Source organism: Chenopodium album, chromosome 26 (genome assembly GCF_948465745.1).
Source record: "Chenopodium album chromosome 26, dcCheAlbu1.1, whole genome shotgun sequence".
Classification (NCBI taxonomy): domain Eukaryota; kingdom Viridiplantae; phylum Streptophyta; class Magnoliopsida; order Caryophyllales; family Amaranthaceae; genus Chenopodium; species Chenopodium album.
Window position 1 is genome coordinate 15150769 of NC_137859.1, and position 111095 is coordinate 15261863.

General features: G+C 36.9%; 4 protein-coding genes and 1 pseudogene across 4 annotated transcripts; 2 read left to right on the plus strand and 3 right to left on the minus strand.

The window, feature by feature from the left end:
- Nucleotides 1-11342: 11342 nt before the first annotated feature.
- Nucleotides 11343-32419, plus strand: LOC145617201 (THO complex subunit 1-like). The gene is made up of 21 exons (XM_081671889.1): nucleotides 11343-11476; nucleotides 11758-11915; nucleotides 13120-13194; nucleotides 13713-13806; nucleotides 15879-16024; nucleotides 16130-16201; nucleotides 19830-19902; nucleotides 19973-20038; nucleotides 20124-20170; nucleotides 21817-21888; nucleotides 22006-22131; nucleotides 22222-22287; nucleotides 23607-23648; nucleotides 24342-24458; nucleotides 25933-26009; nucleotides 27226-27292; nucleotides 27402-27473; nucleotides 27620-27670; nucleotides 31072-31131; nucleotides 31219-31368; nucleotides 31737-32419. Exons 2-21 carry the CDS (start codon nucleotides 11766-11768, stop codon nucleotides 31998-32000), a joined length of 1887 nt encoding a protein of 628 aa, XP_081528015.1. The 5' UTR covers nucleotides 11343-11476; nucleotides 11758-11765; the 3' UTR covers nucleotides 32001-32419.
- Nucleotides 32420-39769: 7350 nt separating this feature from the next.
- Nucleotides 39770-46305, minus strand: LOC145617820 (tRNA (carboxymethyluridine(34)-5-O)-methyltransferase-like). The gene is made up of 3 exons (XM_081672572.1): nucleotides 46081-46305; nucleotides 43633-44720; nucleotides 39770-40208 (listed from the first exon to the last, which is right to left on the minus strand). Exons 2-3 carry the CDS (start codon nucleotides 44715-44717, stop codon nucleotides 40121-40123), a joined length of 1173 nt encoding a protein of 390 aa, XP_081528698.1. The 5' UTR covers nucleotides 44718-44720; nucleotides 46081-46305; the 3' UTR covers nucleotides 39770-40120.
- A 4052-nt stretch (nucleotides 46306-50357) lies between these two features.
- Nucleotides 50358-53026, minus strand: LOC145618246 (uncharacterized). The gene is made up of 4 exons (XM_081673020.1): nucleotides 52569-53026; nucleotides 52028-52214; nucleotides 51818-51934; nucleotides 50358-50998 (listed from the first exon to the last, which is right to left on the minus strand). Exons 2-4 carry the CDS (start codon nucleotides 52175-52177, stop codon nucleotides 50498-50500), a joined length of 768 nt encoding a protein of 255 aa, XP_081529146.1. The 5' UTR covers nucleotides 52178-52214; nucleotides 52569-53026; the 3' UTR covers nucleotides 50358-50497.
- A 12109-nt stretch (nucleotides 53027-65135) lies between these two features.
- LOC145616878 (uncharacterized) lies at nucleotides 65136-100156 on the plus strand. The gene is made up of 3 exons (XM_081671595.1): nucleotides 65136-65606; nucleotides 70373-70601; nucleotides 99819-100156. The coding sequence occupies exons 1-3, from the start codon at nucleotides 65136-65138 to the stop codon at nucleotides 100154-100156; spliced, it is 1038 nt and encodes a 345-aa protein (XP_081527721.1).
- Nucleotides 85261-85359, minus strand: LOC145618715 (small nucleolar RNA R71; annotated as a pseudogene).
- Nucleotides 100157-111095: the final 10939 nt, after the last annotated feature.

Below are 111095 nucleotides of genomic sequence, written 5' to 3' on the forward strand. Positions count from 1 at the left end.
GGAAGCAATTACATACAAATAGTTGGGAAATCTTCCTGCCCAACTAGGTCCTTAGCCTCACAAAAGCCTACACTAAAAATGGCTGTGCTATTTTGCTACAAGCATATATGAAGTCTAACAAAGTCCTAAAACTGTAGACATGGCAGCAGTGGAACAGCAGAACAACATATAAGCAGAACAGCAGACACAGCAGAACAGCAGAACAGCAGAGACACAGCAGAACACCGCAGAACAGCAGAGACACAGCAGCAGCAGACATGGCAGAACAGCAGACACAGCAGAACAGCAGACAAGCAGAACAGCAGCAGCAGAACAGAAGAGCAGCAGACATGGCAGAACAACAGCAGCAGAACAGAACAGCAGACATGGCAGAATAGCAGCAGAAGAACAGAAGAACAGAAGAGCAGCAGAACAGAAAAGAACAGTCAGCAGACATGGCAATAAGCATCAGCAGACATTCACCCCAATGTAGCATCGCCTAGGCTTGAGGAAAAAGAAAAGCTATATGTGAGCAGAATTCAGGAGGGAGGCAGGAGGAAAAAAAGCTATTTAAAAAAAAGATTAAAGGACATCAATACCTTCCGAATTAGATGCAAAACTTTCATCTATCACTTCTTTACCAATTTCAAGGACGTCTTCTTCAATATCACAATCATAACCACGTAACCAATTTTGTGTGGTAACCAACGCCTCAACATTCTTAGGCAAAAGCGCACTCCTATACTTGTTTAAAATACGACCACCCATGCTAAAAGAAGACTCAGAGGCTACCGATGTTATAGGAATGGCCAAAACATCCCTAGCCATAACAGCTAATATTAGGCCTGTTCACGGATCGGATATCCGATCCGAAATGGGATTTCGGATCGGATATCCAAAGCTTCGGATATCTAAAATTGATATCCGAATCCGATCCGAAAATTTCGGATATCCGATATCCGATATCAGAAATCATTCGGATCAGATATTTCGGATATCCATTATCCGATAATATTAAAAAGTTGATTATGCTTATCTAATAAATCTCATTAATTATATCAATTTTGTAACATTAAGCCTTACTGACGTTCCTGTACAATATATATGAGCATTGTAGTCTTTTTTTGCAAATTAAATTATCAAAAGACCACCTAAGTTTTAATTTCGGATATTAGTTCGGATATCCGATATCCAATATCCGATACCCGAAAATTTTCGGATATCGGATATCCGAAAATTTGAAAACCAGTATCCGAATCTGTATCCGATATCCGATTTTTCGGATCGGATATCCGATCCGAAATGAAAACTCGGATCGGATATCCTAAAATTCGGATCGGTTGCGGATCGGATTTTCGGATTCTCGGATAGTTTTGTACAGGCCTAGCTAATATAGGGTACACCCTAACTTGAGATTCCTAATACTTGAGAACATCATAATTCTCCCCTTCAATATATGGTTGACGAGTAGTATTCAAATAATTATCAATCTCCATCGATAGTCGGTTTAATGGGCCATCATCATCATCATCATCATCAATATTCTAGAAAAGTTCAAACAAAATGCTTTTATTAAATAATAAAATTAAAACATACAATTATTATTATGTAATATTTTTAAAAAGAAATTAATTACCTTGAATATGTCATCATCGTCACCATTTGATTTATCGGTCACAATTGGGATGGAGGGGGGAACAAATGTACTTGAGTTAAAACCGGAAGACATAGATGAATAAAAGTTATACAACTCCAAAAGAGCATCTTTAATCACCTTTGCCTTTTCAACACATGCCTCCTCAACATAAAGCACTTTCAACATCTTTGTCACTCTAATAAGCTTACAGCGAGGATCAAGAACGACAGCAATTGAAAGGATCAAACTATAATCATCCCAATAGCCCTCAAACTTTTCAAGCATCACTTTTGCCATGGGTGCAAGTTTAGGGTCTATATGGGCTTTAGTTATCGTGTGCTCAATTTTCAAGACACTAGCAAAATACAAATTTGCAGTAGGATATTCTGAACCAGAAAATAACACAGTGATTTCATAAAATGGCTTTAGGAAATTACATATTTTTGCAAGTGTATCCCATTCATCATCCGAAAGTTTGAATTCATAACCCATAAACTTATCGATAACAACTTTCAAGGCTTCCTTTGCTTCTAAAGCTTTTCGGAGCATCGTATAGGTGGCATTCCAACGAGTCACAACATCAAGACGTAACTTACCATTAAACACACAATTAGCCTCAGAAAGAGCATGCTCAAATTGAATAAGCCTAGAGTCCGAAGAATCAATATATTTACAAACTTCACGCAATTTTTGAACACTATTATCAACTTTTTTCAAACCTCTTTGAACAATAATGTTCAACACATGAGCTGAACATCGAATATGAAAAAATTTACCATTACAAGGAAAAGGAGAAGTCAACATTAAATCTTTCTTCAAAAGATTAACCATAACATCCATGGATCGAGCATTATCAACAGTAATTGCAAAAGCTTTACCCTGAAGCTTCCACTCCCCAATAAGTTTAAACACAAATTTTTCTATCTCAACACCAGTATGAGGAGGACCACAATATCTAAAATTCAGAATTTTAGACCTTAGACACCAATTTTTGTCAACATAATGTGCAGTTAAAGTGAGATAACCTCGATTAGTGCATGTTGTCCACAAGTCACAAGTGAAGCTAACTCTACCTTCAATTCCAGAAAAAGTTTGCAACAACAAGGACTTAAACTTATCATGCTCAACAATACAATATTTCAAAATAGTGTTTCTACACACATGCTTCACATTAGGGTTCAGATTTGTAAAAACTTCCCTAAGGCCATGATGCTCCACAATACTTAAAGGATAGGAATGCAAAATTATAGCTTTAGCACGCAATTGTAAATGACGAGTTTGATTAAACAAAGGCTGAACACCACTTTCTTTATGTCCAGGATGATGTGGATGTTTTTTCATGCATGAGGTAGTATGAGCTTTACAAGTGGAGGTACCAGCCGTACCTGGTGCTTTATATTCATTACCGCAAACATTGCATCGGGCATATCTTATCAGAGCAACACCAACCAACTTATCAAAAAAGGTGTAATGCCTCCACACATCTGATGTTCGTTGACGCTTACTACCACTAGTGTTAGTGACTTGTTGTTGAGAAGAATCTTGATTCTGAACAGTGTCTTGAGAATCTATAGTGTGCTCATCATAATTTCCAAACTCTTGCTCCATTACTAAAAAAATAGAAACAAAACAACAAATTTCATCATAAGTGGATGTAGTTGAGCAAACCATATTTGAAACAAAATCAATACTAGGCCACATATTCAGCAATCTTAAGAAGAATTACAAATTTACAACACATTCAGCAATCTATCTTGATGAAAATGAAGCACATGTTAGAGTTAAAATGCAGCATATATTCAGCAACAATAAAATGCAGCATATATTCAGCAACAATAAAATGCAGGCACATAACAAGATTAAAATGCAGGATATACTCAGCAATCTATCTTAATAAGATTAAAATGCAGGATATACTCAGCAATCTATCTTAATAAGATTGAAATGCAGATACAAAAATGCCTAATACCAATTGCATAAATCCTGAAATAAAATCAAGCGAAAAATAGAATAATCAAGCACTAAAGACTGGTCTAAACTTAGAATAATCAACAATTTAGATGAATAACAGGACATAAAGCAAGGAAACATGCCACAATAACATAGGCACATACAAAAGATACATAGCATAATAACATGACTTTCTGAAAAGTGAATGAATAACAGAATATCAAAGAAAACTACCTATAAATCTAAACATGTATAACAATGGCAAAACCCAAAATAATCAATTAAAACACTAAAAAAGGCTAAAAACAGGATACCAATTTGATATCTCAGTATAAATTGAGACTTCCACTAAGTAAACGAAACTAAATTGACTGAGGGTACATCAAAAAATATATGCCAAGTAGTGATTATGCCTCTTATCCATGCAAGGAAATAAGGAGAGTACAAAACCAATATATCCTTAATTCCTTATAAACAAAACCCCATTCTTCAACACTTTCAGTCAATTCATCCATTCATCCCCAAATTTACATTTTCAATTGCCATGCATTACAAGAAATACATATACAAAATATAAATAATAAAAAAAAAACCAATTCATACCATGATACCAACAAAACATATCAATTAAAATCTAGAGAGAGAGAGTGGTTACCTGAATTTGGAGCATTTAGGGCAGCAAACACCAATGACTTAATGAGAGAGAGGCGCCAGGACAACTTCAGAATCAGGACAGCAAACACCGTGAATGAGAGGCGCCGTGAGACGGAGAGGCGATGAGACGAAGAGGCGCTTAGCCGTGAGAAGGAGAGGCGCCGTGAGGATGAGTGGTAAAGTGAGAGTGGTAAAGTGAGAGTGAGAGTGAGAGTGAAAGGGTTTCAAAAGGGTGAGAGTGGTTTCATGTAAATCTAACCATTGATTTTTTAATCTATGGTTCAGATTGGTGATCCGTGTGTGTTGTGGGAGAAAGAATCTAACCATTTATTTTTTTAATCTACGGTTGAGAATGGTGATCCGTGTGTGTTGTGGGAGAAAGAATCTAACCATTGATTTTTTAATCTATGGTTGAGAGTGGTGATCCGTGTGTGTTTGTGTGTTGTACATTCATCTACAAAAATATTATTCCCTCAATTCTTTAGTATTTTTTTGCCCCATTTGATCGGGATCAGTGCCCAAGACACGTATTAAAACATCTACTAGTATATCTTTATTTTCATACATGTAAAAATTATAAAAACGTTATATTAATAAAATGTATAAATAGATTAATTTAAAAAGATCACTAATGAGCTATAACTTTGTACTAATACATACGAATAACGATGATACGAATATTTATCTATGAGATATTGAGATGGTTAGATACCACGTGTTAATAATGTGTACATATGATCGATTGAACTAATCAATATGACCTTGTTAATTAGTCATTAATGTTTTCTTTCATTATACAAATCAAAGCACTTTGTAATATCTTCATAATTTCATGAAAATATATAATGATAAACGAGTCATAATTATCAGTCTTGTTGACTAATCAAGTATCGAATTACCAAATTGCAAATTTCCATTTCACAAGAAGTCAAGAACTCATCAAGTCATGATTATGATTGTATGCGTAGTATATAAATGATTAAATAAGAAGCATATAATAACCTAATTGTATAACAATAATACATTAATACACTAACTCTTATAATCTACTTCGTAATAAACTAGTAAAATCAGTATGACTAAACTTGAAACAGAACATAATATGTATTTATAAAATCAATGAGAATTTGTTTATAATATGTTGCCTAAATATGAAATGATTCGCGACTTGCCGACTTTATTTAAAACTTGTGAACGCAAAAGGTTAGCAAGTACTATCAAATTTCAAACCAAAGCCATTTAACTGCCCGAATCCAAACAACTCGATAAACAATTTATTTTTTGAAACCAAAAACCGACCCGAACCGTAATTTAGTAAACTTGAAATGGAACCGATATGAATAACGTTAAAGTGGTTAAACCATCGAAGAACCGAACCAATTATAAATTGAACCGAAAAAGAACGGAACCAGTTAAAAACTGAACCGAAAAAGATCCGAACCAGTTATAAACTGAACCAAAAAAGAACCGAACTGTTTCTAACCCGAAACCGTTTCCAACCCAAAACTGTTTGAACCGGGATAAAAACCGTTTACACCGCACCGTTAACAAACCGCAACCCGCCTGCACCGAACTGTTTACTACCCGGACTGTTTACAACCCGAACCAAATTAAAACCGCTTAAGAATAAACCGAAACCGAATTGAACCGATAACTATTTAAACCGAACCAAAACCGACCCGCGAGACAATTAAACCGATTCCAAACCGACCCGATTAACTACCGAACCGATTTCAAACCGAACCGAAACCAAACTGTCAAACCTTTTTGACAGTGCTAGCCGTATGTAAAGATCAAACTGGGCCTAGTTTAGTATTTTGGCCATAACTTCCTCATTATTCATCGGAATTGGGTTTATAATATATCGTTGGACAGCTCTTTTTGAGCCCTATCCAACTACATTATTATTGGACCTTCATCATGGACCAAACTAAACTAGATTGGCTATTTTCATAAAATAGAGTTGGTTTTCGAAAACAGAAAGAAAGATTTTTAATAAAAACTAACCGCAACACTAGATTTTTCACACTTTCACTTCATTCGATTATGATTCGACGCGAAAGGTATTCATCACTAGGTTTGGTTTTGGGGAGACACTAATGGGTGTCTACACCATCTATGAACAAAATTGCTACTGAATCTCCAACATTCTTAGAAAGGATTCAAGGAGACATTTGTGGACCAATTAATCCTGCATGTGGACCATTTCGATATTTTATGGTATTAATAGATGCTTCAACTCGATGGTCACATGTCAGTCTCTTGTCTAGTAGAAATTTTGCTTTTGCAAAACTTCTTGCTCAAATCATGAAATTAAAGGCACAATTTTCATACCATACAATAAAAAGGATAAGGCTTGACAATGCTGGGGAATTTACATCCCAAACATTTAATGAATATTGTATGTCGATTGGAATTGTTGTTGAACATCCAGTAGCTCATGTTCATACACAAAATGGCCTCGCTGAGTCATTAATTAAGAGACTACAATTGGTTGCAAGGCCATTATTGACGAAATCAAAATTGCCTTCATCTGCCTGGGTTCATGCCATATTACATGTGGCAACTCTAATTAGATTGAGACCAACTGCTTATCATAAGTTCTCACCACTACAATTAGTTTTTGGTCGAGAACCTAATGTCTCACATCTTAAAATCTTTGGTTGTGCAGTGTATGTTCCTATTGCTTCACCCCAACGAACAAAGATGGGTCCACAAAGAAGGTTGGAATTTTGTTGGGCTTGAATCACCCTCCATAATTAAATATCTTGAACCAATGATCGGTGATTTATTTACGGCTAGATTTGCTGACTGTCATTTCAATGAGACAGTATTCCCAGCCTTAGGGGGAGAGAAAGTGGACCATGGACCCACGAAAGAAAGAAATAGAAATCATTTGGAATGCAACACAATTGTCAATGTTTGATTCACGAACATATATGTGTGAACAAGAAGTTCAGAAAATTGTTCATTTACAAAGCATTGCAAATCAGCTGCCTGATGCATTTATAGATACAAAGAAAGTGACAAAATCACATATACCAGCTGAAAATGCCCTTGCACGAATCGAAATTCCATCTGTGATAAGGTCACTGAAAATGAATCTCTAACACGCCGAAAGCGTGGAAGCTAAGACCACTTGGTTCAAAAGACACCAAACCAAGAAAACTTAAAAGATCCGATGAGATCAACAACATTCCCCTTACGGAAGATTAAGAAAGACAAAATACAGTCGAGAATAAAGAAAAAGATGATAATCCGAAAGGGGATGAACAAAATGACCATGACATCGATAACAATGAAACTTCAATAAATTTTGTTTCTACCAGGAATTATTGGAATAGAAATGATGTTATCGTAAATGATATATTTGCATATTCCATTGCAATTGAAATGGCATCTGACGAAAATGATAGGGAACCAAGAATAGTGGAAGAATGTCGTTGCAGGCATGATTGGCCAAAAATAGAAAGAGGCAATGCAGACAGAGTTAAAGTCACTCAAAAAACGAGAATAATTTGGCAAAATAACCCTTACACCAGAAGGTGTAAAGCCAGTTGGATACAAATGGGTGTTTGTGAGAAAACGAAATGAGAAAAATGAAATTGTTAGGTACAAGGCAAGACTTGTAGTCTAAGGTTTTTCTCAAATTCCAGGGATTAATTATGAGGAGACATATTCTCCCGTAGTTGATGCAACTACGTTAAGATTTCTGGTAAGCTTGACAGTCCCAGAATGACTGAAGATGCGATTGATGGATGTAGTGACCGCATATTTATATGGGTCACTCGATACATACATTTATATGAAAGTCCCAGATGGACTAAAATTACCAGAAAACCACAAGCCTAGACATTTGCTTTCCATAAAAGTAAAAAGGTCACTTTATGGATTGAAACAGTCTGGAAGGATGTGGTATAATTGTCTTAGTGAATACCTTATGAAAGAAGGGTTCAAGAATAATCAAATCACTCCTTGTGTTTTCATTAAGAGATCACAATCAGGATTTGCAATTGTTGCAGTTTATGTTGATAACTTGAATATCATTGGAACTCCAAATGAACTTGAAAGAACTGCAAAATACTTGATGAAAGAATTCGAGATGAAAGAGATTTTGTCTTGGATTGCAAACTGAGCACTTAAATAATGGTATTTTTGTCCATCAGTCTAACTACACTGAAAAAGTGTTAAAATGTTTTTTCATGGACAAAGCGACTCCAACAAACACTCCGATGATTGTTTGGTATTTGAATATGAAATATGATCCATTTAGACCTCGAGAAAAAAACCGAGGATGTCCTTGGTCCTGAAGTACCATACCTAAGTGCAATTGGGGCTCTAATGTATCTAGCTAACAATACTAGACCAGACATAGCTTATTCTATGAATTTGTTAGCCAGGTTTAGCAACGCACCAACGAAGAGACAACTGAAAGGAGTAAAACACTTACTGCGATATCTACGAGGAACGAAAGATCTTGGTTTGATTTATCAATCAAGGCAAGATGCCACCCTCATCGGATATGCAGATGCTGGATATCTATCAGACCCACAAAATGCCAAGTCACAAACTGGAAATTTGTTCACCTATGGTGGAACTGCAATTTCTTGGAAATTAACAAAGCAGACCTTGACGGCAACATCATCAAATCATGCTGAATTGATTGCTCTATATAAAGGAGGACGTGAATGTATGTGGCTAAGGTTAACGATTGATAATATCTAGGAAGAATGTGGAATGAGAGATGTAACTGGAAATCCAACCATCATTTACGAAGACAATACTACATGCATCGCGCAAGTGATCAATGAGTACATCAAAGGTGACAAGACTAAACATATATCACCAAAATTGTTCTTTACACACGATTTACAGAAGGAAGGGAAGATAAATGTCCAACAGATCCAATCATGTGATAATTTCACAGACTTGTTTACAAAGTCCTTACCTTCAAAGAGTTTTGAGCGTTGGTTCACAAGATTGGAATACGTCATCTTCATAAGTTACATTAAAATTAGGGGGAGTATTATATGCACTGCACTCTTTTTCCCTTCGATCAGGTTTTTATCCCAATGGGTTTTTCCTGACAAGGTTTTTAATGAGGCATTACACTACAGCATATAATAGAATATTGTTTTTCTTTTCCCTAGCAAGATTTTAATTAGACAACATTCACTCAGTTTTGTGTGGACATTCAAGGGGGAGTGTTATGAAGTAACTTGTGTGAATGCCACACAATTATTGATCTTCTGGACATCACCATTAAATGCATAGGCAATATTTTCCAAACCTAGTAACCTATGTATGACTTGTGTATAGCTAGTAATAGCATGTTTCTACTATAAATACACGGTGAAATGCACTTGCAAATTCACCCCATTTCTCATTTTCATCAGTAGTGCGATAATATTACAGATAGTAAAATACTTCCTTTGCTCTCTCTCTATATAAATCATAACAGCGCGCGATGCGTGTGGTATAGGTAGTGTTTCAAGTTGAGTTATTGCAGTTAGTCTTAATACCTTATGCATGTTTGCATATATTTTATTATAACTATGTGTACAAATGCGATTTATATGTTGAATGTCATGTATCTTAGCAATGCTCAAAACTTTAGCAAATTACTCTAGAATTAGTGAAGGAGTTGTATAAAGTATTGAGTTCTAGACATGGAGATGTTTGCTATATTTAAAGTACAGATTGAAATGGTTCAATTAGCAGGACATCACATGTCTATATTTTTCTTGTATTCATATAAGATACCAATACACCTCACTTTAAGTTTTAATCGGTTAAAGTTATGATCGTAATAATTACAGTAAATGTCATTTAACAATGATTACAGAGTAAATTAACATTATAAGTCATTATTTATTTTGTTAAAGTTACAAAAATAATGAAGTTATTTACTTGAATCGGTAAAAAATGCAGTGGACAAAATGGACCAAGTAACCTCAAAAACCAAGGGTTTGTTCACATACGATTATTTTCAATTCAGTACAGTTCAGCTCTAATAAGTTCAATTCAGTTTAGCTCCTAATTTCCTTCTCTCATAAAATATTCATTTCAGTTCAGCTTAGTTCAGCTCTAATAAGTTCAGTTCAGTTCACATATCTTAATGCTTTCGGAATCAACGGACATAGTGTGTCCTAAGTCGGTAGCAAGATCAGAAGGCTCTAAGAACTCTGGATAAAGATTGAAATCTTGAACTAATCAAAACTCTCGTTCAATTTAGTTCAGCTCAATTCAGTCAATGAGAATAGACCCTAAGTTAAGTGGAGAAATAAGGTCCAAGGATTAATAACAGTAGATGTTGAGTGATTGACTGTGTGAAATTGTCAATCAAGTTCATTCCCAATTCAAATTTCTACCAAGCTAGTCTTCAGTTCAAATGAGTAAAAACTTGGGCAATTATTGCTGAACCTTAAGAGTCACCAAACTAACTAAACTATCTCAATGGCATTAATACCGCAATCTCTTGAATAACTTTCTGGTTATTGTATTTGACCAACCTTTGTGTTAGCTTCTAGTTTTTTTTTTTTAGAACTACTCGTATGATGTTTTGGATTTCACTTTCATGAACTTTTTTAAATGAACCAATACCCTTGTAAACTTATATCAATATCATGGACATCGGTTTTCTCTTACTGTCCGAAATATAACCGATTCACCAACCCACACTTGAGCCTGATTTCTCATATATCAATTTCAGTTTCAAGTTGCTTTTGCACTATATTGGACAAATGCTTGCTTCCATAGTTCCTTGTGCTTCATATAGGAAAGAATGTAAAATCAAAACCTCTCATAATCATACTTATGAAGGTTAGGTTTTAAAAAAAAAATACTTATGAAGGTTAGAATAATTAAAGCAATCCTAAATTGATTATACTGACAAGTGAGCAATTAAATTAACGATAAAAGCCATGTTGTGAAATTGATCAATAATAACAAATTAGCAATAAAATAAATACATTGATTATTCATAAACTACTCATACAACATTAATGGGGCTATAAAGGTAATTAAACATTTTCAGGGTTAAAAATGTCCTAACACTATTAGTATTTTCCCACTTTTTATAAGGTAGGGATACATTGTAAGATACTCTAGTATATAAAACCGACCAGTTTTCTTCGGATACTGAATCCGCGCCACTGAGCATACTCCGAGTTTTCCATTGTAGCGGGTTTCTTCTCTTCCATTTGAAAAGCGTTGAATTTTCGAAGATTTCTCTCCTCCACTGAAGCACCTTCCGAGGCAAGATGTTCTTACTTTTATTTTAATTTCATGATATATGATTTCGTTTTACACTATCATTAATTTAATTGTCAGTACATTGAAGTTAGGGTTCTTTTATGGTGGATTAATCAACTATTGGTTTTAATTACTCAACTGATGAAATATTATAACGAGCAATTTTGCTGATTGAATTTTGCTATATGCAATTTATGTGTATATTCTTAAGCAAGAACAATTTCATGTGATATTTCAAGCTTTATTTGATGATTTAGTTAAATTTGGATGCTAATGTGTTGCAGGGTTTTTGATGTCTGGACGAAACTATGAGAATGAACCCTTTCTCCTTGGGACCAGGGGGGATGGGCGTGCTCAGGAGATTTTTAGGAAAGCCTTGTTAAATCCCGAGTCGCCTGACAAATTTGCCCTTCAAACTGTTCAGGAAGCAATTAAACCCCAGGTGATTCTTCTCCATAATATTTGATTGCAATTCTTGTTAATGGTAGTGGTATCATATCTGTTATATTTGCTCTTTTAATCATTGGATTTGATAGAAATACTTTTTGAGCGTGTGTCTTTCTGTGTACTAGTAATTATTAGTTGTGTCGTCGTTGAAGGTATTCATATTTTCTCCATTGTGTATTGATTATTAGCTTTCTTATTATATTATTTGATGAAAAGTTCATATTGTTATTGCCTCTATGTGCTTGCAATGATTTTTTTTTTTTTAATCCATTCACCCAAGTTAAAATTTCATTTCACGCTGTTTGTTCTTGAATAGCTTTGGGTATGTTGTATATTTAAAATTTATACTCCTTCAAGTTACGTTGATTGAATTAATAGTCACTTATGCTACTTAAGTTGAGTTTATAAGTAGATCTCCTATTATGCCGCCACACATATGAAGTGATTGGGAGAGGATGGAATTTGGGAAATCACCCAGCTATGTATAAAGAATTTCTTTGTAAAGTCTATTCATACACTTATTTTGAGGTATTGGGACAATGTTTTTGGGTAAAAAGAATATTTGCAAATTGTTAAGGAGATCATCTTATAAGGATACAAGAGCAATATATTAATTACCTCTTTTACAGTATATTTGTATTTTGTAATACTTCCTCCGTTTTTTTTTGCTGCTCCTTTTTCATTTTTACACTATTCATACATACTACTTTAACTATGTTATGGATTTAAAAGTAAGAAGAAATATTGTCATAGGTTTATTATATTCATCTCAACTTGTACTTTATAATATCAATATATTAATTTTTTTATTATACTTATCGATATTTTAAGATATTATGGTTGAGGTTATGCATTGCTAAGGGTGAATTTGGGAAGGCTGTAACTAAAAAGAAATAAAAAAACTGAGGAAGTGTATACCAACTTATTGCTAATACAAACATTTGGAATGGGGAACTAGTTGACGATAGAATCTTTAAAATTGGGGATGTAATCTGTCTTTGTTCAATTATTATTGCATCAACCAATTTGCTCTGGTTCTTGTTTGCCAATGTTTAGGCTCGACTCAATTCAGTGTTATGATGCTGTCTTTCTGATATATCATTGTTTGTTAAATAGCATTGCTTAGTAAATTTCATGTGCCTTTGTCTTCTTTACGTTATGTCTGTTGGCTGATTTCAGTTGAATTTGTGTTTTTTCAGAGGCAAACAAAGTTAGTTCTGGATGAAAATCAGCTGCTAGAAAACATTCTACGGACATTACTCCAAGAGTTGGTGGTATGGATGCATTCTAATTTTCATTTAAACCATGTTAGCTCCTTTTTTGTGGCTCTTATGACTGAAAATTCTACACTTTATCCTCAATTTTTAATCAATTTACATTAGTGTTTTATTAAATAGTTGCAAAGCTAACTAGCAAACAACTAGGCCATAAATCATAGATGAAATAATTGTTCGTATTGATGGATTATGTCTCTGAAACTATTATTTAAGCGTCAACATAGTTGTGAAATGATCCTTTATTCTTTCCCAGATACTTTGTGAACTGTTCGTATTCTGGTATTTCATATTCCATGGGTGGATAGTTTATTTTTGTTCCAAAAGGAATACAGAACTATCTTTGATGAAATTCATTAACGCTGTTTGTAATTTTATTTATTTTGTGAATATTACTTGCATTGATGTCTCTTTTTTTCTTCTTGTTCTTGTTCTTTTTTTTTTTTAAATAAAAAAAAATTTATTCTTTTGAGAAAAGTGTTATAGAAGTTTGACTTGTATCTGGTGTCCTGATGCAGTCTTGTGCAGTACAGTCCGGAGAGCCAACCATGCATTATGGCGGTTCCATTGCTGACGGAGATCTTGCACAGGGTCAAATTCCTCGCCTTCTTGGTATGACCTTACTTTTCTAGAGATTATGGTTTCAGATACTTGCATTTTTTGTTGGAATACTGTTCATGGCTGGAAATCGCCTAAGTATTCTACACTAAAGTTTGTAAATTTGTTAATTGTTGATGGACATCTGCTTTTTGACTTTGTTATCTCCGACATGTTTGCAACATTAAGGTATTGTGCTGCATTTTAGTCAACACATAGTTCAAGAAATGTGGTACTTATTTGGTAACATTTTGTGGTGGAGCAAATGCAACCCAAATTGACTTTTTGTAGGCTAGAAGAATGGTTAAGGGTCGTCTTGATTGTAAGGTGATACCAAGGGAAAGTGTACTGACACAACATAAACTTATAGTCATTGATATTCGCATTAAAATTGATGTAAGAAGTAATAGATTTCAAAGTGATCAAAGGATTAGAGGGCGAGCTTTAAAAGGAACCAATGTTACGGCTGTGATAGATAAATTTTTAAGATGTTAATTGGCATAGGAGCATCGGAACACAACTTGGATAGAAATGAAGGCTTGCATTTGTAGAGTTTCAAAGGAGGTTCTTTGGCAATCAAGTGAGAAATCACCAAGGATAGATGGAGGTGACACTTTGAGGTGAAGAAACTTTTGGAAAATGTGAGGAAGCGAAACTTAAGGCAAGAGAAGTAGTTTGAGAGGCTTGAGCTAATGTGTATAATGATGTTTATGAAAGTTCGAAGGATGGTGAGAAAGGGATCTCTAATAGAGTTAAGAGAAGGCATGGCCAAGGACCTTTGTATGGTGAATTGTGTGAAGGACAAAAATATAGAAATTATTGTTCAAGCCGGCGAGACTAAGGATAAATGGAGGTAACACTTTGATTGAGTTTTTAATGAAAGCCCTAGTGGGTGCTATAGGAGACCATTCAACTCTTTTGAGGATCAAAGATGACTTGGTTTGAGGGAGTAAAAAAGGACATGCTAATAGACTCATAGAAGTGAATGGAGGAGAATCTTCTTTGTGGATGATCACATGAAATAGACTCTCGGTTCATGTAATTGACATCATCTCTTAGGAAAAAGGCTATGGTTTTGTTGTTGTAGTTGTAGTCCCCTTTGCATGTGAATAAACAATTATTAATTAATCTCTCCAAGCCAATTATTTTTAAGGCTTTTGGAAAGTGTTGCCCTTTGTTACATGGACTCGGTACGTGTGTCAGACACGGACATGTGTCCGAGTGTCCGATTTGTCACTTTCCAAAATTTTAGGACACGGGGACTCTGTCCTATATTTGGACACGGGTGCTGGGACACGACACTTTTACTTTTTTGCAAAAAAAAAAATATACATCACAAAATATTTAAGTACTCGTAAATTTTAAAAATTAAATTTTTATATCATATTCTTCTAATAAAAATTGTATGATTACTATTTTTAATTATAATTATTCTAGTACTTTCTCTAAAATGAATTGTTTACTACTGTAAATATTAGGTTACGTATCACATAAAGAGTAATTTTGGTTAAAGTTAGTAGTCAAAAGGTCAATAGCAAAACAAGTGGTATTGTAAATGACATCTGTCCTATACCCATTACCCTACCCCCACCTTTCTGACAGCCCTACTCAAACGGCACCCATTTTCTCTTCTTGCTTTCTCTCTCTCCTCCTCCTCTTTCCTTTTTACTCTTTCAATGGAGTCGAAGAAAATTTCGCACACTGCCGAATTTGACGCGAATTTCGTGTCCGTATCCGTGTCTTGTCGTGTCGACACGGAAGCTCTTGGATTTCAGCCGAGTCCGGTGAACATAGGTGTTGCCTGTGAATTTTATGACGATGGAGTGGACTATCAACACTTTTTAATCCTTATAAGAGGAATGCTAATCAATTTAAGCGCTTTTGTCTACTTTTATAGGGAAGGGATCATGTAAATTGAGTTAACTGTAGAAAGAAATAGGAAATTAACTTATGAGATAAGATGGAACATTGAGTTTTTTACCTAATGATTTCCTCAATTTTTTTTTTTTTTTTTACTTAATGATTTGTTTTCGCCTTGACTTTGCCTGTTTCTCATAAGTCAATATTTGTGTGTTTTTTCACAACAGACATTGTATTGTATCTTTGTGAGAAGGAACATGTGGAGGGTGGCATGATATTTCAGCTGTTGGAAGATTTGACTGAAATGTCAACCATGAAGAATTGCAAAGATATTTTTGCTTACATAGAGAGCAAGCAAGATTTGCTTGGAAAGGTATGTCTTATGGTGCACATTTGTAATTATGTTATGGGCTTTTTTCTTATCACTTTGCATTGCTGCTTAATTTTGTTTTGATGTATGTCGTGGTTTAATGAGCAGCAAGAACTGTTTGCTCGTGGCAAACTTGTGATGCTGAGGACATGTAATCAACTGCTTCGTCGTTTGTCAAAGGTTCGAATATCTGACTTATGCAGTATTGCATCATTCTTAAATTTGTCCCAACTCATATGCTTTGTATATGGTCATTGATTTTGTAGTATGAGATCGTTAAGGGGAAAAAGGGCTCTAGTTGTTTTCTATTATGTGTGATTGTTGATTTATCTGTGACCTTAACTACTGCAAAGATGCAAACTGACTAAATATATGTTCTTCTCGATGCTTCTGTTGTTCTTTGCCAGCATTGATTTGTTCTTCTCCATGCCTCTGTCACTCTTTGCCAGTATTGATTTGTTCTTGTTCCACTATAGCATACTTGCCCCTGCAATTATTGCTGAACCATTCAAGAACAGCTTTCTGAACAAAACTGTGAGTTGGATGGTCATTTAGGATAAACGTTGCCCCAAATTCAGCAGGTTGCCACTTGCCAGGCATATGATACACAGATTTGGATAGCATAATTTGTCCCAAAGGTCCAGGTTCCTGAGTTGTCTGGTTTCCAGTAGCCTGATTTTATTTTCTGTATTTTGTATTGCAAGGATTCACATGACACAATTCTTAAGTTTATAAGACTAACTGGCAGGCATTATTGTGCAAATTTGACAGTAAAAAGGTAAGGACATGGTGACTTTGTGAGTTTGTTAGCCATATAATAATATAGTACTCTTGTTGCAGTCAAGGGAAGTACAATAATTTGCTTGATATGAAGGATATATCTTAGTTATTAATAGCGCGTCTCAGGGTGAGCACAATGAGTCACCAGTCCTATCACTTTACACAATGATGCAGTGAGAACAGTGAGTTGCACTTGAAGAGCATGAGATACAACTACGATGTCCACTCCCTTATTCTCTTATCTAGTTATATGTCTAATCCTTCTGTTTCATCTTCTTTGAATTCGATTCTTCTTTAAAAACACTCCCCTTTAAAAACGAAATATAATAAAGCAATTCTTGCAATTAAAAAATTGAGGCCAAAATGACCTATATGGTTTATTTCACAAAGTGTGCCTTATGTGTGTGTTATGCTCTCCTAGCCAAACCAGTTGCACAACAAATTCCTTGTGCATTTAAATAACTAAGTGATGGTTTGTTTTGTAATAGGCTTATGATCATGCTTCTTGGGACTTTTTAGATGTCAATTCTATAATCGGTACTTATGTGTGTGTGTGTGTGTGTGTATATATATATATATATTGTGTATACAACTTTTTTTTAGTGTTAGACTATGGCAGCCAGCAAGTTTCTTTTCAAGCTCTTGTTGATTGTGCCAAGGTGATCCACTTTCTCCATTTCGTTTCATGTTGTGACTTGTGACGACATCTGAGAGTAGATTGGTGGCAAAAGTCATTGAGGATGGACTTTATGGTGTATTCTTCAGAAACAATGCTTCTCAACATCTATCTTCCACATCTCATCTTTTGCTGATCCCAGACTTCCTGGTTGACAAGGTTCCAAATTGAAGTTTTATAGCTGATGTCTATGGTTGTGGGGCGGAGAATTCTATTTTTCTCATCCTGTTTGGGTTTTCTTCTTATTGTTCTTTGAACTTTGAATTGCGTTTCTTCTTGGGACCCTATAGCCGAGAATTTCAAAAAAGACTTACCGCGTGGAAACTAAAGCTTTTGTTTGGAAGTGTTAGGTTAACATTGATAAGAACTTATGAAGCACCCTTTCTAACATGCCTATGTACTTAATTTTCATGTTCACTACCACGGACGTTGTGGGCCTTGTGGCTTCTTAAGTGTAAAAAAATGATTTAGTTTTCCTATGGGCTTTTATTATTCTGATAGGAGTATTCATTGGATAAAACGAGAATATGTAATCTAGTGTATGACGAATGAAGCCTTTTAGTGCGTAAGGTGAAGTGGCTTTGGAGATCTGAGAACGAAGGTAATGCATTGTGGAAGAACATCATCAAGTTTAAAAACATTGGTGGAGCAAGAAGATGTCTTCTTCTCATGGAGTTCACATATGGATAAGCATTTTTGGAGGGCTGCATGTTTTTGGTTCCTTGGTCAATGGCAAGAGAAAGAGTGGTGCAAGGGGTCTTTTTTGGCATGGCATTTGGCGGGATTAACCTGAAAAATTCAATTTCCAGCAGTATTCTGATTTGGTTTGTGCCCGTGTTTGAGGATACTATTTCAAAAGGTTTTGTACAACATGGTAGTCAGTAGCATGGGAATGTTTCTTTTTGGAGACTTTTTAATAATTGGATTGAAAATGTGCTTGTTTTTTCTTAAAAATCGCCGAGGAGATTAAGTTAGAGGAGAATAACAAAATGGTTTGGCAGCAATGCAGCATGACAAGAGGCTCTTTTCTGTGTTTGTAATTACCTTTATAGGATTTGGATGCTGGTGTTCCCTGCCAATGATGTTTGGAAGATTGAAGATACTCCTAAAGCTTAATTTTTTTTTTTCCTTAGGCATTGTTAAATAGAGGATTTTCCTCATTAAGAGCTATTTTAGTTTCACTTAATGACAAGAGTGTTAATTACTGTTTGCTCTTTTATGTCTGGGTTGCTTTTAATTGGTGCTTATCATTATCCTTGTTTGGGATGAGTTGGGTCCAGCCTTCTTCAGTGAAAGATGTTTTTGTATGATGAAAAAAGGTTGGTTTGATGAAGAGTGGAAGATGGTTTTGTTGGGAATCTAGTGACGACTTGAAAGCAAGAAACCCACTAAACTATTGAGGGGTAGAGGTTCCTTATATCAAGATTTTAAGCTTGCTTGCTCTTTCTTCTTTCTCATCTTTGATACGAAGTATTAAAGCTTTTGTACATCCTTCAAAAAAGAATAAATGGCTCTTGTATAGCATTCTTATCAATAGTGTTCTGAATGATGCTGACTTATCTTGATTTTGTATAATATCAAATTCTTCATGATAGCTGGGGCATGAGTTTATCTGATCCTAGCCCTTATTTTGCACGTGATTTTCTTTACTGTTGTTTCTTGTTCCCCCCCCCCCCCCCCCCCCTCTTATTTATTTAAATCTGAACAATAGATACTTTTTTTTTCCCTACTTTGACTTTTCTTACTGACCTTAAACTCTGTTTTATTTTCAATTGCTGTTGAATCTGACTTTATTAAAAAATACGTGTTTGCGGATCTTTAGCTTCATCATTATCAGACTCTGACTCTTGGACCCATACCCAAGTCCAACACCCACACCAGAGTCCAAGCATCCTAGTCGTGAGTTATACCCCATGGTGTCTTCCACTTAAGAAGGAACTGGGCATCTTTCACTTGCAACTGTCTTTAAAAGATTGTTAAATGTCAAGCTGCTTTTTCTCATGATATTTTTAGATTCATAATAAGCTTTAATAACCTTGATATTAAGTATACAAAACCTCTGTAAGATACAAATTAAAGAGTTCCTGGAGGCTTCAGCACCACATAAAATTATACTTTAATTAGATTCTGTAAAGTTGGACACTGCTGAAAAATCCCTTACTTCTCTTGTGGATGTTTTTGAAGATTGGCTGGTGACTTTTCCCTTATTTGACATGCAGTGGTACTTGAAAACATGTTTATGTCTAAATGGATTGAACTTGAACTTTGAAGTAGCTATTTTTATCACAGATGAGAAGTGACTTCTTACAATTGATTGTGATGTTTAAACTATTGGAGTATGAATCATTGCAGGCAAATGATGTTGTATTTTGTGGACGGATTCTTATGTTTCTGGCACATTTTTTCCCGCTGTCTGAGCGCTCAGGTTTGTGCTTGTCTGTTCTGTTGGTCTTGACACCGTGGATTTTAACTAACGTTCTTTTTGATGTATACAGCTGTGAATATTAAGGGAGTCTTCAATACATCCAATGAAACAAAGTATGAGAAAGAAGCTCCAAATGGTATTCCCATACTCAGAAGCACTAAACCTTTATGTTCTAAGTACACAGAAGCTGATGGATTTTTTCCCCTTTCATTTATATTTAGGCATTTCTATTGATTTCAACTTCTACAAGACGTTCTGGAGTTTGCAGGTGAATACTGAATAGTATATGATTTATAGCTTTCTTGAGCAATAATACATTTTCTTTGTTGGCTGAGACATTCTTTGCCCACCTTGTGAATATAATTTTTTATTGGTATATAGGTCTTTTTTGAGTCATGTAGCTGAACTAATATCAGAAAACTTATATCAAAGATGCAGCTAAAAGTTGTGAGGCAAGTCTAACTCAGGGAGATGAGGACACATTGTTAGCACTACTCTGGTGCATTAAATAAAATTGCCTGCTAACCAAAATAAAGTATAAGTTGCCTGAATTGCTGAAAAAAACACGTACTAGAACCGAAAAAAAAAACCCCGAAGTCTGAACCCCCTAAATTGCTAAAAAAAACGTACTAGAACTGAAAGTGAAGACTGGCATCATCATGAAACTTTAGTATGCCAATGAGATAATTTAATTGGAAAATATTTACTTGAAGTTGAATTATAAGGTTGACATGATTGGTGATGTTTTTGTAGGCGATTATTTTCAATTCAGGAGGTAGCTACGAGTATCTGATTTTTTATAGCCCTCTTTGTCTTTCTTCCTTATTTGAGCTATGGAAATATTAATGTGGTTATAATTTTATAATGTTTAGATTGGGGAGGTTTATTTACTGTTCCTGAAGTTTTCATTGATATTCAATAACTATGTGTACGAAGCCTGTAAATTTAACAAATAACCTATCATCAATGCATTGGTTGGCAATGACTGAAAAACTGGAGTTGAAGATTAGAAAATATGATGTCAGACATGAACTATGACATGGACTATCTTGTCCATGGCCTTAATACTAGGACTTGATGCCTTATTAGCATTTTACCTTCAATCCTTTTGTACAAAGACATCTTGTCTTCAGTTTTGTGCTTTCTTTTTGTCTCTAATATTGAGTATTATTTAAATCTAAGTCAGAGACTTGCAAGACACTCCACCCTGTACTATCGAAGCAGATTGCTGAATGGATACTGATTCTGGGAACTTCGCTATGAATGCTGAGATATTGTATATCAGGATGGATTAAGCGAATTTCTTTTTGAAAGAAAAATGTAAACACATTTAATTACATTTGGAGTAGTCTTGAGATACGACTTTTGAGTTTTGACTCAATAAGGACGAGTTTATTAATGTGAATGTTCATCGAGGTGTACATTTGTCCAAATTTTGTTGTAATATCAGCCAAGCCATCTGTTATTTGGGTTTCAGATTTCAAACAACAGAATCTAATTTTTATTCATTAAGTTAACAAATTCAATCACCTTTATACCTAACTAAACCTTTTGTACAACCAACTTGTTCTCTTTGAAAACACATGCCACTTTTCGTTGTCAAAGGGATGACATGGAATGTCCCAAACACATCCTACTTCCCGTAAATGGACTAGCTTCTTTACCTGCATTTGTTTGCCATGCGGGAACCCTTATATATTTGATGCCACCTCAGGCACTGTTCACCTGCATGCTGCTGCTTAAAACGATACAATATGATGGATTAGATGTTAAGCCAGTACAAGTTTAAGAATGTTCACAATTTAATTTAAGAACTGTACAATTTACATTACTCTGAATATTTGATTTGATAAATTTTTTGAGTACATCTGTCTTCTTTGTTTATAAGCTTGTCTTTTTTACCATGCTTTTCAGGAGTACTTCTGTAATCCTCCATCCTTGACCGTTAATCCTACGAAGTGGCACAGATTTACATCAAGCTTATCGGTAGAACATGCATATTCAAATTTATTTTGTTTTGAAGTTTATATTAATGTTTTTTTACAAAATTTCAATTAATGTTGGGGTGTCATTTGTGCATCTCTTTTGACTGTTCTTTATTAGGTTGTTCTAAATACCTTTGAGGCTCAACCCTTAAGTGATGAGGAGGGAAATGCTAATAATCTCGAAGAAGAGGGGGCAGCTGTTAATATTAAATATCTGACCAGTAGTAAACTGATGGGTTTGGAGGTAAATTTCTTCACCAATTTTCAAATTATATGTACTAGAGGTTTACATCTTTTGCTGTGATTAAACTAATTGAATGTTTCTTTTCTGCAGCTGAAAGATCCTAGTTTCCGGCGTCATGTTCTTGTACAATGCTTGATATTGTTTGACTATGTGAAGGTAGGTACTTACTCTTGGCACTGCATGAAGTATAAGCTGTGTAGATATCTCATGTAGTTTACATAATGTTTGGAGCCTTCAACACCCCCCCCCCCCAATTTCTGTTCTTCGGAGAGAAGATGGGGTGGTAGGAGGGAGAGGAGAAGGTTTGCAACTTCGCATAGTTTGTACAATTCTAAAGGACTCGAGATAAGTCAATGCTCATTTTGATTGATTGCTGATGATGTACTGGGTATGGACTTACGAAATGTTCATGTTGCTGAAAGATTGGTCTATTGCTAGTTTCAGCATATATCTATTTCCCATCTCACCTTCTTATATAAGCATTCATCTTTCTGCACTTCACCAATAGGCAATCTTTTATTTATTTGCATCTCTAATTTAAATACCCTTTTGTACATAATACATATCTTTATGTGGATCATCATTTAATAACTTGACTATTTGTATCCCTTTTTAGTCATCTTTTCAGTTAATTCTTCATGTGTTAGAATAAGCTTTGAATGTTAATGGGCACTGTTTGGATCTTCATGTTGATAGAATATAATGATATATGGTTTTAGATTGTAGGAAACAATCTCTAGGCCACTAGGTGCACTTTGAGGTTGGTTTTTTGTACCTTTCCCCTTTCTCAAAGTGTCTAAAATCTAAGGTGGTGTTTGGTTCATCAAGTTGGCATGGATTGGTATGGAATCTCATACTAGAGTGGTATGGATTCTAAAACCCATACAAGTCCAAAGTTGTTTGGTTTTATCGTTGGAATGAATTCTATCCTTCATTAATAGAATGGATTGTGAACCTTAGGGGAAGGGGTGGGTATGGGATTCCATGGGTATTTGGGGGGGGGGGGGGGGGGTTAGAACCCCTTGGGTATGAGATTCCATTACTAATAACCTCAACCAAACAAAAAAACTAGATGGAATGGATTCTAACTCCATTCCAAATGATCCAACCAAACAACTCATAAGTTGGTTGGATCACCCTTGATAGTTGGGCACTGGTAGGCATGTTTCATATTTAATTAATATATTACATTTTATACCTTCTATATTAGGTGAGAACTATTGTATCTTTCAAAACATAGATGGTTTGTAGACATAGAGTGTGTTGTGGGAAGCTTTGGCTCAAACTCCATATTTGCATCTACATTTTCAGTACCATTTTGATTTTCATGCAATGTTTTGGTCATCTTGATAATCTTTCTTCTGGGTACAAAAGCATGGGCAATAGATGAAGATTGTGATTCATATGTGGATTTCAGTGCATTGGTTTAGTACTTCCTGACAACTTTCATTTTGCTTTCTCTTACTTTTTTGCAGCCCCCTGGAAAGAGTGACAAAGATTTACCATCAGAAGCAATGGTTAATATCTATTGATACTTGATAGTGTTTGTAGTCTTTCCTTCTCTTCTATAGTTCTTATCATTGATAACTGCAAATGTTGTTGTCATACGAGGATTGTTGATGAGAAATGGAATCATACTTCCTTCGTTGTTTTTTACTGCAACACTTTGACTGCTGCACTATTCACATACTACTTTAGATGACTTATACTTAAAAGAAAAACATAATCATGTGAAATCTTATAAAAAATATGTACAATTTTAAAAATTTACTTTTTTGAAGAAATTATGTATTGGTAATCATGAAAGTCAAACTTTGGTGAAGTAAAAGAAACAGAAGAATTATTTCAGAAATTACTATGGCTGTTTGGGTTGCTTCAGTACATGAAATAGAATGGGAAGTGGAAATAGGGTCTATTATTATCTATTATTTGATATTTGATTAGTAGTTCTATTTTGGCTGTGTACATTTTCAATGCACAATTTTGATCCTTTATATTGTGAATTGTCAATGCACAATTTTGACCCTTTATATTGTGAATTGTCAACTTGTAATTGTTATAAAAAGTTGATATATTTATGTCATAAAAGGTTTCCACTTCCCAGTTTGATGCTATCTTTGCAATATTTATGCTGCCATTTTATGTAAAATTAGCACTATGTTGCTTCTTAATTGATGTTAATGATTTTATGAATTTTGTGCTGGTTGTAGAAAGAAGAAATAAAGACTTATGACGAGCGTGTAAAGAATCTTCTCGAAGTGACGCCTCCTAGAGGGAAAGAGTTTCTCTGTAGCATTGAGCATATTCTAGAACGTGAAAAAAATTGGGTAAGCATACCATAGCCCCTCTGGAAAATCTTTACTTAGCTTGTATTTTTTACTTTTTATTTTAATGAATCGGGTGAGGCACCTGTAAGAGGCTTAATATTTGCTAGGTGATGGGATTGTGATAGGTCAGGGAAGAATTAAGAAAACATGGAGGAGGGTGATTACATTTATATAAGTCTCTTAAGGATTGAGGAAAAATATGGTGTTGGTTATGGCAAAGTGGAGGGATAAAATCTAACACCTAGGATATGTGCTTTTTTTTTTTTTTTTAATTTATCTATTTCTAGTTTATTTTATTTTATTTTTTATTTTTTATTTTTTTTTTAATTTTCTATTTTATTATGACCAAAACTCGTTTTGTGCATCTCGATTTATTTTTTTATCTCAAGGTTTTTCATTTTTTTTTTTCTTACTTTCATGATTAACTGTCTTTTATTCCCCGAAGTCCTCCTTTTAATTACTATTGCAAATTTTATATCCATTTTTTTGGGTTTCCATTTTACACTTTTAGTTTGCTCAATATGGCTTCTCTTGTTTTCTTCTACTTCCATTTTATTACTTGTCTTTCTTTGTTGCAAATTTTGCGGATAGTTCCTTGTGACAATTCATGTTAGTCTTGCCCCTAATCATTAAAGGACTAAGACATTGTTAATCATAAAATCATTGAATCTCTTCTTGTTAATTGAAGAGCTTTTTTTTATATTTTACTTTTGAGTTTGCAGCCTCACATAGGAATGGCAAATGGCTTAAATTCGGGTCGGATGGGGTTTAATCTGAATCCAATCCTTTTAATAATTGGACTGTGGACATGGGCCCGAATCCGGATCCGAATCTGATTGATCCAAGTCCAAATCCGACTCACATTTTAAGGGTCCAAATCCAGTTGGTTTGTTTGAACATCCGGATTGATCTGAGTGCAATTTTAATTAGAATAATGTGTGATATACTTATAATCGCATGTATTGCCTATAATAATTATTTCTACATTATATTGGTGTAAAAGATTCTATAAAACCTAGGATTCAAAATCTGAACATAACTTATTTAAATTATAATATAAATTTGCTACTAACAAACAAGAAATTTGTGTCAAAAAAAACAAACAAGAAATCGTCCCAAGATATAAATTGCTACTACCTTATCCTCATAAAGCAACAAAGTATCTTTTAAAATGTCTTTCAATACGTATTTGAACTCGGCCGGACTTCGTGCAAGGTCCTATTCGGATTCGGATCTATTTTGTCAGATTCGGATTTTGGACTATTTTTAAACGAATTCGAGTCGTTTTTTTTCTTCGGGTTGGGTCAGGTTCGAATTGAACTCGGATTAGATTGTCATCCCTAGCCTCACAGCCAAACTGCCCTTCCCACGTTCAGCCACATTTGGAGGGGCAAACGTTCAGGGGTCAAAATGTATGTCACCTATGTGATAATCTTTAAAAAAAGGAGTTTGTTCATATCTAATTTTTTTCTAGGTTTGGTGGAAGCGTGATGGTTGCCCGCCATTTGAAAAACAACCGACGGAGAAGAAGGTAGATGGTACAAAAAAACGGTAAGAAATTATTTTGAATGTCATAAATTATAAATGTTCCATCCTAGAGCATGGATCATTGGCTAAATTTTTGTTACAATCAACCAAATTGTGGTCATCTTGATAGATTTTCAGTATCCGTGAAGATATTATGTGCATTTGTTTTCTTGTGACAAGGAAGGGGAAGCACTTGTTAATAAAAACTGCTCTGATTTAGGTCTTTCTGTTGCAGTTTTCAGTTTTGGCTATAAATACATTGTTTACAATAGTACATCCTGTGTTTTTTACATGACCCACTAGATTTAGGCACACATAAGGGTGGAAAAGAATGCAAAAGACAATTTTACCCCAGTCCACTAGCTCTGCAAACTAACCCTTTACCCCCTTCCCCACTACCAACATTAATACCAAAACCACCTACACTGCCAGGTCCGCCATTACAGCCACCTACGCCTTCATCCAGACAATTGAAAAATAGCGCATTCCTTCATTGTCCGCCAAAGTTGAGAAACAAGAGGAGAAAGACAAGACCCACCCTCCTTCAATCACCTTCACACACGAGCAATTTTCTACAAAATCGAGATCTTGGAGGTCGAGTTTGGTTATAATGGTTTAAGATCTGGAACCTTCGACCAAATTCGACCACCATGACTTTGTTTTTTGGTAACTATGTACACTATAACGGTAGCGATGGCGGAGACGGCAACAGGAATTCAAGCCAAGGGTAGAGGACTGCATGAAAGGAGGAGGGTGGATGCTAGTAGCGGTGTAGAGAGATAAAGGTGGCGGTTGATGTTGAGGTGGTTTTTCGTAGGTGTGATGGAGCTGGTGAAGGTGCTGCTATGGAATCGAGGAAGTACTTTATTTATTTATATATTATGTCTCCCTCACCTCTCATGGTCCGCACTTTTATTTTGTGTATTTCTCCCCTCTCACATATCTTGCTTTTGACTAAACAACCCATTATCTCTTATAATTTTTATTTTCACAACAAACCTAATGTACACAATGTTTTACTACATTTAACTCATCCTCCTAAAACTTTTTGTTGGTCAAATGACTCAAACCAATGCACTTAAATAAAAACAGTAATTTTATTTATTGAGAAAGTTACTGTATCTTTCAGAAATTAGATCAAGTTACTGTTGGCTTTTCTGATGGATTTTTGCTTATTCTTGAATCTGAGTAGTTAATTTTGGCTGTACTTTAAAATGATTGAAATAATCTGTCCCTGCAGTCGACCAAGGTGGAGATTAGGGAACAAAGAACTTTCTCAGCTGTGGAAATGGGCTGATCAGAATCCGGTCTGTTTGTTACCCATAAATCTATCATAATGTTGCAGAATGTTTTATATTGCTGGTTTATTCTTTTTGTCTGGTTTTTGCTATAATTGAATCTGCATCTTCTTTACAGAATGCTCTCACTGATCCAGAGCGAGTTAAGACTCCCGCTGTCACAGATTACTGGAAACCAATGGCTGATGATGTAAGCTCTCTCTCTCTCTCGCTCTATATACTACCTCCGAAGTTGCAACTAAAAAGAATCGGAGATAGTATATATTTCTATGTATTTAAAGGTATTATGAATATTACTTCTGTCGCATAAGTGATAATATTGATCTGTGATAACAGATGGATCCGTCTGCTGGTATAGAAGCTGAGTACCATCACAAAAACAATAAGGTAGCTTACACTTCCTGTGTGATGAGCTAGTTGAAATTAAATACTGCATGTTTAGTTTGTGTTGACCGAGAGATTATGAACATAAGTCACAATTTATAGAGTTATGGGTTTATTAACTCTTAATTGATATCATTAGACTAATGAGAGTGCCTTTAGTTTCTGCATTGTCGATTGACTTGTCTCTTTAAATTATATATGTAATCCATATATCTAATTTTCAATCTTATTTTCAGAGTTCCGACAAACCTGCCTGCTATTAACAGTACAAATAAATATATAGTTGACTTCATTTTACTGACTTATGAAAATGCCAGCTAATCAGTATATTTTAGTCAAGTGTTGCCAGCAAATCCCTGAATATACTCAAATGGTCACCCTCATATGTGATTTGCAAATTGCCCTCTTTGAAATGTTGACCAACTTAGGATATACTTACTCCATTTCTTTTTAGTTGACACTTTTAACTTTGGGAATTATTCACATAAGTTACTTTTACTTCTGTTTGTGATTTATTCTTAAGAAAAAACAAAGTCATGTGGGGTGTTATTAGATTCGTCTAAAAATGTCTATTTTCCAAACTTTTGTTTATATGCGTTGGAAAATGTGTAAATGAAATGTGTCAACTAAAATGACATGGAGGAAGTTTGCACAATGTGCCCATCCTGTTCCTAGAAAATACAAGATGGAACGTGAAACGAGGTCCATTTGCTTAGTGATGCATGAGCATCATTTTTATATTAGATGAGAATGTCTTAATATCAATTTGGTGGTAATGACTAGGTTATTCAGCTACCTGGTTATACCTCAATTATGGTGCATTTTGGTTGACATTAAGTTATTAAAAAAAAAAATATCGGATTGAGATTGCATTTGGAGGTTCTTGTTTTAAATTTTTTTGTATAGTGGTTGAACACTGAGATTAGGCAACGTTGCAGAGTCATATCTTTCCATATACAAATCATTGAAAGTGAAATTATTTGGAGATGAAAGTAGACATCAAGAGTTTTCATGTGAGTAGTCATACATGCAACATGGATAATAATAAGGAAAACTAACTCTATTTTGGTACCTAAAATTAGCCAAAGTCCAATTCAGAGATTTCTGTTTCTTATAGCCAAAAATAATGTTTCATTACATGAACTTGGGCACGCGCACACACACACACACCCCCTCCGTTCTTTATAAGTTGACGTGTTTCATTTTGGTGCTCATATCAAGGAAGGAAGAAAGAAAGATATATGCAGAATACCCTTCACCTTGCTCCCTCACACTACCCCACTTGGCTGTATCTTTCGTCCTGCAACCTAGACCAAAATAGACCTTCATGCATCTGATTATCCATTTCCTTTTATCTCCTCTTAAGTTCAAGCACACTGTTAAGTCCCACAAATGGTTAGTAAAAATATCAAAATTAGTAAAAAAAAACTATAATTCATTTCATTTCATATTAGCATATAGAAACTTATCCAAACTTCAAATTTAGAAGAACACAAAAGTTTTAAAAAAAGAAATTTCCATTCAACAAATCAAGGTTTTTTAACTTATAACTTCCATATTCCTCAAATTTAGAAATTGTTTGATGAAAAGAGAAAGAGAATATAGAAAGAGAAACCCATTTTCAAAGGAGAGAGGGGAGCTCCGGCCTCCGAGCACTTGTTCTAGCAACTCCTTTGAGTTTCTTTTCTCTAAATTTGCCATATTTTAATTGTTAATATGGAAATTATAACTTTGTTTTTGGTCACTGATATTTGGCTTCACTAAATTTCAAGGTTGGTCGCTTCATTTAAAGAGTGGCGAAGGTGGAGATTGAGATGGACATGTGGAAGAAATTGAGAGTTTTTTTTTTTCAACTGAATTTGTAGTCAAGCTTGGGAGATGAAGTCATATAAAGTTCATATATTGTTGATGATGTTGGAGAATTTTGAAGATATAAAAAATAATTGATGTTATTCATATTGATTTTGGATTTGGGAAATCAAAGATGACGGTAGATGATTTAGGTAGGTGGGTGGGTGGGTGGGTGGGAGTGTGTCTGTATAGAGGAGAGGGGATATGGAGGAGTTAGAGGGAGTAATGGAGGAGAGAGAGTGTGGGTCTATATGGGGAGGGGAGAGGTGGATATTGAGGGTAAATTTTACATTTATCAATATAATTTTTACCCAAAATAGAAACTTATCAACTAAAAAAAATTCACAAAAGGTATATGTGTAAACTAAAAAAAAAGAATGGAGGTAGTATAAAAAGCTACACACCAATTTTGTAATGCTGTATAACTCTGTTTGGTTACAAGTTCTTACATTATAACAATTTTGGAAAACTCGATAAGAATTAATCCCATCTTAGGAAAACATCCCTGAACAATAGGTTTCCAATATTGTCACATGGGTGAACTTATGATGGTTGAAATGGATATTCTGTTGATTCACCTTTACCACAAACCCTAGAAAACTAAAAAAGCTTTCTTCACATGGTGTAGTTTGATGGTGGGGGTAAGGCTGATAGGCTTGTAAAAGAAGAGAGAGAAGGGGTTAGGGGGGGGGGGGGGGGGGGTAGGTAGAGATTTTAACTTATTGAAGACAAATAGAGCACCTATGTGACAGCATAAAATACTTGGGATAAGTTTGAGGGTTTGTCTAACTTTAGATTATTTTTCTTTTGTGCACTAAACTTGGGTTTATTAATGTGTTTTAACAATTTTGTGACCTCAAACTCCCACAAAAAAAAAAAAAAATATAAAATAAAATAAAATAAAATAAAAAATAAAAAAAATAAAATAAAACTAATAAAAAACTTTGGTTCACAAATTATGACATATTATTGATTTTTTTTCCAAAAAATCAATAATTCACACTTGTGAATGGTTTACAGCCTTGGCCATGATAGGACGCATGATATAATCGTGATAATGCCATGGCGTTTTTGATAGCTTGTAATCTAATCATAGCCAATTATACATAATCTGACAGTTATTAAAATAGTATTAGGGTTCTAGTTCATGTAGCTTCTTGATTGGGGCTTGCTTTAGTTGTAATTATCTTTTGATGACTTTGACTGTTATTCCTCTTGTAGACCTTGGGCTTTGAGTAGAATCCTTTTGTTTTTCTTTACTTATATATTATCCTCAGGGGAAATAATTGTCTCTTGACTTCATTAATCCTTGCTTTGTGCTGTCTTCTTTATTTACCTCCATGAAGCAAACAAAATATAACCCTAAAATGTCATGTGGTGAATAAATTGGACCTATTATGTACCTTATAGTTTATCCATGGGGTAATTTTATCAGTTGTGGTTCATTAGTAAAGGGTTGTTTAGCATGGATCACTTCCCTAAAAGTATTGTAACAAAGTGTCGTAATGTTACTTTATTAAGTTGGCATACTGATTATTCATTTGTTTATGTAGGTTTATTGTTGGAAAGGTCTCCGTTTTTCTGCACGACAGGACTTGGAAGGCTTTTCTAGGGTATGGTTTATAGCCTTTTATATATGTATTTAGACATCAAAACTATCTTTGTAAAAGAAAAATGAACCCAATATGTTTCATTTGTAGTTCACTGAATTTGGCATTGAAGGGGTTGTGCCCTTGGAACTCATGCCTTCTGAAGTAAGGTCCAAGTATCAGGCAAAGCCAAATGACAAGTCTAAACGTGTGAAGAAGGATGAAACTAAGGGTTCTGTACCTCCATCTGAAGAAAATCAGGTATTTTGACTTGCATTATTTTTAATATGCTTGGGAGTTCAGTATGTGTGTAATTGTAGTACTTCATATGTTGGTTGAAATGGGGAATACATATTTTGTGGAAATTATTTATGGAACAATTTATGTCCCGATGTCACATTGAAGTAAAGATATTATGGTTTGTTTTATACGTAGTATGTATAATACTTGGAATAAGACTGATAACGCACCCGCCTGTGCAATTCAACTTTTACAACAATTGCCATGAACATATGACATTTCCTGAATTCCTGTAATATTTTATATCCAGATGAGTTCTGAGTTGTGACTTTCTGGTATTCCTTATATACTTATTTAATCTTTTTTTAAATGTTTCCAAAATTATTTAGACTATAAACTCTGTAAGTGAGATGGATGGCGAAGGTGGCCAAAATGATCTTGATGCCCCAGCAGCTGCAATGGACTTGGATTCAACACCTATTACTGGAAATAATTCTCAAGCTGGCACCCCGACACCAGATGACTTTCAAAAGCAAAGTTCTGAATCCCCAGATGCACAAGAAGCTGGAGAACTTGATGCTGAAGCTGATCCTGAGCCGGGGTTAATTGATGGAGAGACAGATGCTGATGTTGATCTAGACGCAGTAGGTTAATTTTGCATATCTAGATGCTAGATCCTCGGAGACGTTTTCAAATTGTTAAGACTTTGAAGGTGGTGGAACTGCTGAACTGAAACTGTAGTGACTGTTCTCACATCCAAAATTTGAGAAGCTAGAAGCCTAGAATGACTTATTACATCCATTATTCAGAAAACGTCAGCAAGCTGAACGAAGCAAGGAATTTAATTTATTTAACATTTTCTTTTTCGGCTTTGCTTCCCTTATGAGTTTAAATTAACTAGTTTCTCTACAGTGTATATTATTGCTTTGAGATACCATTGTAATACTAAACAAGGGGGTAAAGAAAAGCTTATTAGTATACCTTGAAATATGTAATCCCAATTTCTATGATTGTATGCGTAATTTCTTTTAGGGTTTTTCTATATAGTAACCCTGTTTATTTCACTTTTCTACATTGTGCCCCAACATATATGACTTTCTACCCTGTAACCTCAATATACTTTTTGTTTCCATATGGTAACCTTGCCGTTATCCTGCCGTTAAAAAATTTTGTTAGTGGGGCCCACTCTCCATTTAGTAATATTTCTTTTATCGAATTGCTATTCCGTCAAAAGTTTCGGGGGCTATTTTGGTCCCTAAGGATCCAAATTGAGTTCAGATTTGACCAAAAAAATAACATAAATGTCTCGTTTTGTGTGTTAAAATGTCAATACGTAAATCGAGACATTCCTTTATAAGCAAAACGAGGCATTTACGTTATTTTTTTGCCAAATCTGAGTTCAATTTGGACCCCTAAGGGCCAAAATAGCCCCCGAAACCTTTGACGGAAAAGCAATTCGATAAAAAAATATTAATAAATGGAGAGTGGGCCCCACTAACGGAATTTTTTAACGGCAGGATAACGGCAAGGTTACCGTATGGAAACAAAAAGTATATTGGGGTTACAGTGTAGAAAGTCATATATGTTGGGGCACAACGAAGAAAAGTGAAAAAAACAGGGTTAATGTATAGAAAAACCCTTTCTTTTATTATTAGTGAAATTGATGGTCCTTTTGGTTTAAACTCTATTTTACTCCCTTATTTTCATTCGATGTGACGAGGAGACTCCCTTGCTTTTAACATCTATTAATGTCATAGTCATACTATGTGACATCCTACTTTGAATACTCCCGTAGATAGTTTATTAAGTGGCTAAATACACACTTCAACTTATAATCAGTCTAATCTTGTCTTTTACTTGCTCCCTTTTGTTTTGTTTTGTTTTGTTTTGTTTTGTTTTGTTTTTTTTTTTTACTTTTTCATTTAAAGTATTTTCCTTTGTTTTTTGCATTTTAGTTAGAATTTTTGAACTTTATTACCCTTGTTTTTTAAATTAAATACTCGAATTGTCTTCACTTTTCTATATGAAATTGTACCATTTGTATTCTCATGGGTTTTCAAGATTCATTATTACTTTCTCTTGCCTCTCTCTTCTGTAACCTTACTTTTCTTTTAACCTTCTTCACCCCACATATGTATATATATGTGAGTTTCCGCTAAGTTGTCACATTTTCTGTAACCTTACTTTTCTTTGATAATTGACCTTGAACACCATTACAAGAATGCTAACTCATGAAAGTTCCTAGATTACTGTCTAAATTTACATAATCAAATTCATGACGTCATTAAAATAAAGGCTCGTTTTATTCATTTAAAAGGTTGATGTTCTATTCTTAATTATTCAGTTTATAGCTTTTCAACATTACATTTTTTTACTGGTATTTTAATAATTTAAAGTATTTGGCTTATCAAATAGGTTGAGAGACTAGATCTTTCAGTTGACTTTGAGAAATTTAAATGTCAAAAGCACAAATCATGTTTATGAGAAAAGTTCATTTGTGATAAACAAATTATCTATGAGCCATTAACAAAATATGAACATGACCTAAGTTAAATGACTGCAACATGCCTTTAATTTACATGAACATAGTAATACTCGGCTCGGTTATTTTACCCCCATAACTCTTCTAACCATCAAAAAAGTTTTTGAATTAAGTTTCCTACCTTCCATCATATAACATGATCAATTATATAATGAAAAAGCATAATCAAGACATTCTTCAATACATCACAAAATATATCAAAACCAGCTTTAATTCATTCAAATGAAGCATATATTCAGAATATTTCTGTAATTAATTCTTTGCTAGCATATTAACAATATAAATTTCTAAAATGATTATATAAATGAAATAAGAACACATACATTTCTATTATAAACTTTCGGCATTACCACAATAAGCTCTTGTCATGATTACCTCTGTACCACAACTAACAATAAAATGTACAAAATCATAATCTGTAAGTTCAGTACACAAAAAGTAGAGACCCGATAATACATCAAATCAATCAATTGACTAGCATATTTTTGCTGGTTGTTGCACACAACTATTTTGTAGCAGGAAATCTGTTAATCCATCTCTTGACCTCTTTCTACTTCTTATTGCAACATTTTTATCTACACCTCCTTCACCAAAATCCGAGTATAACAAAATCGTGTCGAGTATTTTCCTCACATCCCTCGTACCAAACACCACCTCGTCTTCAACCTCAAAATCAACATCATAAAATTTATCATGTACCATCTTAAGTACACCGAAAACCCTACCAAGTTCCGTGTCGATTTCCTCCTCTTGTTGTTCCTTAATTGGAAAAAACTCGTAACGATTAATTTTAACAAGATTTTCAGTACAAAAATCTCCCCAAATATTTTCCGTATCATCCACAATTAAAACAACCCGTTCGTGTGACAACACCACGTCCAACCTCTTTTGCTTATACTTAGTACAATCTTGCCTAGCAATGACCCACGAAAGCCTCGGAAACCCGGCTTTAGACTCAAGTAACCCACGCACTTCTTGTGCATAAACCTTATCAGCCATAGTATAGATAGACAAATCAAACATGGAACTAACTTGTTTAATAAATTCACGTACACCCGGCCTTAACTTCACGTATCGACTACAACTTAACATGTTGTACATATCTTTTGTACACGTTAAGCGTTGTTTTTCCTCTAATGTAACGTCCTTGGTCAATCTTGAGTGGATTAACGTGTGATCCAAGTCAAGTACTAAGTGAAGCTTCTTGGATTGTAACAAGTGTCGTAAATTATCGTCTCGAACACGGTCGGCTTCTTCGAGGGTGAGGGCTAATTTGGGGTGAATGTAGCGTAGTGGTGTAGTGGTGAGACCATTGCCGCAAGCAATGATGGGTAGGTTGCATAATGTGCATTTGTTGTCAAGAAATGATGGATGAAAGCATAGAAAAGTATTGGAAAAATCATGATTATTTGATATTTGTTAATGATTTCTCCTGTTTTGATATTTTTTTTATGAGGGATTTCTCTTGATTGTTTTTTGGAAAGGGGGTTTTGGTTGAATTGAGTATTTCGTTTAGGTTCTACAAAAATAAGGGTTTGCCGTTTGTTGCCTTTTAATAGCTATCGGATTTTCTATTTTTAGCTTGGGCCCAAGTCGTATTTTTTTTTATTTATTTTATTTTAAATAACAGTGTACTGTACAGTATGATTTCTATAGAAAAACCACCCTAAAAAAATTACTCGTACTCCGCAATGAAATGCAAATACGGAGTAAATTTTATTCACCAGAAAAAAATAAAAAGAAATAAATTTTATCATAGGTTTCAAGTGACTTTTAATTTGTCGTTGACTCGTTTGAGTTTTTTTTTTTTTTTTAAATGTGTAATTTCTTATAGATACGTGAAACGTTCAATACCTACTATAAAGATTAATATGATTAATCTTTTTTTTTTTTTTTGAGAGTAATATGATTAATCTAATTTATTATAAGTTTTTTGTAAGATAATTTTTTTAAATAGAAAAATAATAACTTTTGCAATATAAAAGATAAGTTTTTTTTTTTAACATTTTCTCAAAAAAAAAAAAAAAAAAATCGGATATTTCACCATATGCCCCTGAGTTTTTTGTTTATTCATCATATACCCATGAACTTTTTTAAATTGATCATATACGCATGAGTTTTCACAAATATATACCATATACCCTTGATGACCTATTATTGTTAATTTCGTCAATCATTTGTGTTAATTATGAACCGAAACCACCTTAAATACATTCCTCTACCCCCGAAACCACCCACATTCCTTTTTTCCACCCTAAAACTACCCTAAATTTCATTTTCTCATCCTCAAAATTATTTATACGGTTAAGGTTATGGAGATTTGGAGTGGTTTCTAGGGCTAGAGAAACAAGAAGAGTGGTTTTGGGGATGAAGGGAGATATCTAAAGTGATTTCGATGTATAATTAACCAAATTCTACTCATCTTATTTTCATTAAGGATATATGGTGAATTTTTGTAACAACTTAGAGGTATATGGTGAATTTGAAAATTTTCATGGGTATATGGTGAATAAACAAAAAACTCAAGGGTATGTGGTGAAAAAACCGAAAAAAAATTAACATAACTTTAACCAGTTTTACAATAATTTAACGTACATCCACCTTTTCGAAGAATTGTGACAAGTAAGGATACGCAAGCCTAAGGATTGCAGAAGAAGCTAAAAGTGGAAAGAATAGACATCAATATCTATTAAATCTATTAAATATTACTAAAACAGAAGTTGTTGACGTCATCATTGCACACGTGTCGCTCTCTCAATAAAAATTTTCCCGCCTAAATGCAATGATGATGTCATCTTTTTTTTTTTTTTTTTTTTTTTTTTGAAATTTAAATATTAGAAACTTCTACCTTACAACTAAAACCTATCAGTTTATCGTTGGAAATTTAAACAATTTTGAATAGCAGACTAATATATGACCTCCTACATTGAAATATGAATTAGACAACAACGTTGATCACTATATCATAATTTTGATGAAAATAAAAAATTTTAAAACAAAATGTACGTAATTCTTATTGATATTCATGTACAATAGTGATTTATTATTAAAATGTACAAATTAAAAATATATTTTATATAAACCGTGCATCGCATGGGTTCTAACCTAGTCTATTAACTATTACTAAAACAGAAGTTGCTGATATCATCATTGTTCACGTGTCACTTTCTCAATAAAAATTTTCCCGCCTAAATGCAATGATGATGTCATCATTTATTTTTTGTAAAGCTAACATATTTAACATTTTTAAAATTTAAATATTGGAAGATTCTACATTACAACTAAAACCTATCAATTTATCGTAGGAAATTAAAACAATTTTAAATAGCACACTAATAAATTACTTCCTACACTGAACTATAAATTAGACAACGTTGAACATATATTATATCATAATTTTGATTAAAATAAAAAAAATTTAAAATTACAAAATACATGTAATTCTTATTTATATTCATGTATAATAGCAATTTATTTTTAAAGTGTACAAATTAAAAATAGACTTTATATAAATCGTACATCGCACGGGTTCTAACCTATATAATACTAAAACAGACACCATGAATGACACGTGTCACTTCCTGGTGTTGTTTTTTCCCTCCGAAATTCCCCCCTCTTTTTTTATTTTTATTTTTAATTTCTTAATCTATCCAATGTTACCTACTATAATTTATACACAAAATATACATCAAATCATATAATTATGATATTTTTATTCACATACTTTTTTTGATTTGTAATAAAATATTTTTCAAATCTATTACTTTATATCTTATAAATATTACTCTGTATGCCATAACTTTAAATAGCACAATAAATCTTATTTTATTCTTTATAATTAATAATATGAATTATTTAAAATAAGGTAACTGTGAAACAATATTTTAAAAACCCGATGAATTTATTATTATTATTATTGTTATTTTGTTCTTGCAATATTTTTCTTTGAGAAATTTCAAAATATTATTTTTGTTAGAAATCTTCCTACTTAAGTACTAATAACATACGAAGTATTTCTTGAACAAAAATATAACATCATTCTATTTCTTTCTTGGCCAAAAAAAACACTATACTATTTTTTAAATTTTTTAGCTATTTATTATATATTACTTATTTATGTTTTCCACTAATACAAAGTTTTAAGTTTTGGTGCAATTTTTCTCTTAATATTTTGATTAGAATCTCTTTTTTTTTTAATATAAAATGGAATTTTTTTTTAAAAAAATGTTTTAATTGGTTTCTCGCCTAATTATAATATATACAGAAAACATAATGGAATGAAGGGAGTATAACAATATAGCTTAACATTATAATCATTATAAATCCTAATCTATATATGCACTCTTAAATTTTTTTTTAAAAAAATATTTTCATATTATTATATTTGTTTAAGAAAGCAAAATTGACCAAATATCATCAAGTTTTATTATTCCTACCCATTGGGTGTATTACATAATTTTAATATACTCATGGTCTAATCAACTCTTTTGTTGTATTACATGTTTAATTTTATATATGCAAAATAAGAAGGAAAAAAAAACACAACCTATGTTAAAGTTGTGTTTTGTCGATGATAGTTTTATATAAATTTTTTTTAATTACCGTGCATGGCACAAGTCCTAAGCTAGTTAATTAATATTTATTACATTGATTTATTCGTAAATTGTTGATAAATTCCCAATCTAACACTAAAAAAAGAAATTTTTTTTTCTGGTGAAGATAATTTATTAAAATAAATTAACAAATAAAAGAGCAGTTTCCTTAAAATTTATTAAAATAAATTAACAAATAAAAGAGCAGTTTCCTTAATTTATAATAGGAAACCAGTTAAAATAAATTAACAACGGTTTTTTTTTTTTAATTATTTTATTATTTTTATTTATTTTTAAAACTGATTTAGCTTTTAAAAAAGGAAATCTTTGCTTCAAGTGGTGGTTTTTTGGTCTAAGAAACACTACTTCAAGTGGTGATGCATGCTGTAAAAGTTTATTGATTTTGCTTTTATACCATGTTCTTTTTACCTTAAAACAAATAACATTCCGTACACATAATTTCGCTTTATTAAAAATAATTCAATTCAATAAAAATAATTTCATTTCAGTAAAAATTAGTAAATTTGAAGAAGAAATATGTCAGTTAAAATAATTCCAGTTTATTAAAATAATTTATGTTCAGCAAAATAAATTTCAGTTCAATAAAAAAAATTTAGTTTAGCAAAAACAAGGTGAACTAAAAAGGGCCTAAACAAGAGGGCAGTACATTTTAAAAAAATATTACTTGAAAATGTGGTTTTCCACCAAAATTATTAATAATAAATTTTTTCTTCAATATGAGTTACTTGTTTGAAGTCTTTTTCCATTTCTAGGTAAAAGAAAGAAAGGATAGACGGAAATCATGGGTGTTTGATAGATGAAATGCTTTTTTTCACTGTCAATGGAAATCTAGTTTGAAAATCTTTTCCAATCTTTCCCATTCTTTGCTTTTCCTCTGTCTTTTTTGTTTCGCTTGCTTGCTTGTTGGCAAGCTCTATACTGACCTTAGCTATTTGAGGCAATTTCGAAAGCATTTAGTCTCGCTAGCTATGCTAGCTTGAAAGGTATGAGTAGCTTGTTTTTTTGGTGAGGTTGCATTCTTCCTTTGCGCTAGTGGACAGTAGATTGGAAGCTTGTAAAAAAAGAAAAAAACTTATTTTTACTTACCTAAAATTATACGTAAGAATCCACTCAACTTGACCATTGCTCGGGCCAATAACTCATTACAATAAAATTTAAAAGTATTAAATTTAAGGTAGAATAGAGAAGTAAATGTATTCTAATTGTTTAAGGTGAACATGGAAGTGATGGAACTACCAAAGAATTGGTTTATGTGGGGAGATTAAATTCTATAATTGTTCGAGCACGTTATTGAGGAATGATGAATCAATCTAAACTGTTGTTATGCTTATTTAAATCAAGCAGAAATAATCTTAGTACTGCAAAAAATGCGACATCTAAAAGATCAGTTCTACTCTCTTTACTAGCCGAAGTCTGCAAGAACACAACCTACAAAGTGAAAATTTCACAGCATCAGAAAATGATGATACAAACATGCATGCGGACTGATAAACGATGCAGCCTGCATTTCTGAGGACATCAGTGCAGTATGATAACTCCATTGGCATTTGACACTTCATGGTATAATTACTAATCTCATCTCAACGTTGGAATGATGCATTTGGTTGTCTTTGATCCATCATTGTCTTTTTTCAAGAATAATACACCAATTTGATTTATCAAAGAAACGATCCACAATCACGGCATTGCTTATTCCAGAAACTAAGCTGCAAATTCATCAAATTGAATAAATTGGTCAGTTACTGAGAAACAGTGAGAAAATAACACCTGGGATGGAAACAGTTCGGAAAATATATATCAATTAGAGGAGCAGGGAGTCCGGTTAAAAAATGATAATGGAGCAATCTATAACAGACATGCAGAATCACAACTGTCATAATAGGCTAAAATTCGTTCTGAAAGATACTTATCAAAGAATATTAACACCACCAGCATACAATGATCCAAACACTTGTGCTAAAAGAAAACAGCTCCAAAATGCTAAGGCAAGCTGGAATTTCAAATTCATAATACTTCTTCTGTCTATCAAAACTTCAAAAGTACAAAAGCAGGCAATGCAACATGTAACCATAAACGAAATAATGTTGCATATGGGTGGAAACAAGGAGTCCATGGAAAAGAAGCTCAAATGGAACCATATCAGGAACTGGTATAGCCACTGAAGCACTTTTACATGACTGAGAAGAGGATACTAAAAAGATATAGGATTTCAGCCAAGAAATTTGTCCTAGACCAAATTTTCGGATAGAAACGGTTGAAATCAATTTATACAGATGCATATAGAACCACAAATGAAACCATATGGAATCAAAAGGTTACTGGCAGAATAAAGTCTTACCAACTTCAAAAGAAATACTCCTTCCTCAAAACTTCTATAAAAAAAATTTTGTACTCCTTAATATCTAAATCCAGGACAGTAAGGTTTTAAGCACATCCACTGATCTCAATTATGATCCAGAACCCAACATTTAATGCGCCTAGTAGCCCATATTCAACCATGAGTCAGAACCCATAATTAATGTGCCCAAATACTAAAAAACAGTGAGCAGTTGATAACGATTAGCTTTGCTCAGTTTTCTATGCTCAAATTATAGGTATATTTTGTAGGATAATCCTGCAATTTGGCGAGCCCGGAAATAGCTTAAGACGTAATTCAACAAAGATAGGTGGAAGCAAATTTCAACAAAAGAGTAAAATTAGAATGATCAACTACGTCAGTTAATTACTCACTCTGCCAATAACTTTGAGCCTATCTGACCTTTTTAAGGTAAAAAGAACGTATGTTCAACTTTGATTTTGTTGAAAATTATTATGAAATACAAAATCTAACAGTCCACTTGGTAGATAGTAAATGGTGGAAATGGTAATAGATTTATATACAATTTTGCAAGAACAGTCTCACATCAGTGTGTGGCAGTGTCTACAGTAAAGATTGTCTACACCTCAAATTTCTTTTCCTTCATATCATCCAGAACCACTTTAACCACTTCAGAAGTGGTATTGAGTAGAAATGTAGATACATGAACTGGAGCTGGAGTCCCATTAGGCCATTATCATAAAGGAAATTCCAAAAATTTTACTTACAAACCACAAAACCAGCCTGAAGTAGTACTCTTCAAAGTCTGCAAATTCATGTTGTTTACTTGTTCTTTAGGAAAACATCCCCCCCCCCCCCCCCCCCCCCCTAAATGAGGAAGAAAACTAGGTCTAAAAAAGACATAAGGCTTCTTCTGTAGAAGGAAAATAAGGTTTTACAAAATCTAATTTGAGGACCTTTTACAGGCCTTTAACAAAAACCTGGGGTTTCATCCCTAGAAGGAAACTAAATTTTACATAGCTGAGAAATTACCCATTTGGGTGTTCAGGCGAATGCAACTAAAAGTGCAAAATGATCATAGATTCATATTGAGCTGGCAATCTAAGTAGTCTTATTTTTCTACTTGCTCATAGTGGATGGAGATCCATACGACTAAACCTAAAGAGCCACATAACAGCCTCACATATATATTTGTGGGGCTGTAGTTCAGTCTCTTAACTTATACCTCTAAAAAAGAAACAAGTAAAGACCAATCAAATATTCCATTTTTAAACAACCTCTTACAGACATGATCTACTAATTGTAAGGCTTGTCGCCACAACTCATCATGGTAGCTCCACAATATACTTGGAAACTCTCAGATCAATTCTCAAGCTGTTCTTTGCTCTTCCCATACCTCTCCAACTACTGGAACTGATAGCTTTCGAGTTGCCTTGCCAAATATTCAAAGAAGCTCAACAAAAGTTTATTCTGATAGAGATAGAATCTAGCAATAACCCCTCCAAGTCATCTACAATCCATTCCTAAAATATGGATCAATCACTAACAATCATTCCAAGTCATATATAGTTCATTACGATCTGTTAATTGCAAAACGCCAAAACCACACTCAACTTAAAATTGGCAAATATCTTTGTTTACCAAAATCTAAGTTAGAATATATTAGAAACTACAATTCCATTTTTTATTTTTGTAAGGATTGTTAATAACTACATATGGAATAACTGGTTCGTATCCTACTTACTATATAAGGGCATAATAGCTATCTCATTATTGCTTTTTTGGACTGATTGAAACATTTTATCAAACTCTGATTCAGAATATAATTAGCTCAGATTATTCACCAATTCAAAAAGTATACCCAATGGATAAGATTTTGAAACTAAAAAAAGGGAAAAAACAAACAAGGCTCAACTGAGACCAGCAAATTTGTCAAGCGTATGGTCTTAAATCTCGGTCGATCACCGCGTCGCAACCGCATTGTAAAGAAAATTAAGCTTAGCACGATCGCAACCGTATCCAAGATACAAAACCATGACTCAACCCCAAGCTGACGCAGTAGCATTGGTGAGCACATGATTACATTCTCTAACTAAGTGTTTTGGAGTCCCCAATACACAAGTCAAATGTCTCAACAACATAATTGTTAATCAAACTTTAGGTTCTTCAAAATCCAAGACTATAAATCATGATGTTTCAAGTGTTTCAACTGCATATGTTGTTTCGGCCTTAGGTTGCTTTCAAGTTACTCAAACGGCTAAGGCTGATTCCTTTTTACTTCAGGATTGGTGGTCAAGATTTGTTTAAGACTTCAGAAGGGGAAATGATGGAGCTACAAGTAACACGAAGTCCAAGGTACTTTTGACATTTATTCAACGCTCGACAGTCAACAGCTTTCATATTATTATATTATAGTTGTTTTTGTTTGTTTTTGAAATACAGAAAACTAGCAATTTTAACATTGAGTTATATACATACTCTGCAGGACATGCAGGTACCTATACATGTCATATTATACCCTACTTATGCTACATTCTTCAAAAAATCCTTGAGCAGAATTGAACTCAGTTTGGAGATTGTTTCCCTTTTTGAAAACTTTCTCCACCATGTTGTGGTAGTAATCAGAGTCCAGAAAACAAGATTCATGACGTAGCCCAGACAATGTGTAACAATAAAGCTATCTATATTAGACTTCAACCATTCACATACAAGCAAAACATTAAAGATGAATGAGAAGTTCACATCACATTATGGCCAAGATATATAAAATGACATAACCAAAGGCAAGAACATATCAAGAAGTTTGTGTTTACCTTTCAAGTTCACCCTCACTAAACACATGATAATATCGGTTATACACCACCGCACCCTTCTTGTCATCTTTTCGTGCTAGGCCATTTGCAACAGCGCAAGTAGAAGAACCACTAACTTCAGCACGATGATAAGGTAAGTGCCATGGAACAAAATACTCTTGGTTTTCTTTACATCTATTATCAATACAAGTCGTTGATGTATCATTTTCTTGGCTGTTTATCTTCATTGTTTCGTCCAGCTTTGCACCAAGGAACTCATTGGAGACTTTCAATGACACTTGAGAATTGTTCTCCTCACTTTCAGGGATGCTTTTTAAATTAAATGATGACCGGGGGCTATTGACGCGAGGACTACCTGGTCCAATCCACTCATCTAGGTACCTACGAGATAACGGTGTCCATTTACTCAACAAACCTGGGTCCTCTTGCTCGACAGCCCAGACTGTTATTAACACTAAACCTCCCTTTTTAACAACTCGAACTAATTCTTCAATAGCTTTTCGCCTCCTACTTTCAGTACTCAGGTGATGTAACACAGCAATGGATATTGCTGCATCACCAAAACCACTTCTATATGGCAAATTTACAGCATCAGCGACCAAAGCTTCATGCCCTCTCTCGGCACATATGCTGACTAAAGGAGAACTTATATCACATCCTACAAAAAAGCATTTAGGATTGAAACCCAAGTACTTTCCATTTCCACATCCAGCATCCAGGACAAGGGATCCTTGTGTCAAGGAATCTAAAAATGATGCAACCTTTGGCCATTTAGCAAATCTGGTTGAACTGAAGTGGGGAGCGATTGCATCATAAACCTGATGAACATAAGTCTTCTCGATTTCAGGGGTGTATTGAACACAGTTGAATGACAAACCCTCCTCACTTGTCACTTCAGATGGTTGATTTTGAGCTTCACCATCCGATGCAGCAGTCGAGAAAATAGAAGGACGGCCAGTCCTAATATTCTTCATTGTATTGTGTTTAATGGAATTAAACTTACAAATAGATATGAAAGGAGGTAAGTGCAAAGCCCAACGTATCAGATGAGAAACTCTTAAAGATTCTATGTGACCAAATATCATCACCTGAAACATGATTACAAGTTGATTGGTTTGACGTTATAAGAAAAAGATGAGCACAATTACAGCAAAAAGAGATTTTCTGTAAAATCGTGATACATAATCTAACATTAACTAGCAAAAAGGATCTGTAAGAATAAAACCAAGCTATCATAATGCGAATTTAAATCAAGCAAAACAAGCACACATGTACCATATTTAGTTACATACAGATTTAGTTATAAATGAATACACTAGGTAAACGGACGAATTAAACTATAGGGCACATTCAACCAATATAGAGTGCATTCACATTATAAGTTAATTTTGGCATAAACAATAATCAATTTGGCAGTTTGGAATTGACAACCAAACTTCATCTAACTATTCTAATCCACATTGCACCATAGTTAGTATGTTTGCTTCTAAAAAAATCCATCTAGAATCAAAATACATAACACATACAATTATATTCCATATGTCAAATTTTCAAGCTTTTTAAAAGCATAATTAGTCTCGTTAGCCCTACAACATAATCTCATCATACCAGGGAACAAAGGAGGAAGGAGCGTGCATTCATACCTCCACCAATTCCCTCGTGATACAATACTATGAACCTAATTCAGGAAATATGAAGTTTTTTTAGAGTTTATATGCGGCTAATCTGACTACTAAAATGGATCACCCTTCACATTGTCACTTGACTGCTATTCCATTATTGTATTCACCTACAGGCAGACGTGACAAAACAACATACGAGTACATTAATTCAAAGATGCAGGAGGCAGCATTCCCCCAGAGAAACATGTTCCCTCAAAGCTACACCCCTAGACCCTACCTAAGGAGCTTCAATAGTTCGTTTAGCTTACGATATCACTTCCAAATAAAAATATCGGAGTATCAGGAGTTCGTGTATGCCTATAACATTCGAGTCACCAAGGTTCCTTAACTGCCCCCATTTTCTTTCCTCCAAAAGGGTATAGAAATGAAGCCTCAATAAGGCGATAAAACCCTAGTTACAGAAATGTGGCAGCTCAAATTCTAGCAAAGATCAGTAAACAGCTTAAATTTTATACAATAACTTAACAAAAACACAGTAAATTAAACTAAATCCAATCACTAAAATAATTAAAACCCAACTTACAATCACTCTGAAGTCCGAACTAATTTTGAACCAGCAAACAGAAATCCAAAGCTTAAATTAATAAATGAGATTTGAATACAACACATAAAAAAAAAAAAAAAAAAAAAAAAAAAAATTATATATATATAAACAAATAAATTAAACCAGAAGATTAACCAAAAGAGAGATTCAGAAACTCCAATATAGCATGTATAATGAGAATTGGTACTCGTATTCATGTACATAATTGAGAAAGAGAGTTACCAGTTCAGGGAAAAGTGGGGTAGCAGCAAAGAGGAAGAAGCACCAGTTGCAGTGTCATGGCAAGCAAAGTTGGTCGAGAAATTGGGGATGTTGTCGCGTTGAACGTTTGATGGGTATAATTGTACGAGGGAAAAAGGGTGTATTTGGTGTTTATTGGTGGATGGGATATGGGAGAAAATTGTGATTTTCTCTTTATGACATTTTGTGATTCTCTCTTTATGATAGTTGTTACTCCTCTTGTATGGGGTTTTTCTGTTTTCTTTTTCTATTTTAGGGTCCATAGGTCAAGTGGGACGAAGATAGCAAATGTCCGGTGACGAAATCGTCCTTTCTCCTTTGATGCTGCACGAATTTGTGAGATGGTTGTATTTTGGGAAGACGCGAGGAGTCGTGGACATCATCAATGGTTTACAGCCTGTTCATTAGTGGAGAAGTTAGTAGATTAGGAGAAAAATATGTTCCTAATGTGAGATATGTTCTTTGTAGTTTTTACTTGATTTCTGTAAGTGCCGTTTGGCCTGTTTAATTTATACTATTTCCATGATTTCCCTTCAAAAAAAATGTACAAAAATTCATACAATTCCTCTTTATTACAAACATGCCATTTTGAGAAACATCCTATGTTTTTCATGTTGAGAATGTGGAGCTTCTTTGGGATATGGTATCACTTATTATGGAGTTATGATGTTGTGTAACTTATGTTGTGTCTGGCCTTTGAGTTGGGGCGTTTGCAAGGGATTCTTAGTATGTATTGAAGATCAAACATCTCGTCCAATTGTATGAACATGGAGGAAACCTTTCATTTCCATCAACTAGTACAATTGTAGCCCTGACTTTATCTTTCAATTAATGGAAAGCATTTGCGTCTTTTATCATGTGTTTATCTACTCGTTTATTTAGCAATCTAATTTGTCTAAGTCCTTTAAGGATAAATTTTTCCTATTTTATTACCAATTACAATAGGGTAAGCCCCTTAATAATCTATAACAAGATATGATATTTGACTTGTTAGTAAAAATCAATATTTACCTCAACAAGTTTGTTGGTGACCACAATGTGAGAACATTAAACTACATCCATCTAACTTTAAGTATTTGGAAGTTATCCCATGGCTCCTAAACCTTCAGCACAAAAGGAACTGGTCAAAGATGCTTATTCATCTGAACAATCCTGAAGTCATTTTAGAGGATCAATAAGATCTAGAAAACCAACTACAAACCAAATATGTGTCACACTCTTTTGAGGAACTTGAACCTTAAACACAAAGGCAAGAGGAATTAGCCCTCAACAGAAGAGAAAGTCATTCTCCTACTAGAAATTTATTCAATACAATGTATGCCAAATATGTAGATATTGTAAAAAATTCTAATGGAGGATATGAAAAGAGTAACAAAGAGCAGTTTGATAACTACTATTGTGTCATGGTGTAAGAAACTGTATTGTTGGATTAAGGAATTTCAGTATTAATTCTCAACAGGCGATTACCAAACAGGTAGATAGGATTATTCCAGATATAAATGAGACTCTGAAAGCGACATACTAATGTGGCACTATCAAAGAGTATAGCAACTGAAGTAGTTACAAGACTTGGGCCTTTAGTGGAAAAGCATAACCAACTTGAAAAGTTGAAAAATGTTTAAACTACTCTATGTAGTGGCTTATATAATTAAATCAAAGGGAATATATTCCTCTAGGATACTACCCTAAAATAGATAACATGACAAGATTTGATCTCATGCTAATTCGACCCTAGTAGCCCTCCCCTACACCATCCTTGACATCTCATTCCCTCCCTACCTTGACTTCAACCCCTAAGAAAAACCACTAAAACCTTCTCCACCACCCTCAAAACCCCAATTGCCACCCTTCCCACCCTAGCCTCAAAACCTTAGCGACTAGGGTTTTCAAGGGTGGTGGGAGTGAGGAATTCTCAAGCTCTAGGAACTTTGGTCCAAGAGGACTCTAGGGAACTTTGGGCTCCACTTTTTGTAGGACTTTATTAGGTATTATATGCAGAAAACATGAATCATATTCATAAGCACCTATCCCAAGATCGCATGCATAACACACAAGACGCATAATCATACATTTGAAAGCGTGAATTCCACGAAGCTATTCAATCGGTAAATCAGGGAGAGAATATAGCCCCAAGCGTTGCTCCTCTACTTAGTCCACGGGATCCGAACGAGCCGTCCACCAATACTAGATTGGTTGAGTGAAGGGGAAAACCCGCGATCACCACCTTTGATGGACAACCGACCACTACATGAACCACCACCACCACAAACCACCAGCACCGGCGCCGAGGGGAAGAGAGAACCGTGATGAGAGAGTGTGTGTGAGAGGGGTTTGGTCTTGTGTTTTCTAATTAGGGTTTGATCTTACTAATCACTGAATTGTTATGTTCAAACCCTAGGCACCTAGTCTATTTATAATCCTATTATAATTAGACTAGCTTCAATTGAGGGTTGGTTTGCAAGGTGGTGATGGGGTCAAATTTCATGGGGTTTTGCGGTGGTTTAGGCTGGGGCTTCACAGCGGTTTTGCGATAAGGGGAAAGGAATGGGCTGGGTCGACACCAGGTTAGGGTATTGGGTTGGTGGTTGTCGGCATTCAGGGGCGTGGTCGGTGATCGCCGACAATTACAGGTGGCTACCGGTGGGTTTGGTTGGGTGGGGTGCTGGTAGAGTAGGTGGCTAGGATTTTTTTGTAAAATTTATAAAACAATAATAAATGTTATTTTATATAAATTTTAAAAATAGAAAGCATGAAATAAAAAAAATCAAATTAAATGGTCAAACCAATAGAATAGCGACATGTGTCCCATATACCTACTAATTAAGTCACCAACCGGTTTCAACCTGTTTAAAGCGGATACTCACCAAAGTTTGTATTATTCAGAATTAATGAAAACTTGGACTTGTTATTGGCGGATGACTCAAAGTTTGTATTATTTTTGACAATTTTCCAAATTAAATAAGAGAAACAATAATTTCTGTTTTATACACAATTCTGCAAATTGATGCATTACTTATTTAGTATGTTGTCTCAAAACATACACAACTTAAATTACATAACTTGCTTCAATCCAAGACTTTAATATGACTCTCATACCTTAGTCAATGGAAGGGATTTAGTGATTTCTCACTCATAATAAACTTTGCAGATCATGGCTTCCCGCTGGCCAATGATCTAATAAACGAGGTGATATCTCATATCTATTTGTTTGGATTTGTGATGTGACCTTGGCTCCTTTGTTTTGGCAAAGGCATCCTTTTATAGTCACGGGACAATTTGATCCAAACTTCCTTCTTAACTTGTTGTTTTACAGCTAAACTTTCATTTTCTGATACTGAGTATGCGATAGTGCTCTGCTTTGAACTCTTCAAGCTCACTGTCCTCCTCCATTCAGACACAAAATTGCGTCTAGATCAACATCTAAAGTCATCTTGTCTGTTTGAAAACTTGCACCCGTATAACCTTTTGACAACTAGTTTTCTTTTGCCACCATAAAATAGAAACATTCCTTTAGTCCTTCTCAAGTACTTAAGGATTTTTTCTTAGTAGCTTTTAGTATGCTCATCCTGAATTTGCTTGAAACCTGCTACACATGCATAAGTCATATGCAACATCTTGCTTATTACACATCATGGCATATACAATGGATCCTTTTGCATGAGCATAAGGCACTACAAGAAAAGGGCCGTTTTGCGACGGAAATAATTCGTCGCAAAATGGCAAAATTCCGTCGCAAAGTGACTTTGCGACGGATTTCCGTCACAGGCATGGCGTCGCTCGAACTTTCGTAGCAAACAGTCCTTTTGTGACGGAATATCCGTCGCAAAACGAATTGCGACGGATTTTGCGACGGAAAGGTAGTTGTAGCTGAAAACAACATTTGCGACGAAAATTCCGTAGCAAGAGGAATCATTTTGCGACGGAATATTCCGTCACAAATTTTGCGACGGAATGTATTTCCGTCGCAAAATGGATTCTTTTGCGACGGAATAGTCCGTCACAAATTTTGCGACGGAATTTAATTCCGTCGCAAAATGAAGTTTTTTGCGACGGATTATTTTCCGTCGCAAAATACTCCATTTTGCGACGGAATTTCCGTCGCAAAGTTATTGTAATTTTAATTTTTTTTTTTTTTGTATTTTGTTTTTTTTTCCTGGAACCTGTATTCCTGCAATCCTGTTTAATTTTTTTGTATTTTGTTTTGTTTTCCTGGAACCTGTATTCATGCAATCCTGTTTAATAAAATACGTGCATTTAAAATAATTTCAGTCAAAAAGTCCACGCCCTAACATAATTCAAATATATACAACACGTAGCCGTAACTACCAAGTACGGTACATGATATAATTTTTAAAACTACAATGTCATCCATATACAAAAATCGAAAAATGACACCTAACTAAACACAAGCTGGCTGTCCTTGGCCTGCACCACCACCACCACCACCACCACCCGGGTCGTTACTGGGGTCTCGAATCTGAGGCTGAATCGTAGAACAAGTGAAAGGAGTGGTCAATCCTGTAAATCTACTGGCTAACTCCTCTAAGAACTCCTTGTTCTTCCTCTCGATTTCAGCCATCCGTTCTGCCACTCGAGCCTCCACTCGAGCATCGAGCTGTTCCGCCACACGGCTATCGATCTGGCTCTCAATTGCTTCCACCCTCTCATTCAACTCCTTGTGGAAGTTTTCCTGCATTTGAGTTATGACCGACGGTACGTATTGGCTGGAAGAACCCGATCCTCGTCCCCTAGATGTGCCGTAGTACAAGTCAGCACCAACACCAAGACCTCTAACACGACCCTTCTTATTACGACCACCAGCCGCCTCAAAGAAAATTTCATTTTCAGACAGTTGGGAACCCTGGGTTCTTGATTCCTCCTGTCTGTGTTGGTACGCCTCCTGTAACAAACAAAGGATATACAATGCAGAAATAAAAATAAAGAATGAGAACCAATAGTTTGAGGCTTGATATAGTTCATAAGTGGCAATATAGGTTCACTAGGTCCTAAAACTAGGAAAATTGGGTGAAAATGGGGCGTTTTTGGTTCTAACTTGTCTATTTCTCACATTTGTTATCTAATGAACCTATTTTTGACCTTAATACACCTAACTAACATAGTTACTTGAGTTTGAGGCTTGAAATTGTTTATAAGTGGCAATATAGGTTCACTAGGTCCTAAAACTAGAAAAAATGGGCGAAAATGGGGCGTTTTTGGTTCTAACTTGCCTATTTCTCACATTTGTTATCAAATGAGCTTATTTTTGACCATAATACACCTAAATAACATAGTTACTTGAGTTCGAGGCTTGAAATAGTTCATAAGTGGCAATATAGGTTCACTAGGTCCTAAAACTAGGAAAATTGGGTGAAAATGGGGCGTTTTTGGTTCTAACTTGCCTATTTCTCACATTTGTTATCTAATGAACCTATTTTTGACCTTAATACACCTAACTAACATAGTTACTTGAGTTTGAGGCTTGAAATTGTTTATAAGTGGCAATATAGGTTCACTAGGTCCTAAAACTAGAAAAAAATGGGCGAAAATGGGGCGTTTTTGGTTCTAACTTGCCTATTTCTCACATTTGTTATCAAATGAGCTTATTTTTGACCATAATACACCTACCTAACATAGTTACTTGAGTTCGAGGCTTGAAATAGTTCATAAGTGGCAATATAGGAAACAAGTGGCTTGAAAATGGGCGAAAACTAGTTATTACCGCAATTTCCTTCGCTCTTTTGTTCGCAGGAACCTTCCCTTTCCCGGGCACCTCCTTGAAGTGTGTATGCAAGAAGAGATCAGGTGCTGATGGAAGCTTCCCTTGATTCTTTGCCGCCTTGCAATGTGAACAAGTGAACAGTATTATTAGATACAAATGTAATTAAGCACATATAAATACGTACATTCAATTTTTTATACAACAACTTACCAGCTTTTTTGCATGTTGTACCGCAGAGATGGAACCTTGAAAATGGGTCGGTTCTATTTCATTATCCATAGAGCCAGATCGTCGGTTCAATCTGTTCTGTGCTGACCTCTTCTTGTAAACGTCATCCACTTGGGGAATATCCATCATCATCTTGTGGATGTCTTTTGAGATCCAGTCTGGCTTTAAACTAATCTAACATATATTTTAAACTAATCTAACATATATTTTAAACTAAACTAACATACATTATAAACTAACTAACATATATTTTAAACTAAAATAACATACATTATAAACTAATCTAACATATATTTTAAACTAAACTAACATACATTAAACTAATTCTAACATTGCAATATATCTTAAAAATTAAACTAATTCTAACATTGCAATATAAATTAAACTACACTACACTAAACACAAGTAATTAAATAATAAAATTTAGTTACAAATTAAATTAAAAAACATAATTAGAAAAAGTTAGGGTTTACATTAAAATTAAATTGAAAACAAAAACAAAGGGGGATAGTGGAATACTCACCGGGATTTGAGGGTGTTGTGGCGGAAATCCGGCTGCCGGAAGGAGGGTGGTGTGGTGGCTGCACACCGCCGGCGAACGGAGGGGCGTGAGTGGGCTTGAACGGAGGGGGTGGCGTGGGTGGGCGTGAGTGCGCGTGAGTGGGAGTGAACGGAGGGGGTGGGCGTTAGTAGGTGTGAGTGGCCGGATTCCGGTCGTTCCGGTGGCGACAGCGGCGGTGAAGTGGCCGGATTTTCTTTCTCTCTCTACGCTTTCCTCTATCTCTCTCTACGCTTTCCTCTTTCTGTTCTTCGTTTTCTTTTTCTCTCTCCTTCAGCGAAACTTCAGTTTTTTTTAAAAAAATTTAAAAACTTTTTGCGACGGAATTTCCGTCGCAGAATCCGTCGCAAAATGTTTTTTTATATATATTTTTTTTAATATTGTTTTGCGACGATTATTTCCGTCGCAAACAAACTTTTGCGAGGGAATAAATTCCGTCGCAAACTTTGCGACGGAATTTCCGTCGCAAAAGTTTGTTTCCGTCGCAAAGTTGCGACGGAATTTATTCCCTCGCAAATTAACCCTTTTTGCGACGGAATTGTAGTCCGTTGCAAGGTTTCCGTCGCAAAATGACCTATTTCTTGTAGTGAGGTGCACTATCCATACGACTCAACTCTATTAGCTTTTGAACGAAGGCACTGAGTTTTTATGAGCGTAATACCATGAGACATGGGAAGAGATCCTCTCTAAGAGTCTTGCATCTTGAACTTGTCAAGCATCTTATCAACATAAGTCTCTTGATTAAGTCCAATCATTCTTCAAGATTCACTTTGTGGATTATGATTCCCAATATGTATTCAATATCTCCTAAGTCTTTCATATAGAAACAACTTCTTGACCATTACTTGATTGATTCAAGCATTGATATGTCATTTCGTATGAACTGTATGTCATCTACATACAAGATTTAGAAGACCAAATGCTCCCACTAAACCTCTTGTCTTTACAAGATTCCTTTTCGTTCTTTTCAGGACTATTCGATTGCCTAATCAAAACGAATGTTCCAACTCCTTGATGCTTACTTCAAACCATAAATGGATTTCTGAAGTTTGTAAAACAATCTAGGATTTTTTGGATTTCAAAACCTTAAGCCATTTCCTGAGTTGGTACTTACTGTTTAGGGTAAAACATACCCCAAATGCGTGGTCCAATCCCATAGAGACACGTGGCTTAAATTTAAAGACATCACGTGTCCCTATAGGAAGATGACACGTGTCAAGCATCATAGCACCTGAAAAATAGAGTAAAGGCCTCCTCACATCAGGAGGCCCAAGATCCTAGAAAGCCGCAAAACGGCGCCCCAAGGGGACACGTGTCCTCTCCTGATTGCGCCGCCTATAAGAGCACGTTATCCTAGGTCATTAACCCTAAAGGAGCATAATTTCCCACCCCTATAAATACCCCAATCATTTATGATGGGAGGGGTGGATTGTGACATAACATTGAAAAGAGCACAAAAGAGCTCCAACTTCTCTCTACTTTTTCTCTCTAGCTTTTCCGTTTCCAATCACTAACTTGATCGTCAAAGACGAATGTTCCGGTAAACGAGTGTAGGGAATATTTCAAGCATCCCAAACTTGAGCCCCACTGTGATCATGCACTTAAGCATGGTGGCGTTCAAAGGGAAGAAAGCTAGAGCAAAAGAGTCGCCAACAAGTTTTAGAAACTTGTAAATCATTCACAGGGTGAAGGGTACACCCTTTCACGATTTTAGAGAACGCTAACTCCATAGGGGCCTAGAACCATGACTGAATATTCAGGGATGAAGGTACGTATCCAACCTAAAAGAGATTGAACCCGCCCTAAAATAAGCCTCTACTTTATTTTTCACATATTCATGTGCGCTTTTCGATAGAAATACAATCATTAGGTTAGCCCTAAACCTGTATTATCAATGTTGGTTGATTATTAATGCATAAATAAATCTATTATTGGCGATCACTTGAATTAAAATCATATTAGCCTAAAATAAAATTACTAATTATCTTAATAGGCGTGATTTCAAGTACAAATTCCCTTTAAACCTACAATAAAAGGCGTGATCAAGCCATAACAATAATATATATCAAGCAACATAATGATAATAAACACAAAAAATCATCATCATCATAATAATAATATCTGATCAAAGCATAATAATAATATAAGTAAGATCCTAGACATGATACTAACATGATTAATAACAAATCCTAGCATGTCACTAAACATTAAAGATTAAAGCTTTATCCCTAGCATTATACTAACATAATAGAAGAAATAGGAATCCACCTAAACATGATACTAGAAAGCAATAAAAGCATTCTAACATGATACTAGGAATTAATAAAATTTGGTTTAAAAAAAAAGGAATTAATAAAATCTAAGCATGCTTTCCATATCAAAAGAATAATTAAGAAGTAATTCAATTACTTACTTTGGAACCTCGTACCTCTTTCTATTAAAAGAATACACACGTCAGTAAACTTCAATAAAATATTAAATCAAACAATAAATTTAAATAATTGAAATAGGAATTTGGGACCAAACCCTTAGAAATTATCAACCTTTCACGTCTAGGGCGAAGGCACCTTCGAGCTTGGCTAGGTGTGTCTAAATCTTGTGAATGAGGTGTGGTGTTTTGAAAAGGCTAGGCTAAGAAATCAAGATAGAGAGAAAGAAAAAGCTTTAGCTTAAAGAGAGAAGATAGATGATTGTGATTGTTGGTGATTTGAAAACGGGGAATAACGACCCTATAAATAGAGAAAATTGACTGCAAATGATAGAAAAGAGTCAGAATTTTAATCAGAGTAAAACTGAATCTGTCACGACGCGACAAACTTCATCGCGACACGACAGCCTTCATCGCGGCACGACCACGGCTGACGATAAGAAGCTTACGAATTTCCTTTTTCCAATTAAATTAGGTTAAGAGGAGTCCGTACTTATCTTTTATTAAATCAAATTTAATCCTTAAAACACTTGTTTTATTCCAAATAAGATCCTTTATCTTTTCTAAATCAAATAAAAATATAATTATTAATCCTAATATCTTTAGGATTTAAAATAACCTTCTAGATTATTCTAGCAGATTAAAGTAAACCCTAATGACTTTAGGAATAATAATTAGTGGACCCTTTACTTGATCATTTGGCCGTACATAAAATCCGATTTGGGCTTAATTTAGTATTTTGGCCATAACTTCCTCATTATTCACCGGAATTGGGCTTATAATATATTGTTGGAAAACTCTGTTCGAGCCCCATCCAACTACACCATTATTGGACCCATATCATGGACCAAACTAAACTGGATTGGACGTTTTTCACAAACAGGGTACGAAAAGAAATATTTTCAAAAGCAGAAAGAAGTATTTTTATTAAAAAAAAGAGGGATTCACGAGACTCTTTCACATTTCACTTTGTTCGATAATCAATGACGTGAAATTTATTCATCACTGGGTTTGGTTTTTGGGGAGACACAATCAGATGTCTACAATGGGATATTCATTATTTTGCAGGTTTCCGAGTTTATATGTCCGAGAGCGCGACCAGTGTCCCGAGGGATCCGGAAAAACCCCCGAAACACTTACCAAAACTTTCTTGTAGGGCGTGGGTTCCATAAATTCTAATAAGAAAATTTTAGAATCCACCTTTTACCAGAATTTCAACAAACTGTTTGTTTAATCTCAATTAACCTACAATAGGTATGAGCAACAATAAAATCATTCTCTTCAACTCTTTGAAGCCTTTCATTCAAGTGGGACGATAGAAGCCTCACTAGTTTAATTAGCTTGCTTCGACACGTGATTTATCAAATTAGCTGATTCATGCGCCTTCATCTCTGATGCAGTTTTATCCATATCCATTTGTTGCTCGTCTCGAATCTCTTCAAGATCTAACTTTACTCCCACTTAGCTTTGTAGGAAGAAATTTCTTTTTATAAAGACACTATCGAGAGCAACAAACACTTTGTTATCTACACAATTGTAGGAATAATACCTTGTTAGGTTTCATAGGATAACCCACGAAGAACTATTTTTCTGATTTAGGGTCTATTATGTCATATTTGTTAACATTTTACATCGATTTCATAACCCTTAATCTTGTTTAGAAAAGATAACTTTGGAACATTTCCAGTCCATAACTCTTATGACATCTTTTCAACTGCTTTGGTTAAGTTTCTGTTTAGTATATTCGCAATTTGTTGTTCTAATGCATCCTCAAAACGATATTTTGTAAATCATTAAATTTAATTTAGGATCGAACCATGGCAAGCAAAGTTTGATTCTTGCTTTCTAACATATACTTTAATTTCAGTGTTTCTGGATGGATTGTGAATTAATTCCACAATTCCCTCTAGATGATCATTTATTTTGAGTTAAATATTTATCACAACAATCATATTGTGGTGTTAATTATTCATCTCAAACTGATTTTACATTTCATTCTGGAATTTTGAACATTTCAATGATTCCAACCTTACTTCATTCAGTAATTATAGATATACTTACTTAAATCATTAGTAAAGTAATGAAATAGTTAAATCCCTTATCAGCTTTAATCTTTATTGGTTCATAAGCATCATATGTATGAGTTCCATAAGGTGCATTTTAGCTCCTTCACCCTTTCAACTAAAAGGTGACTTGGTTATCTTACCAAATCAAACATGACTTCTAATTCTCAAGTGATTCATAATCAAATAAGAATGAGTGTCCATCCATTTGGAAAAGCTTGTGCGCAGTTGGTATATGTAACCTAATCTTACTTTGTTATAAGTAAGTTTATTTTGAATCATCTAATTTAGCTTTTATGATCTACTTAAATCAATGTCATAAAACAAATTAACTCATATCTAGCATAAATGAAAACAATTTATTACCTTGGTCATGGATCAACACTTTTCCAAGCCAAGTAAACCAAATCAGTGTTCAAAACAAAACTGAAATATTGTTTCATCAAAACTGGAAATTGTCTAAAATCATCATAAAATTATGAAATTAAAACTATGAAGCTATCTCTGGCTACTTGAACACTTCTAGTGTAGCTTCGAGCTCCATCTCCATGCTAGCCTCACTTCTTTGCTGCACAACATGAATAATGTTAGGCACTACAACCTAGTATCACATACCTAAGTGAAAGTTAAAATGTTTATAACAAGAGTATTAGGTAACTCTTACCTGTCACTTCATTGTAGTGGGAACATCCTTGTTCAAGCACTAGCTTAATCTCCTTTCAGGTAATTCTCTACATGATTTTTGAGTAAATCAACTAGTTTGACCGCAGAATCCTAATCATCTTGTGATAGTTTCTCGAGGTCAAAACCATCATGTAGAGAATATAGAATTATATCATGAACCTGATGATCTTCGTATAGGCTCCCTAACATACTCATGTAGTTGAATAGTTGAACCATCATATCCACATGAATTTGTATTGACTGTCATGGCATGGGTTTTCTTGAAACTATTTCACCAGTGATCTTTGTATGGTCTTGTTGCGCCTCCCACGCGTACCACCATCTCCTCGCTGCGACTCTCACCACCAACAGAGTAGCGACACTTCTCCAGCCACGCACAATCGCTGTCACCGCGCACAGCAAGAGCGCCAATTGCAACCGCAATTCGGCCCTTCAATCAAGCGCCCAAAATCAGAGCAAATAGCTAATCAATCGAGTTCGAGCAAACTATTGAGAAGTTCGGTCAAAGTAAAAGTGCAAAAACAGTCAGAATCGTTCGAAGTTTTCTCATTTGAAGAGGTGTGGTCGAACACACCCATGGTTCGACCGAACAAACCATAGTTCGGTCGAACCTACCTTCGGTTCGATCGAACCATTTCACGAGCTATGTACATGATATTTAATAAGATCGAACGGTTGAGATTGAAGACCGAAGATGATACTCGATGATAGCCATTGATGATGTGATGCGGCGGTGATGCATGATGATGAAGAATAAGAGGAGCTGAAATTCAAAGGAGATGGGGTTTGATGCGTTTTAGTGGAATTTGGATTTATTTTATTTTATTTTCTTAACTCTTTGTTATTTTCCTTTTCATTTAAATTTTCTTATTTCTTTTCTATTTATTTATTTCCTTTCTTTTATTTTTCTTATTTTTCCTACGTTAGTATAAATACCCAATTTTGGGGTAATTAGTAGGGAATGAACAATAATCAATTATTCTATTCTCTTAATTAGTTTTAGGAGAGCCTCTCTCTCCCTAGGTTTAGCTTAGGATTAGAGTAGTTTAGAGAGGAAAAGTGAGGGTTTCACCATTGTTGAGCTTGGATCTTGAAGAGGAAGATTGATCATCTTGCTTGTAGACTTTCATCTTCAATCAATGAGAATCTCTAACTCTCTCTCCTCTATTTTCATTGCTTTCTTTTGATTATTGTTTTTGTTGTTGGTATTGCTTGTTAATCATGTTGATTCTTGGTTATTTGTTAATTAATCTTGTTATTATTATGATTAGTGTATAATTCCCCCATTAAGGGGATGGTGATGGTATAGCTGGACCTTGAGCATGTTTTAGGATTTGAAATTGATTTGTTTGTGATTATAATGCTTTGCCTTCCATATCTTACCAATTATATCATTTGAGAGGCCTATCAATTGTTGTAGTTGGGTGGATTGAACTAGATTATGGCGATAGCGTAATCAAGGAATGTCCATTGAATGATTTGCTTGATTTGTACCTTGATTCGTGTGGCTTATGACGAGAGTGTAAGTTGTGCTTGAGTTGAGAAATCAATTAACCCCGATAGGTGGTTAGATTGTGCTTAAAATCATTGTCATGAGTTGTTTAGTTCGCATTCCGATTCGATTTCATGTCTTGTATGCTTGAGTGAATTCTATACCTAAACCATTTCCCTTAGTGTTTTACTTCTAGTTTTAGTGTATTTAGACTTTAGTTTACTTCCCTTATTTCGGACTAGCTTAGTTGTTGATAGCATTTGGTAGTGTTTATCTGTTCCCTCTGGTTCGATCCCTCTTCTTGCCATATACTCGTATTAGGTTAGTTGTGTGTTATAAATTATATTTGATCTAGGGATAGGCATTTGACGACACGTTTATTCCCTTATCAGTAGAACGTGATCTACACCAAATTACCCAAGATAACAAGTGACACTCTGCTGAGGCCGACCCATCACTCACGACCGAAGGATTGTTGGGTATCTAATTGGAAAAGCAATCTCAATATTATTGGGACCTAGATTTATTATGTTGTGATTATTTAGTGAATCTAGCGCATCATCAATCAACATAAATAAAATCTAACATGCATAATCTACTAAAGCATAAAATAAAGCATGACATAGTATGGCCCCTTAATACTAAGAAAACTAGAATTGAAAAGCTCCCACGTGATCCATCATGGATCTCCATCCACCTTGCTCCTTTGGGTCTTCACTTCATGGGCTTCTTTGGACTAACACTATTTAAATAACTAATCTATTTACTTTAAATAAAAGTTGCAAAAATACTCAACGGTACGCAGACCATATTTAGATTACAAAATTGTCCTAACTTATTTAGGAGATTCTATCCTAATTACTAGCCAATCAAATAATTTTAAAATCAATTATATTCTAATATAATTATAGGATAATTACATTATTTAAATCAATAATTATCCTTTTGGAATATGCTCAGAATATCCTAACAAATCTTATCCAAAATTAACCACTTTAATTATGGATAATTACTAAAATTAACAACAATAATATGGATAATATCAAATTAATCAACTTTTGAATTATTTAACTTTATCCTAAAATAAAACTGATTTTATTTTGAAATATTTTCATAACACAAATTTTTTTTAAAGTGTACCAACACACTAGTCACCGTGGTTGGCTAGCCGAGGCTAGCCACGGTGGCTGGCTGCCTTTTAAGCAACCACTGCCTCAAGGGCAGCAGTAAGGCAGTAGCACCTACTGTCGTTACAGGCCACCATGCGTGGCCAGCCAAGCCTAACCACGGTGGCTGGCTGCATTACAACAGCTAGGGGTGTTAAAAAATATCCGATCCGGAAATCCAATGATCCGATCTGAAATTTCGGATATCCGATCCGGTTTTTAAGGTTTCGAATATTTCGGATCGGATATCCAAAAAAATTTTGGATTTTCGAATCGGATACGGATCCGATTTTTTCCAAAAATTTTAACTACCCTATCCGAAAACCCGACTTTCTAATCCGAAAATCCGGATATCCGATCCGAAAATCCGGATATCCGATCCGAAAATTCGGATATCGATACGGATCCGATTTTTTCCAAAAATTTTAACTACCCTATCCGAAAACCCGACTTTCTGATCCGAAAATCCGGATATCCGATCCGAAAATCCGGATATCCGATCCGAAAATTCGGATATCCGAAATTTCGGATCGGATTCAGATCGCAATTTCTCCGATCCGAAAATTTTGGATATTCGGATTTTCGGATCGGATATCCGAAATTGAACAGCCTTAACAACAGCTACTACTGCGCAAGGCAGCTGCTGTTCCAGCCATCCTTGGACCTCCGCCCTTCTCTTCCCCTCCCTCTTAGACCAGCAGCGGCGGCAGCCACCATGGCTGTGCCACCAAGCCGTGGCTGCCCCCTCTAAAACACTTTTTTTTTTACAATAAATTAAACTAGTCCAAAATTAAAATTAAATCCCCATTCAATCTTAAAATTAGGGTTCATCATAAAATTAATCCCAATATAATTTTAACTCTTAAAATTAAATCGTTGATCATACCTAAAATATTTTTATGCATAAATCAATCAAATTAAAATTATGAAACATAAAACAATTTGAATTAAATAAAATTAAAATAAGCACAAAAATCAAAATTTTAGGCTTTTAATTTTCGAAAAAATACGAAAAACATTAGGGTTAGGGTTTTAAATTTTCGAGCACTCTAGGGTAAAATTCGACCCTCTTCATGGCTATTTTGAGCATCATTAAATCATATTTAATCAATTCCAAAAGTCAAAACACATTTAATATAATAATTGAATCATAATCAAATTAATATCTCCCTCTTAATTGATTATAAAATTATGAACATGGACTTCAAATAATCTTATTATTGTAATGAAGCGTGTTCATGCAAGAGGCTAATTGATACCAATGTAGGACTTTATTAGGTACTATATGCAAAACATGAATCATATTCATAAGCACCTATCCCAAGATCACATGCATAACACACAAGACACATAATCATACCTTTGAAGCGTGAATTCCACAAGGCGGCAAATCGGGGAGAGAATAGAGCCCAAGCGTTTCTCCTCTACTTAGTCCTTGGGATTCGAACGAGCCATCCACTAATACTAGATTGGTCGAGTGAAGGGGAAAACCGCGATCACCACCTTTAATGGACAACCGACCACTGCACGAACCACCACCACCACGAACCACCAGCACCAGCGCCGAGGGGAGGAGAGAGTCGTGAGAGAGAGAGTGTGTGTGAGAGGGGTTTGGCCTCGTGTTTGCTAAGTAGGGTTTGATCTTACAGATCATTGAATTATTTTGTACAAACCTTGGGCACCTAGTCTACTTATAATCCTATCATAATTAGACTAGGTCACGAGCCCAAAACCCCCTTTATTCCTCTATATGGCCAACCACCTAAAGTGATGAGGCCCATCTTGGGCCTCGTCCTCTAATGCTCGATCTAGGCCCTTTATGTGACCTATTTTAATAGGATCCATCCAATTGGGCTTTGACCTATTTTACTAGCCCAAAGATCGTTAGTACCTCTAGCTATGATATAACGACGACCCAAATGTACGAACTTAATTAATTATCTCCATAATTTGATCCATTTATATATATCTAGTAATTGCACATGACGAAGACATAAATCCTTCACTTTTGTCTTTTTAACAATTAAAAAGCTTTAAAAGAAAAAGGAATGTTAAAAACAAAAAGGAGGATAGTATTGTGGGTCCTGTGTGTCATATAGTTTTTCCCAAATGTATTGTTATTTCCGCCAAAATTAATTGATTTACGTTGGTATGGGTTACTTATTGTTGGTTTATCTATCTTTATTACTAATACCAATAAACAAATTAACATGTACGTTAGTTGGGTTTACTTAAACGGTTCATTCAACTGGTATGGGTTTACTTACTATTGGTACATTTATCTCTGTAAATAATATCAGTAACAAGATTAACATGTTCATTCAATTGGTATCATCTAATATTAAACCTTCGTGTATACTATGCAGCCACGTTGCGCATATCTTTGAATATTTGGAGAATTGAATCCTATTATCCACCCTTTGGCATTCGACTACTTGTAATGGGCTGTAATAGTTAATTAAATTTTATGCTTCCGGAATTATTGTGTAAGACTTTTTATGCTCCCTTGATTATGTTATTCTGTAACACTTGTTATTCTTGCATGGTAGATTAACACTTGTTGGAATATATATCAAGTCCCTGTTGGTATATATTCCAACTTGCATGGTAGATAAGACATACCAATTACCAAAAGAAAGTACTGCCCGGACTAGGAAAATTTACCAATTTCAACCATTTAAAATTTGTATTTTGTAATTGCAACCATCTTAAAAAAAATTGCAAATTGCAACCCAAAAGTTGTTAAAAATTGTAAATTGCAACCCAATTCAACTTTTTTATCAGTTTGCGTATCAAAAATTATTCGGTCAAGGTTTTAGGGGTCATTTTAGTCCTTAAGGCAACGGATTGAGCTCAAAATTAGCAAAAAAATTAACGTAAGTGCCTCCTTTTGCGTAACAAAAATGTATCGATTTGTGGGCAACTTTTTTTCCCTGTAAAACGAGGCACTTACATTTTTTTTTTTTGCCAATTCCGATCTCAATTTGGTCCTTTAAGAACTAACATGGCCGCTAAAACCTTAACCGAACAATTTTCGACACGCAAATCGATGAAAAAAATTGAATTAGGTTGCAATTTACAATTTTTAACCACTTTTGGGCTGCAATTAGCAATTTTTTTAAATGGCTGCTATTTGCAAAATACTAACTTTTAATGGCTGCAATTTGCAAATTTTCTCATGAACTATAAAAACATTTATCAAAGCCGTGTGTAGGTGTAGTTTTTCTAACGACGTAAATGAATTGATACTCCACCAGACAAAGATCACAACTGGGAGTCCACCACTTAACTTTTTCTCTTCAATAAAATAGAAAATTATAATTCTACCCTTTCCTAGAGTCCTTGTGGACTAAAGTTCCTAGGCCCTAAGAAATTAGGATAGAGTAGGTATGTCAATGATGGGGCGAGGTGAGGCCAATGTTGGCCTTCCCATCCAAATTCTCGCCTAACATTCTAACCCAATCTCCATCCCCATGGAAAATCCAAAATCCCACCCCATCCCACCTCGGGGGTATACAATTCCAAGACCATTACCGCCCTTCCCCTACTTGGATATCAACACCCACCTAATCCCCACCTTATCTCTGCCTTCCAAGTACAACAATATATACTACATAATATAGATGAAAAAAAATATATCATTGTTAATATTACACATGTTTTCTATATAAGTTTATTACAAAGTATTACGTTTACTTCTTTTTTAATAGGGAATTATGTTTACTACTTTATTTACATATTTTTTTTTTTTTAAAAAAAATTTGTATAAAACATATAATTTATATTTTTAAAATCTATATATGTGGATATGAGCGCGAGGTGGGGATGGGGTGAGTACAACCTAAAATCCACCCCGCCCCGTCACCCATGGCGGGTATGGTTTTTGTCCTCATCCCTGCCCCACCCCCGTCAAACCACGACCCATCATAGAGGTGATCAAAGTTGGCCCGACCCGATTTTGGGCGGGTTTTGGGCAGATTTTTTCGGCCTGAAATCAAGTCGAGCCCGGCCCGAAAATTTAATTTTTTTTGGCAGGTTTGGGAATGCATTTTCAGGCATATTTAGTAGTTTTTATAGGCCTGGCCCGAAAAGCCTGCACGCCCTGATCATTTTGGGCACAAAAATTTCGGCCTGAAACTTGGCCCGACGCGACCCGATCCGACTCGAAAAGTGGGCATATTTTTTTTTTCGCCCAGCCCAATGATCACCTCTAGACACATCATCGCCCTATTGGGCAGGTCTCCCTCTGTCATCCCTAAGAGGGAAGGGTGATAAGGGGTTTCGAGGATGGTGGTTACGAGGGACGAGGAGGGGTGACGACAGGGGTGGGGGAAGGGTGGCGGGCTAACGAGGGCTGGGTTGGGTGCCATCATAGGGTAGTCTGGAGGGGGCTACCTAATGGTGGAAGGGTGGGGATGCCAGAGGGTTAGGTGTAGTGAGAGGGTGGCGTGTGGGTGGGCTGATTTTTTTTTTTTTTTTTTTTTAAAAAATTTGCTAATTAATTGAAATTTCGCATTTGTAAAGATTGACTTTTTACTTTGAAAGAACTTTATACTTCTTCAAAATATCAGCTAATACAGTCTATTCTCGATCATTTGCTCGAGTAAAGATGATGTTATAGTTTGCAAAAATTTATTGAGTAATCGTCGGAGCTCCTCTACTAATAGAAACACCGTGGAATAGAAAATAAGTGAGTAAATGAGGAAGCCAGAAATGTCAGAAAGAATGGAGAAGTGGGCTTTACATTTCAGCAAGTACGATATACAGTATGAGCCTAAAACTGCAATTAAGTCACAAGCTTTAGTAGATTTCTTAGCTGACTTCAGCCCAGCTCTTGAAGAAGAGGCACAAAAGGAAGTACTGGCCCTACAAGAACCCAAGGCTGCACAGAAGTGGACACTCCACACAGATGGTGCAACAAACATACGAGGAGTAGGTCTAGGAGTAGTGCTTACATCACCACAAGGAGACAAAATCGCACAGTCAGTAAGGTGTAACTTCAAGGCAACCAATAATGAAGACGAGTACGAAGCATTAATTACAGGACTGACTGTGGCAAGAGACATGAAGATACAATACCCGGAGGTGATATTAGATTCCTTACTCATCGTGAACCAACTCAACGGGAAGTACGCAGCAAAAGATGTCAAGATGATAGCCTACCTGGAGGTAATAAGGAAACTTATTAAGGAATTTAAGGAATTCAAGATAGCCCAGGTACCCAGGAACTTGAATACTAAAGTAGACGCCCTTGCAAACTTAGGATCAAACATTAACCCTGATGAGTTTTGTAGGGAATATTTCAAGCACTATAACCCCAAGCTTGAACCCCACTGTGATCATACACTTAAGTATGGTGGCGTTCCAAAGGGAAGAAAGCTAGAGCAAAAGAGTCGCCAACAAGTTTTAGGAACTTATAAACCCAAAACGATCCAGGAGATCGTCAACTCCATAAGGTCAGGAACCAAATAGGGTTCGGGGATGAGGGTACGAATCCAATCTACAAAAGAAAGGGCTCGCCCTATAAAATAGGCCTCTACTTTGTTCTACTCGTATTCATGTGCTCTTTCTGACTAACATGCAAACATTACATTAACCCTAACCTGTTTAATCTATGTTGGTTGAATATTAATGCACAAATAAAACTATTATTGGCGATCACTTGAGTTAAAATCATATTAGCCTAAACCAAAATTATTAATTATCTCATTAAGCGTGATTTCAAGTACAAATTCCCTTTAACAAGTATAAAAGGCGTGATCAAGCAATAACAATAAAATATAAATATCAAGCAACATAATAATAATCATAATCATCATAATAATCATAATAATAATCATAATCATGATAACGCATAATAAAGTTTAATAATAATAGCAAGATCCTAGGCATGATACTAACAAGATTAATAACAAATCCTAGCATGTCATTAAACAATAAAGATCAAAGCTTTAAACCTAACATCATACTAACATGATATTAGAAAGCATAAAAGGCACTCTAAACATGATACTAGAAAGCATTAAATACATCCTAACATGATACTAGGAATTAAACATCCTAACATGATACTAGGAATTAAACAATAATAAACATGCTTTCTACATTGTGAAAGTAATAGAGAGTAAGCTAATCGACTTACTTTGAAGTCTCGTACCTCTTTCTAATAACAAAATACACAAGTTAGTAAACTTCAATGAAAATAATAAGGAACAATTAAATAATTAAATTAAGATCAAATTAAATAAAGTTTTGACTAGATTTGGACCAAACCCTCAGAAAATATTAAACCTTGCACGGCTAGGGCGAAGGCAACTTCGAACTTGGCTAGATGATTCTAAATCTTGTGTATGCGGAATATTGTTTGTAAAAGGATAGCTTAGAAAGAGAGAAAGAAAAAAAGCATATATTGCTCAAGAGAGAATAGAGAGAATTGAGTGATTCTGAATGAATGAAAACGGAGTTTCGGGACCCTATTTATAAGGAAAATAATCTGGAAAAGTATAGAATTTGATTAGGAATAAAACTACATGCTGTCGCCAAAATACACGGTGTCGCGAGGCGACAAGGTCTATCGCCAAGCGACAGACTTGTCGTTTGGCGACAGTCTGACTTGGACGCGTTTTTCCACGCGGAATCCGATCTTTAATCAACTTGATCTACGGAATCCGTATAGAAGATAAAACGTATTTTCAAAAATAATAATATAATAATAAAAATAATAATATTTTATTCCAAATAAAAATCCATCTTAAAAATAATTATTAAATCTAATAACATTAGAATTAAAAGGAACCTTCTAGAAACTTCTAGAAAGTTATAATTAATCCTAATAATTTTAGGAATAATAATTAACATTGGGCCCTCCTCTAGATCATTGGGTCGTATGTAAATAATTAACCGGGCCCAGTTTAGTATTTTGACCATAACTTCCTCAATATTCATTGGAATTGGGCTTATAATATATCGTTGGAAAGGTCTCTTCGAGCCCCATGCAACTAAACTATTATTGGACCTTAATTATGGACCAAACTAAACTGGATTGGATATTTTTAATAAATAGAGTTATTTTCAAAAACAGAGAGAAGAGAATTTTATATAAAACTAAACCGCAACACTTGACTTTTCCACACTTTCACCTCATTCGATTATGGTTCGACGTGAAAGGAATTCATCACTGGGTTTGGTTTTGGGGAGACACAAATGGGTGTCTACAGAAGCCCCCACTTTGACTGAATTTGGAGAAACTAATGTTTCGAAAACAAAAGTCAAAGTAGCGATTGGGACGGAGAATGATTCAGAACGTTCTGCGATCCCAAATCATTCTTGTAACGTCGATACCTGCAAACCATCATTGGTTAAACAGATAAAAGAGTTAAGAAACGCGTATCTTGCACCGTCGAGCACACGTCTCTGTAGGTAACCGTTTTTGTTGCTGCAATTTATATGACGACCTTCTACAAGCTAGAGAACGCCATCTTTGAAGGTAACATTGTGCCGTCATCTTCAACATTTCTCGGTGACAATCCTCCACAGTATCTCGGGAACATCGTCGAAAATAACTGTACGTCGTCATCTTTAGGGTTGTGGCAATACGTTACCACGGCAGTGTATCGCCGCTATAGACAATCTCTACTTTATCTTGAGGGATTGTCGAAGGTGACCATATCTCGTCATCTTCAGAATTTGTGACATTACTTCGCCACGGCAGTATTTCGCCACTAGACAACTCCTCTCTATGTTGGGATATCGTCGAAGATCACTCTATGTATTGATCTTTAATATAAGATTATTTTCGTACCAATACGTCGGCGCTTCTACTTTTTTGTGAACCATTACGTCGGTGCTACTATTGAACCATTATTTTGGTGCCTTATTATGAGCCAATATGTAGGCGCTTTAAGCTAAGTGAGACGATCTTTCATCAGGTCGATCACTTAATGTAATTGTAATCGAACCAATTACTATGTCAAGTCAATTTGCTTAGAGGGGCTAACTGGCGTACCAAGGAACCCAAACTGCTGCAAAAGGTCCACAAAGTCATAATGTGGGGCCCAAGATCCTGTCGCCGCTCCAGCGCCAGCCAGAAACAGCTGTCGCCAGCATCTGCGTCTGTCGCCTCGCGACAATCCTGTCGTTTGGCGACAGAATCGGGGTTTTAAATACCCGTCTTCTTCTTCATTTCGCTACTGCTCTGTTCGTTCGTTTTTCACAAAATCTTCAAAACGCTCGTTCTCGCTCATTTCTTGGCCAAATTCGCTCAAACTTTGTTGCTAATCGAAGCTTTTCTCATCTAATTTCCCGATCTATATAAGTTTTGCTCAAACTCTACTCGGTTTTTTATGAATTGTGCGTTCTTGTTCACGAATTTTCGAAAAATTCGAAACATACTTTGCTTAATTCTCTTTGTTTGTTGAATTTTATGCCTTGAATTTGTTTGATTATGCTTGTATATTGCCTTGGGAGTACTTTGAGACTTGTTTGACTCAATTTGGTGAAGAAATGAACAATTCACCATTATTGGACCTCATAAGGTCGTGAAGAACAATGTAGCCTGTTCTTCGTATTTTGCTGCCTTTTCTTGTATAATTTGTCACAATATTTATCATATATTTGCAAGAAATTGTTTGTTTGCTTGAAAATGCTAATCATGCTTAGTGAATTTTTGCTCTGTTTTAGTACTACGTACTCTGTTTTTGTGAACATAGTATCATGCGGCTTAGGCGAACCTTAGATACTATAGAGCCTTAAAATTAATTACTTTTACATAATTTAGCATGGCTAGACGACGTGGTTCCGGCTCTCGATCGAGAGACTCGCGCCGAGAGGACGAGCCTACTAGCGAGGGCGAGGACGTTCCACCTACGTCCAGGCTTGGTCTCTTGCCAGATTGGGATGAGCGTACTTTGTTTCACGCTCCCGTTCATCATTTGTCGGAACGAGTCCGACGCGGTCTTGCAGGTGGGAGGACCCGTAGCCACGGCTCGGGTAATTCCACCATTGGTTCGCTCTACGACACCTTTATCAATAGAGATGAGGGTTTACGTTGGCTTTGGGAGTCATGTGGGTTGACTCCTCTTCTTCTGGCCACCCGGGCCATGCTTTCATACGACGGGGGTAACCTCGTTGTCCGAGCCTTGGTGGAGTTCTATTGGGACACCACCAACACCTTTCACTTTCCCTGGGGTGAGATGACGGTCACTCCAGCTAATTTCAGTCTCATCACGGGGCTAGAGTTCCAGTCTACTCCTTTGCCGTTCGACAGCGACATTACGGTCTACTCACCGGTTGTTCAGGAGTTGTTGGGTCCAGTTGCTATTCGGGCCCAAGCTGAGGCTCAGTCGGGACAGAGGAGTTCCCGATGTATTTGCCGCTGCACATTGGTTGCAGCTTTCGAGGATGATGCCACCACTCGTGAGCAGCGAGTGCGCATCTTTGTGCTTATTCTGCTGTCAGGGACGTTTTCCCCTGATTGAGGTAGTAGAGTACTTCTTTACTACCTGTCCGCCGTTCGCGACCTTCACCTGGTCGGGACATATGACTGGGCCAGTATGGCCTACGCGGACTTTCTACTAGGCCTATGACGCTCTTGCCGTCACAGGGCCTTGTCTGGAGAGGTGGCACTTTCCAGCTTCTGGAGGGTCGTAGAGGTACATCTCTTTTCTCCTTTTGAGATTTAGCTCTAGATTAGATGCAAAACTCTTACTGACTTTTACCTTTCATGTAGATCTGGTTCTACGAGTACTTTCCCTCACTTGCGCCTGCGAGGCCTTCTCCTCGCGTGCTCCCCGTTGCTGCTAGTTGGGGAGGCCGCCGAGGTCCGCCAGAGGTGCTCCGCCTTCGAGAGATGATCCTCTCGGTAGGTCTTTGTAGATACCATTTTTTCTCTTATTTCGTGTTAAACCTTCTTCTTATCTTATGTGATTATCTTACAGGAGCCCAGCCCGGTCTATCGACCTTGGGCTAACTTCCCTATTCCTGCGCTAGCGGCGCAGTACACTGCTGAGCGTCGGTATTTTCTAGGGACATACGACGCGGTGGTTTACCTAGGAGAGAGGGTAGCCATTCAGCATTCCTTAGACGTCTTTGTCGTCCCTGCTCTTCCACCCCGGCACATGTTCCATGATGCCTTGCAGCGGGATCGAGCTAGTGGATCATCTCGGGGTACTCCTTGGAGATCCTACATTCTCCTCGAGCAGAGCTATGAGGAGGATCTACTACCGTTGCTAGCCCCGGCTCTTGTCCTTTCAGAGGAGGCAGCGGCATACTTCTATTTACATTGTCCGTTTTCTAATAGATAGCCCCCAAGTGCTTTCTACCCTTTTGTTTTTATCAGGCCGGTCCTAGGGAGTTCATTCCCCCAAGGATGTCCATACGCTATCAGGGCATGTATGGGCCGATCGAGGAGCTGATTCCGCCAGCTCCAGAGGTGGAGCGGTTCGTGGAGCGCTCCATTCCCCGTCACCAGACTCGGGTAAGCATCCTTGTGCATCTTGTTTTTTATATTTGATTATAAACTGTTACTGACTTAGTTATTTTGGAAGTTTTCTCACGAGGTGGTGACAGCTATGGCGAGGTGCATAGATGCCTTTCGCAGCCAGCTCGTGAGGTTGCGGAACCGTGCTACCTGTCGTAGCAACGACGCTGAGGAGGTATTACATCTTGCATTAGCATCTTTATCTTGCTTTTTACTTATTTTCTAATTTTGATTTACTCTTGCAGGGACAACCTATTCCTTCTCCACGCACTTGGTCGAGACCTGAGCCTAGGAGGGAGACTACTAGGTCCGACTCGAGGCGTCGTCGGACTACTTCAGGCGGTCGGGGTGGTCGTTCTAAGGCGGCCCCTGTAGAGGACTCGGCGTCATCTCCTGAGGATGCTCCGACTGGGCCGACCAGTCGAGGTGGGATGGGTGGTGGGACGTACGAGGTTGGCTCGTCGTCGCAGCAGCCCTTGCAGCCTCAGCCTCTCTCTATCGGATATTAGGGTGAGACGGGTTGGCTTGGCCCGGAGTTGCAGTTACCGCCGACCGGTGGTTCGGGAGATGGTGAGGGACACACTCCACGGAGTAGGACTTTCTTTGATACTTTTGGCGTCCCCCATCATTTGCGGCCTCCTGCGCCGTAGTTATACCTGTATTTTTATTTATTTGACTAGGACTTTGTCCAATTTTTATTTATATGACTCATGTATTAGACACTTTGTATATATGCAATTATTATTTATTTAAACATTTTATCTTTTGTATTTTATTTTTCATTTTATTTTATGTGCGTGTGAGTGTGTGAGAAAGTGTGATTTTTGCGCAAATTTCCGTCATCTTTATTATTATTGGAGGGTACCGACTCTCTCCCCCAAAAAAGAAAAATGAAAAAAATAAAACGAAGTGAACAAAGTATTTTTACTAAAATTAAGCCTAAAATTAATTAAGCTTAATCTAAGTAAAAGGAAAAATAAAAATAAAAAATAGAAATATCATAGGTGAAACAAAGTGGGTTTGAATGAGTCAAATCAAAGTCGAATTCGAGTAAGTAAAAACACGATTTTCAACGTGAGTGGCTGTCGCTGCTGAAAAAATACTGGCGCCGCGTAATCATACCTGTCGCCACGCGACAGATCTGTCGCTTGGCAACATAGTAGATTATCCTAATTCTTATAGGAATTGAATTCTGCTGCGAAAAAAGTTTATAAATAGCCCCCAGAACTGACGTTTTCTGCATAATTCGAACAGATTATTAATTAAATAATTTAATTATTAATCATGTCTTTAGCTAAGAAAACTTTTTGCGAATATACACGTGAGTGGTGTCGTTCTTTAACTATTAGAGAGTGAAAAGAACTAGACTTTTTTCACATGGGGGGTATTTATGGTGTAAAAGGGGTAGATCTTGACATAGACTTTATTCATACTGCCTTAGAATATTGGGATACTAATTCTCACTGTTTTAAATTATTCTATGATGAAATTTGCCCTTTACCGGAAGAATTTGGAGCCATTCTAGGCTTTCATTCCTTAGATCTTGCGGTAATGCCTAGAGTAAGTGAGTATTATTACAAAGATTATGAACGTTTCTTTGATCTAAGGGGTGCGGACCTGAAAAATATAGTGCATGGTAATATAATTGACTTGAAAGAATTTGCACGTTACTATTTTGACAAAACTAGCTCTGGATTTTCTCATGTTTATAAAAGAAGAGCTTTCCTTTTTTGCATGATTAGCCAATACCTCCTTATTAGTGGTAAAGATAACGAAGGCCAAGCAATAATTGTATCTGTTTTAGAACAAATTGAATCAGGAAGAAACCCAATGCCACTAATTGTTGGAGAGACTATGCTGTGTCTAGATGCATTGAAAAAGAATCCAAAGGCACCTCTTCGAGGTTCTCCTATTTTATTACAGGTATAAAATAATATTCTCAATTACAAAAATTAAAAATATTTTTATGTTGCAATACTAATCAGGTGCATTTTTACAGATATGGCTCATGGAGAGGCTAGGATTAATTAGTCCTCCTGATAATATTGACAAGTATACTCCCAACTGTTTAGTTCGGCGAAAGAAGCGGTTTTCTTTAAAGATGGGTCGCCGTGAGTGGGGCAAAGTGTTTACCGCTGGTGGATTTACCATAAACTGGGTTGTCCCTTGGTGGAAGATTGAGAAGATGGTTGGTTGTAATAACCAACATTACTTCCGTCTCCCTAGTTTATCAAAATTAACCTTTTATTACCCTTGTAGAGTTAAAAGACAATATGGGCTTGCATAAACCATCCCTACAGGAGAGATCCACCGTCCTTATGAATTCCTTGTTTCGCAAGAAGTTGAGCGCTTTGATAAGTATTGGTGTGCTAGGCCCTTATGGGAAGTGATTACCCACAAGGTTCCACCTTCTTTGTCTAATAGTGTAAAGCAATGGCTTGATGGAAGACCTCAGAAAACCCAAGTCAAGGTTGAGAAGACCAATGTGAAGACTCGTCTAGGTGATAGGAAGGCTCCTGCTAAAGAGCGCCTAGGTGAAAGAAGCGAGTTTAAGACTCCTATTATGCCGAAAAAGAAGAGCTCTAAGAAAGACAAAGGAAAAAGAAAAGTTGACTCTACAGAAAAGAAAGTTTGGGTGGAGAAGAAGCATGGAGTTTTAGCAGAGGGAGAGACCATGTACACTAAAATAGAATGCCGATCTTCTAATGGATGTCTCCTAGCAAAGGTGATGGATGAAGAAGAGGAGAATGCAGACAAAAATTGGAAAAGAATTAAGAAAGAAAAGAAAGATTAGAGCATTGCTTTTCCTTTGATTTATTAGACAATTTAAATTGTTTTTAGTTAATTTTAAGCTTTATTTTATCAATAATGTAATTTCTTTATTAATCAATAAAATTTCAGCTTTTATTTAAATTAACTTTACATTTAAAGCAATGAAAACAATTAAAATATTTATTTTCGGAAGATTTCTTCGAGTACGGAAGTCGAAAAAAATTTCCAGAATACACAAAATCTGCCCAGTCACTTGCAGAAAATTAGCGCTACTGGTTAAATGTTTGTCGCCGATGTTTTCGCTCTGTCGCCTGGCGACAGAGTTGTCGTCTGGCGACAGAGTCCTTTTTCTGGCGCCAGTATTCTTGCAGTCATGAATTTTTTAACTCTGGGATGCGAGATTTTGAAAAATTAAAGTGGTCGCACCCTTTTAAGGGTTGCCTACATATCCTTTGCTTAAGGAATCAGGCCAAATGTAGCTCTCTTGAGTGTTTTACTCAAGTAATTATGGGTAGTACTTCTTAAGTTGGTCAAGATTTGTCATATTTGAAAATTCATTGCCATCCATGTCAGTTAATTTAGCTGCGCCTCCTGACAAGATTGTTTTGACAATGTATGGTCCGGACCAATTAGGCCTAAACTTGCCTCTTGGGTCCAAAACATTTTTCCGTAGTGCTTTTAATACCAAGTCCCCAACCTTGATATTTCTAGTCGTGACCTTCTTATTGAAGTGTCTAGCCATACGAGTTTGATAGCATTGGGTATGATGTAGAGCTTCTAGTCGTTTTTCATCGAGTAGAATTAGCTCTTCATACCGTGCTCTAGTCCATTCGACTTCATCGAGTTTACTTTCTAACGCAATGCGTATAGAAGGTATTTCTAATTCTACAGGTTGTACGGCATCCATTCCATATACTAGGTTGAATGGCGTATTTCCTGTCGATGTTCGGATTGACGTGCGATAGCCCCACAGTGCGAAGTGGAGCTTGTCAGGCCAATCTTTGTAATTCTCAGTCATTTTTTCGATGATAGTCTTTAGGTTCTTATTAGCGGCCTCAACTGCTCCATTTGCTTGAGGTCTATAAGGGGAGGAATGGTGATGTTGAATACCATACTTTTGTAGCAATTCTTCACATTCAGCTTGAAAGTGAGTTCCATTGTCACTTATCATTTCATGTGGGACTCCGTATCGACAAATTATATTTCTCTTGATAAAGAGTGCTACATGCTTTGCGGTGAGTTTAGCATATGATTGTGCTTCTACCCACTTTGTGAAGTAATCTATTGCGACTAGGATGTATTCATGACCTCCTGTCCCGAGAGGCGTAATCTTTCCAATTATGTCAATCCCCCATGTAGAGAAAGGCCATGGTGAAGTGTATGTGTAGAGGAGAGATGGTGGAACGTGTTGTAGATTTGCATAAATTTGGCATTTGGGACATCTTTTTACGTATTGATGACATTCCCTATTCATGGTAGTCCAATAATACCCTTCTCGTATTATCTTTTGGACTAGCATCTTGCCATTAACATGTGTTCCACATATTCCTTCATGGACAACTCTCATAGCTCTTTGAGCATCCTTTTTGCCTACACATAATAAAGCTCGACCTTTAGGTACCCTTTTGTGTAACTCATCTCCTATGAGCACGAATTGGGAAGCCAAAAGTCTTAGGGCTCGTTTTGCCCTTTTGTCAGCATGAGGAGGATATTCTCCTTTGGTGACATAATTAAGTATGTCTGTAAACCATGGTTCTTCTTCTTGTTCTTCTTCTTGGACCACTTCATCGTCTTCTATAGCTTGAATGTATGCTGGTTTATGCCTCTTTTCTATAGTCAAAGGCATTTGCTCAATTTAGGAATTCTAACCATTGAGGCTAGTCTTGCCAAGGCATCGGCAAATTGATTTTCCTCTCTAGGTAGATAGGTGTATTCTACTTTTTCCAACTGATCAGTGAGGGTTTCCAGATATGTTTGGTAAGGACCTAGGCTTTCACTCCTAACCTTCCATCTTTTCGAGATTTGATTGATGATTAAAGAGAAATCTCTGAAAATCTGGAGTTTCTTTACTCCTAAGGCTAAAGCAGTTTCGAGGCCTACCACGCATGCTTCATATTCGGCCGCGTTGTTGGTAACGTCGAAATCTAACTTTATAGATATGGGAACATGTTCCTCTTTGGGTGATACTAGTAGGACTCCTACGCCACATCCCTTTTGGTTTGAGGCTCCATTAAAAGTATAAAGTCCATGTATCATCCTCTGTCATCATTAAATCCTCATCTGGAAATTCGTTCTCTTCTAATGGTGTCGAATCTTCTATTGGGAAATCTGCTAGGAAATCCGATACCACAGATCCTTTAATTGCCTTTTGAGGCATGAATCTTATATCAAATTGGGCTAAGTTAACTATCCACCTTGAGATACGCCCGTTAAGTGTAGATATCTCAAATAAATACTTGAGGGGATCCATTCGTGATACTACATAAACCGTATGTACAAGCATATAGTGCCTTAATTTGGTCGTGGCCCACACCAACGCGAGGTACAACTTTTCTAATGGTGTATAGCGTGTCTCATATTCGAGCATCTTCTTACTTAGGTAGTAGATAGCATTTTCTTTGTCTTCTACCTCTTGCGCAAGCATAGCTCCCATTGTTTCTTTTGTCACCGTTAAGTATCACCTTAAGGGTATTCCTGGGAGTGCTGGAGCTAATACAGGAGGATTTGAGGGATAGGCTTTGATCTTCTCAAAGGCTTTTTGACACTCATCGTCCCATATGACTGGCATATTCTTCTTGAGTTTCTTGAATATTGGTTCACATATTGTGGTTAGCTTGGATATGAACCTACTTATGTATTGCAACCGGCCAATGAATCCCCGAATTTGCTTTTCGGTTTTGGGCGGTGGCATGGACATGATCCCTTTAATCTTGGTTGGGTCAATCTCTATTCCTCTAGAGCTTATGACATATCCTAAGAGTTTTCCTGAGGTTACACCGAAAGCACATTTGGAGGGGTTTAACCTCATGTTGTATTTTCTTAACCTTTCGAAGAACTTTCTTAAGGCTATTTTGTGTCCTGGACGATCTTTAGACTTTACAATCATGTCGTCTACATAAAACTCCACTTCTTTGTGCATCATATCATGGAGTAGGGCAGTCGCTGCTCGTTGGTAAGTAGCACCCGCGATTTTCAACCCGAATGGCATTACCGTGTAACAGTAAGTACCCCAAGGTGTTATGAATGTGGTTTTTTCCATGTCTTCTTCGACCATGAGAATTTGGTTGTATCCTGCATATCCATCCATAAATGAGAGAAGTGCGTGATTTGATGTATTATCTACCAAAATATCGATGTGTGGTAAAGGGAAGTCGTCCTTTGGACTTGCCTTATTTAGATCTCGATAGTCGACACACATTCGAACTCTACCATCTTTTTTCGGAACTGGGACGACATTGGCGACCCATTCGGGGTATTTAGATACCCTAATAAAACCTGCAGTTATTTGTTTTTGAACCTCTTCTTTTTTAAGAGCTACGTCGGGTTTCATTCGACGTAACTTTTGTTTTACAGGTTTCATTCCTGGAATTAATGGTATTGTGTGTTGAGCTATTTCTCTATTAATGCCTGGCATATCTTCATATGACCAAGCAAATACATCAATAAATTCTTTAAGTAGATTAATTAAATCGGTTCTTTCATCTTTACTTAATGTAAGTCCGATTTTAACTTCTCTTTTAATGGTTGGATCTTTTGAGATGTCAACCGTTTCCGTATCCTCAATTATTGGCGTTTTATTTTCAAGTGTTTCCATTGCTTTAATAATTTCTTTGTCATTTTCATCATTAGTTAAGCAATGCTCGTCATCTTTGGTTAAAGAAAAACAAGAGGAATAAAGGGAAGAAGACATATTATTGAATTCGGAAATCATTACATCAAATAAAGAAATGTCCGTTGGGACTTGATTACTAACTATCCTAGGAGTAGAAATAGAAGATGGGGGTTCTACAACTAAAGATTTGGAAGACTCGATAGGGGAAGACTCTGACTCGGACTCTAACTCAGACGATTCTTCAAACATTGGCCCTTGTCCCGTGGTTACTGAAATCTTTCTTCCATTTGTAGTGGTCACCTTTACCGTCTTGCGCCATCCTTGCTCTTGGTCTTCTATTGGAGTGATGAACTTTGTCGGATCGAAGTTTTCACTTTGAAGGACTGTTTGAATGAGTGAAGAATTGTCCTCCACATATCTTGGCTCATTCTTTTCTTGTCCAAAGAAGAGTCCCATGACATTAAAGTCAAAACAAGGGGGTGCTTTCTCCCTATAGATTGAAGTTGGGATCTCATCTAGGAAATAACAATCCAAAAATATTTCGAACCCTGGTTGTCTTATGCCATTTACAACGAAAGATTCAGGAAATTCGTAACAGGGGTAATCCTCTCCTTCTCTTATAACATGTCCGTTTAGGGTGAGAGGATATTGATCCATGGGTATTTCCTTCTTTTGTGTACGAGCATTCCTACGTGTTCTTGACTTTTCTTGGGATCGCTTAAGATCTTCGCGAGTTGGTTCAAAACCAAGTCCGAAAGTATCCAACTTAGGGAGGCCAGGTAATCCCATGTGCTTAGCTATCCCTTTTTTCTTTCCTATAGTCATTCCAGGAAAATGTCCTTGTTTTCTTAGGATAGTGTTAGTCACCAAGTTTGAGTGGAGGTCGTAGTGAAGAGGGGTCCTCTCATCTTGCTCTATCAAGGAGACCTCTTCGTTAAAGCCCCACAAATCTTCATCATCTTCATCATGTTCTACATTAATTAGTGGGTTCTCCACTGTTTTAATCCTCATAGGTGAAGCATCAATAGTAATTGGTATTCCCCCAACTATGGCTTTCACTTGTTGGTGAAGAGATGAAGGGACGACATTTAGATCATGAAGCCAAGTGCGTCCCAATAGTAAGTTAAAGGATGCTTTAATGTCTACTACTTGGAATGTAGTGGTATGTTCAATTGCTCCCGCCGTTATGTTCATAGTAATTGTTCCTAATTCTTGACGGCGTGAGTTATCATAGGCTCTTATTCCTTGAGTCGATGGGGATAAATCCTCATCTCTTATGCCTAACATTCTTGCAGTTCTAAGTGGGAAAACGTTGATTGCCGATCCATTATCTACAAGGGTCATAGGAACATTCATCCTCTTACATATTACTGTGAGGTTAAGAGCCTTGTTGTGCTTGTCACCTTCCGGTGGTAAGTCCTTGTCCGAAAAAGTGACCAAGTTAATTGGACTTGGGAGATCACTCGTGGGGAAATTAGCTAACCCCTCAGGAGTGGTGTCCGAATCTATGCCTACCTTAGCCAAGGCATCCATAACTGCAACCCTATGCTCTCGGGATGTGGCTAGGAGTTTCCATACATTCATTTCGACCTTAGTCTTTTTTAGTTGTTTGACAACATCCTTGTCTTCTATGATTGGTATGGGAACTTGTTGAATGGTGGGCATAGGTTGTGTTGTAATGGAAGGTTGCATTCTCCCGGACCTGGTGAGGACATCTATGGGTGAATCTTCTTCGTCCCAAATGTCGCTTACTGGGTATATTGTTGACAAAGGAGTCTCTTCGATATCTTTGAGGTAGACATCCTCGTCATCACTGTCCCATACTCCATTGATTGTGGCATCTTGTTGGAGTTGGACTAGTTTCTTGTCATCAATCAGTTGTTGAACTAACTCTTTGAACTTAAGATAGTTCTCTATTGTATGTCCCCCTGATTGATGATATGAACAGTAATACATGTCTGTCCTTTTGAGTGATTCAAATGGTCTCGGCTCGAGAGGTTGTATCTTACCATTCTCGGAGAGCATTTTAAACATGTTAGCATATGACGTCCCAATTGGAGTATAAAGTTTATTACTCTTCTTGGGAGTGTCAATTACTTGTAGAGAGAAGGGTTTCTTCTCCTTGGGTGGAGGTCTACTTTTAAGCAACTCGTTCTGTTCTCTTAGAGCCTCCTTGGTCTGAAATAGTAATTTGTTTACTTCAGCCATAAGTAGCGTTAATGCATGTATGTCCTGCCTAGTCACAGGTTCTTGCCCATAGGAGTCAATGACATCTTCGAAGATCTCTTCTTCAATGGTCTCAATAGGTTCTATGAGACTAGATGGGTCTACTTGATTTTCTTCGTCAGAAATGGCCAAGGAATCCGATAGTGGTGCGGTGTTGATGCTTGGCTTCTTACTTGCAGGGGGCAATGGAAGTTTGTTGCTATCAATTAGATCTTGGATGGCTTCCTTTAGCCTCCAACAATTTTCCGTAGGATGGCCCCTGCCTTGATGATACTTACAGTGTGCATTTGGGTTCCAGTTAGCCGTTCTCCTTTCGACAGGTGGGTCCCCAAATGGTCCAATAGGAGTTATAAGACCTTTTGCGTGTAGGCGGTCAAACGCGGTGTCATAACTCATACCAATAGGAGTATAGTTCTTCCTAAACGGTTTCTTTTGTCCTTGGTTGTTGTTCATGGCTAAGACTTCGTTTAGATTAAAGGTGCCGACATTATTTGAGTGGGTGGTTTTAGAAGAAGAAGGATTGTCGTTCTTCTTACCCTTCCAGCCACTGTTGGAGTTATTGTTGGCAGCTTTTTGTTTGGCTAGGTCGTCTTCAATATTGATACCAATATCATAGACGGCCTTAAAGGTATGTAAATTGCTTTGGTACTTAAGATGTTTAGAGTATTTTTCTTGGAGGTTCTTAATGAACATCCTTACAGACTCTTTCTCACTAGGTACCTCAACCATCTTTGTAGTAGTCTCCCTCCATTTGTTAAAGAAGGAAGTAAAGCCTTCATTTTCTTTTTGCTTTAGAATTTCAAGTTCTCTATGATCAGTTTCAACTTGAATATTACATTTGTATCTTTCAATGAAAGCACTTACAATGGATTCCCAACTAGAGGTCTTTTCTTTATCAAGAGAAAAGTACCATTGTTGACAGACAGTTTCTAAAGACAAAGAAAATACAGAATGAAAGGCTTTCTTGTCTATCCCCTTAATGTTCATTACAGTTTCAAAAGCTCTTAAATGAAAATAAGGGTTATCCATAGGTTTGAATTTCGGGATGTCGTTGGCATTGAACTTCTGTGGAAGAAGGTCCTTATCCACCGAGACCCCTTGTGAGCTAATCCCTTGGAATCTAAAGTCATTGGACAGTTTGCTCAAGCTTTCCTAGATTAGGTCCATTTGCTGCTATTTCACAAGGTCATTGATTTGAAGGGTCAAACCTTTCAATATCTCAGCCAAGTTAGCTACCTCTCCCTTAACTTCATTAAGTTCTTCTTGACTAGCCATTATCTCCTTAGCTTTCCTTTTCCTACCAATTGGTTTGTCAAAAAGTGCTACTTGAATGAATGTGTTGTCCTTGATTAGACGCCCTTCCTTTCTTGTCCACGCGCTGTAAGTCAAACCATATTTGTTTTAATAACCCGACTCTAATCGACTTTGACTTTATGGTTTAGAAAATAAAAAAAAATAAAGAGAAAAAAGCAAAAATGGGGTGCATATTTTAGGGATAGGTTCAATGAATTGGTTAATTGGAGGATTAATATCTGACTTACCCCCTTAAAAAAAATGACGGAAAACACGCATTCAAGACTCCCTAGACATGGTCATGGTGTGACAAATATGTTATGTGTGTGAGTGACATGCTTTGACTCTAGTATATGACCATGGGACTTAAGTGCCTAGACTCAATTAAGGACTTGGACATGGTTTGAACCATTAATAAACTGATAAACTGATTAGTATACTGTTTAATTAGACTCGTCGTGATGACTCGATCAAGAAACCGGACTGTCGCTAAAACGACAGAACTGTCGCCACTGTTTAAAGCCTGTCGCCAGGCGACAGACCAGATTTCTGCGCCATTGCTGGAACATTAATCTGGACCGTTTCCAGTAATTTTACTCTAAAGGGACATGCCTAAAGTCGTACTAAGTCAAGTTCATTAATTCATTAGCCTTTAATTAATTCTAAATTAATTATTTAATTAATTAGACAAACTTTTAGTCATTAGTCAATTTATTTAGTCTTAAACACAAGTCAAACAAACGGTTAGCACATATATAGTATGCACAAACAAGGATGCACAAGTAGTTCATATAGTCACAATATGATGCAATGAGTTTGCAACCTAACCATGGCTCTAGTTCTCTAAAGTTCAAGGATATGGGTTAAGTCAAAGAGGGTCCATGGTTATGAGTCTGGATGCATTGCGCGGAAGCCTAACCGTGAAGGGTTGGCGCGTATGGATGGGACCCCGCAAGTTAAAAACTTACTTCCATGGTTTGGTGGATTCACAAACTTGCATGTACCCGTCGTTGCCAGGAGCGTTCGTTTGGGTAGATGAAGCGTGAACCCCCAGAGGGTTATGTCCATATGTAGAACATACATGGGTTTCAGAAAAGTGAGAAAAGCTCAATCAGGAAGTAGAATCGAGCCAACAGTACTAGAAATGGTCAAAACAAGAAGGCAGAGTTCTGGCTCGGTATTGGAAGAACTTGGCGCCAGACTACAGGGATTGTCGCCGTAAAAGAACCCCTGTCGCCAAGCGACAGAAGCTCTTTACAGGCGACGGTCTCTGTTTTCTAGACTCTAGTTCCTACATGCCTCAGCAGGTATCTGTGTTCTTAGCTATTTCCAGATTTCGCAGTATTATTTCGATTCTAGTTGTGAAAGAAATTTCTCAAATTTCCTACGTGTAAAATCCTATGTTTTTGACTCATTGGTCTATCCAATGAGGACCTTTTTATGCATATGACAATAATGCTAATCAAAATTACGCACATGAAATACTTAGAATTTTTTCGAGTCTCATCCGCTCATTCTAAATCATTGCCAAAATAAATTTCAGGAATTAAAATAGAAATCCTCCCCAGTGGAGTCGCCAAAAACTGTAGGGAATATTTCAAGCACTATAACCCCAAGTTTGAACCCCACTGTGATCATACACTTAAGTATGGTGGCATACCAAAGGGAAGAAAGCTAGAGCAAAAGAGTCGCCAACAAGTTTTAGGAACTTGTAAACCCAAAATGATCCAGGAGATCGTCAACTCCATAAGGTCAGGAACCAAATAGGGTTCGGGGATGAGGGTACGATTCCAATCTACAAAAGAAAGGGCTCGCCCTATAAAATAGGCCTCTACTTTGTTCTACTCGTATTCATGTGCGCTTTCTGACTAACATGCAAACATTATATTAACCCTAACCTGTTTAATCTATGTTGGTTGAATATTAATGCACAAATGATGAGTGTCATTTATGGCACTCATAAGGTAGTCTTTTAGGTTATTTCTTTCCCTTTTTGTTGCTTTCTTCTTTTAGTTTTGGCCCTTTTTCCTTTAGTTTCTCCTTTTTCCTCTTTCTCTATGTTTCTCGTGTTTTTATCGTGTTTTTCCTTTATTTTGCTCTTTTTCCCTTTTATTTCCTTCCTTTGTTTACTTGTGTAGGTATTGTGAGATTCACCTTGGCAAAGGATGCAATTCGGGACCTCAATGATCAAGCAAGAAGCATTTGGCTAGAGAGGGCTTAGAGAAAGGGGGGAAGCATGTTTGATTAATGAACCAGGCCGCGGGCGCGGGACTTCAAGCCGCGGGCGCGGGCTTTTATTGTTCAAAAGTGCCAAAAGTTGGCAGGAACTAGCCGCGGTTTCTCCGCGGGCGCGGGCAATTTGGAGAGGTCTCTCCGCTCAGAGAGACCGCGGGTCCCCTGATCAGCCTTTGGGAGCAGGGGACTTTGCCGCGGGCGCGGATCATCAAGCCGCGGGCGCGGGCCCCTGAGGCCGCGGGCGCGGGTGCTGCCCAGGCAGCCCGCGGAGGGTTCCGTACCCATTTTTCCGCGGGCGCGGGCTTATCGAAGAGACCGCGGGAGCTGCCGATTTCTTCTTAGCCTATAAATAGAATTGTATTTCTTTTTTTGAATCGAACTTTTTGATAATTTTCATTAGCTTAGTTTTAGAGAGAGAAGTTAGAGAGAAGTTCTTGGTTTTGGATTTGTAACTCAACATTTGATCAATCAAGTTTGGATTTCTTCATTTTCAATCATCATTTTTAGTGAGATTCTCTTCTTTCTTTCATCTTTTACTTACTTGTTATTTGATTCTTTTGCTTGATGTTTGTTTTTCTTGGATTTGAGTTTGATAATATTGAATACTTTGATTTCTATTAGATTTTGATATAGAATGATGATCAATGCAATTTCTAGTTATTTGTTCTTGAATTTCACCATGATTAGTGAGTAGATTAGTTGCTAGGGAAAGGGGGAAGCATGTTTGATTAATGGAAATGCTAGTTGATGGTATTTGATTGGTTGATTTGTTGCAATTAAATTGGTTGACATAGTTTTGCATGAGATTGATTAGATTAGGATTGATCACCCTATAAGATTAATCTAGATTGCATTGCAACTCTTAATGACATGACCAATTGATTTAAAGGTTGCTTTAATTGATTGAGTTTGCTTATGATTCTTCTTGGTTTGCCTTTCATAGTGACCACTAGATTGGCCTATAGGAGATAGTATTTGAACTCTCTTGATTGCTACTATTGTTTGTCCATTGCAATACTTGAATTAATTGATTGAGCTTTAATCTAGCATTATCATTGATTTTGCATGTGGAACCCATATCCCTAGTGTTTAGACCTTTGATTATTTGTTGAATTTGATCTAGTTCATTTTAGTACCAACCAATATCTCATTTTCGACTCTGAGGTAGCTTGACTTAGACTTTAGTTTTCATCATTGCATTCCCTTGGGACCGACCCTTAACTTACCCTATATTCATATAAGGTTGGTTAGGTGTTTACAAATTTAGTTTGGCTTGGGGAAAGGGTAGAAAACGACATGCATTTTCCCCATGTCAAAATGGCGCCGTTGCCGGGGAATGCTATTGGTGCTTAGCTTTTGTTGTTGAGTCTACTTCATTTTATAAAAAAAAAATACAAAAAGATTTTGTTTCTTTAGGCTACACTTGTAGCCGTGCTACTAATATTTTTGTTTGAGTTTTGCATGCATAGAACCCGTGATCGTTCCCTTGTTCCCCTTGATCCGGAAATTGAGAGGACTCTTTCAAGAAGAAGAGTGGATAATAGATCCTTGGGTTATAGCTCTTCAAGTGAAGAAGAAATTCAAGAAGAGCAAGGCATGGGTGAAAATCCTAGAATGGCCTTGAAGGAGCTTGGAGTGCCCGGGGCATATAGGTTTGAGAGTGGAATAGCTCCACCTACTACTCCGGCAAATGACTTCGAAATCCGGCCGGCAATGATCACCTTGATTGAGAGAAGGCAATATAGTGGGCCTAAGAATGAGAGCCCATTGAACCATCTAAAAAAGTTTGAAAAATATTGCAACACCATCAAAGTCAATGGGGTTTCTCAAGAATTCATCCGCCTCAAGTTGTTCCCTTTCTCTCTAATAGGAAGATCTTTGGAGTGGCTAGACAAAGAGGTGAAGCCCAACTCCTTGAGAACTTGGGACGATGTCACAAAGGCTTTCTTGTCCCGCTTCTACCCCCAAAGGAAGACGGCGGAGGCAAGAGCCTTGATTCAAGGGTTCAAGCAAAGGCCAAGTGAAAGCCTTTACGAAGCATGGGAGAGATTCAAAGAGTATCAAAGGGAGTGCCCTCACCACGGAATCCCCACATACCAATTGATCCAAATCTTCTATGGCGGTTTAAGTCCCCAAGGCAAGTCATGCCTTGATGGAGGGGCCGGGGGCCCTATCATGAACAAAACCGAAGAAGAAGTTGTGGACATCATTGAGGACGTGGTGACATATTATAGGGATTGGCAAGATGGGGAGAGGGACTCTTCAAGCAAGCAATCTTCATTGTACTCGGTGGACCATCTAAATGCAATCAACAACCTTTCCTCCCAAATGACAAACTTAGGAAAGGAGGTCACCGCAATCAAAGCTAAGTTGGAGAGCACTTCTTCCCCTTCTCAAGCTTCGAATCTTCCCTCCCAATTTAAGGGGAGAGGTACTCCTTCTAACTCTCAACCCCCTCCCTCTTCACATAATATGCCTTTGGGTTGCTTGTTTTGTGATGCATGTGGATCGTATGATCATGACTCTAGTGCTTGTCCTAATGAATGTGTTGATGAGTTTGATAACCATGAGAGTGAACATGTGAATTATGTGTCGAATAATAATGGTCAACGGTTTGATAATCAAAGGGGTCAATGGAATAGGAACTTCCAAGGCCAAGGCAATTTTGACAACTATAACCAAGGTGGTGGTTATAGAAACCAAGGGAACCAAGGTTCTCGTGGTAGCTATAATAATCAAGGTTATAGTGGCCAAAATCAAGGCCAATATTATGGTAACCAAAACCAAAATTATGGTAACCAAAACCAAGGTTATGGAAATCATAACCAAGGTAGTGGTAACCATAATCAAGGTGGTGGAAACCATAATCAAAGCTACGGCCAAGGTCAAAATAGGAGTAATTGGAACAATCAAGGACGGGGTAATTTTAAAAATAATTCTCAAAGAGGTCCCCCACCCGGGTTTGTTCCAAAAACTCAAGGTGAAAGTTCCTATTCTCAACCTTCTTCACCTAGGACTAATTTGGAGGAGGTAATTGAGAATCAAACCAAGTTGTTGAACACATACATGGCCGTGAGCGATAAAAAATTCAATGAAATGATGACCCACAATAAAATGCTTGAAAACCAAATCTCTCAACTTGCTAATGCCTTGAAAGATCATGCAAGCCCTTCTTCTTTACCTTCCCAAGGTCTTGATCCCAAGAAACCCGTGAATGCTATTGTTACTAGGAGTGGAAAGGTTCTTGAGGAGGTATTGCCTAGGAAGGGTGTAGATAAGGAGATTCCTAGGGAGGTTTTGGTTGAGGATGAGGAAAAAAGGGCATCATTGGATGAGGTAGTTGTTGAAACACCTAGAGAGGTGAAAGTAGAGAAAGAGATTGTGAGACCCAAACTCCCCTACCCACAAAAATTCATGAGACACAAATTGGATGAACAATTTGGGAGATTCATTGAGATGCTAAAACAACTCCACCTTTCTCTACCTTTTACCGATGTGATCAACCAAATGCCAAACTATGACAAATTCCTCAAGGACATTTTGAGTGGGAGAAGAACTTGTGAGGTTGTGGAGACCATCAATTTGACCGAAAATTGATCATCATGAACAAAATGCCACCCAAGTTGAAGGACCCCGGAAACTTCTCCATCCCTTGTGCAATTAACAAGATGCAAATTGATAATGCCTTATGTGACTTGGGAGCTAGTGTGAGCCTAATGCCATATTCGGTTTATCAAAGACTTGAGCTAGGGGAACTCTTACCTTCTAACATTACCTTGCAATTAGCGGATAGGTCTATCAAATTTCCAAAAGGTAAGGTAGAAGATGTCCCTTTTAGGGTGGGGAAGTTTGTGTTTCCCGTGGATTTTGTTGTTCTTGAAATGAATGAGGATGCCACCATTCCGATTATTTTAGGTAGACCCTTTCTTGCTACCTCGGGAGCCATGATTGATGTGAGGAATGCTAAGATCTCCCTTAAGGTGGGAGAAGAGGTTATAGAATTTGATTTGAATGAAAGCATGAAATATCCATGTTCTTCTTTGGAAAATTGTATGATGATTGATTCACTTGATATTGTTGTGTCTTCCATGCATGAGCACTTGCTCACTTCTAACGATGCTCTTGAGAATGTTTTGTTGAACAAAGACAAGGTAGGTGCTTCATGCAAGGAGATGACTTTCTATGAGGAGTTACTTGATGGAAGTGTGGAGGACGTGGATGAGCAAACATGTTTTGGAATCTCAAGCCATGAAGCTTTGCAAGTGGCCACATCACAAGAAGGTAATGGTGTGCCTATGGTGGAGCTCAAACCTCTACCATCACACCTTAGGTATGAATTCTTGGGCCCTCATTCTACTTACCCCGTGATAGTTAGTGCATCCTTGAGCGAGAGCCAAGCTCAAGCGTTATGTGGTGTTTTGAGAAAACACCAAGGTGCTTTGGGGTACACAATTGATGGCCTTAAAGGTATAAGCCCCGCTTTGTGCCAACACCACATAACGCTTGAGGAAGGCGCCCTTCCTTCTATTGAACGACAAAGGAAACTACATCCCCAAATGGGAGAAGTAGTCAAGAAAGAGATCACCAAGCTTTTGGATGCGGGAATCATATTCCCCATCTCAAGCTCAAGGTGGGTCTCCCCCGTGCATGTCGTTCCTAAAAAGGGGGGTATGACCGTAATTGAGAATGAGAAAGGTGAGCTCATTCCAACTAGAACGGTCACCGGTTGGAGGATGTGTATAGACTATAGACGTCTAAACACATCAACCAAAAAGGATCACTTCCCTCTCCCTTTTATTGACCAAATGCTTGTAAGGTTGACTAGGCACAAATTCTATTGCTTCCTTGATGGATATTCGGGATTCTTTCAAATTCCTATTCATCCCGAGGATCAAGAAAAGAAAACCTTCACATGCCCCTATGGTACTTTTGCATATAGAAGAATGCCCTTTGGATTGTGTAATGCTCCGGCGACCTTTCAAAGGTGTATGATGAGCATTTTTGGGGACATGCTTGAAGAGGAAATGGAAGTCTTCATGGATGATTTTTCTGTGGGAGGTGTTACATTTGAGGATTGCCTCAAAAATCTTGAAAGATGCCTAGAGAGATGTGAAAAGGTCAACTTGGTGCTTAATTGGGAGAAGTGCCACTTCATGGTGGAGGAAGGTATAGTGCTTGGGCACAAGATTTCAAATAGGGGCATTGAGGTGGATAAGGCAAAGATTGATGTGATTGAAAAACTTCCACCTCCGATAAATGTCAAAGGAGTGAGATCGTTCCTTGGTCATGCGGGTTTTTATAGGAGATTCATTAAGGACTTTTCACTCATTGCTAAGCCCCTAAATGACCTTCTTCAAAAAGATGTTGAGTTCAATTTTGATGACAAATGCTTGAAGGCATTTGATACATTGAAGAAGGCCCTAATCTCTACTCCTATTGTTCAAGGCCCAAGGTGGGATCTTCCTTTTGAGTTGATGTGTGATGCGAGTGATTGGGCAATTGGAGGTGTTTTGGGACAACGGGTAGACAAGAAACTTCATGTGATTTACTATATGTCCAAGACTCTCAATGGGGCTCAAAAGAACTACACAACAACGGAAAAGGAATTTTTGGCAATTGTGCACTCTTTTGAGAAATTTCGATGTTACTTGTTGGGTTCCAGGACCATAGTCTTCACAGATCATGCAGCCCTCAAGTATCTCTTTGCTAAAAAAGAGTCCAAGCCAAGGTTGATTCGATGGGTACTTGAATTGCAAGCTTTTGAGATTGAGATTAGGGACAAGAAGGGTGCGGAGAATGTTGTTGCGGACCATCTTTCTCGCCTTGAAGGGGATCAAATTCATGATGATGGTCTACCAATAGAAGATAGAATGCTTGATGATTTCTTGTATGCCATAGAGGTGAAGGAACTCCCATGGTATGCCGATTTGGTCAATTTTCTAGCATGTGGGGAGTTTCCACCCTCTTTCTCCAAGAACCAAAAGAAGAAGATCAAAAGAGAGGCAATGCACTATTTGTGGGATGACCCTATCTTATACAAACGTGGGGTTGATGGCTTACTTAGGCGTTGTGTTCCAAACGAAGAGGTGCCTAGTGTTTTAAAAATGTGCCACTCGGATCCTAGTGGTGGACACATGGGTGTTTCCAAGACCGCTACTAAAGTTCTTCAAAGTGGTTTTTGGTGGCCACATCTCTTCAAGGACTCATGGGGCTTTGTTAAGTCATGTGACCAATGTCAACGAGTTGGGAACATTTCCAAGCGAAATGAGATGCCTTAACAACCTATCCTTGAATTGGAGGTGTTCGATGTGTGGGGAATTGACTTCATGGGACCATTCCCCTCTTCATACGGGAATCAATATATTCTTGTGGCGGTGGACTATGTTTCTAAGTGGGTTGAGGCCATTGCCTCTCCAACAAATGATCACAAGGTTGTATTGAAGTTGTTCAAGAAGATCATCTTTCCAAGGTTTGGTGTCCCAAGAGCAGTGATAAGTGATAATGGATCCCACTTTGTCCATAATGCCTTTCAAAAGATGTTGAGGAAACATTGTGTGCATCAACGATTTGGGCTTCCCTATCATCCTCAAACGAGTGGCCAAGTTGAGGTTTCAAATTGTCAACTCAAGCTTATTCTTGAAAAGACGGTTGCTCGCAATAGAAAGGATTGGTCGGACAAATTGGATGATGCTCTATGGGCTTATAGGACGGCTTTTAAGACACCCATTGGTACCACTCCATATCGCCTTGTCTATGGCAAATCATGCCATCTCCCGGTTGAGCTTGAACATCGTGCCATGTGGGCCATCAAGAAGATAAATTTTGACTTAGCAAGTGCGGGAGAGAAGAGGTGGTTGGACCTTCATGAATTAGAGGAACTTCGACTTGATGCTTACGATTGTGCTAGAACCTACAAAGCTCGATCCAAAGAGGTTCATGACAAGTTGATTGAGAAAAAGGAGTTTTGTGTAGGTGACAAAGTCCTCCTCTATAATTCTAGAATGAAGTTGTTCCCCGGAAAACTCATGTCAAGATGGAGTGGTCCGTTCTTGGTGAAGGATGTTTTTGGTAATGGTGCCGTGGAAATTTCTCCTTTGGATTCCTCATCTTCATTTAAGGTTAATGGTCATCGGCTCAAGAAGTACTTTGATGGAGTGTTTGTTGGTCTTGTTCACAAAATGATTCTTTTCCAACCACCTTGAGTGGGGTGATGCTAGTCGAGCTAACGACGTTAACCAAAAGCGCTTACGGGAGGCAACCCGGATTCTCATCTCATTTTTCTTTTCTTTTCCTTCCTTTTCATTTTCCTTGTTTAGTTTTGATCTTATTTTGTGTTGGTTTTATGTTTGTTTTGAAGGTTGCCCATTGTCATCACTTGTTGGAAAGAAAGGGGTTTTATGAAGAGTTTAGAGTGCAGGGGAGAGGGCTCCCCGAGGGCTTGGAGAGACCTAGGGGGCCTCTCCAGCTTTCAAAGGGAATTGCAATCAGGAACTCCCCGCGGTTGCCCCGCGGTCTCTCCGCGGGCGCGGGGGAGTTTGGAGAGGTCTCGGGAATTTGGAGAGGGCGCGGCCCTTATTTCAGTTAAATTGAAGATTTTGGATCAGGAACTTCCCGCGGTTGCCCCGCGGTCTCTCCGCGGGCGCGGGAAGTTTTGGAGAGGGCGCGGCAATTTTGGAGAGGGCGCGGCCATCATCAGGTATAATTTCCTCAATTTTGGTCAGGAACTCCCCGCGGTTGCCCCGCGGTCTCTCCGCGGGCGCGGGAGAGTTCCCGAGACCGCGGCAGTATCGGGAGAGGGCGCGGGTTCCTGGGTTACTTTTACCTGGACGCACCCCCCTCTCTCTCTCTCCTCTCTTATTTTCAAATCTCCTCTCTATTTTTCCCCTTTCTCTCTCTACACATTCTCAAACCCTAACCCCAAATCATCAATTCCTTACTCCTTTTTTTCAAATTTCCATCAAATTTTCACAAAATCTACCTTATTTCTCCATTTTCATCACTTCTACTCAAGTTTCTCGTGGTTTTTCGGCAAATTTCGGTAGTGTGTGGTGTTCTATGCTTGATTTGTGTCTCCAATCTTGGTATACTTCTAACCTTTGTATTAATCTTGTCAATTTCACTTGATTTCTTTACATTGGTTGGTATTATCTTGATTTTGAGCATGATTTTGTGTTTCATGGTTATTTTTGTGAAATTTGGTATTTTTGTGTGATGATTGTTTTTCTTGATAAATCTTGCATATATTTGATGGATGATTGTTGATATTGGTATTTGTTGTTGGAATTTTGGTTGTTGTGTTGATTGAAACAGGTACTTTGTAGTTTTTGGGGGTTTGGTTGGATTTGAAAGGAGGATTGTGAGTGTTTGAGGTGTTTGTTGCTCGTTTGAGGGAGTTGGATTATTCTTTGTGATTTTCTTTTTTGAATTTGTGTGGTAAACAAAATGAATTTGTTGAGACGATCTAAGAGTAGCAAAAACCGCTCGACCCAATCTCCCGGCCAAACTTCTCAAGGCCAATCCTCAAACCCTAACCCCCAAGCACACTCCTCAACCCAAGATGACGCCCCTCCTCCTCTACCACCTCTAAAATTGTGGAACCGGTCTAAACAATTGCCCATTTATAACAAAATGAAAGACCGAAGGTTTAGACCCACCTGCCATTATTTTCGTGATGACATGGCCAAGCTAGGGATAGATAATGACCTTGATGTGCTTCTCAATAACCTAAGTTTAGGTGAGTTTTTGAAATCTAACCCCCGTACCTACTTGGAGCCTTCAATTGAGTTTTTCTCCACCTTTGAGTTCAATAGGGTCGGGGAAACCGACTACATCATCTCCTTCCAACTCTTCAATGTTAAGCACACCATGAACCTAGCCGAGTTTAATGTGGCCCTAGGTTTTAACCCAAATGGTGATATCTTCGAGCCCCTTATCTCCCTTGCCCAAAGTGAGTACAATGAGGTTGCTTGGTGGAGAACCATAGCCCACAAAAAGCAATTTGACTCCAAAATTTCCCTTGCTAGTGAGATCATTCATCCGGCCCTTAGGATCCTCCATAGAATTCTCGGGTACTCGGTTTATAGTAAGCAAGATTTGGGAAAGTTGTCTCGAGAGGAGATCATGGTTTTGTGGATGGCTACTAAGCCGGAGTTGGGATCTAGGATTAATTTTGGGTACATTTTCATGGAAGGGTGCAAGGAGATCATGCATGGGGTTAAGACGGGGGAGGTTCATTGTGGGGGAATGGTGACCCGTTTGGTGAGGTATTTTAACCAAGAACGGTTCTTAGAGTCTTGCACTCCGGTTGGAGGGAGTGAAGACATTTGGATTAGTTTGAGGCAGGTTAACACCCTCCGTTTCATAACTAGTACTAAGAGAGCCGGTACCTACTCTTGGCTAGTGAGGAATACCCACCATTGCCTTCTCCCTAACCCGGCCGCTACCTCCATTTTTCGCCAAGCTAGGAATGTTTGGATGGTCCCTAGGGACAATGGTAGGATTGATGAGGATGAGATGGAGGAAGATGCTGATTTTGTTGAGGGAGCCGGGTTTGAGGATGTGCATGAGGAGGAGGAGGAAGGAAGAGGAGAAGAACAAGAGGAACAACAACAACAACAACCGTTTCAACAACAACAACAAGGAAGACGAAGAAGGCAACAACAACAACAACAACAACTTCAACAACAACCGCCACCCGATTTTGAACAAGATATGGCGGCTATGTGGGCGCAAATGGAAAGCATGAGACTTTCCATGCAAGGTACGTTCTCTGACCACCAAACTCTTTCTTATCAAACTAGCGCCTTGTATGACGCTAGTGTACGTAGGGGGGAGGTCGCACCTCCGGTCAACTACCCTTATGTGCCGCCCCAACAAGGGCCGGTACCTTCCCGGGGTGGTGACGGCCTCCCTACGTACCCTTATTGGCAAGGGGTTGAGACCCCCGATGTGCCAAGGCGCAACTTCCCGCCTTATGATTATAGGGTCCCGGGGGGGAGTGATTACAGGGGTGACCCCGCTTATTATTATGTTGACCCTCGTCACCCCGAGCCCCTCGTTCAACAAGAGCCCTTTGACCAATTGACCCCATCCCAACAAGACCTATTTAAGGGTTATTATGGTTTTCCTCCCGGTTTCACCGGAGGTTGGGATGAGGGTGATGGTTTTGGAGGTGATGATGGTGTCGGCCCGAGTGGCCATTAGTCCCCTCTTTGCATATTTGTCTCCCTTTTTGTTTTCCCCTTTTCCCTATTTTTGCATGTTTGTCGGCATCGGGGTCGATGCTTTCATTTTGTGAGGGGGGAGGGTCAAAAAGGATGTGTTAGCATGGGGGCGGCACCTTGGGCTCGGTGGGAAGTTTTTGATAAGGTTTTTGGTGGATCTTGGCTGTTGGTCTTGTTGTTTTGTTGCTTGTTGTTGATTGTTTCTTCGGATGATGGTTTTTGGGATCTTTCTAAAAAATTCAAGGAAATAAATTTTTGGTTTCAATGATGATGGGTTCTTCTTGGTTTTTGTATATAGTTAGTGTTTTAGTTTTTTTTATTGTTTGCTTTTGTTTGGAAGTTACTAACAATTTCACTTTGTATATATATAGCTTTCTTTTCTTTTACTCACCTTGTTCGTAGCTCATGCTTTGGATTGCGGAACCCTTTGGAGAAGCTCGTTCTCACTCTTTGGGTACTTTGGTCTAGCATGGACGCTTGGTGAGGCCTTTCTTATTTTACTCCTTTATATTTTCACTTCTTTGTTTTCTTGGTTGCTTAGATTAAGATTAGGCTTAGGGGAAGTTGAACGGTTCGAGGATGTATGAATTTAACACCTAGTGTGTTTGGGGTCTTTGGCGATGTGGCCATTAGACCACTTGTATGTCGATTGGGATAAACGTGTTATGATTGCATCTTTGCCCTTTCCTCTTTCCCTTTCTTATCTTTGTCTTAGTTTTCCATCTTTTCCTTTCTTTTCTTATCTTTTGTTCTTGTTGGTGTGCATTTCTTTTTGAGGCTTTCTTTTTACTATTTCTCTTTTTGAATGTCGGACTTGTATGCAATGGACTCTTGCTTTTGAATAATAGTCTTCCTAGGTAATTATGGTATGCACGGTTTGAGATTACGTTTGGTTGATTCTAGGATAAAGCATGCTAAGATAGTTGTCTAGAACTAGCGGGATCATGAAGCCGGATTCTACTTGTTTGTGGCATGTTTGGTAGTTGCTCCCTATCTTCAATTTGACAACCTTAGTGAGTTTTTGCTACAACCATGTGAGGTGTATATTTGTTCAAGCTTTCATCAAATTCTTGCATGAGCGGCATGGATCCTTGATTTTCGCAAACCTAATCTAGAATCTTAGCTTATGATTCCTAAGACCGTGACTGAACTACCTAGGAAGGACAAAGGCAGCTTTTTCGGGGTGGTATTTTTCATTTTTAGGATAGTTTTATTTCATTTTCTTTATTTTTTTTGGGTTTACATTTGCCTTCTTGCAACCATCTGAGCCTTATCCCTTCTTTTTCAAGCCACATCTTTAGATCTTTAGCCTTTTGTTTCATTTTCTTTCTTTTCTTGTTTTTGTGAAGCAAATTGATCATATTTGATGGAGTTTGTGGTGGTGAAGTTGGATGTTGGGTTTTTATGAGTGCAAGATTGTGTTAAGTTTTCTTTGTGAACAATGGCAAGTGTTTGAGTAAAAGTCGTCCTTAATCATAAAAGGCATGGACTAATAAATTGCATTATAGAAAAAGCCGTCCGAATTTAGCAAAAGGCAAGGACATTGCAAGTTTAAGTAAAAAAAAAAAAGAAAAAAATTGAAAAAGTAAAAATTCAAAAATATTTTGTTGTAATCTTTTCTCCTTCTAAGCATTGAGGACAATGCTTCCTTTAGCTTGGGGGGGGGAAAGCGTTAATTCTTCACGCTTTTTGGTCTTATTTTAGTAGAGTATTGCGTTGAATAAGCTTGGGGGTGTTAATACATTTTTTTTTGGTGATTACTTAAGTTTGGTGTTGAGATTTGGCCGGTCTTTGCTTCACATTTTAGGATAACCACCAAATTTTTAAATTTTTAGCCTACCTTAACCCTTCTTGCCTTACGTTACAACCTTGGGGAAGACCTTTGGACCTAGGAGTTGAGTCTTTCATCGGTGGAGGGAATCATAGGTTGTGGACTAAGGAAAGGGGATGCGAAATCAAGATGTCGAGTAGCCTAAAAACTTTGATCTTTTTCCGGTTCCTTCGCGGAATCTATGAGATGCTCACTAAGGGGAGATATGAGATTAGTAGGGGGAACGCGGTAAGACTGTTTGGGATGAAGGTGGAGTGTGATAACTAGTTCCTATGCTTAGCATATTTATGTTTCAATCAACCTTAGGTATCTTTTAACGTGCATACCATAATTCACTTTAGAAAGGTTGTTATTCATTTGAATTATAGTCTCTTTGTAAAGTCCATTTCGTAAAGAATTTGTTTCCTTTTTCCTTTTTCTTTTCTTTCTTTGGTTTGCCTCTTGGGGGTTTGGTGGAGAGTTATGGCTAAACTCTTAGGATACCCTTACGAGAGCATCACTCGTCCTCTTGAGCGATCTAGGGGTTCAAAATGGCTTGTTGTAGCTAAAAACAACCGTGATTCCTACGACAGTGAGTCCTAGTGTAAATTCTTACCCCTCTTTTTCTTTTTATTTTTCCCTTCTTATTCCTTCTTGGCCTTTGTTTTGCTCGGGACGAGCAAAAGTCTAGCTTGGGGGAATTTGATGAGTGTCATTTATGGCACTCATAAGGTAGTCTTTTAGGTTATTTCTTTCCCTTTTTGTTGCTTTCTTCTTTTAGTTTTGGCCCTTTTTCCTTTAGTTTCTCCTTTTTCCTCTTTCTCTATGTTTCTCGTGTTTTTATCGTGTTTTTCCTTTATTTTGCTCTTTTTCCCTTTTATTTCCTTCCTTTGTTTACTTGTGTAGGTATTGTGAGATTCACCTTGGCAAAGGATGCAATTCGGGACCTCAATGATCAAGCAAGGAAGAAGCATTTGGCTAGAGAGGGCTTAAAAAGGCCTTGGAGAGACCTCGGAGAGGTCTCCATGGATTTCCACCAGGCCGCGGGCGCGGGACTTCAAGCCGCGGGCGCGGGCTTTTATTGTTCAAAAGAGCCAAAAGTTGGCAGGAACTAGCCGCGGTTGCCCCGCGGTCTCTCCGCGGGCGCGGGCAATTTGGAGAGGTCTCTCCGCTCAGAGAGACCGCGGCTCCCCTGATCAGCCTTTGGGAGCAGGGGACTTCGCCGCGGGCGCGGGCCCCTGAGGCCGCGGGCGCGGGTGCTGCCCAGGCAGCCCGCGGAGGGTTCCGTACCCATTTTTCCGCGGGCGCGGGCTTATCGAGAGAGACCGCGGGAGCTGCCGATTTCATCTTAGCCTATAAATAGAATTGTATTTCTTTTTTTGAATCGAACTTTTTGATAATTTTCATTAGCTTAGTTTTAGAGAGAGAAGTTAGAGAGAAGTTCTTGGTTTTGGATTTGTAACTCAACATTTGATCAATCAAGTTTGGATTTCTTCATTTTCAATCATCAATTTTAGTGAGATTCTCTTCTTTCTTTCATCTTTTACTTACTTGTTATTTGATTCTTTTGCTTGATGTTTGTTTTTCTTGGATTTGAGTTTGATAATATTGAATACTTTGATTTCTATTAGATTTTGATATAGAATGATGATCAATGCAATTTCTAGTTATTTGTTCTAGACCTTTGATTATTTGTTGAATTTGATCTAGTTCATTTTAGTACCAACCAATATCTCATTTTCGACTCTGAGGTAGCTTGACTTAGACTTTAGTTTTCATCATTGCATTCCCTTGGGACCGACCTTTAACTTACCCTATATTCATATAAGGTTGGTTAGTGTTTACAAATTTAGTTTGGCTTGGGGAAAGGGTAGAAAACGACATGCATTTTCCCCATGTCAACAAACAAAACTATTATTGGCGATCACTTGAGTTAAAATCATATTAGCCTAAACCAAAATTATTAATTATCTCATTAAGCGTGATTTTAAGTACAAATTCCCTTTAACAAGTATAAAAGGCGTGATCAAGCAATAACAATAAAATATAAATATCAAGCAACATAATAATAATCATAATCATCATAATAATCATAATCATGATAAGGCATAATAAAGCTTAATAATAATAGCAAGATCCTAGGCATGATACTAACAAGATTAATAACAAATCCTAGCATGTCACTAAACAATAAAGATCAAAGCTTTAAACCTAACATTGTACTAACATGATATTAGAAAGCATAAAAGGCACCCTAAACATGATACTAGAAAGCATTAAATACATCCTAACATGATACTAGGAATTAAACATCCTAACATGATACTAGGAATTAAACAATAATAAACATGCTTTCTATATTGTGAAAGTAATAGAGAGTAAGCTAATCGACTTACTTTGAAGCCTCGTACCTCTTTCTAATAACAAAATACACAAGTTAGTAAACTTCAATGAAAATAATAAGGAACAATTAAATAATTAAATTAAGATCAAATTAAATAAAGTTTTGACTAGATTTGGACCAAACCCTCAGAAAATATTAAACCTTGCACGTCTAGGGCGAAGGCAACTTCGAACTTGGCTAGATGATTCTAAATCTTGTGTATGCGGAATATTGTTTGTAAAAAGCTAGCTTAGAAAGAGAGAAAGAAAGAAAGCATATATTGCTCAAGAGAGAATAGAGAGAATTGAGTGATTCTGAATGTATGAAAACGGAGTTTCGGGACCCTATTTATAAGGAAAATAATCCGGAAAAGTATAGAATTTGATTAGGAATAAAACTACACGATGTCGCGAGGCGACAAGGTCTGTCGCCAAGCGACAGACTTGTCGTTTGGCGATAGTATGACTTGGACGCGTTTTTCCACGCGGAATCCGATCTTTAATCAACTTGATCTACGGAGTCCGTACAGAAGATAAAACGTATTTTCAAAAATAATAATATAATAATAAAAATAATAAGGGAAAGTTGCCAATTATTACTGCGTATTAAAGCGTATTTGAAAATTACTACCGCGAAATAAAAAACTTGTGACTTACTACCATAAAAACTTCAAAAAATTTGCTTTTACTACCAACCTCCATTTTAAGTCCTTTATGATGTCACTAACACACGTTAAACTCATGGTTAACCTATTTAACCATCTAAAAATAAAAGAAAAATAAACCATGGTTACCCCCTCCAAACTACCCAATTCAATTTTTGTCCTCTTTCTCTCTCATACTCTCTCTCTATTATTTACTCTCTCTGTAAACTCCATTAACGAACATTGTGATAGTGACGCTTGATCTGGGAAAATTTTTTTGGCCTTGCTTTGGTCCATGACTTCATAATTGAAGCATTCAACCCACATTTGCATTTCCAACCCACTGACCTTGCCCCCCTAAACATCTCCCTGTCGAGTCAACAACAAAAACAGAAACTTCTATCACTTATTTTGTTTAAGTCATAGTTTAATTCAAAGAAATATATAATACCTCTAAATTTGTCAATCAAAAGCGCAATCGAAAAACCCTAAATTTCGAATTCTTGAAACTTCGTTAAACCCTAGAATTCTAACACAGTTAAACAATATGTTTGGGAGCGAAATTAAATAAATTGAGAATTTACCTGAATCGATTTAAGGATAACTTCGAAGTATTAGTCTTCAATTCTGAGAAGCAGCAACAATTTAGAGAGATTTCTAAACATGCTCAATTTTTGAATTGGGGGAAATGAGTGAAAGAGGGAGGTGTAGTGGGGGGTTTAATTAATTATGGGTTAGTTCTTTTTTTATTTTATTTTTTTTTATTTTTAGGTGGTTAAATAGGTTAACCATGGGGTTAACGTGGGTTAGTGACGTCATAAAAGACTTAAAATGGAGGTCGGTAGTAAAAGCAAAATTTTTGAAGTTTTTCTGGTAGTAAGTCACAAGTTTTTTATTTCGCGGTAGTAATTTTCAAATACGCTTTAATACGCGGTAGTAATTGGCAAATTTTCCAAATAATAATATTTTATTCCAAATAAAAATCCATCTTAAAAATAATTATTAAATCTAATAATATTAGAATTAAAAGGAACCTTCTAGAAACTTCTAGAAAGTTATAATTAATCCTAATAATTTTAGGAATAATAATTAACATTGGACCCTCCTCTAGATCATTGGGTCGTATGTAAATAATTAACCGGGCCCAGTTTAGTATTTTGACCATAACTTCCTCAATATTCATCGGAATTGGGCTTATAATATATCGTTGGAAAGGTCTCTTCGAGCCCCATCCAACTACACTATTATTGGACCTTAATTATGGACCAAACTTAACTGGATTGGCTATTTTTAATAAATAGAGTTATTTTCAAAAACAGAGAGAAGAGAATTTTAAATAAAACTAAACCGCAACACTTGACTTTTCCACACTTTCACCTCATTCGATTATGGTTCGACGCGAAAGGCATTCATCACTGGGTTTGGTTTTGGGAAGACACAAATGGGTGTCTATAAGTTTGAAGCTATACCGTTAGTGCACGTATTAGCGCCAGCTATAGAGAAAGACTCAACCATAAACGTCTACGAAATACAAACAGATCCTACAGGGAAGGAGGATAGCTGGACAAAACCTCTCAAGGACTATCTCACAGACAAGGTAACACCAGTAGGGAAGGTTGCAGCTCAAGCACTCACCTTAAAAGCTTCTAAGTATTGCCTAATTAGCAACGTGCACTTCAAAAAATCAATAGCAGGTCCATTCTTACGATGTTTAGAAAAAGGAGAAGCACATCAAGTCTTACAGTCACTACACAGTGGTGAATGCGGAAACCATTCAGGAGGAAGGAACCTTGCTAATAGGGCACTCAAAATGGGATACTACTAGCCCAGTATGAGGAAGGACGCTGCAGAGTTCTCCAAGAAATGCTTAGCATGTCAAAAACACGCGCCTTTAACACATAAGCCATCTGAAGAGCTACACCCAACACTGACACCTTGGCCATTCATGAAATGGGGGAATGGACATAGTGAAGCTACCCCCCCCCCCCCCAATCAGGGCAGAGAGTCTATTTCCTAGCAATGACAGATTACTTCTCAAAATGGATAGAAGAGAAGCATACAAGGACATCAAAGATAAACATTTCATGTCATTCATCAAAAGGAAATCCTAAACAGATTTGGAGTACCAGCAGAAATCATTACTGGCAACGGGTCCCAATTCATCAGCAACAAAACAACAAAATTCTACAAGGAATGGAACATCTCCCTCATCACATCTACACCAAGGTACCCACAAGCAAACGGACAAGCAGAGTCGAGCAACAAAGTCTTAATCAACAACGTGAAGAAGAGATTGGAAGGCGCTAAAGGAAAGTGGGCAAATGAACTACCCAACATACTATGGGCAGATAGAACAACTCCAAAAGGTGCTACATGACACACCCATTTCTCACTAGTGTACGGATGCGAAGCAGTAATACCAACAGAAGTAGAAGTCCCCACTGCAAGGTACAGGTTGATGACAGAAGAAGAAATCAAGCCAAGTTTATACATAATTTGGATACTGTAGAAGAACTTAGAGAGGACACAAGAATGAGAATGGCAGCCTACCAACAAGAAGTAGTAAGGTCTTTCAACAAAACATAAGAGCAAAAGTTTTCAGAATAGGAGATTGGTACCAGAAAACAACCCTTTTTCGTTTTTACAAAAAAGAAAACAACAAAAAAAAGTAGAAAAACAACATAAAACAAAAAAAAAATGAGAAAATCAAAAAAGCAAAAAAAAAACTCTCCAATAGCCAGATGCAGCACGAAAGGTACTCTTCTTTACTTAAACTTAGTCAATTCAGTTTACTTTACTACAAGTACTTGTGTTGGGGAAACCCACGGCCAGCCCTCACCCAATTCTGTTTTGCAAGGACAACAATTACAATGCCATACAGAGTACAGAAAGGCACAACATTGTTGCACGTATCTGTCCCTATAGAGCAAGTAAGTGCCAACAGCAAATACATGTAAGCAATATTACATCACAACTATAATACAATGAGAAACACAAGTTAACACACAACACAAATAGCATAACAAAGTACTAAGATAACTTAGTTGCACGAAGCAACAAAACAAGCAAAGCATCCAGCTACAACAAGGCAGCACAAAAAGAAAAATATCTAACTACACTAAGGTAGTAAAAACCAACATACTTCAAAGAAAATAAATATTGTTCCGAACAAATAGGTGACACAACACCATTGAAACTAATTCTCCCCGGTATTGTCAACAGGGACCCTCTCCTCAACAGTAGACTTCCCATCTTCAGGACCGTCCTTAGCATCCTTGTTCATGGGAGAGTTAACTTCTTCATCGGCGTAACTCAGCAGCAGTGAGCCAGGAGCAGCAATCCCTGCAGGAAAGGTCTTCTCAAAAGCAGCCTTCTCAGCAGCATAGTCCCACGCCTCATGCTCTCCCTGCTAGAAGTCCTCCATTATCTGCAAGCATGCCTTCCCAAAAAAATAACTGGCCATATCAAGAGATTCATTCCCAACATCCTTCAAGGTACTCTTTAACCCGTCCCGTTCAGTAATGCATTCCTTGTGCTTAGTTCGTTCAGCCTTCAAAGCATCAGTATCAGCCTTATACTTGTTAGAGAGGGAGTCACGTTCTTTCTTCATGGCATCATAGACCCGAGTAAACTCTGCCACCTTGCCCAATACACCCAAGCACGATTGAAGACTCTGTACAAACACACAATTAAGTAAGGACAAAGCAATCTCTCATTCTTATTCTATCGATTATTTTTAGGAGTATACCATACCTGGAAAGACTACACAACAGCCTCTTGAGAAAGTTCAGCGAAAGTCTGCGTAGATTGACGTTCCTTAAAAGCCGAGAAGAGCAAGGTATCCACATGAAGAGCAAGGGATTCATAAGAGAAGGTGGCAGCATCCATATCAGCAGGCATCTCCAACTTCCTCTTAAGGCCAGTACGAGGTGGAGGTGGAGGAGGAGCATGCTTCGGAACGATCACCTTAAGCGAAACATCCTCAGAAGTCTTAGAGGAAGCACGCTTCATAATGCAACCCAAGATGGAAGAAGAGCTAAGTAGGTCATGGGACCTTAATGACCTAGAAGTTTCTACAAGACACACAGCAAACTCAGGAAGACTTCCATAACAGAACAGTCCTCATAAAACAAGGCTAGCAGTACAATCTCAACAAGGTATAACAAGAAAACACAAACAAACTGTACAGTATCAGCAGGTGTAGCCGTCGCTCGAAGTGCGCCTACGTTAAAGCATGGTGTGAATATGCTTGGCACTCATAGGAAGTGGGAATTGACATATACGATTAGGGACAACGATTAGGGACAAGCAAAGTAGGGAGCCGCCAACAAGTTTTTAAGGAACTTGTAAACCGTTCACAGATCATAAAAGGCAACCACGATAAAGGGACAACGAAGGCAACAACGATTGACTCGTGAAGGTTACACCCCATTCATAATCCATGAGATTACTAACTCCATATGGTTTGGAACCACGAAAGGAGGATCGGGGATGATGGTACAAAGTGAGTCATGGAGTCACATTCGCCCGTATTGGCCTCTACTCGATTCTTATTGTGAAAAGTATTCATGTGATCTCAAAGGCATACAAACAAATATACAATTCGCTCCAAACTATTATCAGGCTAAATTGGTTAAATATTAATGCACACATTATTCTAAATTATTAGTGATCACTTGATTAGATAACAAGATTAAAGGAACCTAAACCGGTTGTCCAAATTATCTTATTAGGCGTGATTTTCAATTACATATTCCCTTTAAACATGCAATATGGTGATCATAAATAATAGAATAAACATTAATATTGGAAGCAATTTAACAATAATATCGTTAGTCGAATCAAATAATAATCCTAATCATGATATTAGCAATAAGAAATAATAATAAGTAATTAAATTAATTAATTACTCACATTCCGCGCGTTCCTTTAAATTGCTACATCATGAATAAATTGTTAGTAACTTCAATAAAAAAAAATATAAATCAAATGGAAATTAAATTAAATAAAAGTAGAGTTTATTTGGTCCAAACCCTCAGTTATTTGTACCTTTCACGCCTGGTTTAAGGACGGAACCTGGGGTCAAGTATGGACTCCTTGGATTGCTTAAGGAAGAAATGAAAATAATTAGAAATATAGGTTTAGGGCTTAGAATATAAGAGAAAGAGAGAGAGAATGGTTTTTGGTGTAAAAGAGAGGAAGAGAGAATGATTTCCTGCCCCGTACTGCAGAAAGGAGGGGGTATTTATAGGGAAAATGAGTAGGGAACACACGGAACCCTAAAAAAAGATGAAAACCCTAAAAAATATACCGTGACACGGCAGAGGGCACCGTGTCACGGGGAATCCCACCGTCAGACGGGGCAAATTCACATGACACGGTGGAAAATGTCGTGACGCGGGATATATTTAGGGTACGAGGAACGCAGAAAGGACACGGAATTGCCCCATATTCACAGCAGAGGCACCGTGTCAGGGGGAATACCACCGTCAGACGGGGCAAACTCCCGTGACACGGTGCTTTTGCACTGTTCGCGGTGATTCCAGGTTTTTACCCGTTTTTAAAATCATCATAACTTTTGATCCGTAACTCGGAATAAGGTATATAATATGTCATTGGAAAGCTTATCAAGTACAATTTCTAACCCAATTAGAATCAGGTAAAAATGATTTTTATTTTTTAAGATATGACCATTTTAGTAGAAGGGTGTCGGTTTTGGGCCGATTTTAGTGTTTGCCTCATATCTTTTTCGTTATAGCTCAGAATTGAGCTTATGATATATGGTTGGAAAGCTTATTAAAATTCCTATCCAACCTAATGATAATTGGATCAAAATTATATAGCCATAAAATCAGTTCAGCTCGGTTTTAAAATTTGGATACGAAAAGTGGAAAATAGGTTATGGTTTAGGGAAATGAGCTAGGAAATGGGTTGGTTTATGAAATGTATTGGATAGAACATGGATTTAAGCACTCCAAAGATTAAATACTCAACCCGACCAACAATGGCGGTGAAAGGTTGTTCATCATCGGGTTTGGTTATGGGGAGACATCTTTAGGTGTCTACAGCAGGGCATAACAAAACAAAATCAACAACACAGAGCACAACAACATTACAATAAATTAGCAAAAAGAGAAAAGACGAACCTTGAGACATAGCAGGGGCAGTTTTTTGCTCGGAATCAGAATTGTCCAAAGTCTCGATCTGGATAACCGCCTCAGGTTGCGTCAACTTGATGAAAGATCTCTCGTCCGCACTCAACTCGTACAACTTGTCAATTAAAGACTGAGATTGAGAGCGCTGCTTCAATTTACACACTGCAACCATCAAGCAAATAAGCCCAAATCAACAAAGAAGGAAAGCAACACAAAGGAAAAAAAGAAAATAAATACCTTCAGCTTCAACAGTGTCAATCAAGAAATCATAGTCATCACCCAACGAATCAATCTTCACAAAGAAAAACATGTGGTACCACTTCTTATCAAACACCTTCTCCAAGTCTGTCACCAAAGGATCAGCAATATCCTTCAAGTGAAGTCCAACCCGACCCTTACCACTAGTCCTAATAGTGTAAGGATAACATAAATCCCTTACATCCAACTATATACCTAACTTCACACTCAGCAAATGATGAATCACATTTATATAGGATTTAAAAGCACGTCTATGCTAAGTTTATAGTAGCTTTTTAGGTGTTTTTGTTGCTTTTTAGGACGCAAATGCATAACTTGTTTGTTTTGTGCTCTATTACGCTCCGTTTGTGTTTTTCTTAATATTTCAGGTGATTTTATAGTCATTTGGATGCTTTCGAAGTGTTTGGAGTTGATTAGGATGATACTTAGGTGGAAGCCGATGAATCGAGTTTATTAATCTAAGATACCATGTTCGTGAATGTTGATTTTGAGATTTATATGCATGAGGAATGAATATAGCATTCACAAGGGTCACTATGCATCTTTTGGAAATGAATTTGAGTTAGAAACGAAGTTAAACGATATTTTACAAAGTTGCAAAACTGATCTTTGTCCACTCTTTTGATCATAACTGGAGTTCTACAGATTGGAATGAAGCGATTCAAGTTGAGTTAGAAACTAGACTTAAAGAGCTTTCCAATGATAGGTCACACACCCCAAGAAGCCTCCTGAAACAGAAGTTATAGGCATTTTAATCTGAGCCATGCAGTCAGCGACGAAGTGCAGCACCCGCGGCCAGCCTTGTGGGTCTTTCCCGCGCCCACACGAAGTGTCCAGCACCTACTGCCAGCCCGCGGCCACCAGCTTGCGCCTGCAGGTTTTGACGCGCAGCCAAAAGAGCCCACGAGTAGCTCGTGTCCTCGATTTTGCTTGCGATTTTATGCCACGTCATCTTCTATCGTCCTATAATAATTCAACTTATGTAATTTATATTTTCTTATTTCTTTTCTTTAATTATATTTAGATTAGTTTTAGGATAATATAACTACTCAAGGGATTCCCTAATGCCTTTTTATGCTTTTTATCAGTTTACGTTCTTTTGAGTTTTCTCTTGAACCCTAGTTTCTCATGGCATCTCCATGGATTCTTCCATGGATGATTCTTGGGTTTATTATTTTAATTCATTGAGGTATTTTTATTCCTATTTCTTACTTTCAATTATGCTATCTTTATTAGATCTAGTTTTTATTATTTATTTCATGTTTGAGTAGTTTATTTCTAGGGTTTGGGAATCCATGTTTATACTATAAATCTTGATTGATATTATTAATATTTTGATTATTTATATCTCTAATTAATAGTGTTTTATTGTTAATCTTGCAACTTGATCAATTGTTTGATTAATTATTGTTAATAAGAGTTTGAATCGAAAGATCTTACTTTTAGATGCTTACCTACAATTAGTAGCAATTTTGATTATGTTAGCGACCGAACTACATGTGTTGAATTGAGAGCGTTAAGACCCGGCCGTAGGCTTAGCAATCGCTCTAGATAATTGATTGATTGAATTGTTATTGATTTTTGATAGATTTAGAACTATAAACATGGTGAACCATAACCCTAGGTCTTTTTATTATTTGTTTTATTCCTATTTTTAATTTAGACTACTTTTCTATCTGAATTTCGTGACTTGTTTAGTTTCTCCAATTTCTTAGAGGTTAGATTGAATACCATCTCTCTGTTGATTTGATAAGTGACTTTTATGTCACTTTTAGGGTGTTTATTGAGTCGTATTCCGGCTTATTTTCCAATAATTTCACCCCTTTTATCCTTTATTTCTATTATTTTATTATTCTCGTCTTTTATCTTTATTTTGTGTATTTTTTCCCTTTTTATTTGTTTTTAGTTTATTTTTGTAGTTTTAGCTAATTATTTCCCGCTTTTCTCGTTTTTATTTATTTTCTTTTAGTTTCTAGTTTGTTTTGTTTATTTTATTTTATTTTATTTCATTTAATTTTATTATTTCTTTAGTTTTAGCATTTTATTTTATTTTATTTTACTTTATTTATCTTATTTTATTTTACTTTATTTTTCTTGTTTTATTTTATTTTATTTTAGTCTTTGTCCCGATTTCCCCTCATGTTTGGTTTTGTTTGTAGGAACGTTCAGGTCGAGGCTTGGTTATAATCAAAGTCATGTTCGGAAGTCCAAGGTCAAATGTTCTAACGAGCAAAGTCAAACTCCCTCACTCCCTTGCCAAATTGCAAAGCTGCTGCCCCTTTTTGTTGCCACATTATCATACACCACACAACCACCTAACCTACACCACAGCCTAACTCCACCTCTTCACATCAATTCTCCCCTACTACTTCACCCCACTACACCAACAACACCAACAGCAACGAACCAAAACACCAATCAGCAACCACGCATTCTCACAACCTCCCCTGCTTCCCTCACTTCACTTCCCCTGCCCTCACACAACCTCACACCTGCTGCCACCATCACCGCGCTACCCACAACACACCATCACCGCGCTACCCACAACACACCAGCCACCGCCACCAATTTCAACCACCAGCCACCATAACCTTCCCCTGCTCCTCACGCACTCAACAACAACAACAATTACAGCAGCAATCTGCAACAACAACAACAACTCGTCACTCACCTCCAATCTACCTCCGCAGCCACCAATTGAAGCCACCGACAAAGCAGCGGTCTCCAATCAGAGCAGCCTACAACCACAAAGCTTGAATTGATTCTCAGTTCGATACCCTCTAGAGCGGGCGCTCTTTCTTACGAAGCGGACGCTGCATTTTCATTCTAATTTCCCCAATTCAAAGCAGAAGCTCGGAGCGGACGCTCCGATTTGGGTTGCGCGGCCTCTCCGTTGTGGGTCTTATCTTTGTCAATTCTCACGTGATTTGCACGTGAATGGAGGTGCTCATTAATGTTGAACGGTGGCGATTAAGTGATGATTGCTGATGATGATTGATGGAGTATGAACGGTGAAGATGATGGTTGATGATGCGTGATGGTTGGTGATTGAAGTAGAGCAGCCACGAACGAGAAAGGGAAATGGGGAGTCTGTTTGTTTCGTGGTGTTTTTCCCCTTTTATTTTCTTTTTCCTTTTTATTTTATTTTATTTTTTTGTTTTGTTTTTAGTTTAGTTTTTTAATTGTTTTATTTAGTTTTATTTTATTTTTATTTTAAGCCTTGTATTATAAATACCCCTTTTGGGGTTATTTTCTAAAAACTAACACTTAACATTATTCTACCCTAGATTAGATTAGAGTAGTTTTAGTTCTTTTATTTTTCTCTCTCTTAGGGTTAGATTAGGAGTTTCTCTCTCTAGTTTAGGAGTAGTTTAGAGAGAGAAAGCTTGGATTTTTCATGGAGTTTTGAGAGGTTGAAGATACAATTTGTGGATTTTTCTTCTCATTAATTCAATGAGTCTTTCTAACTTTCTCTCACCTTTATTGCTTTCATTTATTATTGTTTTTGCTTATTTATTTGTTTATTTGAGTAGATTAATTAGTTTAGTTATTTGATTCTTGCTTTTATTATCATTTTACCTTGTTTTCCATGTTTTTGTTCATTATGTTAGCTTAGGTTTTGTTCTAGGGAAATGGATGAAGGTTATGTTAATTAATTTAATGATTGATTGTGGTTAGTATGAAATTGTTTCTTGATTATTGTGTATGGATGATGCTTTTATGGATTAGAATCTTTCTAGCTAATTGATTCTATGTTCTTAATTGTGCTTTCAATCAATTGTGCGAGAGTGAGTTGGTTGAGGGTCTAAATTCTTCCATACCTTTGCTAGGCTAGTTGCACGAGAGTGAATTAGTTTAGTAGGATAATTAACATGCTTAATTGTGCGAGAGTGAGTTAAATGTGTTGATTGTTCCTAATCGAGGTCATTTTCATCTAATTGTTTGATGTTATTGAATGTATTGATTTAATTGGATTCCACTTTCCCTAGTTTTAGTTATTTGCTCTTAGTAGTGTTTAGTTGAACCTCTTTCTATCTCACAAGCTTTCCTAGTAGTCTAATTAGCATAGATTGATACACTTAGTCCTTTTGGGTTCGACCCTTTACTTACCTCTATACTCGTATTAGGGTAGTTTAGGTATTATAAATTTCTAATTTGATTAGGGTTAGTAGACCAACGACACTACTTAAACCCCCGCGATCAGGATTCGACCCTACTTACCCTACTACATTGTTAGTTGGATTTGTTAGGAATTTATTTTTGATAGGTGTACAACAACCTATCAGCAAATCAAGAATTCGCAAAACACTCCAAGTCTGGGGCAGCAATTGACAAGGTGAAACCCTAACCCTAGACAGAAATTGACAAACAAGAGAAAAAAAAAGGGAAGGTGTGCCCAATCACAAAGGGATACTCAAAGAAACACACCCAACCAGGGGCAGTTGATAGGGCAAAGTCGTATCCCCTAATCAAAAGTAATTACCTAAGTCCTCTAACTAAAGTAGATAGGGAATTAGGGTCGAATCCACAGGGAAATTAAACAAGTCTTTCTATTCCTAATTAATTATTATAATCTAAATTACCAGGTTAACCAATGTTGTTATAATTAAAGACTATACTACGAAGAATATGAGTAAGGAAATAATGTAGGGAGAAATCAAATAATAAAAGGGCATAGGTTCACTAATAAACAATATTCCAGGGTAAAACATAACAATCAATCATCAATGCATCAATTAATCAGATCATAAAGGGCTTTCGCTACGTATTACAATCACAGAGTTAATTTACCGGTATTAAACCTCATCTCTCGAATCTCGACCTAACCATTTATAAATTAGTCCGCCTATTGAAATTAAGCCTAAACATCAATTCTCATCTCTCGAATCTCGAATCAATATTGCTAAACTCATACAATTAAACCAGGCTTAATCTAATTGCATAGAATTAAATTAATCAATAGGAAATTAATTAAGCATTAACAATCAATAATCATAAATTACCCCTTCTTTTAATTTATTAGATCCCCATAAACCCTAGAAAGTAAACTACTCAGACATGATTAAAACTAAACAAATCAAAGCAATTAAACAAGTCATAAGGAATTGAAGGAATAAAAATACTAAAAATAATAAAATAGAAATCGTACCGAATCGACGGAATTACAAAGCGGAGTTAAGAACAAGAGTAAAAGTTTAGAGAAATCTAGAGAGAGAAAATCTAAGTAGAGAGAGAATAATAGTAAGAGTATGTAAAAGAAGGGTGCTAAACTTGCTTAACAAAATAGTATTTATACTAAGCAAGAGATCCTTCGCTAAAAAAACTAATCCGGAGCCTTAATTAGCCCTCTAAAACTGGCGCCCGATCGGGCGCCGTGCCGCCCGGCCGGCCCGCCTTTTTGCTGGAACTCCTTCTCTCGCGCTCGGTCGGGCGCGCCACCGGGCGCTGCTACTGCTGCTTCATATACTCGCCCTACCCGGCCGAGCGCGCCTTCGGGCGAGGCTTCATGGCCCGAGAGGATCACTTGGGCAACATTTGGACTTCTATTGGGCCCCGAATCTTCTGCCCAATCGGATTTCCTCTTCGGTTCTTTAACACTTGGTCCAAAAATGCCTCGAGATCTCAAGTACCGAGCCCTTAATCACCGGTTCGAAAACTCTAACCGGCCTTGGGCTTCAAAGGGTGGTCGTGTTCCTCTAATTTCCGTAGTCGCTCCATGAAAATCCGGGAAAATGCTCCAAAAGTGCAATTTCCTACAAAACTCAACCAAAACTACGAAAACACTAGAAAACACCAATTATTAATAAAAGTGTCTCGAAAGAGCCAAAAACACTACTATTTATGACCAAGGGACGGGGGTAAATCATTATATAAAATAGACATATCAGCAGTCCAGTCTGCCCTCTCCCTAGAAGACGAAATTTTCACTACCACTCCATCAGGAAATTGCGCAATAGTGGCGATTTTCTGAACATCCTCCTTCGTCATATGAGAAGGGTAGACATCCTTAGCAGGGATAACATTTACGCAACAAGATTCGGCTTCTTCACACTCTTATAGCCCCAGCAACACACCACTTTCACAGTATCACCCATCGCAAAACACAAGGGAAGCAAAAGAAATAAAAGAAACAGAGAAGAACAGAGACGAGAGAGAAAATACCTTAAGAAAATTCAAAATTGGGGGAAAGAGTGAAGTGATTTGATGTGAGCCTGCACACCTAATAAATAGGGATGGCAATTTAATCCGAATTCGATTCGAATCTGATCCGATCCAAAGGAAACAAAATCCGATCCGAATCCGTTTAATATTAGTCCAAATCCGCATCCGATAAAATAGGAGGCGGATCGG

What these genes read in the sequence shown, in the direction of transcription:
- LOC145617201 (XM_081671889.1), top strand. Translation starts at nt 11,766, where the DNA reads ATGTCTGGACGAAACTATGAGAATGAACCCTTTCTCCTTGGGACCAGG. An exon ending in GGAAACCAATGGCTGATGAT is followed by an intron (nt 27,474 to 27,619) that starts GTAAGCTCTCTC and finishes CTGTGATAACAG; the next exon opens with ATGGATCCGTCTGCTGGTAT. An exon ending in ACCATCACAAAAACAATAAG is followed by an intron (nt 27,671 to 31,071) that starts GTAGCTTACACT and finishes TTGTTTATGTAG; the next exon opens with GTTTATTGTTGGAAAGGTCT.
- LOC145617820 (XM_081672572.1), bottom strand. Translation starts at nt 44,717, where the DNA reads ATGATATTTGGTCACATAGAATCTTTAAGAGTTTCTCATCTGATACGT. An exon ending in AGTGAGGGTGAACTTGAAAG is followed by an intron (nt 40,209 to 43,632) that starts GTAAACACAAAC and finishes ATGAATTTGCAG; the next exon opens with CTTAGTTTCTGGAATAAGCA.
- LOC145616878 (XM_081671595.1), top strand. Translation starts at nt 65,136, where the DNA reads ATGAGGAAGCCAGAAATGTCAGAAAGAATGGAGAAGTGGGCTTTACAT. An exon ending in AGATGATAGCCTACCTGGAG is followed by an intron (nt 65,607 to 70,372) that starts GTAATAAGGAAA and finishes ATTATCTTACAG; the next exon opens with GAGCCCAGCCCGGTCTATCG. An exon ending in AGCTAGTGGATCATCTCGGG is followed by an intron (nt 70,602 to 99,818) that starts GTACTCCTTGGA and finishes TGCACGTATTAG; the next exon opens with CGCCAGCTATAGAGAAAGAC.
- LOC145618246 (XM_081673020.1), bottom strand. Translation starts at nt 52,177, where the DNA reads ATGATGATGGATATTCCCCAAGTGGATGACGTTTACAAGAAGAGGTCA. An exon ending in TACAACATGCAAAAAAGCTG is followed by an intron (nt 51,935 to 52,027) that starts GTAAGTTGTTGT and finishes TCACATTGCAAG; the next exon opens with GCGGCAAAGAATCAAGGGAA. An exon ending in AAAGAGCGAAGGAAATTGCG is followed by an intron (nt 50,999 to 51,817) that starts GTAATAACTAGT and finishes TGTTTGTTACAG; the next exon opens with GAGGCGTACCAACACAGACA.